At 43.9% G+C, this 144,179-nt stretch overlaps 7 protein-coding genes and 1 pseudogene across 13 annotated transcripts; 5 read left to right on the top strand and 3 right to left on the bottom strand.

The window, feature by feature from the left end:
* Positions 1-6,724: 6,724 nt before the first annotated feature.
* LOC110503167 (stromal interaction molecule 1) lies at positions 6,725-64,589 on the bottom strand. 6 transcript variants are annotated; one of them, XM_090218883.1, is made up of 14 exons: positions 63,688-64,589; positions 63,028-63,151; positions 49,463-49,593; positions 45,885-45,999; positions 44,649-44,757; positions 44,421-44,536; positions 37,615-37,792; positions 24,004-24,181; positions 22,008-22,175; positions 14,331-14,431; positions 13,977-14,209; positions 11,488-11,568; positions 9,945-10,329; positions 6,725-9,135 (listed from the first exon to the last, which is right to left on the bottom strand). In XM_090218883.1, exons 2-14 carry the CDS (start codon positions 63,137-63,139, stop codon positions 8,601-8,603), a joined length of 2,442 nt encoding a protein of 813 aa, XP_090075009.1. In that variant the 5' UTR covers positions 63,140-63,151; positions 63,688-64,589; the 3' UTR covers positions 6,725-8,600. The 6 variants fall into 6 exon arrangements, with proteins under 6 accessions (XP_090075009.1, XP_021437195.2, XP_090075005.1 ...); XM_021581520.3 differs by lacking the exon at positions 11,488-11,568 and having other exon boundaries at positions 10,266-10,329; XM_090218879.1 differs by lacking the exon at positions 11,488-11,568.
* Positions 64,590-72,304: 7,715 nt separating this feature from the next.
* LOC110503168 (rho-related GTP-binding protein RhoG) lies at positions 72,305-74,881 on the top strand. Its single transcript, XM_021581521.3, has 2 exons — positions 72,305-72,742; positions 73,834-74,881. Exon 2 carries the CDS (start codon positions 73,860-73,862, stop codon positions 74,433-74,435), a length of 576 nt encoding a protein of 191 aa, XP_021437196.1. The 5' UTR covers positions 72,305-72,742; positions 73,834-73,859; the 3' UTR covers positions 74,436-74,881.
* Positions 74,882-75,420: 539 nt separating this feature from the next.
* LOC110503169 (acyltransferase PGAP2) lies at positions 75,421-87,278 on the bottom strand. Of its 2 annotated transcripts, XM_021581522.3 has the most exons (6): positions 86,832-87,278; positions 86,426-86,596; positions 86,087-86,336; positions 84,114-84,220; positions 80,391-80,499; positions 75,421-77,057 (listed from the first exon to the last, which is right to left on the bottom strand). In XM_021581522.3, exons 2-6 carry the CDS (start codon positions 86,588-86,590, stop codon positions 76,927-76,929), a joined length of 762 nt encoding a protein of 253 aa, XP_021437197.1. In that variant the 5' UTR covers positions 86,591-86,596; positions 86,832-87,278; the 3' UTR covers positions 75,421-76,926. The 2 variants fall into 2 exon arrangements, with proteins under 2 accessions (XP_021437197.1, XP_090075010.1); XM_090218884.1 differs by lacking the exon at positions 86,832-87,278 and having other exon boundaries at positions 86,426-86,614.
* A 4,865-nt stretch (positions 87,279-92,143) lies between these two features.
* LOC110503170 (neuronal acetylcholine receptor subunit alpha-10) lies at positions 92,144-95,237 on the top strand. The gene is made up of 2 exons (XM_090218885.1): positions 92,144-92,663; positions 92,879-95,237. The coding sequence occupies exons 1-2, from the start codon at positions 92,442-92,444 to the stop codon at positions 93,200-93,202; spliced, it is 546 nt and encodes a 181-aa protein (XP_090075011.1). The 5' UTR covers positions 92,144-92,441; the 3' UTR covers positions 93,203-95,237.
* On the top strand, positions 93,534-94,254 carry LOC149972422 (neuronal acetylcholine receptor subunit alpha-9-I-like; annotated as a pseudogene).
* Positions 95,238-101,091: 5,854 nt separating the features above from the next.
* Positions 101,092-107,202, bottom strand: LOC110503171 (olfactory receptor 52E4). Its single transcript, XM_021581527.3, has 2 exons — positions 107,066-107,202; positions 101,092-104,024 (listed from the first exon to the last, which is right to left on the bottom strand). Exon 2 carries the CDS (start codon positions 103,999-104,001, stop codon positions 103,066-103,068), a length of 936 nt encoding a protein of 311 aa, XP_021437202.3. The 5' UTR covers positions 104,002-104,024; positions 107,066-107,202; the 3' UTR covers positions 101,092-103,065.
* Positions 107,203-115,384: 8,182 nt separating this feature from the next.
* Positions 115,385-116,320, top strand: LOC110503470 (olfactory receptor 4F17-like). Its single transcript, XM_021581805.3, has one exon. It carries the CDS (start codon positions 115,385-115,387, stop codon positions 116,318-116,320), a length of 936 nt encoding a protein of 311 aa, XP_021437480.2.
* Positions 116,321-119,085: 2,765 nt separating this feature from the next.
* Positions 119,086-120,036, top strand: LOC110503395 (olfactory receptor 2AT4-like). The gene has a single exon (XM_021581744.3). The coding sequence runs from the start codon at positions 119,086-119,088 to the stop codon at positions 120,034-120,036; it is 951 nt and encodes a 316-aa protein (XP_021437419.1).
* The last annotated feature ends 24,143 nt before the right edge of the window (positions 120,037-144,179 follow it).

Below are 144,179 nucleotides of genomic sequence, written 5' to 3' on the forward strand. Positions count from 1 at the left end.
TCAGGTTCATTCTTACCTGTATTCTGCAGTATGAACCGAATGCCAAGAGTGTGTAAAGCAGTAACCAAGGCAAAGGGTGGCTACTTTGAAGAATTAAAATCTAAAATATATTTTGATTGTTACTTTTTTGGATACTACATGATGTGTTTTTCATAGTTTTGATGTCTTCACTATTAGTCTACAGTATAGAAATAGTAAAAAATAAAGAAAACCCCTTGAATGAGTAGGTGTGTCCAAACTTTTGACTGGTATTGTGTATATAAATATATACATATTTACAAAAATAGATATATGGGGGATTGGAAATGATGCAGACAATAACATTCATGGAAACCACAATCTATCTGCAATGGTAAAGCTGATCTACACCTACAAAAATGTATATTAATAAAGAAATAGGCAATAAAATGTTTGAGAAGTGAGGATGGAAGAGCATTATGTTACCTGAACTTTTGAGTAATAAATTGGGAGTGTCAGTTTGTTTGGTCGTCTCCGTGGTGAAAGACGCCGTACTCGTTTTCCTGGCACGTTTTCCTGGTACGGTTGGGTCAGGACTACCCAGATGGAGGACACAAACCTGGCAACAGGGGAGAACAAAAGTCTAAAATATCATCCTATATTAATATCACCCAACACAAAGCCAACGTCATAAATAGATTGGAGCCGCCAGTACTCCAGGACCTCGTTACTACAGTCATTTAACATCTTGGTCAAGTTCTCTCCAGTTGAGGCAGACATCGACCACAACAAATGGTCCGTCTCTAAATGGGAGATTATTTTGTGATAAAATGAGAAATGCTAGGATATAAAGGTTTTCATTACGTTTGTTATGGTTCATAGCCTAAATATGTTGAAAATGAATTGCTGATAGTACAGTACCTTGCTTGACTTGGACTGATTTTAGTCTCAAAACTCTATTTGAGTGGTCCACAATGTGATTTTACTGTAAATATCTTCATTTTGTATTGTGAACTATTGTATCATTCTGGACTGACATTTTTCTAACTCACCAACTACACTACAGTAGTTCCCTTGTTCCACAGGGCATTGTGAGATGGTGGTCCAAGCCACAACATCTGTGTAGCCCAGCCAGGGCAGAGTTGATGCTGCTTCAGGGGGCGACTAAGAGGGGGTGTGGGCTGCAAGCTGACCACTGCAGTAGCCTGGGCTGACATGTAACTGTCTTCAGATCCCTCCTTACTGACACAGGCACACAATCATCCCACTGAGTACCCACTGAGTGTCAGGCACAACCCAGCCAGTCAGGCAGGCACACCAGTCAGTCAGGCAGGTACACCAGTCAGTCAGGCAGGTACACTAGTCAGTCAGGCAGGTACACTAGTCAGTCAGGCAGGTACACCAGTCAGGCAGGCAGGTACACCAAGTCAGGCAGGCAGGTACACCAAGTCAGGCAGGCAGGTACACCAAGTCAGGCAGGCAGGTACACCAGTCAGGCAGGCAGGTACACCAGTCAGGCAGGCAGGTACACCAGTCAGGCAGGCAGGTACACCAGCCAGTCAGGCAGGTACACCAGTCAGGCAGGCAGGTACACCAGTCAGTCAGGCAGGTACACCAGTCAGGCAGGCAGGTACACCAGTCAGGCAGGCAGGTACACCAGCCAGTCAGGCAGGTACACCAGTCAGGCAGGCAGGTACACCAGTCAGTCAGGCAGGTACACCAGTCAGTCAGGCAGGTACACCAGTCAGGCAGGCAGGTACACCAGTCAGGCAGGCAGGTACACCAGTCAGGCAGGCAGGTACACCAGTCAGGCAGGCAGGTACACCAGCCAGTCAGGCAGGTACACCAGTCAGGCAGGCAGGTACACCAGTCAGTCAGGCAGGTACACCAGTCAGTCAGGCAGGTACACCAGTCAGTCAGGCAGGTACACCAGTCAGGCAGGTACACCCGGCTCACCGTTCCAGTGTCTCTGGAATACAGTGGTGAGGAGAAACAGAAATAAACACCTATCCAAGTAATGCTGGTTCATGGTCCAAGTGGGGATGTTTCATTTGTTTAAGATGGCTGCTCAATAAAAGTAGGTTTAAATGATTTTAGCACACGAAAGACAAACACTAAAATCAGTCAAATTAAAAGGTTACCAGTAGATAAAGAAATAAAAAAGGGACATATAGTCAAATCTAGTTTATAAAAGCTATGTTTGCTGTCCTTTTGAATTGGTAGAAACCTGAGAAAAAGTTCCAATCACAAGAACCCAGACTAACACCCTCCCAGCGGTGAAAAGTACTTCAGTAAAAATACTTTAAAGTACTGCTTAAGTAGGTTTTTTTGGAGTATCTTTACTTTACTATTTAGATTTTTGGCAACTTTTAATTTTACTTCACTACATTCCTAAAGAAAGTAATGTACTTTTTACACCATACATGACACCCAAAAGTACTCGTTACATTTGGAATGCTTAGCAGGACAGGAAAATGGTCTAATTCACACACACTATAAAGAGAACATACCTGGTCATCCCTACTGCCCCTGATCTGACAGACTCACTAAACACATGCTTCGTTTGTAAATAATGTCTGGGTGTTGGAGCATGCCCCTGGCTATCCGTGAATACATTTTAAAAAAGAAAATTATGCCACTGCATCCTGCTTTGTCCAGCAGCGAAACAAGTCGGGTACTCTTCCCACCACTGCATCCTGCTTTGTCCAGCAGCGAAACAAGTCGGGTACTCTTCCCACCACTGCATCCTGCTTTGTCCAGCAGCGAAACAAGTCGGGTACTCTTCCCACCACTGCATCCTGCTTTGTCCAGCAGCGAAACAAGTCGGGTACTCTTCCCACCACTGCATCCTGCTTTGTCCAGCAGCGAAACAAGTCGGGTACTCTTCCCACCACTGCATACTGCTTTGTCCAGCAGCGAAACAAGTCGGGTACTCTTCCCACCACTGCATCCTGCTTTGTCCAGCAGCGAAACAAGTCGGGTACTCTTCCCACCACTGCATCCTGCTTTGTCCAGCAGCGAAACAAGTCGGGTACTCTTCCCACCACTGCATCCTGCTTTGTCCAGCAGCGAAACAAGTCGGGTACTCTTCCCACCACTGCATCCTGCTTTGTCCAGCAGCGAAACAAGTCGGGTACTCTTCCCACCACTGCATCCTGCTTTGTCCAGCAGAGAAACAAGTCGGGTACTCTTCCCACCACTGCATCCTGCTTTGTCCAGCAGCGAAACAAGTCGGGTACTCTTCCCACCACTGCATCCTGCTTTGTCCAGCAGCGAAACAAGTCGGGTACTCTTCCCACCACTGCATCCTGCTTTGTCCAGCAGAGAAACAAGTCGGGTACTCTTCCCACCACTGCATCCTGCTTTGTCCAGCAGCGAAACAAGTCGGGTACTCTTCCCACCACTGCATCCTGCTTTGTCCAGCAGCGAAACAAGTCGGGTACTCTTCCCACCACTGCATCCTGCTTTGTCCAGCAGCGAAACAAGTCGGGTACTCTTCCCACCACTGCATCCTGCTTTGTCCAGCAGCGAAACAAGTCGGGTACTCTTCCCACCACTGCATCCTGCTTTGTCCAGCAGCGAAACAAGTCGGGTACTCTTCCCACCACTGCATCCTGCTTTGTCCAGCAGAGAAACAAGTCGGGTACTCTTCCCACCACTGCATCCTGCTTTGTCCAGCAGCGAAACAAGTCGGGTACTCTTCCCTCCACTGCATCCTGCTTTGTCCAGCAGCGAAACAAGTCGGGTACTCTTCCCACCACTGCATCCTGCTTTGTCCAGCAGAGAAACAAGTCGGGTACTCTTCCCACCACTGCATCCTGCTTTGTCCAGCAGCGAAACAAGTCGGGTACTCTTCCCACCACTGCATCCTGCTTTGTCCAGCAGAGAAACAAGTCGGGTACTCTTCCCACCACTGCATCCTGCTTTGTCCAGCAGCGAAAGAAGTCGGGTACTCTTCCCACCACTGCATCCTGCTTTGTCCAGCAGCGAAACAAGTCGGGTACTCTTCCCACCACTGCATCCTGCTTTGTCCAGCAGAGAAACAAGTCGGGTACTCTTCCCACCACTGCATCCTGCTTTGTCCAGCAGCGAAACAAGTCGGGTACTCTTCCCACCACTGCATCCTGCTTTGTCCAGCAGAGAAACAAGTCGGGTACTCTTCCCACCACTGCATCCTGCTTTGTCCAGCAGCGAAACAAGTCGGGTACTCTTCCCACCACTGCATCCTGCTTTGTCCAGCAGCGAAACAAGTCGGGTACTCTTCCCACCACTGCATCCTGCTTTGTCCAGCAGAGAAACAAGTCGGGTACTCTTCCCACCACTGCATCCTGCTTTGTCCAGCAGCGAAACAAGTCGGGTACTCTTCCCACCACTGCATCCTGCTTTGTCCAGCAGCGAAACAAGTCGGGTACTCTTCCCACCACTGCATCCTGCTTTGTCCAGCAGCGAAACAAGTCGGGTACTCTTCCCACCACTGCATCCTGCTTTGTCCAGCAGCGAAACAAGTCGGGTACTCTTCCCACCACTGCATCCTGCTTTGTCCAGCAGCGAAACAAGTCGGGTACTCTTCCCACCACTGCATCCTGCTTTGTCCAGCAGAGAAACAAGTCGGGTACTCTTCCCACCACTGCATCCTGCTTTGTCCAGCAGCGAAACAAGTCGGGTACTCTTCCCTCCACTGCATCCTGCTTTGTCCAGCAGCGAAACAAGTCGGGTACTCTTCCCACCACTGCATCCTGCTTTGTCCAGCAGAGAAACAAGTCGGGTACTCTTCCCACCACTGCATCCTGCTTTGTCCAGCAGCGAAACAAGTCGGGTACTCTTCCCACCACTGCATCCTGCTTTGTCCAGCAGAGAAACAAGTCGGGTACTCTTCCCACCACTGCATCCTGCTTTGTCCAGCAGCGAAAGAAGTCGGGTACTCTTCCCACCACTGCATCCTGCTTTGTCCAGCAGCGAAACAAGTCGGGTACTCTTCCCACCACTGCATCCTGCTTTGTCCAGCAGAGAAACAAGTCGGGTACTCTTCCCACCACTGCATCCTGCTTTGTCCAGCAGCGAAACAAGTCGGGTACTCTTCCCACCACTGCATCCTGCTTTGTCCAGCAGCGAAACAAGTCGGGTACTCTTCCCACCACTGCATCCTGCTTTGTCCAGCAGCGAAACAAGTCGGGTACTCTTCCCACCACTGCATCCTGCTTTGTCCAGCAGAGAAACAAGTCGGGTACTCTTCCCACCACTGCATCCTGCTTTGTCCAGCAGCGAAACAAGTCGGGTACTCTTCCCACCACTGCATCCTGCTTTGTCCAGCAGCGAAACAAGTCGGGTACTCTTCCCACCACTGCATCCTGCTTTGTCCAGCAGAGAAACAAGTCGGGTACTCTTCCCACCACTGCATCCTGCTTTGTCCAGCAGCGAAACAAGTCGGGTACTCTTCCCACCACTGCATCCTGCTTTGTCCAGCAGAGAAACAAGTCGGGTACTCTTCCCACCACTGCATCCTGCTTTGTCCAGCAGCGAAACAAGTCGGGTACTCTTCCCACCACTGCATCCTGCTTTGTCCAGCAGCGAAACAAGTCTTGTACTCTTCCCACCACTGCATCCTGCTTTGTCCAGCAGAGAAACAAGTCGGGTACTCTTCCCACCACTGCATCCTGCTTTGTCCAGCAGCGAAACAAGTCGGGTACTCTTCCCACCACTGCATCCTGCTTTGTCCAGCAGCGAAACAAGTCGGGTACTCTTCCCACCACTGCATCCTGCTTTGTCCAGCAGCGAAACAAGTCGGGTACTCTTCCCACCACTGCATCCTGCTTTGTCCAGCAGCGAAACAAGTCGGGTACTCTTCCCACCACTGCATCCTGCTTTGTCCAGCAGCGAAACAAGTCGGGTACTCTTCCCACCACTGCATCCTGCTTTGTCCAGCAGCGAAACAAGTCGGGTACTCTTCCCACCACTGCATCCTGCTTTGTCCAGCAGCGAAACAAGTCGGGTACTCTTCCCACCACTGCATCCTGCTTTGTCCAGCAGCGAAACAAGTCGGGTACTCTTCCCACCACTGCATCCTGCTTTGTCCAGCAGCGAAACAAGTCGGGTACTCTTCCCACCACTGCATCCTGCTTTGTCCAGCAGCGAAACAAGTCGGGTACTCTTCCCACCACTGCATCCTGCTTTGTCCAGCAGCGAAACAAGTCGGGTACTCTTCCCACCACTGCATCCTGCTTTGTCCAGCAGCGAAACAAGTCGGGTACTCTTCCCACCACTGCATCCTGCTTTGTCCAGCAGCGAAACAAGTCGGGTACTCTTCCCACCACTGCATCCTGCTTTGTCCAGCAGCGAAACAAGTCGGGTACTTTTCCCACCACTGCATCCTGCTTTGTCCAGCAGCGAAACAAGTGCTTATGTAAATCATACAGATCTGTCCCCCTGTTAGCACTAAGCAATCAGACGCGTCACGTGACCAATAGATTTAGGGATTATTTGAGACGGGGTCCAGTCAACTCAAACAAAAATTAGCTCTGAATTTGTTACGGAATTCAAAAATATTCACACATTTAATACATATTGCGCTTGTGATTTCCTGTGAACTAGAGGGATAAGTAAACAAATAAAATGCATATATAATAAATGACAAAATCCCGGTATATCATGTCTGTTCATTATGCAGTGCTAATTTCTCTGTGATAACAGCACATACCTTGCTACTGTTTCATGTGTTGGCATCATTTCCCCCCAAACAAAGACGTATCTGATAAACACAGTCCATGTCTTTCATTCAAAATAGTTTATTGCTATCATGCAGGAGTGCCATAAAAGTCGAGAGAACGCCACAGAAGATGCAAAATATTTGTTTTTCTCTGTACAAATATATGTATTCATAAATAGAAGCTCAAAATGAGAAGTTGGGGATTAAGTAGGGGTGAACAGAGATGATGCTCGAGCTGAACTCTGCCTCAAGCCCATTATAGACGTTAATACAGTAGCTGACATGCATCAAAACAACTCAGTGCAGTATCCTGGCAACAGACAGACATCATAATCCATATTACAGCTTCATCGTGCAGAAGAGGTACAAACTACACTTTAAAAAGTACCAATAGGAAGTTCATGTTTTCAACTGATCAATGAAAGAATATGACATTTCTTTTTCATCCATACCATCAATCTCACTGTGTGAGGCCTCCATTGGGGGGTAATGGTTATCAGATTCAGGAGCAGTCCAGCAGGTCAATTGTTTAGGAAGTTATTAGGAGAGTCCCTACTACCAGAATGCATTGTGACATCCGTTTCGAAACCATTTGTGCTTTCACAAAACCAATAATGGCAAGTGAGTTTATAATGGTGACCTATAGATGCCATTACTGTGTGCTTGACTCTGGAGCTGTATAATGTGGATCTAGGTGATCTGGGTCGTCTACAGTCCAAGCTAAAGTAGCAAACACCTCAAAAATGCTCAACACACAACTTGGGAGTCTTCGAATTACAAATGCTGCCTGCAACTCCCTGCTTGAAATGTTGTGGGTGACCATGTCAAATTGATCACCTGATTTTAGTCCCCACATAAAAACAGAAGGCAGTGCTACTCATTCCAAAGCTGCCTCTAACTTACAACAGACAGTACATATATAGTTGTTGACAAGAATAAAAGGCCACTGGACCCGAGTCTTTGTTTTGGCACTTAAAAAGATTAGCGTCTCCTACAGCACTCCTAATGATTCACGTGATATCTCCTACAATTACAACATAGATTGATATGGTAGGCAATTTGAAAATGTAGAGGTTTACTTCAATAAACATACATTGATACGAAATTCATATAGTTCAAGTAGTCATTTTAATAACCTCTATTAGGGAACAGATCAGGGCTATGATTGGGACAAATAGACAAGGCAGTTACACCGGCTACCTAGCTTTGTCTTCAAAGGGATTAAATCAAGTTAGCACTTCCACTTCTAAAGGTGGTCTATCCCAGGGAAATGTTTGCCTAGTCTGTGTCTTGCTGTGTCTGCAGCTGTACTGGAAGAGTTGTGATAACATTGACTCCTAGATTTCTTGTTAGCACAATTGACTCGAGAAGTTTTTGCAAGTATTGTTCAGCCCTTTTCAGCCCCCCCCCCCCCCCCTCCCTCCCTCCCTTCCCCTCACCATTGACCAACACTGACTGGCCTTAAGTGCTCAATGTCCATCTGACACATAACAAGGAGGTGGTCGGGGATTAACGACAAGAAACAGCTGAGTTTTTTAAGTGTTGTCTAAGCAGAATAAGGACAAGAACCAAGCACACACCTAAGAGAATCCAGAAAATATCAGTCAAACAAAGGTGAAGACATGCAAACTGATACAGGTTGAAGTAAAACAGAAGACATCCATCCAGGAGACTTGTTTCCCTCTGAGCGACTGGCACACTTTCCTGCTAAATAAATAGTGCTTCCATTCCACTATACAACACCACCCATTACAAACATCATCGAATAGCTGCTTGCTCCCACAGTCCCTCAGAGAAAGTACCTAGAAAACCCTAAAGGCAAAGATTTGCGCCATCGCTTGTGACCAGTGAACAACCCAAAACAAGTTTTCCAAAACAGAAATAATAATAAGTGAAACACCTTTAATAGCTCTTTAAAAGTCTTCAGTTGCCCTTGTCATTATTTCTTCTGTTTTTTGAAGATCTTGAAGGTGTGTTTCTTACGGCTGGCGACGGAGTCTGTGTCTTCTCCCGTGGAGCCACTGTCTTCCTCCAGAGGGCTCTTCTTGGAGGAGAGTTGAGGGATACGGCTGCTTCCCTTGGCCCCTGCAGCCCAAGGCTGGCCCCCTGTGGGGGAGGGGGTGTCGGCATCAGTTGAGTTGAGGCTGAGGGAGCAGGAGGACTCTGACATGGACATACCGATGAGGCCAACGTCCATCTCTCCCAGGCTGGCTGATTTCTCGATGCTGTACACCTTCTTCATCAGGATGGGGCTCTCGGGGACTGGCTCGGTCTGGGCTCCTCCCTCGTGGACACGGTTCCCTCCATTAGGTGTGTGGGCATGCAGGGAGGGCTCGTCGGAGGCGGAGCGGACAGGGGGACCATACAGTAAGGGGGTGGGTTTCACCAGGTGGCCCTTGGAGCTGTAGGCGGACAGACGATCACCGATTTGGGAGAGGGACAGGGAGGAGTCTGAGTCTGAGCGGTTCAGATCCCTGTGGAAGAACAGAAGAGAGTCGGTGGAGGAAGAGGGACAGTGAGGTACAGTCCAGAGACATTCTATCGCCTCTACCACCTAGGCACTTCAGGTAGATCTGAAAGAACTGGACAGATATAAGCAATGGCAGTAGCTCCATTTTCCCCTCTGATAGGCTAGGTGGATGTTTTACCACCTGATGGAATGCTTATACCTTTATAATCCTTTCAGAACTATGGGGTACCTATGGGGTAGAGGCTAGGAATTGTTTCTGCACTGGGCCTGACTGAAAAGGGTATCCAAGCTAAATCACTGCATGCTGGAGGTAATCTATCCAATGCCTGTAAAGCCAAGGACACTGTGGGCACTATTCGCCAACAACAGGACACTGTGGGCACTACTCGCCAACAACAGGACACTGTGGGCACTACTCGCCAACAACAGGACACTGTGGGCACTACTCGCCAACAACAGGACACTGTGGGCACTACTCGCCAACAGGACACTGTGGGCACTACTCAGAAACTGGAACTCCACTCCTGTTAGTAGTGCAGGCAGGGGTCAGGGTAGTTTGGGCAACCAGGATAGACACAGGTTGGGAGTGGATGTAAAAAACTCAAATATGAAAGAATAAAACAACTAAATGGATTTTCAAAGAAAGGTATTAATGCACAGGGCATAATGGATGGGTTATAGTCAGAGGAAACTATCGTTAATGAAAATGACAAAACAGATATGGAAAACAGTGGAATATACTACAGGTGAAATGAATGGGTGAAAAGCCAACGCGCATGCGGTGCGTGTGGAGGGAAGAGAGCAGAGTGGTACCCGAAGCTGCTGCTGCGCTGGAAGTCTGGGATGGTGTCCATGGGCTGAAAATAAGACGAGTGATAGACATGGGAGGAATGAGGAGCAGAGGCGTGTAAGGAGGAGGAGGAGGAGTGGAAGGAGTGGGGCTGACGGTAAGGAGGAGGTGGAGAGGAGCAGATGATCGAGGGGTGCGAGACAGCCGAGGACAGGGGAGGCAGGGGGAGAGCCTCAAACTGTTGGAAGGACTGGCTGTGTGACTGTTGGAGGGTGGCCCTAGACCTGGATGGGTAAGAGGTGCAGTCTCCCTGCTGCCCCGCCAACAGGCAGGTCTCTACCAACCTCTGAGAGCCCATGGCCAGCTGGGAGTCCATGTGGCGCTGACGCAGGGACATCATACTGGGAGCTGCTGACACAACACAGAACAATACCATTATCAACAACCAAAGTCTGATTATACACAACACACAGGGTGAGGGAAAACAGTAGGTTGGAATTAGACTGGGAGGGCAGTAGCAGACATGGGTGTTGGGGACATTTCAGTTCTGAATTGGTGTTCTTGACCTCTGTTCTGAGCACTTCAGTAACGTTTGGTTGTGAGGAAGGCAAGTGATGGCTGTTCAATTACTTGGGCCTTAGCTATGCCATAGCATTAAACAAGAGAAAATGAGGGATGGCACTGTCTGGTGAGACGTTTGGCTGGTGTCTGGTGAGGATTTTTGCAGGGAGTACAAAAGTTAAATATTTCATCATAACTAATCCTTCATGTGTAAAATCAGACAGTGCTGTGTGTTGTGAGAGGGTCTAAGAGTTCTCTGGGTGATGAGGATCAGAGAAAGAAGATCAAGTCATTGGACAGCTTGAGACAGTAAGGCCAGGGGTACATGGACACAGCATAGACAGTTTTCCTTCTCTATCTACAGGCCCTGTCCCAGGCCAGAGTGTTACAGCTATATCCATCTACAGTCCCTGTCCCAGGCCAGAGTGTTACAGCTATATCCATCTACAGTCCCTGTCCCAGGCCAGAGTGTTACAGCTATATCTATCTACATTCCCTGTCCCAGGCCAGAGTATTAAAGCTATATCCATCTACAGTCCCTGTCCCAGGCCAGAGTATTAAAGCTATATCCATCTACAGTCCCTGTCCCAGGCCAGAGTATTAAAGCTATATCCATCTACAGTCCCTGTCCCAGGCCAGAGTGTTACAGCTATATCCATCTACAGTCCCTGTCCCAGGCCAGAGTATCAAAGCTATCTCCATCTACAGTCCCTGTCCCAGGCCAGAGTGTTACAGCTATATCTATCTACAGTCCCTGTCCCAGGCCAGCATGTTACAGCTATATCCATCTACAGGCCCTGTCCCAGGCCAGAGTGTTACAGCTATATCCATCTACAGTCCCTGTCCCAGGCCAGAGTGTTACAGCTATATCCATCTACAGTCCCTGTCCCAGGCCAGCGTGTTACAGCTATATCCATCTGCTGTGAGGCTTTGACAGGGTGTGTGACTTAAGGAGAGAGAGCGTTGAGGTCAGGACAAAGGGGTATAAGTAGCTAACAGGCCAACCAGAGTATTTCCTGAGGGACTGGCTGCCAGAACCCATGGACCACAGATCACTGGCTCGCCGGTCCTTGAGGTAGTTGGTGTCTGTGGGTGGACCAGAGACACGAACGGCAGTCGCAGCCAAAAACCAAAGAGACAGTGTTGGTGGGAGGAGAGAGAGGAAGTGAGGGAGGAGGGAACATGTAATTAATGTGGATTAGAAGACTGAGGACTGTAGTGACAGAGCTCTAGAAGGAGACTGCAGCACCAGAGCTCAGATTACCACTGCAGTAAGTAGCAACCCTTCTCTCTGGGTCAGCTATAATCATAGCCCAGATAGTTAGTATCAGCCCTTATCTCTGGGTCTGCTCTCTCTGGGTCAGCTATTATCATATCCAAGACAGTATCAGTCCTTCTCTCTGGGTCTGCTATAATCATAACCCAAATACTGCCCAGTAGAGCTCAGTGCTGGGTACCAGGAGACCAGTACACATTGATTGACTTTATATGTCAACATTATGTTGTGACAAATATAATATATTTAGGTTGCCAAAAGACGAGAAATAGACATAAGAACTAAAGTATGTTGTTCGCATCATAACTCCCTTTGAGAGCGTAGCTGGTAAATAAAAGCTGTAATTCTCAATTCAAAAGAAGAAACTCTGAGAATGTAATTCCTTAGTGGCTGAAGAAAAGGGATACAGTGCATTCAGAAAGTATTCAGACCCCTTGACTTTTTCCACATTTTGTTACGTTACAGCCTTATTCTAAAATGGATAATAAATAAAATCCTAAATCTACACACATTACCCCATAAAGACAAAGCAAAAACAGGTTTTTCACATTTTTTTTGCAAATTTATAACCAAGCCATCAGGTCAAAGGAATTGTCCATAGAGCTCTGAGACAGGATTGTGTCGAGGCACAGGACAACAAAAACATTATGCAGCATTGAAGGTACTCAAGAACACAGTGGCCTCCATCTCTCTTAAATGGAAGACGTTAGAAACCACCAAGACTCTTGGATTTGCCAAAATGCACTTAAAGGACTCTCAGACCATGAGAAACAAGATGCTCTGGTCTGATGAAACCAAGATTGAACTCCTTGGCCTGAATGCCAAGTGTCAAGTCTGGAGGAAAACTGGCACCATCCCTACGGTGAAGTATGGTGGAGGCAGCATCATGATGTGGGGATGTTTTTCTACAGCAGATACTGGGAGACTAGTCAGGATTGAGGGAAAGATGAACGGAGCAAATTACAGAGAGATCCTTGATGAAAACCAGCTCCAAAGCACCCAGGACCTCAGACTGGGGTGAAGGTTCACCTTCCAACAGGACAATGACCCTAAGCAAACAACCAAGATAATGCAGGAGTGGCTTTGGGACAAGTCTCTGAATGTCCCCGAGTGGCCCAACAAGACTCAAGACTTGAACGCGATCGAACATCTCTGGAGAGACCTGAAAATAGCTGTGCAGCGACGCTCCCCATCCAACCTGACAGAGCTTGAGAGGATCTGGAGAGAAGGATGGGAGAAACTCCCCAAATACAGGTGTGGCAAGCCTGTAGTGTCATACCTAAGAAGAGTCGAGGCTGTAAATCACTGCCAAAGGTGGTTACAGTACTGAGTAAAGGGTCTGAATACTTATGTAAATGTCAAATGTACATTTTTTTATACACTTGCCCAAAAATATAAATACCTATTTTTGCTTTGTCATTTGGGGTAGATTGTGTAGATTGATGAGGGGGCGGGGGACTGTTTAATCAATTTTAACTTAATAAAATGTGGGAAAGGGGTCTGAATACTTTCTGAATGGAGTTTAACATGTACCCCCAGGGGAATTACAATATAAAGCAAGGCTATGTGAGAAAGTAAAACAAACGGTCTTCCAGGCAGCACAACAAGGCCATTGTGCCTTCTTCTTTCCCAAATATAGGCCTAGACCAAAGCTAAAGCCTTATAAAGCTTACAGGAGTACAACAGCCTTTCATATTGCTTACTATTACTTCATGTTCAGCACATTCCATTGGTCAGACTAGGAGACAACTGCTAAAAATAGATCAGCACAAAGATTTGGTGTCATGAAGCATGTATTTTTTCAGAGGTTAAATTTTCACAGCATGGGGATATCAACATTGTGCACCATCTTTACACTCCATCTCAGAAGTGAAATTCCCACATATCAAGGCAACACTAAATTCCAAAATGGAACAAAATAACCAACTGAAAACATAAAAAAAACAGGTGAAATTACAATTCATATATTATAGACTTGCAAACACACAACACCCTCAAATCACAGACAAACACCCTGAATCCCTTCACCAACAAGGCTGCTCATTTTGTAAATTCACAGAATCGTTGATAAATCGTTAATGATAATACTTTGTGGCTGTATGCTAATTTTCATATGAGAGATGATTTTTGGATTTCCCCAGGAGGCCCTTGGTGTATTTAGGGGGTATTTTGCTACCGAGTCCTACAGTGAAGCCGAGGGAGTCGGACGAGCCCTTACATTGCAGAGTTCCGGGCGATATGATGTCCTCGTCCATGTCGTCCATGTCATCAGACATAATGAAGTGCTGGGGCGTGGCCCGGCCACCCATGATGCTGGGGTCAAGGTTCAGGGTGGAGGCCAGGGAGGAGAGCCCAGGGTTGTTGACGATGGTGAACCCCGTCAGAATTTCAATCTGCTGCCAACGGTGCAGCCTCTCCCTCAGAGCAGCAGTCACCTCACCCAGGGCTTGTCTGGACCGGAGGAGAGGAGAGGGAGACGGGGAGGGCAGAGGGATACAAGCAGAGATCACAATGTGAACATAGTTATAGGAGATATTGGCTTAGACAAATCCCAATCTTTAATTAAACTCACTTGGCTGTCAGAATTTGGTGATCCACATTATCCAGACAGGAGCTGTGTGCCACATGGAAGGTCCCAAATATGGTGTTCCTCTTCTTCTTGATCTTCTCTGCCTGCAGTCACACACACACACACACAAGATAAAACATTACTCTCCCGTTCTGTCACACTAAGGGTTCAGAGTTTCTCCTGCTCACATGGACAGGGACATCTCCTGGACCTACTCATACGGTTGCTGTGTCTCTGGCTGATTAAATTATATGACAGGCTATTTTATTAAATCGATTACCTAACATTTTATTGATTACGTGATTATATATCAATAGCAGTCAATTACTCATCGTCACCTTATTCAGTCTCATATGAAAGTCGTAAAAATCTTCAAACTCTGGCTAACAAGTTGAATTAGCAATACAAAAATTGGCTTAATTATGTATTTACTAAATAGCTAAATAATCACACAGAATGACATACAAAGGATGGATCATACATTGATTACTAATTATGTCATTAAAAAAAAAAGAGTCCCTAGCAGATAAAACTGTCATGACAGCTGGTTACACAAAGAAAGGGGGTTAGGTTTGAATGAAAGAGCGGGAAGACTGAAGGACAAAGGGATTGGGTCTCTATCGGACCTTGAGAAGCGATGCAACCGTAAACACAGAATCTTATGCATTCTAATAAACGCCCATTCGGAAAAGGAATGGGCTAGGAATGTGTAGACTTTCCAAGATACAATTTATATTGTCCATCATCAGATATAATGTCCCAGACAACAACTGATCTGACGTCATATTCTTTAAGTACCAACGGATGCTTTCAACTGGTTGGATAACAGAAATATTGCTCCATTCCCCATCTTTTGACGTTATTGTATTACAAAGTCTCTCTGTGGTAACAACGGATTTTCAAAAGTCAATTTTTGTAGAGTTGAGAGATAAGGGGTAAAGGTATTTATGGGGGGGGGGGGGGCACGGCCTCTCTCCCTAGTCCCCGTAAAGCCTCCCTCCCTAGTCCCCGTACGGCATATCTCCCTCCCTCCCTCCCTAGTCCCCGTACGGCATATCTCCCTCCCTCCCTAGTCCCCGTACGGCATATCTCCCTCCCTCCCTCCCTCCCTAGTCCCCGTACGGCATATCTCCCTCCCTCCCTCCCTCCCTCCCTCCCTAGTCCCCGTACGTACGGCATATCTCCCTCCCTAGTCCCCGTACGTACGGCATATCTCCCTCCCTAGTCCCCGTACGTACGGCATATCTCCCTCCCTAGTCCCCGTACGTACGGCATATCTCCCTCCCTAGTCCCCGTACGTACGGCATATCTCCCTCCCTAGTCCCCGTACGTACGGCATATCTCCCTCCCTAGTCCCCGTACGTACGGCATATCTCCCTCCCTAGTCCCCGTACGTACGGCATATCTCCCTCCCTAGTCCCCGTACGTACGGCATATCTCCCTCCCTAGTCCCCGTACGTACGGCATATCTCCCTCCCTAGTCCCCGTACGTACGGCATATCTCCCTCCCTAGTCCCCGTACGTACGGCATATCTCCCTCCCTAGTCCCCGTACGTACGGCATATCTCCCTCCCTAGTCCCCGTACGTACGGCATATCTCCCTCCCTAGTCCCCGTACGTACGGCATATCTCCCTCCCTAGTCCCCGTACGTACGGCATATCTCCCTCCCTAGTCCCCGTACGTACGGCATATCTCTCTCCCTAGTCCCCGTACGTACGGCATATCTCCCTCCCTAGTCCCCGTACGTACGGCATATCTCCCTCCCTAGTCCCCGTACGTACGGCATATCTCCCTCCCTAGTCCCCGTACGTACGGCATATCTCCCTCCCTAGTCCCCGTACGTACGGCATATCTCCCTCCCTAGTCCCCGTACGTACGGCATATCTCCCTCCCTAGTCCCCGTACGGCATATCTCCCTCCCTAGTCCCCGTACGGCATATCTCCCTCCCTAGTCCCCGTACGGCATATCTCCCTCCCTAGTCCCCGTACGGCATATCTCCCTCCCTAGTCCCCGTACGGCATATCTCCCTCCCTAGTCCCCGTACGGCATATCTCCCTCCCTAGTCCCCGTACGGCAAACGTCCCTTTTTCAGGACCCCGTCTTTCAAAGATAATTCGTAAAAATCCAAATAACTTGACAGATCTTCAATGTAAAGGGTTTAAACCCCGTTTCCCATGCTTGTTCAATAAACAATTAATGAACATACACCTGTGGAACGGTCGTTAAGACACTAACAGCTTACAGACGATAGGCAACTAAGGTCACAGTTATGAAATCTTTTGTGTCCTAAGTTGCCTTTCTACCGACTCTGAAAAACATCAAAAGAAAGATGCCCAGGTTCCCTGCTCATCTGCATGAATGTGCCTTAGGCATGCTGCAAGGAGGCATGAGGACTGCAGATGTGGCCAGGGCAAAAAATTGCATTGTCTGTCCTGTGAGACGCCTAAGACAGCACTACAGGGAGACAGGATGGACAGCTGATCGTCCTCGCAGTGGCAGACCACGTGTAACAGGATCGGTACATCCGAACATCACACCTGCGGGACAGGTACAGGATGGCAACAACAACTGCCCGAGTTACACCAGGAATGCACAATCCCTCCATCAGTGCTCAGAGTGTCCGCAATAGGCTGAGAGAGGCTGGACTGATGGCTTTTAGGCCTGTTGTAAGGCAGGTCCTCACCAGACATCAACAGCAACAACGTTGCCTATGGACACAAACCCACCATCGCAGGACCAGACAGGACTGGCAAAAAGTCCTCTTCACTGACGAGTCACGGTTTTGTCTCACCAGGGTGATGGTCGGATTCGCGTTTATCCTCGAAGGAATGAACGTTACACCGAGGCCTGTACTCTGGAGCGGGATCGAGCTGGGACAGTGTCAAAGCATCATCGGACTGCGCTTGTTGTCACTGCAGGAAAGCTCAACGCTGTGCGAAACAGGGAAGACATCCTCCTCATGTGGTACCCTTCCTGCAGGCTCATCCTGACATGACCCTCCAGCATGACAATGCCACCAGCCATACTGCTCATTCTGTGCGTGATTTCCTGCAAGACAGGAATGTCAGTTCTTTGCCATGGCCAGCGAAGAGCCCGGATCTCCATCCCTTTGAGCATGTCTGGGACCTGTTGGAGGGTGAAGGCTAGGGCCATTCCTCCCAGAAAATGTCCAGGAACTTGCAGGTGCCTTAGTGGAAGAGTGGGGTAACATCTCACAGCAAGAACAGGCAAATCTGGTGCAGTTCATGAGGAGGAGATACACTGCAGTACTTAATGCAGCTGGTGGCCACACCAGATACTGACTAACTTGATTTTGACCCCCTCGCTTTGTTCATGGAAAAATTATTCAATTTCTGTTAGTCACATGTTTGTGGAACTTGTTCAGTTTATGTCTCAGTTGTTGACTCTTGTTATGTTCATACAAATATTTACACGTTAAGTTTGCTGAAAATAAAACGCAGATGACAGTGAGAGGACATTTTTTTTTTTTAGTTTATATCTAGTCCTCATACAGCACATATAGTGGGGCAAAAAAGTATTTAGTCAATCCCCAATTGTGCAAGTTCTCTCACTTAAAAAGATGAGAGAAGCCTGTAATTTTCATCATAGGTACACTTCAACTATGACAGACAAAATGAGAAAAACAAATCAAGAAAATCACATTGTAGGATTTTTAATGAATAAGTATTTGGTCAATAACAAAAGTTTCACAATACTTTGTTATATACCATTTGTTGGCAATGACAGAGGTCAAATGTTTTCTGTAAGTCTTCACATACCGTTGCTGGTATTTTGGCCCATTCCTCCATGCAGATCTCCTCTAGAACAGTGATGTTTTGGGGCTGTTGCTGGGCAACACAGACTTTCAACAAAGATTTTCTATGGGGTTGAGATCTGGAGACTGGCTAGGCCACTCCAGGACCTTGAAATGCTTCTTACGAAGCCACTCCTTTGTTGCCCGGGCGGTGTGTTTGGGATCATTGTCATGCTGAAAGACCCAGCCACATTTCATCTTCAATGCCCTTGCTGATGGAAGGAGGTTTTCACTCAAAATATCACGATACATGGCCCCATTCATTCTTTCCTTTACATGGATCAGTCGTCCTGGTCCCTTTGCATAAAAAAAGCCCCAAAGCATACATGTTCCATCCCCATGCTTCACAGTAGGTATGGTGTTCTTTGGATGAAACTCAGCATTCTTTGTCCTCCAAACACAACGAGTTGAGTTTTTACCAAAAAGTTATATTTTGGTTTCATCTGACCATTCTCCAAATCTTCTTCTGGATCATCCAAATGCCCTCTAGCAAACTTCAGACGGGCCTGGACATGTACTGGCTTAAGCAGGGGGACACATCTGGCACTGCAGGATTTGAGTCCCTGGCGGCGTAGTGTGTTACTGATGGTAGGCTTTGTTACTTTGGTCCCAGCTCTCTGCAGGTCATTCACTAGGTCCCCCCGTGTGGTTCTAGGATTTTTGCTCACCGTTCTTGTGATCATTTTGACCCCACGGGGTGAGATCTTGCGTGGAGCCCCAGATCGAGGGAGATTATCAGTGGTCTTGTATGTCTTCCATTTCATAATAATTGCTCCCACAGTTGATTTCTTCAAACCAAGCTGCGCACCTATTGCAGATTCAGTCTTCCCAGCCTGGTGCAGGTCTACAATTTTGTTTCTGGTGTCCTTTGACAGCTCTTTGGTCTTGGCCATAGTGGAGTTTGGAGTGTGACTGTTTGAGGTTGTGGACAGGTGTCTTTTATACTGATAACAAGTTCAAACAGGTGCCATTAATACAGGTAACGAGTGGAGGACAGAGGAGCCTCTTAAAGAAGTTACAGGTCTGTGAGAGCCAGAAATCTTGCTTGTTTGTAGGTGACCAAATACTTATTTTCCACCATAATTTGCAAATAAATTCATAAAAAATCCTACAATGTGATTTTCTGGATTTTTCCCCCTCATTTTGTCTGTCATAGTTGAAGTGTACCTATGAAGAGAATTACAGGCCTCTCATCTTTTTAAGCGGGAGAACTTGCACAATTGGTGGCTGACTAAATACTTTTTTGCCCCACTGTATATCTCTCGTCCTCACGCGGTGTGCATCTCTCGTCCTCACGCGGTGTGCATCTCTCGTCCTCACGCGGTGTGCATCTCTCGTCCTCACGCGGTGTGCATCTCTCGTCCTCACGCGGTGTGCATCTCTCGTCCTCACGCGGTGTGCATCTCTCGTCCTCACGCGGTGTGCATCTCTCGTCCTCACGCGGTGTGCATCTCTCGTCCTCACGCGGTGTGCATCTCTCGTCCTCACGCGGTGTGCATCTCTCGTCCTCACGCGGTGTGCATATCTCGTCCTCACGCGGTGTGCATATCTCGTCCTCACGCGGTGTGCATATCTCGTCCTCACGCGGTGTGCATATCTCGTCCTCACGCGGTGTGCATATCTCGTCCTCACGCGGTGTGCATATCTCTAGTCCTCACGCGGTGTGCATATCTCTAGTCCTCACGCGGTGTGCATATCTCTAGTCCTCACGCGGTGTGCATATCTCTAGTCCTCACACGGTGTGCATATCTCTAGTCCTCACGCGGTGTGTATCTCTAGTCCTCACGCCGTGTGTATCTCTAGTCCTCAAACTTTTTTAACAAATCAAAAACTGAAAAATTGGGCGTGCAAAATTATTCAGCCCCTTTACTTTCACTTCTCTCCAGAAGTTCAGTGAGGATCTCTGAATGATCCAATGTTGACCTAAATGACTAATGATGATAAATACAATCCACCTGTGTGTAATCAAGTCTCTGTATAAATGCACCTGCACTGTGATAGTCTCAGAGGTCCGTTAAAAGCGCAGAGAGCATCATGAAGAACAAGGAACACACCAGGCAGGTCCGAGATACTGTTGTGAAGAAGTTTAAAGCCGGATTTGGATACAAAAAGATTTCCCAAGCTTTAAACATCCCAAGGAGCACTGTGCAAGCGATAACATTGAAATGGAAGGAGTATCAGACCACTGCAAATCTACCAAGACCTGGCCGTCCCTCTAAACTTTCAGCTCATACAAGGAGAAGACTGATCAGAGATGCAGCCAAGAGGCCCATGATCACTCTGGATGAACTGCAGAGATCTACAGCTGAGGTGGGAGACTCTGTCCATAGGACAACAATCAGTCGTATATTGCACAAATCTGGCCTTTATGGAAGAGTGGCAAGAAGAAAGCCATTTCTTAAAGATATCCATAATAAGTGTTGTTTAAAGTTTGCCACAAGCCACCTGGGAGACACACCAAACATGTGGAAGAAGGTGCTCTGGTCAGATGAAACCAAAATTGAACTTTTTGGCAACAATGCAAAACGTTGTGTTTGGCGTAAAAGCAACACAGCTGAACACACCATCCCCACTGTCAAACATGGTGGTGGCAGCATCATGGTTTGGGCCTGCTTTTCTTCAGCAGGGACAGGGAAGATGATTAAAATTGATGGGAAGATGGATGGAGCCAAATACAGGACCATTCTGGAAGAAAACCTGATGGAGTCTGCAAAAGACCTGAGACTGGGACGGAGATTTGTTTTCCAACAAGACAATGATCCAAAACATAAAGCAAAATCTACAATGGAATGGTTCAAAAATAAACATATCCAGGTGTTAGAATGGCCAAGTCAAAGTCCAGACCTGAATCCAATCAAGAATCTGTGGAAAGAACTGAAAACTGCTGTTCACAAATGCTCTCCATCCAACCTCACTGAGCTCGAGCTGTTTTGCAAGGAGGAATGGGTGTGCAAAACTGATAGAGACATATCCCAAGCGACTTACAGCTGTAATCGCAGCAAAAGGTGGCGCTACAAAGTATTAACTTAAGGGGGCTGAATAATTTTGCACGCCCAATTTTTCAGTTTTTGATTTGTTAAAAAAGTTTGAAATATCCAATAAATGTCATTCCACTTCATGATTGTGTCCCACTTGTTGATTCTTCACAAAAAAATACAGTTTTATATCTTTATGTTTGAAGCCTGAAATGTGGCAAAAGGTCGCAAAGTTCAAGGGGGCCGAATACTTTCGCAGGGCACTGTATCTAGTCCTCATGCGGTGTATATATCTAGTCCTCATGCGGTGTATATATCTAGTCCTCATGCGGTATATATATCTAGTCCTCATGCAGTGTTTATATCTAGTCCTCATGCAGTGTTTATATCTAGTCCTCATGCAGTGTTTATATCTAGTCCTCATGCGGTGTTTATATCTAGTCCTCATGCGGTGTTTATATCTAGTCCTCATGCGGTGTATATCTCTAGTCCTCATGCGGTGTTTATATCTAGTCCTCATGCGGTGTATATCTCTAGTCCTCATGCGGTGTTTATATCTAGTCCTCATGCAGTGTTTATATCTAGTCCTCATGCGGTGTTTATATCTAGTCCTCATGCGGTGTAAATCTCTAGTCCTCATGCGGTGTATATCTCTAGTCCTCATGCGGTGTTTATATCTAGTCCTCATGCGGTGTTTATATCTAGTCCTCATGCGGTGTTTATATCTAGTCCTCATGCGGTGTTTATATCTAGTCCTCATGCGGTGTTTATATCTAGTCCTCATGCGGTGTTTATATCTAGTCCTCATGCGGTGTATATATCTAGTCCTCATGCGGTGTATATCTCTAGTCCTCATGCGGTGTATATATCTAGTCCTGTGGCATCTCACCCCTTCTTTCGCCACCAGTAGCTGTTTCTCAGCATTCTGCTTCTTGATGTTGTAGTACTGCACCTCCACCTCATGGGTGAGCTGGAGCCACTTCTGGAGGGACTCTGGTGGGGACCAGCTGCAGCGAGACTCCAGCTCCTTCTCTGCTTTCTTCAGGGCCATGCGCACCTGCAAAAATACACACACGTCACACAGACCAGAAGTCAACCTACAGCATTTAACTTCTTCTGACTCAAAACAGCAGTGAAAAGAACACACTAAAGTCTCAACGCCAAAAGTCAAAGTGGTTAAACACAAATGAATCATTCCCACAGTGTCCCTCTGGACCATGGTGTAAATGTGGATGGGGAGGTGGGAGAGGGAAATGTGATCTCATTGGCGTGTGAAAGCTAGCACTCTCTTTGTCTCCAGACATCCTCATTAAGAGCTGCGCAAATGAGCCCAGAGCCATAGAGGCATCCACCCGCCCTTAAGACTCAATCACTGACAAGCCTTAATGGAGCACCACTGGGCCAGCCAGGGAGCCTGCAAGCCATGTGCACAGGGAGAGTTAGGGCTAGGTGATCAGGGAGCCTGCAAGCCATGTGCACAGGGAGAGTTAGAGCTAGGTGAGCAGGCTAGCCTGCAAGCCATGTGCACAGGGAGAGTTAGGGCTAGGTGATCAGGGAGCCTGCAAGCCATGTGCACAGGGAGAGTTAGAGCTAGGTGAGCAGGCTAGCCTGCAAGCCATGTGCACAGGGAGAGTTAGAGCTAGGTGAGCAGGCTAGCCTGCAAGCCATGTGCACAGGGAGAGTTAGGGCTAGGTGTGCAGGGAGACTGCAAGCCATGTGCACAGGGGAAAGTTAGGGCTAGGTGAGCAGGGAGCCTGCAAGCCATGTGCACAGGGGAAAGTTAGGGCTAGGTGAGCAGGGAGCCTGCAAGCCATGTGCACAGGGAGAGTTAGGGCTAGGTGAGCAGGGAGCCTGCAAGCCATGTGCACAGGGGAGAGTTAGGGCTAGGTGAGCAGGGAGCCTGCAAGCCATGTGCACAGGGAGAGTTAGGGCTAGGTGAGCAGGGGGCCTGCAAGCTATGTGTACAGGGAGCGTTAGGGCTAGGTGAGCAGGGAGCCTGCAAGCCATGTGCACATGGGAGAGATCTTTTCTGATCAGGCAGGCATGAGGACTGACCTGGTTTGACCTCCACAGATGAAATGATAATTCTAAATCCTGTGAAGAACTAGGCCATGGTTTAGGGTGCAATATGCCCTGTCTGCAGTCAGGAGCGGTGAATCGAATCCTTACTTCATATGAAAACATTCTGATCCATCATGCCTACGAAGAGCTTTTATTTATATATACACATATATATACACACACACACATGTGTATATGTATATATATATATATGTGTATATATATATATATATATATATATATATATATATATATATATATATATATATATATATATATACACACATGCATACACACACACACACACACATACACATACACACACACATACTAGCTCTTCGTAGGCATGTATGCTGAAAAGGAGGGAGCCATCTTTCTCTAGTCATATCTTGAGAACTGAAATCAGATAAAGGAGTGACTATTGCTTCCTCCATCAGACTACAGTGTTCTCAGGAGACCATAGTGATCGTAGTAGAATGAAGAGTACACAACATGAGCCCTCTGCTCAGCTGCCCTGTGTGGGCCGAACACTGCTTCTTTTCCTGACATTTCCCTGATGGGCAAAGAGCTGAGTGGGAGTTATGCCTACTGATAGCATTCTGCATCTGATCCATCTAAATGTTTAGCTGGCTCCCTAGAATATAGAGTGGTTAACAGGGTTCAGTCAAGTCTCCCCTCTCTGGAATTAATATACAGGATCATGTTACTGGCCTCAACCACACCTTGTTTCTCAACAAGTACCCCGCTAGAATAATTCCCCCTCTCTCATCCACATGCATTTGTTATCCACACCTGCCCCTCCCCAAAGTGGTACAGTCCAGTACCTGGTCCAGCTCCTCCTCGGCGTATTTCTGCCGACTCAGCTCGTTCTCGGTGCCCTCGCGGAGCTCCTTCAGCCGCTGGGCCTCCTGCTTGGCACAGTTGATCTCATCCCTCAGCTTCTGTTCCAGGTTCACCTTCTCCACCTCTACTGTACGGTGCTCCTCCTGGGCTATCTGCAGCCTGAGAGCGAGATAATCTTTTACTATCTCATCCTGGAATATACAAGGTCTGAGGTCATCTGCCTTTGGCCTAAAGAGCAGGAGCCCAGACTTAAAGATATTGGAAATACAGACATTGTTATCCTACAAGAAACATGTTATAGAGGAGACGGACCCACTGGTTGCCCTCTAGGTTACAGAGAGGTGGTAGTCCCATCCACCAAACTACCAGGTGTGAAACAGGGAAGAGACTCAGGAGGTATGCTAATTTGGTATAGAGCAGACTATACATACTTTTTGGAGAAATGTCCTCTGGTCTGAGGAAACAAAAATAGAACTGTTTGGCCATAATGACCATCGTTATGTTTGGAGGAAAAAGGGGGAGGCTTTCAAGCCAAAGAACACCATCCCAACCGTGAAGCACGGGGGTGGCAGCATCACATTGTGGGGGTGCTTTGCTGCAAGAGGAACTGGTGCACTTCACAAAATAGATGGCATCATGAGGTAGAAACATTATGTGGATATATTGAAGCAACATCAAGACATCAGTCAATCAAATCAAATTGTATTTGTCACATGCACATGGTTAGCAGATGTTAATGCGAGTGTAGCGAAATGCTTGTGCTTCTAGTTCCGACAATGCAGTAATAACCAACGAGTAATCTAACCTAACAATTCCACAACTACTACCTTATACACACAAGTGTAAAGGGATAAAGAATATGTCCATAAAGATATATGAAGTAATAAAGCTTGGTCGCAAATGGGTATTCCAAATGGACAATGACCCCAAGCATTCTTCCAAAGTTTAAGGACAACTTAGTCAAGACATTGGAGTGGCCATCACAAAGCCCTGACCTCAATCCCATAGAAAATTTGTTGGCAGAACTGAAAAAGCATGTGTGAGCAAGGAGGCCTACAAACCTGACTCAGTTACACAAGGTGTGAGGAGGAATGGGCCAAAATTCACCCAACTTATTGTGGGAAGCGTGTGGAAGGCAACCCGTAACATTTGACCCAAGTTAAATAATTTAAAGGCAATGCTACCAAACACTAATTGAGTGTACGTTAACTTCTGACTCACTGGGAATGTGATGAAAGAAATAAAATCTGAAATAAATAATTCTCTACTATTATTCTGACATCTCACATTCTTAAAATAAAGTAATGATCCTAACTGCCCTAAAATAGTTTTTTTAATTTTTTTTTACCAGGATTAAAGGTCAGTAATTGTGAAAAACTGAGTTTAAATGTATTTGGCTAAGGTGTATGCAAACTTCAGCCTTCAACTGTATGCACACACCACCTTTCTGTTTGAATTGGTTTAGCATTTTTTGAAACAAGTTATTTTTTCCATTTCAATTCACCAATTTGGACTATTTTGTGTTTGTCTGTTACATGAAATCCAAATAAAAAACAATTTAAATTACAGGTTGTAATGCAACAACATAGGAAAAACACCAAGGGGGATGAATACTGTTGCAAGGCAATGTATATATCAACTAATTGGCGAGAGCAGTAGAACAGTCTGCAGCACCTGGCCTCACCCTACTAGAATCTGAAGTCAAATGTCGACAATTTGCTGATGCTGGTGCTTCTGTCCCCACCCAAGGAGGGCATAATAGTAGCACCTAGATATTCTGCACAGATTCTGTCAGACCTGGGCCCTGACAGTAAATCTCAGACAAAAATACTGGTCCATTTGCCAGGACCACAAATTCAAATTCCATCTATACACTTGTTGACCTAGAGCACACAACAAACTATACCAACCTCAGCCTAAAAAGCAGCACCACAGGTGCTGTCTAAAAATACTTGAATAATTTATAGAACCCTATTGCCCTTTGTGGTTGTGAGTAGAGGTCGACCGATTATGATTTTTCAACGCCGATACCGATACCGATTATTGGAGGACCAAAAAAGCCGATACCGATTTAAAAATCGGCTGACTTTTTAAAATGTATTTGTAATAATGACAATTACAACAATACTGAATGAACACTTATTTTAACTTAATATAATACATCAATAAAATAAATTTAGCCTCAAATAAATAATGAAACATGTTCAATTTGGTTTAATAATGCAAAAACAAAGTGTTGGAGAAGAAAGTAAAAGTGCAATATGTGCCATGTAAGAAAGCTAACGTTTCAGTTCCTTGCTCAGAACATGAGAACATATGAAAGCTGGTGGTTCCTTTTAATATGAGACTTCAATATTCCAAGGTAAGAGGTTTTAGGTTGTAGTTAATATAGTATTTATAGGACTATTTCCCTCTATACCATTTGTATTTCATTAACCTTTGACTATTGGATGTTCTTATAGGCACTATAGTGTTGCCAGTGTAACAGTATAGCTTCCGTCCCTCTCCTCGCCCCTACCTGGGCTCAAACCAGGGACCCATCGACAGCAGCCACACTCGAAGCATTGTTACCCATCACTCCACAAAAGCCCCTCTGCAAGGGGAATAACTACTTCAAGTCTCAGAGCGAGTTACGTTTGAAACGCTATTAGCGCACACCCAGCTAACTTGCTAGCCATTTCACATCGGTTACACCAGCCAATAGGCTGATAAGGTTGAAGTCATAAACAGCGCTGTGCTTGTGAAGAGCTGCTGGCAAAACGGACGAAAGTGCTGTTTGAATGAATGATTACGAGCCTGCTGCTGCTCAGTCAGACTGCTCTATCAAATCAGACTTAATTATAACATAATAACACACAGAAATACGAGCCACAGGTCATTAAGATGGTCGAATCCGTAAACTATTATTTAGACAACAAAACGTTTATTATTTCAGTGAAATACGGAACCGTTCGGTATTTTATCTAACGGGTGGTATCCCTAAGTCTAAATATTCTTGTTACATTGCACAACCTTCAATGTTATGTCATAATTACGTAAAATTCTGGCCAATTAGTTTGCAGAGCAGAATTAGGCCGATACCCGCTAATTAGACCTGGCTCTCAAGAGAAGACAGGCTATGTGCACAATGTCCACAAAATGAGGTGGAAACTGAGCTGCACTTCCTAACCTCCTGCCAAATGTATGACCACAGACACAATTTCCCTCAGACCCACAAAGAATTTGAAAACAAATCCGATTTTAATAAACTCCCATATCTATTGGGTGAAATACCATGCAATCACCGCAGCAATTATTTGTGACCTGTTGCCACAAGAAATGGGCAACCAGTGAAGAACAAACACCGTTGTAAATATACCCATATTTGTTTTTCCTTTTGTATTTGCACATCGTTATAACACGTCTCTATTACTTTGAAACTTGTGAGGGTAATGTTCCCTGTACATTTTTCATTGTTTATTTCACTTTTGTATATTATCTATTTCACTTGCTTTGGCAATGTAAACATATGTTTTCCATGCCAATAATGCACCTTGAATTGAGCGAGAGCGCGAGAGAGAGAAAAAAGAGAAAGAGAATCAGACAAGGAAAAGCATGAGATGTGATCTGTTCTTTTCCTGATCACATGGCATGACCAGGAAGAATTGTGGGGCCTTATTACAGGTGCTCATAATCAGTGACTCATCAGGGGCAAACAATAGAAGTGCCTGTATAATTTCACTGCTAGATTCCAGGGAGCCTGGCATGTCCACATAGTATCCTCCAACCAGCTGTCCTTGGACCTTTTTGCTCCTTGCTATAAAGAATGACCACTATAGAGCCCAAGGAAGCCAGGGATCCATCATTTTCTGATATATATGCTACATGTAGTTGAGATTCCCTGGGCAGAGATAAAGACATGGTTTGTTTTACAGGCAGGGTCCGGTTTGAAGCGCTAACTACAGTAGGGGGAAGTACACTGACTGTAGCAGCCTGTTGCCTTGTAACTACATCAAACAGTTGAGCACTAGTCTGTAGTTCCGGACTGTAAGCCTATCACAGGAATTCAGAGAACTTCCACGCTTTACATTTTACACATAACTGACCAGATATTCTTGAAAAACAACATAAATACGTTATTCAGTGAAACTAAAGCAACAGAGAGCACAGATCATACAGTCAAGCGAGTGTCTTCTCCAAATCAAATCTCATTCGTCACATGCGCTGAATACAACAGGTGTTGTATTCTACACCTGTATATGGTATATGTAATAAAGACAATTACAACAATGCTGAATGAACACTTATTTTAACTTAATATAATGCATAAATACAATCTATTTAGTCTCAAATAAACAATGAAACATGTTCAATTTGGTTTAAATAATGCAAAAACACAGCGTTAGAGAAGTAAAAGTGCAATATGTGCCATGTAAAAAAATAAACAATTCCTCGCTCAGAACATGAGAACATATGAAAGCTGGTGGTTCAATATTCCAAGTTAGAGGTTTTAGGTTGTAGTTATTATAGGAATTCTGACACGTCGACTATTTCTCTCTATACTATTTGTATCTCATATACCTTTGACTATTGGATGTCCTTATAGGCACTTTAGTATTGCCAGTCTAATCTCGGGAGTTGATAGGCTTGAAGTCATAAACCGCGCTGTGCTTCAAGCATTGCTAAGAGCTGCTGGCAAAACGCAGTAAAGTGCTGTTTGAATGAATGCTGACGAGCCTGCTGCTGCCTACCATCGCTCAGTCAGACTGCTCTATCAAATCATATACTTAATTATAATACAATAACACAGAAATACGAGCCTTAGGTCATTAATATGATCAAATCCGGAAACTATAATTTAGAAAACAAAACATTTATTCTTTCAGTGAAATACGGAACCGTTCCGTATTTTATCTAACGGGTGGCAACCCAAAGTCTAAATATTGCTGTTACATTGCACAACCTTCAATGTTATGTCATAATTATGTCAAATTCGGTCTTCACACAGTTTGCAACGAGCCATTCGGCCCAAACTGTTGCATATACCCTGACTCTGTTTGCACTAAACGCAAGAGAAGTGACACAATTTTCCTAGTTAATATTGCCTGCAAACATGAATTTCTTTTAACTAAATATGCAGGTTTAAAAATATATATACTTCTGTGTATTGATTTTAAGGCATTGATGTTTATGGTTAAGTACATTTGTGAAAGGATTGTGCTTTTTTCGTGAATGCGCTTTTCTTAAATCATCACCCTTTTGGCAAAGTTGAAGTAGGCTGTGATTCGATGATACATTAACAGGCACCGCATTGATTATATGCAACGCAGGACAAGCTAGTTAACCTAGTAATATCATCAACCATGTGTAGTTAACTAGTGATTACGTGATTGTTTTTTTATGAGATAAGTTTAATGCTAGCTAGCAACTTACCTTGGCTCCTTGCAACCACAAGGTCCTTTTGACGCTACACTCGCGTAACAGGTGGTCAGCGTTAGAGGTCGACCGATTAATCGGAATGGACGATTAATTAGGGCCGATTTCAAGCTTTCATAACAATCGGAAATCAATAATTTTGGACGCCAATTCTTTTTTTTCCAACTTTATTTAATCTTTATTTAACTAGGCAAGTCAGTTAAGAACACATTCTTATTTTCAATGACGGCCTAGGAACGGTGGGTTAACTGCCTTGTTCAGGGGCAGAACGACAGATTTTTACCTCGTCAGCTCAGGGATTCAATCTTGCAACCTTACGGTTAACTAGTCCAACTCTCTAACCACCTGCCTCACGAGGAGCCCATCTGTTACGCAAATGCAGTAAGAAGCCAAGGTAAGTTGCTAGCTAGCATTAACCTCTCTAGGGTATGTGGAACGTTAGCGTCCCACCTGGCCAACATCCAGTGAGATTGCAGAGCGCCAAATTCACATACAGAAATTCTCATAAAAATTAAGAAAACACAACATATTTTACATAGGTTTAAAGATGAACTTCTTGTGAATCCAACCAAGGTGTCAGATTTATAAAATGCTTTACGGTGAAAGCATACCTTACGATTATTTGAGAATTGCCTATAATTTCCACCTGTTGTCTATTCCATTTGCACAACAGCATGTGAAATGTATTGTCAATCAGTGTTGCTTCCTAAGTGGACAGTTTGATTTCACAGAAGTGTGATTGACTTGGAGTTACATTGTGTTGTTTAAGTGTTCCCTTTATTTCTTTGAGCAGTGTATTTCAACCGGACAATAACGTTGTCAATATAAAAGGTAAACAAGAAAGGCACTCTCTCGGTCGCGTGCATGAAAAAGCTCTGACACGGCAGGGTCCACTCATTCAGACTGCTCTTACTCCCTCATTTTTTAGAATACAAGCCTGAAACAATTTATAAAGACTGTTGACATCTAGTGGAAGACTGTTGACATCTAGTGGAAGACATAGGAACTGCAATTTGAGTCCTAAGTCAATGGATACTGTAATGGCATTGAATAGAAAACTACAAAACCCCAAAAAAACTACTTCCTGAATGGATTTCTCTCAGGTTTTCGCCTGCCAAATCAGTTCTGTTATTCTCACAGACACTATTTTAACAGTTTTGGAAACTTTAGAGTGTTTTTTATCCAAATTAGATGCATATCATATCTTCTGGGCCCGAGTAGCAGGCCGTTTAATTTGGGCATGCTTTCCAAAATTCCTGAATGCTACCCCCTACCCTAGAGAAGTTCAACTTAATCAATCATAATCACTAGTTGTAACTACACATGGTTGATGATATTACTAGTTTATCTAGCGTGTCCTGCGTTGCATATAATCGATGCAGTGGGCATTCGCAAAAAAGGACTGTCATTGCTCCAATGTGTACCTAACAATAAACATCAATGCCTTTCTTAAAATCAATACACAGAATTCTCTTGCACTTCTCTTGCATTCATTGCACGTAGAGTCAGGGTATATGCAACAGTTTGGGTCGCCTGGCTCATTGCGAACTAATTTGCTCGTTCCTGGTTCGGAATGGTTCCGTATTTCACTAAAATAATAAATTTATTGTTTGTTTTCGAAACTATAGTTTCCAGATTTGACCATATTAATGACCTAAGGCTCATATTTCTGTGTTATTATATTATAATTAAGTATATGATTTGATAGAGCAGTCTGACTGAGCGATGGTAGGCACCTGCAGGCTCATAAGCATTCATTCAAACAGCACTATTGTGCGTTTTGCCAGCAGCGCTGCTGTTTATGATTTCAAGCCTATCAACTCCCGAGATTAGGCTGGTGTAACGATGTGATGTGAAATGGTGAGCTAGTTAGCGGGGTGCGCGCTAATAGCGTTTCAAACATCACTCTCTCTGAACATTGGAGTAGTTGTTCCCCTTGCTCCGCATGGGTAACGCTGCTTCGAGGGTGGCTGTTGTTGTGTTCCTGGTTCGAGCCCAGGTAGGAGTGAGGAGAGGGACGGAAGCTATACTGTTACACTGGCAATACTAAAGTGCCTATAAGAACATCCAAAGGTATATGAAATACAAATAGTATAGAGAGAAATAGTCATATAATTCCTATAATAACTACAACCTAAAACTTCTTACCTGGGAATATTGAAGACTCATGTTAAAAGGAGCCACCAGCTTTCATATGTTCTCATGTTCTGAGCAAGGAACTGAAACGTTAGCTTTCTTACATAGCACATATTACACTTTTACTTTCTTCTCCAACACTTTGTTTTTGCATTATTTAAACCAAATTGAACATATTTCATTATTTATTTGAGGCTAAATTGATTTTATGTATTATATTAAGTTAAAATAGGTGTTCATTCAGTATTGTTGTAATTGTCATTATTACAAATACATTTTAAAAATTGGCCGATTTTTAAATCGGTATAGTCTTTTTTGGTCCTCCAATAATTGGTATCGGTGTTGAAAAATCATAAATCGGTCGACCTCTAGTCAGCATGCCACGCAGTTTCCTCGTGGATTGCAATGTAATCGGCGTCCAAAAAGGCCAATTACCGATTGTTATGAAAACTTGAAATTGGCCCCAATTTATCGGCCTTGCCGATTCATCGGTTGACCTCTAGTATGTACATGTAAATAGAGTTAATGAAATTGACTACTTTATACTACTTGCTCTGTAGACAATGCCATTGACTAAACACCAGCCTTATAGTAGGCTAAGAATGTGATTGAGGGGGTGCAAAGATAGCATGAGGGGCTTGCATCTTACAGTATGTGGCTGAAAACAATGGCTAATGTGTAGAGGGCAGAGGACCTTGGGCAGCTGTCACAGTACTGAATGATGTCAAGGCTTGGCCAGGCCAGGCCAGGGCCCCAGTGGTGACAGAGGGCCCAGTACTCTATGGCCGTTCTGTATTGGGATCATGGTGCTCTTTTTCTGCCACAGTATAATGTCCCCAGTGCCTCAGACATGACTATATAAACAACCAACAAGGAGCCCATTTGTGGGATGGGTGGCTGTGTCATGCTGGGTTAGTACGTGTCAGATCACGCCATCCTGTGAGGTCGGTCACAAGACCACAGTTCAAACACACAGAGGGCCCACTGGGAGAAATAGGACTATAGATATTCATGTAAAATCTACAAGGAGACTGCTTTAGCTTGTACACAGCCTAGCTTGCAATGTTTTAAAGGGGTCATAGCATATGTATGAGATTATCAATATCTGATGAGAATTGGTACATTGAAATTATGAACAGCATTTCAATTAATATAAATGAACCTGAATCCATGAAATACCCGCATGAGTTAAAAAAAATACATGAGTCATTTTGAGAGCAGGTTTTACAGGGCGAATTGAGGCTGAGATGAGAAAGGAGGCAGGAAGTGTAATGCTGTTTTACATCACCAGAGAGCAGCCTCATCCCACCAGAGGAAGAGGAGAAGGCAGAGGGCTGCAGTCATGAGTAGCCTGAAGTATCACCCCGAATTCAATTCCGCTGCTCTATTGAATCCCCCATCCGACAAGTTGTTTGTGTGACTTCATTTCAAAATGACGGGGCGCATTGTACAAAACAAATTCATCAGCGAATGGATCGTCTAACAAATCCAACCAGTCACCATATCAAAGTTGACAATGTCATCATGCAGGTCGGCTCAGACCCAACCCATCGGTTTCTGGGACGAATCAGAACGGTCAGAATGTATTCGCATTCTAGATATCGTCAGGGAGGGAGGCAAATCCAGACTCCTGGTGGAGAAGAAATGTTAGAGTGATGTGGATGGGTAGCCAGGCAACAGTGAAAGGTGATCCGGGGGGCTGAGGATGGAAAATGTGGGCAGTGGGCCCTCCCTCTAATGCTCTTGACCCTGACCTCTACCATTCACTAGCCACAGCTTCAGCAGCAACAACAGCAGGGCAGGGCAGGCACACAGCATTGCAGACGCTCAGCCCCACTGCACTGCAGGGTACAAGCAACATCAAAGCCTATTTGCAGCACCGGCTCAGTAGCTCCAGGCTGACTGGGCTGTTAGAGATTTGTATGAATAGCATTCCTACGAGTGAGACTAGTTTTAAATCAATATCATTTATGAGTAACTGGAATATGAGCAGCAGCAGAACGTGGATCAAGTATAGAACATTCAGAAAATATTCAGACCCCTTGACTTTTTCCACGTTGTTACATTAGTCGTATTCTAAAATGTAATAAATAAAAACAATTCCTCAATCTACACACAATACCCCATAATGACAAAGGGAAAACAGGTTTTAGACATTTTTGCAAATATAAAAAAAAATACAAAACAGAAATACATTATTTACATAAGTATTCAGACACTTTGCTATGAGACTCGAAATTGAGCTTAGGTGCATCCTGTTTCCTAAAATGTTTCGACAACTTGATTGAAGTCCACCTGTGGTAAATTTAATTGATTGGACATGATTTGGAAAGGCACACACTGGTCTTTGTAAGGTTCCACAGCTGACAGTGCATGTCAGAGCAAAAACTAAGCCACGAAGTTGAAGGAATTGTCCGTAGAGCTCGTAGTCAGGATTGTGTCGAGGCACAGATCTGGGGAAAGGTTACCAAAACATTTCTGCAGCATTGAAGGTCCCCAAGAACAAAGTGGCCTCGTTCTTAAATGGAACAAGTTTGGAACCAACAAGATTCTTCTTAGAGCTGGCTGCCCGGCCAAACTGAGCAATCAGGGGAGAAGGGCCTTGGTCAGAGAGGTGACCATGAACCCGATGGTCAATTGGACAGAACTCAGGAACTCCTCTGTGGAGATGGGAGAAACTTCCAAAAGGACAACAATCTCTGCAGCGCTCCACCAATCAGGCCTATATGGTAGAGAGGCCAGATGGATTCCACTCCTCAGTAAAAGGCACATGACAGCTGGCTTGGAGTTAGCCAAAAGGCACCTAAAGGACTCTCAGACAATAAGAAACAAGATTTGCTGGTCTGATAAAACCAACACTGAACTATTTGGCCCGAATGCCAAGCATCACGTCTGGATGAAACCTGGCACCATCATCATGCTGTGGGGATTGTTTTTTAACGTTAGGGACTGGGAGACTAGTCAAGATAGAGGGAAAGATGAACAAAGCAAAGTACAGAGAGATCCTTGATGAAAATCTTCTCCAGAGCACTCAGGATTTCAGACTGGGATGAAGGTTCACCTTCCAACAGGACAACGACCTTAAGCCAAGACAACGCAGCAGTGGCTTTGGTACAAGTCTCTGAATTTCCTTGAGTTGCCCAGCCCGAGCCCAGACATGAACCCGATCGAACATCTCTGGAGAGACCTGAAAATAGCTGTGCAGCAACGCTCCCCATCCAACCTAACAGAGTCTTAGAGGATCTGCAGAGAAGAATGGGAGAAACTCCTCAAATACAGGTGTGCCAAGCTTGTAGCGTCATAGTCTCGAGTCTTCTAGGGTGTAATCGCTGCCAAAGGTGCTTCAACAAAGTACTGAGTAAAGGGTCTGAATACTTATGTAAATAAGGGACGTTTAAAGACACAGAGGACATGACCCCTCTCCCCTTCAGCTCCCAGAGAGAGCACAGGAGACAGGCCAGCCTGCCCACGTAGTCACACGGAGTCACCCTGTCTTGCATGTTCTCTTCCCCTGCCTCCATTACAGGGCTCACATAGGAGGCATGTTGGCCTGTCCCACCAGTCCCACACAGACAGTCTGTATGCTCCCATTCACTGTTACAGTAATAAGTGTTTAACAGGAGGGTAGCAAGCATCTCAATGTCAATGCTCTGGTTTGCTGTGGTATAACAACTGTAGTCGAAGGTCTATAACCCCATAGGTAACAAACCACAAAACAGCAACAATACAAAACTGCATGCACATTAGTTAGTATGCATGAGATGTTGCAATCCTCTCTAAAAAAAAAAATTTACAATTGGCATTTCACATTCTCATTTAGTGTCAGTGGATGTTCACTAGGTGTTTCAGAGAGTTGCAGCAGAGTAGATGGATATCCCCAGCCTCACCTGCATGTCCCACAGCAGCAGGGGATGAGATGGCGTGAGGAATGGCAGAGATGTTTTACTATCACAGTGAATGAACAAGGAGGGCATGACTAACCCCTGTAACCAACTGACAGGATGTGATAATCAAAGTTCCTGTCTGGGGAGAGAGGGACGTCAATAAAGGCATAACAGGACTCTGTTCCAAGGCCGCTCTCCTCTCAGCACAGGACACAGCCCTGGTAACGCTCTCAGCTAGCAAGGCTGTGAAACACACACAGGACGCTCATTCAGGATAACTGACCTCCTGGTAGCAAGGACAGCAGATGGTGCCTCTTTATGGCTAAGCTAAGGTGGTGGATGAATAGATCTACATCACAGGAGGCTGGTGGCACCTTAATTGAGGAGGACATGCTCGTGATAATGTCTGGAGCAGAATGGTATCAAATACATGAAGTGCACGGTTTCACATGGATGCCATTCTATCGCTCCATTCAGGACATCATTATGAGCTGTCCTCCCCTCAGCAGCCTCCTGTGGCCTACGTCAAGGACACTCACTTTAGGAGTCAGTTAGTTGTAGTGGGAACGTGTGTCAGGGATAGAGGCCTAGACACTGTGTGTGTATATGAGTCAGCATGACTGAACCATAGATGAGCGGGAGGATGTGAAAATAGCCCACCTCCAAGCTTCCGGCAGAAAGCATGGATATGGTCATTACTAATGGCAGAAATGACAAGGCAAGACTACAGTACGATGGTATCCAGGTGTCATACAGTCATACTGTTCTGGACCATACCGGGGTATATGGTATTACACAAGAGGCACTACTTCTAAAAACTATTTAGGAAAAAGGGATCTTAATCCAGGAGGGGATTGAATGTCTCTGCTGAAGCCAAGAAAATGCATAGCTGACATCTAGCCACTTATCAAACCAAATGAATAGCAGACATCTAGCCACGTATCAAACCAAAGACATAGCTGACATCTAGCCACTTATCAAACCAAAGACATAGCAGACATCTAGCCACGTATCAAACCAAATGCATAGCAGACATCTAGCCACGTATCAAACCAAATGCATAGCTGACATCTAGCCACGTATCAAACCAAAGACATAGCAGACATCTAGCCACGTATCAAACCAAATGAATAGCAGACATCTAGCCACATGCATAGCTGGCATCTAGCCACGTATCAAACCAAAGACATAGCAGACATCTAGCCACGTATCAAACCAAAGACATAGCAGACATCTAGCCACGTATCAAACCAAAGACATAGCAGACATCTAGCCACGTATCAAACCAAATGAATAGCTGACATCTAGCCACTTATCAAACCAAATGCATAGCAGACATCTAGCCACGTATCAAACCAAATAAATAGCTGACATCTAGCCACGTATCAAACCAAAGACATAGCAGACATCTAGCCACGTATCACACCAAATGAATAGCTGACATCTAGCCACTTAAGGGGAGTTGAGCTCTGTAGTGACAGAACCAAGACAGAGAGAGAGAGGGCCACAGAGGAGTAAGGGGAGTTGAGCTCTGTAGTGACAGAACCAGGACAGAGAGAGGGCCACAGAGAAGTAAGGGGAGTTGAGCTCTGTAGTGACAGAACCAGGACAGAAGCTAGCCATATGCTAGCTCAGATTTCAAAAGGTGTTTGCGGAATAATCATAAGAAAATAATTTCCATGGACAGTTGATACCAAGTCCCTCTTGCGATCAGCTGTGAGACTTACTTCAGAGAAACTTCAATGATATTCCATAGAGAACAGTTCCACAATGTGAGGAAAGGATATTTTGCCCACTTGCATAATTACTACAGCAATCTCTAGAATGAGCTCTGAATGAGGAACTCAACTGATGGCTTCAGACCAGTTAATCCTTCACTTCCTGTTTCTGTTGTATCATGGAGTGGCTTCAACATGACGCACCTGAAAAACGTATTTAATCTGCCAATTCCTGACCAAATGAACACTGACTGTCCCCAAATTCTCATCAAGCCATCCCTTCGTCAAGCCACCACGACGTCAAGCCACCACGACGTCAAGCCACCACGACGTCAAGCCACCACGACGTCAAGCCAGTGGATAATGACATCATTCAGAGTCACTACTTCTATGGGCCTGCTTCCTCAGGTACAGTGGTTGAAGGGAAAGACAAACTCACTTCTTCTGCAGATCATGCAGGCTCTGCTCAGCCCTCTGTAGACCATCCAGGTCCGTCATCATCTTCTTCATGTGGTCCTTGGAGTAACGGTTCTGGATGTAGGCGAACCAGCAGCCTCCAATGCCGATCACTATGGACACCACCAGCATGAAGTCCTTCAGGTGGTTATGAGTGTTCACTGGGGAGAGAGAGAAGTGTTAGGTTAAAAGGTATACTTCAGGATTTTGGCAATGAAGACCTTAATGTCCTTCCCCTAGCGTTAGCGCAAAGATTGTACGTTTATGGTAACAGCTAGTATGCTAGCAGATACCATAGGCTTCCAGTCATTGTGCTAACGCTATTTAGCATTGGCTCGCGAAACTCTCTTTAACCTCCATACTGGATGCAGAGACATAAAAACAGTACATATCGTTTTCGGATTGTCCCTTCATCCAACAAAACTCATTGGTGGTGAACTAGTGTTGTGAAAGTGTGTGAAACTAAATGAACTCAAGTCATGGTACAGTGGCGAGGTCTCTCCAGGAGAGATGTGCGGTAGTAGTTAGGATCCGTTGAGGAGGCACCAGGCTAAAAGACCAAGGTAAAGGCAGATTAACACACTATTTACATGAGGCGACGAATCAAAGCCCCGGCAGCCTCGGTCTTGCCCTTCCTGTCCTCTGGAGGCAAGGGGTTCGGCCCATGTAGAGAGGTGTGAATGTCCTCTGTCATAATGTTGCCATCCTAATGGATTCAGAACAGTCCCATTCCTCACAGTCACTGCCAGCACGCCAACCAGGCAGGCAGCAACTAACACTCATGTAAAATCAGCCAAGAGGCCTGAGACGTGATCCATCCATCATCCTTAAAGAACAGACAGGTGAAGACTACATTCTCTTAAAGCTGTGGAAGCTGAGACGTCGTAGGGCCTTATAAAGGGACAAGATCTGAGCTAACGCATGATCTCTTAGCAAGCACAGCACTTATGTCCTGGAGTGAAACAAAATAGGAAGTGGAGTGTCAGCTAAAGCCTGGGCCTGGCATCTCTTTATACAGGCGCATAGAGGGCGTGCCAACTTACAAACAAGCCTTACACACTAAGCTCTCTCGGCTGGCTGTTATTGAGGAACAAAAGACCTCCCTTCGCCTCACAGAAAAACAACCTCCACGCTGACACCGACATAGGTTATTGATGTAGAGTAATGATGCATGGCAATGTGCTCATTAGGCCAGCAATGTTTTCTTGCCCTCTGTCATCAGTCAAGAGCTGTGTGTGTGGGCTCTTGTAGCCTCGTCTACACAATCCAGTACAAACACAGTTGGCCATTAACAGCAGAACTTGGCCGGATAGAGAAGAACATTTATGACTAGACTGGTGTCAGAGCAGTATTACAGAAACAAGGTGAACCACATGACGGTGGCCTAGCCCTTTCCCTTATAAAGCTCTAGGGCAGGGGTACCCAATTGCACTCAGCCCTGGGACGATTTTTTCCTTGAGCAGATGTTCGGGGACCGGAACATAGTTCTAAATCATTTGTACGCTGCAAATTTACCACTATAATCTCAAACAGATATAGTATTTGATCAAAACTGAACTATTTCAAACCTTGATTACAATGGGATACAATCACATATCCCTCTATTTAATACCTGGGAAATTAAAAATCACTATGCTGATTTGATGTTGATTTTACAGTCTTATCTCCAACACACAGGAGAGATAACATGGTTTCTATTATTATTATTATCTAATATACATCAGGCCAATCATCCGTTCCCTCCCGCAGGAAAACAACTCCCTCTCGCATTGCTTTCAGCGTCTTCGCTATCAATTTGTCTTGGGTCTGCAGCATTAGAATCCTACTCTTCATCTGTGGAAGACCAGACAGAGAAATATCTGATCCCTATGGACATCCTCTACCAAATCATTTGCATCTCCTGTTGCTACAGTTCAATTACTGGTCGTTGAATAGAACCAGTTCAACACACACAAACAGGCAGAATAAAAACGGCTAACTAACTGCCAGAATAAAACGGTTAACTGTAACTGCCAGAATAAAACGGTTAACTGCCAGAATAAAACGGTTAACTGCCAGAATAAAACGGTTAACTGTAACTGCCAGAATTAAACGGTTAACTGTAACTGCCAGAATAAAACGGTTAACTGCCAGAATAAAACGGTTAACTGTAACTGCCAGAATAAAACGGTTAACTGTAACTGCCAGAATAAAACGGTTAACTGTAACTGCCAGAATAAAACGGTTAACTGCCAGAATAAAACGGTTAACTGCCAGAATAAAACGGTTAACTGCCAGAATAAAACGGTTAACTGTAACTGCCAGAATAAAACGGTTAACTGTCCGAACAAAACTGTTAACTGCCAGAATAAAACGGTTAACTGCCAGAATAAAACGGTTAACTGCCAGAATAAAATGGTTAACTGCCAGAATAAAATGGTTAACTGCCAGAATAAAATGGTTAACTGCCAGAATAAAACGGTTAACTGTAACTGCCAGAATAAAACGGTTAACTGCCAAAATAAAACGGTTAACTGTAACTGCCAGAATAAAACGGGTAACTAACTGCCAGAATAAAATGGTTAACAAATGGTTAACTGTAACTGCCAGAATAAAATGGGTAACTAACTGCCAGAATAAAACGGGTAACTAACTGCCAGAATAAAACGGGTAACTAACTGCCAGAATAAAATGGTTAACAAATGGTTAACTGTAACTGCCAGAATAAAACGGGTAACTGTAACTGCCAGAATAAAACGGGTAACTGTAACTGCCAGAATAAAACGAGTAACTGTAACTGCCAGAATAAAACGGGTAACTCACTGCCAGAATAAAACGGGTAACTAACTGCCAGAATAAAACGGGTAACTAACTGCCAGAATAAAACGGGTAACTAACTGCCAGAATAAAACGGGTAACTAACTGCCAGAATAAAACGGGTAACTAACTGCCAGAATAAAACGGGTAACTAACGGCCAAAATAAAACGGTTAACTGTAACTGCCAGAATAAAACGGTTAACTGTAACTGCCAGAATAAAATGGTTAACTGTAACTGCCAGAATAAAATGGTTAACTGGCAGAATAAAATGGTTAACTGTAACTGCCAAAATAAAACGGGTAACTGTAACTGCCAGAATAAAATGGTTAACTGGCAGAATAAAATGGTTAACTGTAACTGCCAAAATAAAACGGGTAACTGTAACTGCCAGAATAAAATGGGTAACTGCCAGAATAAAACGGGTAATTGCCAGAATAAAACGGGTAACTGCCAGAATAAAATGGTTAACTGTAACTGCCAAAATAAAATGGTTAAGTGTAACTGCCAAAATAAAATGGTTAACTGGCAGAATAAAATGGTTAACTGTAACTGCCAAAATAAAACGGGTAACTGTAACTGCCAGAATAAAACGGGTAACTGCCAGAATAAAACGGGTAACTGCCAGAATAAAATGGGTAACTGCCAGAATAAAACGGGTAACTGCCAGAATAAAATAGGTAACTGCCAGAATAAAATAGGTAACTGCCAGAATAAAATAGGTAACTGCCAGAATAAGGAAACCCTTCAGTAAATGAGGGATACAAAGTATATTGAAAGCAAGTGTGGTTCCTGAGTTAAATAAGCAGTTAACATTACATTACATTATGATCTACATGTATATAAATGCCCAGTTCCCATTATTTTGGCAACTATGGATAGAAGAGATCTCAGTGACTTTGACAGACTGGTCTCATTAAGGCGTGTGTGTGTCTCAGTCACCAGATCTCAACACAATTGAACACTTATGGGAGATTCTGGAGTGACGCCTGAGACGGTTTTCCACCAACAAAACACCAAATGATGGAATTTTTGGCAGATACCCGTAGGTCTTTTCCTCTAGCTAACACAATCCATTAGCCTTTTCTTTGTCTGAAAACACGTCGCTGATTAGCAGGAATGTTGGCTAGAAAGTCCAAAGTGACATGTCTAACTGACCATTAGACTGGGAACGACTTGGCTCAAACCGGTCTTTCTCGGTTGTCCTTCAGGTGAACAGTCCAGTTGCATCTAATAGGTTGTGAAAAAGGCAGGGGAATGGGTCCACCTTGATAAATGCGTCAGCCATTAAGAGAAGGACAAGTGTCCATTTTTGATGGGGCCCATTGTGAAAGGTGTCTTGAAGTGCTGCTGCTGTGCACAGCCAGTCTGTGGGACGATCAGCAGGACCTGTGGCTTTAGGCTCAGGCTGTCATCTCCAGACGACCTCCTCTCTTCCTCCAGCTGAGACTCTTCACTAAACACACGCACAATGATACATGCCAGACACAGATCCCTAACTCTCCCTTATCCTGCTGCAACCTTCCTATAAAACAACCCAAATTCTCCCCCTCCCCCTTTCCCCTAACACCCCCCCTTCCTCTCCACCCCCCCTCTCTGCATAGTGTCCTCTTCTTTCTCTATTATGGAGAGCAGAGCAGACAGAACTTCAAGGCCAGAGGAAGGACTAAGGCTCATTCATATTCTGGTTTCCTTACATAATCTGACCAGGGATTCTTGATCTACATCCAAAAATGTACATTTATTATATTTTTCACAGACCTGAAAGGTGGTCTCCTGATGTGTTTTAAGCCTTGTTGTATAGAGTTAGAAAAAGAACAACATTGGATGTTCTATTTTTTTTTTTAAGTATGATTTTGAGAGAGAAAAAACAGAAAAAAGAAAAAATAATAATTAAAAACTGGGGGAAAACTGAGAAAACGTAATCAGGCAAAAAACACTGTTTGTATAACTAACCTTGTGGGGACGCACAATTCAGTCCCAGTCAACATCTTATTTTCCCAAATTGGTGTTTGTTGACTATTCTTGTGAAGACATCTGGTCCCCACAAGTATAGTGAAACACACGTGCACACACACACTGCAGCCCCAAAATGTGAGCCATCAGGTTCTCCTTCCCTCCCCTGAGCTAACCCACTGGTACGATTCCCAGGAACCACCTCGTCTGGTGGTGACATGACATCAGCAGGTTCTCCAAAGCCCCAAGGCCAGTCTGACAGGGAATGACCAACAAAATGCCATACATTTCCAGTAGGTAAACAAAATCGGGGGAAACTGGTGTCCAACAACTGATACAGCAGCAGCCTCTGGGGACTAGAGGCTGTTACAACATGAAGTATGTCACTGTGAGATAGCTGTCAGGAACCAACTGCTGCGTGTTTCCTGCTTCACCAGGCCCAGGATTGCTGTGGAAACGACTAATCATGATCCACATAACTACATAACTACAACGGACATGTTCTGTTTCCTGTCCTGTCTAACAGCTTTCACACAGTGCAGGTGCTTTTAACTCCATAACTGGTAGGACTTAGTGCCAGGTTAGGACATGCACCTCGTTAATGAAAGTGCGCACAAGCAAGAGACTGTTGTTTGGTTAGCAATGTTCCGGTATCAATCATGTGATTGCAGAGTTGGCAAAACAAATGGCCACTGGATTGAGGAAAATAATCCTGATCTCATTCTGCCAGGTAGGCTACTTTGTAGTTAACATTTAATTGAGAAGGTTTATAGGAAAGCCTTTCCATCTCTACCAGAAGATAGCGATGATGCTAATGATAACTAACGGCTACACAAAGTAGACACACACAGACAGGGGAATTCCTGTGCCGTTTCAAAAAGTTACAGGAATACATCTAATCACTGATGCATTTTGTCTTATGATTATCTTGGGCAAATGTGTTTATAATAAGTTCAATACATTTATTATTGAGTTCCATTTTAATGTCTGGATTCAATGATTCTGTCCACAACAGTGATTTTATAGGGTCCTAGAGGTGGTTTTATAGGGTCCTAGAGGTGTGGTGTGTTTGTCTCAGTGCCCCAGAGGTGTGGTTTTATAGGGTCCTAGAGGTGTGGATTTATAGGGTCCTAGAGGTGTGGTTTTATAGGGTCCTAGAGGTGCGGTGTGTTTGTCTCAGTGCCCCAGAGGTGTGATTTTACAGGGTTCTAGAGGTGTGGTGGTGTTTGTCTCAGTGCCCCAGAGGTGTGATTTTACAGGGTCCTAGAGGTGTGATTTTACAGGGTCCTAGAGGTGTGGTGGTGTTTGTCTCAGTGCGCCAGAGGTGTGTGCCTAGAATACAGAGTAGCTCAGCCTGAGCATCAACTCACTTCCTCTTCCATAGTAGTGCTCTCTCTCTGCTGAGGCTGGAAAAGCTTTTGGTATGGCACAGAGCACCACAGAATAGCCATTCTAAGGAGGGCTTCACTTACTTTAGGCGAAAGCATGGTGGTTTCTGGCCTCAGAGTAACCCTGCTGATACTCATACAATGATGTTATTTATCAGAGGACATTGTAGCAGAATTTAAATGGATCATACTGATTCACTGTATTCTGTGCTGCAGCAACAAGGCTGACTGCAGGTAGTCCAACTGATGAACTAAAACATATAGGGGGATTCTTATTCTTATTTTATTTTTAGTATTACATTGTTCTTGGTTACTGCATTGTTGGGTTTATAGCTTGCAATAACGACATTTAACTTGTGCATGTGACATTAAAACTTGATAAGAACAGATTTTCCGGCACTGCCAAGCTGCTGCTTGAGACAAAAGAAAACAACTCCAAAATGTGTTCATTAATCAACTGTCTCCCTTTGGAGAGACAAACAGAGCAGACACTGTTCTTCCTCATAGAATTACATTCACAAACAGTCGCTTCAGTATCCAACAGAAATCCTCCTTTATCGGTCTGGGTGAAAGATAAACACACTACTAAACACTAATAGGTAATGTATTGTAATTGTAAAAAAAAAAAAGAGAGAAGGTAATCCACTTACTGAGTGGGGCTCCAAACAGCACAGTGTCCAAGGCCTTGAGCTGCAGCTTCTGAACATGGCTGCGATCCAGCATCTTCAGAATGGACACTGTCAGAGTGGCGTTCTTCACAGCCAGCCTGAAGGAAACAGACAGACAGATTGAGACTCTACAGTGCAGTTAAAGGAAGATTGGAGAAGAGAGAGAGAGAATAGGAGGGTTGGTAGGAAGGACCCTGTGGGTTAACTTACCTGGGCATGATAGTGCCGTTGAAGTGCATCTTGCGGAAGGCATCCACATACTGCGGCAGCTCCACGTGGGTGAGCCACAACACCACATCGTCCACTGTCCAATTGTACACTGCAATACACAAACATGATATTACCACACTATCCTTGCTTCTCAACTCTCTCTAAAGACCGTTTCAGCCTCAGTGATCTCCATCACTGGTTATATGCCAACGTTGAGGCCACGCAGATCCTCACACAGAGAGAGAACATTTGACTCTGCTTTATAATTTATGAGTGTCGCCGTGAGACGAGTGTAGCCAAAAACCCTTAGTGGTATCCGCTATCATAACACACTTAAATGTAGCTACACATGTTGGCCATCTCTCAATAAAAGCCAAAGGGAGACGGGACTGGCAGGGAGTCAGCAGCAGTGAGGTTTGGTGTGGGCTCAGGCTGACTAGCTAGCTGGGTTAATGTGCTTCTGCAGTTTCCTGGCTCCAAACCTCCGCTCTGAGCAAACCCCTGACAGGAAGCTGCAATGCAGAGACTCCGACACAACCAGAGAGGGAAACGGGGGGGTGGGGGGGGGTTTGGAGAGATGGAGGACAGAAGAGAGGTAGGGAGAGGGGAGGGTGGAATGAGAGAGACAGATAAAGAGAGAGGGAGGAAGGAGGGGTAAGGGACAAAGATTAGTAAGTGGAATGCCAGCAGGTCAAGGAGAGGGAGGCGTAGCTGGTACGTCAGTGTGGATGGTTGTTATCTGTGTGTGTACATTCTGATGACAGGTACACTGGTCACCCTCTGCCAGGATGCTTGAGCTGCTAAGTGGTCTGCACTTCATTTGACAATGACGACATACCAACTGATACATTTGACAACTCTGTCTGGGCAGCCTACTAAATAACTATTATTCTACAATGTTGAAAATAGTAATAAAAAATAAAAAAGAAGAACTCTGAAATGAGTAGGTATGTCTAAACTTTTGTCTGGTGCTGTAGCTAACATGGTGTCAGTCAGCAGTGAGACCTCAAACGAGGAGGGCTGGACGGACAGAGCAGCGCTCTCAGAGGAGAACACAGAACACAGTGTACTGAAAGAGATTCATCGTCTGAGACTCTCCTATATGCACACGGATGCACTAAGTGGGGCAGCATGCCTGGAGGGGAGACTGGTTTGTACTGCTAGCCTGTAGAGAGCAGTGACAGAGCGGGAGGCTCCTGTAACACCACAGTGTTAGTTACAGCGTAGTTACAGCACCTTTAGAACCCTTCCAGGTATTCCACAAGTCTTCCACACTGATGAACTGGTCGTCTCCGTGGAAACTGTTGTGCTTGGCTTTGGGATCGTGGTAGTTCAGGTCCTCCCTCAGGAACTGGAGGTCGCCAGGGTCACATGGAGGGAAACAGAAGGGAAGACAGAGAGCAGGTAAGAGAGAAGTGAAAAAAGAACAGGGGGGATGTATCAATCAAATCAGCCAAAAAGATTTTGTTGCCTGTCACTTATAGATGATGGAATCAAACCGTTACGTCAAGGCTGAGGTAGACCTAAGAGACTGCAAAGTGTCAGCTATACCAGGGAAGGATAAAAAGATCTCTGTATGGCGTGCTCAGAGAATAACCAACAGAGGCATGCCCTGAGCCTGCTGCAGACCGGGCTCACTTCACTGTGTGCACCCAGCCTTGTTACTGTAGTACAGTGTGCAGTAGAGAGGAGCCTAGAATTAATGGAACAGCCAGGAACATTATGCTTTATTCACACCACACAGTTGGAGAAGGGGCTAGAAAACAAATGGCCTTTTGCGACTGAATGACAATTAAGACCTAGACATTGTCTTACGAAGTGAATGTCAATAAAGATCTACACGTTTGGCCATGTACATGTATAATATTTTACACTGAAGCTTTACTGGCCTGAGATCCTGTGATGGAAAGTACAAACCTATAACTCCAGTTCTAACAGCAGTGGACAATAGATCATTATTTGATGAGGAACACAAACAGGAAATCAGGTGTTCCTCCTCTACTCTAAACACTCACCAATCTTTCAATCTAATGAGCCTAATCTAAGTAATATCAGACACATTAAGTGTCTCCAGTTCTCTTGAGCAACAACATAGAAGCACAGCAAAAGGGCTTAGATGACATTCAGTTTCCTCCATCGCTAGCCAGCCCCCATGCTGTTATCACTGGGAGGAAGAAGCTTGGCTGCTGTACGACACACACGCCCACACAAAGAACATCTCAAAGAACATGGGCGCAGGACAAGCCATGATGCTGATTTTCCTTCTTCAGAGCATAGTGTGGGTGGTTTTCACTACAGGGCGGACACTCACAATCAATCAGGCAATAAATCATACCGTTTCTTTGACAATGTAGCAGAAAATCCTGGTCCGGTGTGTTTTCTAGCTGCAACATGCTGTTTCAATCATCTTAGTTTTAGATTTTTATTTAACCGTTATTTAACTAGGCAAGTCAGTTAAGAACCAAAAAAAATTCTACAATGACGGCCTACACCAGCCAAACCCAGACGACGCTAGGCCAATTGTGCTCTGCCCTACGGGAAACCGGTTGTGATACAGCCTGGAATCGAAACAGGGTGTCTGTAGTGACGCTTCAAGCACTGCGATGCAGTGACGCTTCAAGCACTACGATGCAGTGCCGCTTCAAGCACTGCGATGCAGTGCCTTAGACCGCTGCACCACTTTAAACGTATGTGGTTCTGTCCTTGAGCTGTTCTTGTCTATTAATATTCTGTATTATGATGTTTCATGTTTTGTGTCGACTCCAGGAAGAGTAGTCTGCTTTTGCAACAGCTAATGGAGATCCTAATCAAATACCCCCAAAAATGATGAAACATGATCATAACATTTTTGTTTCTCTAAGAAGATCCCAGGCATCAGAGCTGTTTCGGTCCAAGCACTCTACATGTCTTGCTCAGCTTTTCTCAGTGCCGGCTCTGAGCCAGAACTGACACTGGAGATATGTGCTTAATTCACAGGCTGGCTGAGCCAGTGTCTCCTTCTCAAACTGCTTAGCCCCTGCAGAAGACGCTGCAGAGGAAGACAGCTCTAGCCCAGACCAGAGCCTCCTGAGGTGGGCCTCTCCTCTCCCAGCCTGGCCGTGGCTACCCTACAGGCCTCTCCTCTCCCAGCCTGGCCGTGGCTGCCCTACAGGCCTCTCCTCTCCCAGCCTGGCCGTGGCTGCTCTACTACTGGTTGCAGTGTGAAAGGAATACTGATATGGGGAGGGGAGGCGAGGTCAGGCCACACAGGTGTCATTTTTGCAGCCCTGACTTCTCTCTGACTGAAGGAATGCCTGGACTGGCCTGGCAATGCTGTGCTGCCTTGCTAAGCTCTTCCAGTCCAAGATGAGGCCCAGGACACCGGTTACACAGCAGAGAGGGGCCTTATCCCAACACTCCCAGGTAAAGACCTTACTGTGAAATGCTTACTTACAAGGCCTTAACTAACAATGCAGTTAAAAAAAAAAGAGTAACAATAAAATAACAATAACAAGGCTATATACAGGGGCCACCGGTACCAGGTCAATAGGCGGAGGTACAGGTTAGTCAAGGTAATTGAGTTAATATGTACATGTAGGTACAGGGGTAAAGTGACAATGCATAGAAAATAAACATTGAATAGCAGGGGGGGGGGTTCAATGCAAATAGTCTGGGTGGACATTTGATTTACTGTTCAGCAGTCTTATGGCTTGGAGGTAGAAACTGTTAAAAAGCCTTTTGGACCTAGACTTGGCGCTCAGGTACCGCATTCCGTGTGTTAGCAGAGAGAACAGCCTATAACTAGGGTGGCTGTAGTCTTTGGCAATTTTTAGGGCCTTGGGTGACAGAAAGCTTAGCCCCAGGTAGGAAAGACTTGAACGGAGCTCATCCAGTTCATTCTCCAATGATTACACGTTGGCCAATAGGACGGATGGTAGAGGAGGGTTATTCACTAGCCAACGAATTCTCACAAGGCACCCGGACCTGTATCAGCGTCTCTTCTTCATGCGAATTATGGGAATTTGGGCCTGGTCAGGTATCAGCAGTATATCCTTAGCGTCTGACTCATTAAAGAAAAAATCTGTCTGGCTTGAGGTGAGTAATCGCTGTTCTGATATCCAGAAGCTCTTTTCTGTCACAAGAGACTGTGGCAGAAACATTATGTACAAAATAAGTTATAAACAACACGCAAAAAACACACAAAATAGCAATTGGTAAGGAGCCTGTAAAACAGGAGCCAACTACTCCAGCGACATAGTAAAAACCAGCAGGGGTTTCTACTCAGTGAACTCAAGCACAGCACTACAACATGAGAAGCACAAATCCACCACTTACTTCAATAGCAAAGTAAAAGCCATTACCGAGCAGCCATTAACTAATCTCATTATCTGCGGCCATCTCCGGAAGGAATCCCTGCTGGTGTATGACAGGGGATTAAAGTACTGATACCGTCTGGCCACTTCACTGTGACTCACATAGACAGGTTTGACTGGTGCCATGCAGGACAGTAGCGACATCCTCTCCAACACATCACAATGTGAAAACTGACAACACCTGTAATCTATCAAATGCTATTGAAATGTATTGAAGTAGGGAACCTGGTGGTGCTACTCACCCAGTCCTTCTCTGACATGCCCACATTGTGTAGGGAACCTGGTGGTGCTACTCACCCAGTCCTTCTCTGACATGCCCACATTGTGTAGGGAACCTGGTGGTACTACTCACACAGTCCTTCTCTTACATGCCCACATTGTGTAGGGAACCTGGTGGTACTACTCACACAGTCCTTCTCTGACATGCCCACATTGTGTAGGGAACCTGGTGGTACTACTCACCCCGTCCGTCTCTGACACATCCACATTGCCATTAGCATCGTCATCCATCTGCTTGTGGATACTGCGGATGGCCTCGAAGCTGAGGATGGTATTTTCATCGTGGCACCGAGGCTCATCGATGCGACAGAGTTCTGAGAGAGAAAAGACAAGTTCAACTTGAGACAACAGTTGTACAGGGCCAGCAATTGTACAGGGCTCCCAACAATACCTGAACTTGGGCGGTAAGTCATATATATTGTATACTGGTAGAAATTTCCAACAGTTTGGGGCGCCCTAAAGCTACGCCACTGCTTGTAAGTTACAAGTTACACTATCAAAGATGTGCCAAATAAATTATTTCCAACTCAGGGCTCCACCTATGCATTTGGTTTGCTAACGCACTAGCTAAGTGGCTGGCTAAGTGGCTGGCTAAGTGGCTGGCTAAGTGGCTGGCTAAGCGGCTGGCTAAGCGGCTGGCTAAGTGGCTGGCTAAGCGGCTGGCTAAGTGGCTGGCTAAGCGGCTGGCTAAGCGGCTGGCTAAGTGGCTGGCTAAGCGGCTGGCTAAGCGGCTGGCTAAGCGGCTGGCTAAGTGGCTGGCTAAGCGGCTGGCTAAGCGGCTGGCTAAGTGGCTGGCTAAGCGGCTGGCTAAGCGGCTGGCTAAGCGGCTAGCTTGCAAGATCAAGCTTCTTAGAGCAGATACAATCTCCTACTGGATCAAGATCCCTGCTGCCAGAATTTGTTTTGTGTGTCAAAAGAATAATGTATATTTAATTTTTTTGTTTGGAAAGAAATAGCGCTCTTTGTGTGCACTGCCAGTAATACCGTATACCCCGGTATGGTACAGGAACGTTTTGAAGGTATCTGGATACAACACAGTAGGTCTGGTGTAGGGTTGTCCACAACAACAAAAAACTTGGTTGACCAAGAGTCTGTTCTTTCGACCAATCAATTGGTCTACATTTTTAAACTTGTATTTTCCCAAATATAGACACACCCTATGTTTGAATAAAATCAACTATATGTAGGCTACTGAGCTTGTCTGATGCACTGCGATTCAAAATGAAGACACAAAATGAAGACACATAAATGACTAAAGAGGGAGACAGATGAATATAGCCTACCCAGAATAAAACAAAAAAATGTATATGTTCTCCTCCTACCCAGATTCTGCCATTAGGCTGCTGAAGGCCACAACAGCAGTCGGCAACCTTTTCCATGTGGAGTGCCAAGCTTTCGTATGATTTCTACTAATCTATGTGCCAGTTTTATATGTACATTTCTGTGGAACAGTTTCATTTCATGTATAATAAAGTCTTCATATCTCAAAATCAATGTCGTGGTTCATCTAAATTCTATCTAAATGATAATGATACAAATATAAAAGTAACTTTTATTGCCATCTACGTAAAAATAGCCTACTTAAAGCCAACAAATAAAAACATTGCAGCCTGCAGGTAGAGAATATCCTGATAAAAATAAATATCCTATTAATCACATTGGCTATAGGGAACATTGTCTGCAAGAAACTTGAAACACTGTATCAACTATTAACTTGGTATGTCCCAAAGCTAGTGCTAGCAAACTTGCAACATTGCATAAAATATTCTGTGTGCTCAGTTTCCCCTGCCACAGACACAGTTGTAGACTATTTGCGCAAGGGATAAGAAGTAATTAGGTAGGCCTTTTTTAGGACTTTTACACCAGATCAGAGCATGACATTTTTTCCTCCTTTCATGCGGAGTGGTAATCGATAGAGAGAAGCAAAAAAATGTATAAAGTAGGCTACATTGAGGAACTACTGTCATTCTCTATGGATGTAAAAACACACTTTATTTACTTGCTTGCTTTTTTATGGGAATAAATGTTATTTGAAAAGCTCCTTTGTGATGGTTAAGACAATCAGAAATAGTATGAAATGGGCACATTTATAGGCCTATATTTGCAGGTAGGCCAGGTAGCCTAGGCCTACTTCTATGCATAATCAGGTGCATGTCCTTACTCAATATTGACAAGAGAGCTGCAAAACAAAAGACAACGAATAATTTGACAACTCGTAAATGGAATGAAATAAACCAACCTTTTTCTAACAAGTGTAGCCTAAGTTGTGCTCTCTGCAAACAACGTGTCCACTCCTACAATGACAACAGTAAGACTATAATAATAATAATAAATCAAATAAATTAACAGAAATTACTATAACTAAACAAATGGGAATTAACAGTAATTGTACTACTGGTGATACTGGTGTGCCATCCCCGCAGCCTCCGCAATGGGTTAGTCCACTCAAACAGGCCTCCGCAATGGATTAGTCCCCTCAGACAGGCCTCCGCAATGGGTTAGTCCACTCAAACAGGCCTCCGCAATGGGTTAGTCCACTCAAACAGGCCTCCGCAATGGGTTAGTCCACTCAAACAGGCCTCCGCAATGGTTTAGTCCACTCAGACAGGCCTCCGCAATGGATTAGTCCACTCAGACAGGCCTCCGCAATGGATTAGTCCACTCAGACAGGCCTCCACAATGGATTAGTCCACTCAGACAGGCCTCCACAATGGATTAGTCCACTCAGACAGGCCTCCACAATGGATTAGTCCACTCAGACAGGCCTCCACAATGGATTAGTCCACTCAGACAGGTATGAATCAGACAGGTATGAATCAGACAGGTATGAATCAGACAGGTGTCTCGTGTGCCATAAATCATTTTTGTATATTTGCCACTGCTCCCACCCAAAAATCTTGGTGAACCAACAGCCTATTGACCAAACAAACAATCGACCAGTCAACTAAATGGGGTCAGCCCTAGTCTAGTGACAATCAGCTTGTAACACACTTCAGCTTATGGGTAGGCTAACAACAGCCAAAATGATGTCCACCTTGAAACCAAAGCAAGCCATTTGTTCAAATGCACATTGTGGCCTAGGAACTTTGCTGCTCACCGCAGAAAACCACAGGGTTGTTAAATGTAGCAGAACATTAACTAAACCTAGCAAGAGGCTATTTATAACCAGGCTGTGTTGTGGGGGGGGGGGGGTAGCTGCTTTCTTTTCAACAGTGTAACCTGAGTGTTGTCAACACATTGTTGTCAACACTCAGAATGACAAGGGTGCTGATGTTATGTCATCAATCCCAGTGCAACACGTGTGTAGGGAAGTAGAGTTGTGGTGAGGGAGAAGTCAAAGACCAGAGGGAACTACGGGTTCAAAACATCAAAATCCTTACTAGCCTAATGTTATTTTCCTTTACTTAGTATGGAATAAAGCCTACTACTAGTAGTACATTTAACGAAGTGCCTTTTAATATATACCACATGGACATTTCTATAAATAAGTTTTTTTATATGAATCAAAACAATTATCTGCATTTTGACATGTCCCTCGTCATATTTTTGCAACTTTCCTGGGAAGATCTAACCACAACACTTCTTCAAGTTTTCACCATCATTGTAAAGCCCTAGTTATGTTGTTGCTTTGATTGTCCTTTCTGAAGATGATTATTTATTTAATATAATTAGTGATTCATTTAATCGTGTTTATCATTCTTAAGGTCAACCCTGTTACGTCAACTGAACTCTCATTTTATTTAATATAGTAAAACTATATTCCTTTATTTACATTTTTTTTTTTAAGAAACATTGAAATATAAGTCAAATTATAGTATTTATTCTTCTTTTCTGGTTGTTTAGTGATGGAAAACTAAGCATAACACCCTGTTACTAATAGACGAGCTAGAAATGTTTTAATGTAAAAAAAATTTGAAGCTTGCATTGAATTGCCCTTCCCTGTTGCACAAAGCTTCCCTTCTCCATATCACAAGGGCTAATTAATGGCTAATTAAGATGGAAACTTCAACCCTGTTACGGTCAACCGTTACTTTAATGGCACGTTATTGGCATGTACTATAGACTTGTTGTTACCCCCTTGAGATGATAAAAGATTAGAGGTCGACCGATTACGATTTTTCGATACCGATTATTGGAGGACAAAAAAAGCCAATACCGATTAAAAAAAATCGGCCAATTTTTTATTTATTTATTTATTTGTAATAATGACAATTACAACAATACTGAATGAACACTTTTATTTTAACTTAATACACAAATAAAATAAATGTAGCCTCAAATAATGAAACATGTTCAATTTGGTTTAAATAATGCAAAAACAGTGTTGGAGAAGAAAAAGCTAGTTTAAGTTCCTTGCTCAGAACATGAGAACATATGAAAGCTGGTGGTTCCTTTTAACATGAGTCTTCAATATTCCCAGGTAAGAAGTTTTAGGTTGTAGTTATTATAGGAATTATAGGACTATTTCTCTCTATACCATTTGTATTTCATTAACCTTTGACTATTGGATGTTCTTATAGGCACTTTAGCATTACCAGTGTAACAGTATAGCTCCCGTCCCTCTCCTCGCCCCTACCTGTGCTCGAACCAGGAACACAACAACAGCCACCCTCGAAGCATTGTTACCCATCGCTCCACAAAAGCCATGGCCCTTGCCGGGGAACAAGGGGAACAACTACTTCAAGGTCTCAGAGTGAGTGATGTCACCGATTGAAATGCTATAAGTGCGCACCCTGCTAACTAGCTAGCCATTTCACATCGGTTACACCAGCCTGATCTCAGAAGTTGATAGGCTTGAAGTCATAAACAGTTCAATGCTTGAAGCACAGCTAAGAGCTGCTGTCAAACACACGAAAGTGCTGTTTGAAATATTGCTTACGAGCCTGCTGCTGCCTACCACCGCTCAGTTAGACTGCTCTATAAAATATCAAATCAGACTTAATTATAACATAATAACACACAGAAATATGAGCCACAGGTCATTAATATGGTCAAATCCAGAAACTATCATTAAACATTTTTTTTTTGTTTAAATTATTCTTTCAGTGAAATATGGAACCGTTCCATATTTTATCTAACGGGTGGCATCCATAAATCTAAATATTCCTGTTACATTGCACAACCTTCAATGTTATGTCATAATTACATAAAATTCTGGCAAATTAGTTTGCAACGAGCCAGGCGGCCCAGAGAAGTGACAATTTCCCTAGTTAAAATAAATTCATGTTAGCAGGCCATATTAACTAAATATGAGGTTTAAAAATATATACTTGTGTATTGATTTTAAGAAAGGCGTTGATGTTTATGGTTAGGTACACAGAATGCTTTTTTCATGAATGCGCTTGTTAAATCACCCGTTTGGTGAAGTAGGCTGTGATTCAATGATAAATTAACAGGCACCGCATCGATTATATGCAACGCAGGACAAGCTAGATAAACTAGTAATATCATCAACCATGTGTAGTTAACTAGTGATTATGTTAAGATAGATTGTTTTTTATAAGATACGTTTAATGCTAGCTAGCACTTTACCTTGGCTCCTTGCTGCGCTCGCATAACAGGTAGTCGGTCGGCCACGATCGGTGTCCAAAAATGCAGATTACCGATTGTTATGAAAACTTGAAATCGGCCGTTCCGATTAATCGGTCGACCTCTATAAAACATCTTTATGAAGTGTGCTCTTAATGACAGACCGTTATATATTTTTATTTTACCAAGTTACGCTACCCAAAATGTACTCTATTCGTGGAACGACCCGCCTATCTTAGCATACATTATTACACGACAGCATAATAGCACGTACATAGAGGTCTATACTTAGTGAACACACTTCTTACTTTCACCTCAAGAATTCCTGCTATGCAGCCATTCCAATTCAGTTGTTTGAAAAAAAATAGTTGTATGAATGGTGTCACATGCCGGGAGTACCTCTGGCTGTAGTCATGGTCAGGAAACCATCTGGCCTGGCTGTATATTATGTTGTGTGTCTGCCTGGCCTGCAGTCTTCCCCTCTCTCCTGGGGGATTCGAAACCCTCTGCAGCAGCAGATCACAGACAAGGCCTCGCGTCAACTCAGAGGAAAACATAGTTTGGTCTGAGCTGCAGTCTGCAGACATTCTGGGCTGTGTGCAGGAGGGTAACCAAGGCTGCCTCTAAGCCACAGAGATCTGCAGTGTAGCCAAGTGTCATTTCAGAAAGCTTCAATGTCCAAAGTTAAGTATACAATCTCAGGTCAAAAGAATGGAGTCTTCATAATGAAACAGCAGGGTAAAAATACAGGCAAAATGGCTGAAAGAAGTCATAGCCAACAGTCCCTAAAAGGGAAAGAGCTGACCAGATGGATCAAAGCAAAGAGTCTGTGCAAAATATTTTTGCTAGTACGACTGTGTGGCTTATCCTGCCCAGAAACCTGACCAAAACACAAATGAAAGACTCAAATCATGGACACTCTTACTGACAGTTGTGGCTGCTTCACGCAATGTATTGTTGTCTCTACCTTCTTGTCTTTGTGGTTTGTCTGTGCACAATAATGTTTGTACCATGTTTTGTGCAGCTACAATATTGTGCAGCTACCATATTGTGCTGCTGCCATGTTGTTGTCATGTGGTGTTGCTACCATGCTGTGTTGTCGTCTTAGGACTATCTTTATGTAGTGTTGTGGTGTCTCGTCGTGATATGTGTTTTGTCCTATATTTTTTATATCAGTCCCCGTCCCCACAGGAGGCTATTTGCCAGGCCATCATTGTAATTAAAAATAATGTAAATAGGGCAATGCCTACATTAGTGCGATGTCGTCATATTTCACACTAAGAAATGTGATATCAGGCATCTTCCTGTGTGATGATATCTATCATGAGGTAGCACGCAACAGCAAGTGTCCATGTGTGTTTACCTCCTGCTTGCTCTCCCATTTGCTGCACAATGTAGCTCGTAGTATTACAACACTTGGCCCATGCAGAGTGCAACTTATAGCACAGCACAGCACAGGGCAGGCAGGAGCTTCTCTGGCATGGAATCCTACTGCAGCTTTATTTATGACAAAGACTTCAAAGAAATAGGGAAATTAAGGTAGCAAGTACTGCACAGAAAATGGCAATGAGGCCAGAAAAGTGAAGATAGGGAATTGCATTATATCAAGCAGTCTAGCTGTAGGCAACAGCATAGGGACAAATGATTCAACTTCTTTGGAGCCACAAAAGTCACCATACCCTGACCTGTCAAGAGCTAGAGCAAGCTAGCCACAGAGGCTGTGGCTAGGGCTGGACGGTATACCATATTTTATGATATACCGGTATTGATGCAGGGACCGGTTCAGGTTTTTACTTTACCTTCTAGAACGGTATTTGAATGTTGGTTTGTTAAATGTGATACACCATGTGTAATGTCAATTTTTATAGTTTACTTCGCTACTTGAGTCATCTCTCTCCGCTCTTTCTCTCCGTGCCGCTTTCCACACAGTCCTAGCCATGGCCCGTCACTCGAGGAGAGCATTTGATGTTCCTCGACCATGAGACACTTGCGTTCAGTCTGCATGGTCAATGCAGCACATGCAACAATGTTGATGACAACAACGCTGTTTTCACTTTGTGTCTTAATATAAATCCACTAGAGTTCTATGATGACACTATTAGTTTGTGTTTTTTACATCAGCAAACAGCTACTTTGTCTATTCTTATCAAGTTGCCCTAAATCTTGTGAGACGCTAATTGTTAGCTAGCTACTAAATGCACTGAGTAAGATCAAACATAACTAGCTAATACAGCCTGATACCAGTGATGGTCTAAATCAGCATGTTGTTTTTGCAACAGTATCTTCTAAATCAGAGGAATATGCAAAGCAAGAATATGTTAGCTACATGAAGTAGCTAAGAGAAAACATGCAATGTAGCCAAAGCTTATAGGGTCCCCTAGGAAACACTTACCAACACTTTAGTTCCTACCCTGTCACAATAACTCCTCCCTGGCATTTTAAACAATACTGTATTCAAAGTGCCCACTATTATATTCTAATTATAGAATTAGAATAGTCATTCTATTTCCATGATTCCAACAGTTTTGCTCTAATTCGCAATTGCAACATTTGGTTAAAAATAAGTCCTAGATTAACTGCCCATATTGTGCAGCCCTACGTGGCAGTGCGGAAATTATCTCAATTGAGCAGTGGTGTAAAGTACTTAAGTAAAAATCCTTTCAAGTACTACTTAAGTAATTTTTTGGTATCTGTACTTTACTATTTTTGACAACTTTTACTTCACTATATATTCCTAAAGAAAATACTGTACTTTTTAACTCCATACATTTTCCCTGACACCTAAAAGTACTCGTTACATGAATGCTTAGCTGGACAGGAAAATAGTCCAATTCACGCACTTGTCAAGATAACATCCCTGGTCATCTACTGCCTCTGATCTGGAGGACTCACTAAACACAAATGCTTTGTTTGTAAATGATGTCTGAGTGTTGGATCGTGCCCCTGGCTATCCGTAAATTGAAAAATAACAAGAAAATGGTGCCATCTGCTTTGCTTAATATAAGGAATTTGAAATTATTTATACTTTTAATACTTAAACATTTGATACTTATTTACTCAAGTAGTACTTTACTAGGTGACTTTCACTTGAGTAATGTTCTATTCTATCTATTCTGTTCTATCTATCTATATCTTTACTTTTACTCAAGTATGACAATTGGATACTTTTTCCACCATTGCAATTGAGTGCAGGAAATGTAGAAATGATAAAAAAAAGTGCTGAAATGTCATTGAGTCTATGTGTTGCCACCCTAGTATCACTCACTACTCAAAGCACTAGTATCACTCACTACACATAAAGCACTAGTATCACTCACTACTCAAAGCACTAGTATCACTCACTACACATAAAGCACTAGTATCACTCACTACTCAAAGCACTAGTATCACTCACTACACATAAAGCACTAGTATCACTCACTACTCAAAGCACTAGTATCACTCACTACACATAAAGCACTAGTATCACTCACTACACATAAAGCACTAGTATCACTCACTACACATAAAGCACTAGTATCACTCACTACACATAAAGCACTAGTATCACTCACTACACATAAAGCACTAGTATCACTCACTACACATAAAGCACTAGTATCACTCACTACACATAAAGCACTAGTATCACTCACTACACATAAAGCACTAGTATCACTCACTACTCAAAGCACTAGTATCACTCACTACTCAAAGCACTAGTATCACTCACTACACATAAAGCACTAGTATCACTCACTACTCAAAGCACTAGTATCACTCACTACTCAAAGCACTAGTATCACTCACTACACATAAAGCACTAGGATCACTCACTACTCAAAGCACTAGGATCACTCACTACTCAAAGCACTAGGATCACTCACTACTCAAAGCACTAGGATCACTCACTACTCAAAGCACTAGGATCACTCACTACTCAAAGCACTAGGATCACTCACTACACATAAAGCACTAGTATCACTCACTACACATAAAGCACTAGTATCACTCACTACTCAAAGCACTAGTATCACTCACTACTCAAAGCACTAGGATCACTCACTACACATAAAGCACTAGGATCACTCACTACTCAAAGCACTAGGATCACTCACTACTCAAAGCACTAGGATCACTCACTACTCAAAGCACTAGGATCACTCACTACTCAAAGCACTAGGATCACTCACTACTCAAAGCACTAGGATCACTCACTACTCAAAGCACTAGGATCACTCACTACTCAAAGCACTAGGATCACTCACTACACAAAGCACTAGGATCACTCACTACACATAAAGCACTAGGATCACTCACTACACATAAAGCACTAGGATCACTCACTACTCAAAGCACTAGGATCACTCACTACTCAAATCACTAGGATCACTCACTACTCAAATCACTAGGATCACTCACTACTCAAAGCACTAGGATCACTCACTACTCAAAGCACTAGTATCACTCACTACTCAAAGCACTAGTATCACTCACTACTCAAAGCACTAGGATCACTCACTACTCAAAGCACTAGGATCACTCACTACTACACATAAAGCACTAGGATCACTCACTACTACACATAAAGCACTAGGATCACTCACTACTCAAAGCACTAGGATCACTCACTACTCAAAGCACTAGGATCACTCACTACTCAAAGCACTAGGATCACTCACTACTCATTAAGCACTAGGATCACTCACTACTCATTAAGCACTAGGATCACTCACTACTCATTAAGCACTAGGATCACTCACTACTCATTAAGCACTAGGATCACTCACTACTCATTAAGCACTAGGATCACTCACTACTCATTAAGCACTAGGATCACTCACTACTCATTAAGCACTAGGATCACTCACTACTCATTAAGCACTAGGATCACTCACTACTCATTAAGCACTAGGATCACTCACTACTCAAAGCACTAGGATCACTCACTACTCAAAGCACTAGGATCACTCACTACTCAAAGCACTAGGATCACTCACTACTCATTAAGCACTAGGATCACTCACTACTAATTAAGCACTAGGATCACTCACTACTCATTAAGCACTAGGATCACTCACTACTCAAAGCACTAGGATCACTCACTACTCAAAGCACTAGGATCACTCACTACTCATTAAGCACTAGGATCACTCACTACTCAAAGCACTAGGATCACTCACTACTCAAAGAACTAGGATCACTCACTACTCATTAAGCACTAGGATCACTCATTAAGCAAATGTACAACTTTTATTATTCAAAACTAAAAATACAGTCAAATACTGTCCATTTTATTTTTTAAATACCGTGATTGAACATTTTGGCCACATTGCCCAGCCCAAGCTGTGACAGGTGGCCAATGTGGAATCAATTCTATCATATCCAGGCATATCAACAACCACCACCATCACAGCTGACACCCTGTGAGGATGATGGCACTTCCTCACCTAAAGACTCATACATTCCCCATTGTGTGTGAATGTTAATTTGTTAAAGGACCCTGTTTTTCAGTCATTTTTCATGTCCTTCCAGTCAAACATTTAGTCTGCTACAGTTAAGTGTGTAAGTATATATGTGAGGAATGTGTGTTGAGTCAGGAATGTTGCCCCTCCAACCAAACTGAGTTGGTTGAGCAGAAGGGTTTATGTGTTTGTGGGAGAGAGGCAGTGTGAGTTGCTGAAAACAAGGACAGAGGAGAGCATAAATCTTACCTTTTTGAACTTATATCCTGATTTTAACTGTTGTATTTATCCATTTATTCAAATAAATTCTCTATTTGAGTAAAACTGTTCCTGACTTCAAGAAGCCTTTATGTGCACAAGGAAACATACATCTTTGTCAAACCCCCCCCCCCACTCTATTCGGGAACTCTAACAAGAATAAAAATATATATTTTTTACAGTGTAAGTAGGCTACAACAAGCTGCTAATCCATCAACTGACTTCCTGTCAGGTTTTCTGGAGCTGCTTGTTAAGACATGCTAACATTCGATGATTGTAAAGCCTTCTCTTCAGCACAAGCATACAGGCAGTAGCATGTGCCACAAAAATGTGCCACTGCACTGCAGCAGAAAGTGGGGTGGAGCATTTCTGATCAAAAACAGTATTTCCTCTGCCTTAACTAGGCTGTACAGCTGCAATAGAAGGCACCAAATCTCAAACCCCATCTACAGTGGCAGTTTGACAATAACAATACAGCTCAAAATGAAAGCCTCCTGGCTAATATGGCTCCAGATAACTGACTAACAAATCCATTCCAGGTCAAACTGTTATTTAAAGTCAGCAACCTAAAAGCATAAATCTCGCTGGGGGCTCCAAATCAACCCACGCAAGTCAGTGTGCTGAACACTGCTAGCCTACTAGATAAAGGTTAAGTCTACAACCCAAGTCAGTGTGCTGAACACTGCTAGCCTACTAGATAAAGGTTAAGTCTACAACCCAAGTCAGTGTGCTGAACACTGCTAGCCTACTAGATAAGGGTTAAGTCTACAGCCCAAGTTAGTGTGCTGAACACTGCTAGCCTACTAGATAAGGGTTAAGTCTACAACCCAAGTGTGTGATGGTGGTGGTTAAAATGTTACTTTTAGGCCGTTGTTTTGGGTATTTGAAAATACTAGTGGGTCTACATTCCAGAACTCCAGCCCAGTGCTTCTTCAGAAAACACTGCCATTATGAAAACAATGACGATGTTTATCACCTGTTATTCTCACTCACACCCTCTTTTTCATTTGGTTTGCAAACGTTCTGGGTCTGGAGATCAGGTATTTACATACTAGACTACCTTTTCAAAAGCTTTAAGTTATGTAACACTCTCTCTGTACGTGTGCCTGTAGAAGATTGAACACGCACTTGCCCTCTGGAACATTCCACTTCACTGCCAGTGTGTAATTACTGTTTCCCATCCTGACTCCAGGATGCCCAACCAGGCTTACTGTAGTAGGCAGTAGTCTGTAGTAGTCTGTAGTAGTCAACCCTCTCCAGGCACCGAGCCTCTTCATCACACAAACGCCACGAGCTAGTTAAACTGTTGCTGAGCACAGACACTAACCTATACATTATGCATGTGGCTAGCTAGGCCACATTCAATGAATGTCTCACCACCAACAGGTCCAGAAAAAACACTAAACCGTATAATGTTTTACCCCAAATACAATCTCTTTTGGAGATGGGTCACTGTGATAGCCAAACATGTTGTATCACTGCATGACTGGGCCCCTGTCCAAGCCTTTACCCAGTCTGGCCTCAATGCATGATGTCAAATCAAAGACTTTTCAAGTAGAGGCACAATTACCGTAAGTGGTATAGAATAGACTTACTTACAGAAGTCAGGCCGAGAGTGGTCTTCAAAGATATTGTTATTCATTTCTAAACATCTCAATTGTTTCAGGAATAGGCCTACATTAGTTAAGGGCCCCTTAGACAGGAAGCATGGCACTACATGATAAATTATGAATTCCACAAGTTCAACATCAACACTGTTCAAGTGTATAAACAGTGATGATAAAATGATGGGCAGGCACATAAGTAGCCGTCAGCTGTATAAATATGACATGACAATGCGTGATCCATACCCACCAAAAAGGGAACGCCAGAAGAGACTCGTTAGGACATTCCCAATCAGTCAATTCGCAATCAACACAGCTAACATTTCCATAAATCTAGGGTCTCATCCTGTCAAAAACGAACAATGAATAGGCTAGGTCTAGTCTGCTATTGTAGCTGACATGAGGCTTAGGCACCTATATGATGTTCCTTATATTTTTGCAAAGTCCCAAAAATGCTCAGTGCCATGTAGTTTAGTTTAAACAAAATCTATGACAATCCTTTCACATATTCCGTTTTGTTCTGACACTGAATGCTGTGGCAAAACTAGTGAAGATGAGTGAAAAATGTTTTGACTGACTTGTCAATAGGGTAACAAAACAAACTCACTACGAAGATGCACGACTCCCTGACTTGCAAGTGTACCGTGACCACCCGAGGACAGAGCTTAATGGAGATTGCATACCCTAACTATTCTCAGCATGGCTACATTTAGAGCCAGCACAATTCCTAAATACAGGAATGGTAGAGGAGGTTCTAGAACACTGATAACGCAACAAATGTCTACAATGTGTCCAATTTTGATCACATTGTGTATGGAGTATTGTATGAAAATACACATGCTGGTTGGTATATGGGCTGAATGATGAAATCTGTGTCATAACGTTCAGAACTTTCTGAATTATATTTACATACCTGACACACCATTATCAATATGATGGTGGTCTGAGCTGGCTTGTACCCTCCAGCTTTCCCTCAGGAGGCATAAGCATGCAATCCACAAGGTCAACGATTTGCTGAAATCCATAATGGAGGTTTGCTAGGAAGAGGATGGAGAGGAAACGTTAAGAGAGACATCACGCATTAATACCTACAAATGTTAGCTACTAGCCTAGTGATTTTACTATGCAAACTTCAGATTTCAAACAATGACACTGCATGATTATTACAATCTAAAAGGACTTAAGCATCAAATGAGATCATATCAGAGCTTTACAAGCCAAATATCATCAGACATAGTATAGAAGTCACATAGGGCTAAGTCAGATAACACAGGCTCTCACAAAAATCAGTGGTTGGCTAATGCTAATCCATAACACTAATAGCAAACAATTTCACCTTCAATAAAATAATTATATTACATTACACGCCTATATTAGCTGCACATGGATAACAAGCAATCATAGCTAACGTTACCCGTCAGTAGCTAAATACATGTCTGGCTAACCAACGTTATAAAAACAAAAAAGTGACAGCTGGGAGCTTGACAGCCCGGCCTGAATAGCTATCATAATCAAGTAAGTCGTTCCATGATTTTCTAGGTAGCCATTAAATGTATAGTAACTAGTTAGTTACCTTTCAATACTTTTGCATTGGATGCTTTTCTTATTACAACTATTGTGGGTTACCGTAGACTCAAAGGCACGCCATCAATCGTAGGTCCATACTCCAAAAAGAAACCCATTTGTATTCCATGGATAAAGAGAGAAGTTAGCTGGCTAACTAGCTAGTTGGCTGTCATATCTGCATATGACAGATGACTTTCCGCTCTGTTTAGCCAGCTGACCTTAGGTAGCTAGCTAGCCAGCCAGCAATGCGCAGACAATCCAATGCAACGGCCGAGGTGGTCGACTAAAAGATACTTGGAGGTCGACAAACAGACACTTGGATAAAGCCAGCTAGCTAACGTTATGGTCAGGGCCGCTTCTTCGGGTAGCTCACCACCGCAACAAGAACAGCAGCCTTCAGACCACTGTCAGCAGCTAGGAAGATGGCTAAACCGATAAATCATCGCACACGAACTAGCTACAGTGATAGAACGCGAGCAACTTAGCAACCCCGTCCTTTTACGTCAATTTACTGGATAAAATACACTCAAGTAAGAAAAAAAGTATTTATGATTGATTCAAACACAGAGCGGTCGTAATGCACTAGCTACATGTCCGCTACAGCCGGTTTCCCCCACACACAAAAAAAATTTCTTCAGACTGGGTTGCTTCACCCATGTGAATCCAGAAATATTAACGAATCACTTCCTGTTCAGTTTTTTTTTTATCATCCTTCAAAATATTTTTTTAGCCCTGTAAACGGTGTAAATGAATTATTGAATAAAAAATATATCCGGATATCTAATTATGTCTAATTATGTTATTATATATTTAAGCAATAAGGCCCGTCGTTCGTAAGAACAGCCCTAAGCCGAAGTATATTGGCCAGATATCACAAACCCCCGAGGTGCCTAATTTGTATTATAAACTGGGTACCAACGTAATTTTTGCAGTAAAAATACATGATTTGTCATACCCGTAGTATATGGTCTGAAATACCACGGCTGTCAGCCAATCAGTATTCAGGGTATGACAAACATGTATTTGTACTGCTCTAATTACGTTAGTAACCAGTTTATTAAATCAATAAGTCACCTCGGGGGTTTGTGATATATGGCCAGTGTACCACCGCTAAGGGTTGTATCCAGGCACTACACGCTGCGTCGTAGGTAATAACAACAGCCCTTAGCCTCTGTACACTGCTCAAAAAAATAAAGGGAACACTAAAATAACACATCCTAGAACTGAATGAATGAAATATTCTTATTAAATACTTTTTTTCTTTACATAGTTGAATGTGCTGACAACAAAATCACACAACAATTATCAATGGAAATCAAATTTATCAATGCATGGATGTCTGGATTTGGAGTTACACTCAAAATTAAAGTGGAAAACCATACTACAGGCTGATTCAACTTTGATGTAATGTCCTTAAAACAAGTCAAAATGAGGCTCAGTAGTGTGTGTGGCCTCCACGTGCCTGTATGACCTCCCTACAACGCCTGGGCATGATCCTGATGAGGTGGCGGATGTTCTCCTGAGGGATCTCCTCCCAGACCTGGACTAAAGCATCCGCCAACTCCTGGACAGTCTGTGGTGCAACGTGGCGTTGGTGGATGGAGAGAGACATGATGTCCCAGATGTGCTCAATTGAATTCAGGTCTGGGGAACGGGCGGGCCAGTCCATAGCATCAATACCTTCCTCTTGCAGGAACTGCTGACACACTCCAGCCACATGAGGTCTAGCATTGTCTTGCATTAGGAGGAACCCAGGGCCAACCGCACCAGCATATGGTCTCACAAGGGGTCTGAGGATCTCATCTCGGTACCTAATGGCAGTCAGGCTACCTCTGGCGAGCACATGGAGGGCTGTGCGGCCTGGATGACACATCAATGCGAGCTGTGGCAAGAAGGTTTGCTGTGTCTGTCAGCATAGTGTCCAGAGCATGGAGACGCTACCAGGACTGACCCACCGCCAAACCGGTCATGCTGGAGGATGTTGCAGGCAGCAGAACGTTCTCCACGGCGTCTCCAGACTCTGCCACGTCTGTCACGCGTGCTCAGTGTGAACCTGCTTTCATCTGTGAAGAGCACAGGGCGCCAGTGGCGAATTTGCCAATCTTGGTGTTCTCTGGCAAACGCCAAACGTCCTGCACGGTGTTGGGCTGTAAGCACAACCCCCACCTGTGGACGTCGGGCCCTCATACCACCCTCATAGAGTCTGTTTCTGACCGTTTGAGCCGACACATGCACATTTGTGGCCTGCTGGAGGTCATTTTGCAGGGCTCTGGCAGTGCTCCTCCTGCTCCTCCTTGCACAAAGGCGGAGGTAGCGGTCCTGCTGCTGGGTTGTTGCCCTCCTACGGCCTCCTCCACGTCTCCTGATGTACTAGCCTGTCTCCTGGTAGCGTCTCCATGCTCTGGACACTATGCTGACAGACACAGCAAACCTTCTTGCCACAGCTCGCATTGATGTGTCATCCTGGATGAGCTGCACTACCTGAGCCACTTGTGTGGGTTGTAGACTCTGTCTCATGCTACAACTAGAGTGAAAGCACCGCCAGCATTCAAAAGTGACCAAAACATCAGCCAGGAAGCATAGGAACTGAGAAGTGGTCTGTGGTCACCACCTGCAGAACCACTCCTTTATTGGGGGTGTCTTACTAATTGCCTATAATTGCCACCTGTTGACTATTCCATTTGCACAACAGCATGTGAAATGTATTGTCAATCAGTGTTGCTTCCTAAGTGGACAGTTTGATTTCACAGAAGTGTGATTGACTTGGAGTTACATTGTGTTGTTTAAGTGTTCCCTTTATTTTTTTGAGCAGTGTTTATTGGCTATATGCCACACCTAGATAGCCTAGTGGTTGGAGCATTGGGCCAGTAACTGAAAGGTTGCTTGATCGAGTCCCCGATACATTTGTATGCTACGTTTGTAGCAATATCAACGCAGGACATGTTTTTATGGAAATCTCCTACTGTAGGTCACAGCCTTATTGTTGCTAGCTGGCTTCACACAAAAGTAAATTCGTTGAGATTTTTGAGACATAGAGATAGATAGAGAACTCTAGCGCCCAAATGACATTTTAGCACAGGCAGAGCCATTGAGGATTTTCACCATTTTGAAGTAGTCGACTGGGTGGGACTTCGTATGGGTTAAGGAATGATCACATAATTCCATCCAGGTCACCAGGAAGGATCAGCCAATGAATAATACCTGTAAGGAAACATTCCATAACTGCGGCAGTAATTCAAACAACACACTCTAGGTGGCAGTGTGCACTCATTCAATTTGTTTGCCAACTCATACAAGTACAAAGAACACAAATATAAGCGCAAAATGTAGTGTTGGTCCCATGTTTCATGAGCTGAAATAAAAGATCCCAGAAATGTTCTATACAAAGAAAAAAATCATTTTGTGCAGGAATGTATTTACACCCCTGTTCGTGGGCATTTTTCCTTTAACAAGATAATCCTTCCACCTGACAGGTGTGGCACATTAAGAAGCGGATTAAACAGCATGATCATTACACTGGTGCACCTTGTGCTGGGGGACAATAAAAGGCCTCTCTAAAATGTGCAGTTTTTTCACACAACACAATGCCACAGATGTCTCAAGTTTTGAGGGAGCGTGCAATTGGCATGCTGACTGCAGGAATGTTCACCAGAGTTGTTGCCAGAGAATTAAATGTTAATTTCACTACCATAAGCCACCTCTAACGTTGTTTTAGAGAATTTGGCAGTATGTTCAACTGGCCTCACAACCGCAGACCACGTGTAACCACGCCAGCTCTGGACCTTTACATCCGGCTTCTTCACCTGTGGGATCATCTGAGACCAGCCACCTGGACAACTGATGAAACTGTGGGATCGTCTGAGACCAGCCACCTGGACAACTGATGAAACTGTGGGATCATCTGAGACCAGCCACCTGGACAACTGATGAAACTGTGGGATCATCTGAGACCAGCCACCTGGACTACTGATGAAACTGTGGGATCATCTGAGACCAGCCACCTGGACAACTGATGAAACTGTGGGATCATCTGAGACCAGCCACCTGAACAACTGATGAAACTGTGGGATCATCTGAGACCAGCCACCTGGACAACTGATGAAACTGTGGGATCATCTGAGACCAGCCACCTGGACAACTGATGAAACTGTGGGATCATCTGAGACCAGCCACCTGGACAACTGATGAAACTGTGGGATCATCTGAGACCAGCCACCTGGACAACTGATGAAACTGTGGGATCATCTGAGACCAGCCACCTGGACAACTGATGAAACTGTGGGATCATCTGAGACCAGCCACCTGGACAACTGATGAAACTGTGGGATCATCTGAGACCAGCCACCTGGACAACTGATGAAACTGTGGGATCATCTGAGACCAGCCACCTGGACAACTGATGAAACTGTGGGATCATCTGAGACCAGCCACCTGGACAACTGATGAAACTGTGGGATCATCTGAGACCAGCCACCCGGACTACTGATGAAACTGTGGGATCATCTGAGACCAGCCAGCCGGACTACTGATGAAACTGTGGGTTCATCTAAGACCAGCCACCTGGACTACTGATGAAACTGTGGGATCATCTGAGACCAGCCACCCGGACTACTGATGAAACTGTGGGATCATCTGAGACCAGCCACCTGGACAACTGATGAAACTGTGGGATCATCTGAGACCAGCCACCTGGACAACTGATGAAACTGTGGGATCATCTGAGACCAGCCACCTGGACAACTGATGAAACTGTGGGATCATCTGAGACCAGCCACCTGGACAACTGATGAAACTGTGGGATCATCTGAGACCAGCCACCTGGACAACTGATGAAACTGTGGGATCATCTAAGACCAGCCACCTGGACAACTGATGAAACTGTGGGATCGTCTGAGACCAGCCACCTGGACAACTGATGAAACTGTGGGATCGTCTGAGACCAGCCACCTGGACAACTGATGAAACTGTGGGATCGTCTGAGACCAGCCACCTGGACAACTGATGAAACTGTGGGATCGTCTGAGACCAGCCACCTGGACAACTGATGAAACTGTGGGATCGTCTGAGACCAGCCACCTGGACAACTGATGAAACTGTGGGATCATCTGAGACCAGCCACCTGGACAACTGATGAAACTGTGGGATCATCTGAGACCAGCCACCTGGACAACTGATGAAACTGTGGGATCATCTAAGACCAGCCACCTGGACAACTGATGAAACTGTGGGATCGTCTGAGACCAGCCACCTGGACAACTGATGAAACTGTGGGATCGTCTGAGACCAGCCACCTGGACAACTGATGAAACTGTGGGATCGTCTGAGACCAGCCACCTGGACAACTGATGAAACTGTGGGATCGTCTGAGACCAGCCACCTGGACAACTGATGAAACTGTGGGATCGTCTGAGACCAGCCACCTGGACAACTGATGAAACTGTGGGATCATCTGAGACCAGCCACCTGGACAGCTGATGAAACTGTGGGATCATCTGAGACCAGCCACCTGGACAGCTGATGAAACTGTGGGATCATCTAAGACCAGCCACCTGGACAACTGATGAAACTGTGGGATCATCTGAGACCAGCCACCTGGACAACTGATGAAACTGTGGGATCGTCTGAGACCAGCCACCTGGACAACTGATGAAACTGTGGGATCATCTGAGACCAGCCACCTGGACAACTGATGAAACTGTGGGATCATCTAAGACCAGCCACCTGGACAACTGATGAAACTGTGGGATCATCTGAGACCAGCCACCCGGACTACTGATGAAACTGTGGGATCATCTGAGACCAGCCACCTGGACAACTGATGAAACTGTGGGATCATCTGAGACCAGCCACCTGGACAACTGATGAAACTGTGGGATCATCTGAGACCAGCCACCTGGACTACTGATGAAACTGTGGGATCATCTAAGACCAGCCACCTGGACAACTGATGAAACTGTGGGATCGTCTGAGACCAGCCACCTGGACTACTGATGAAACTGTGGGATCGTCTGAGACCAGCCACCTGGACAACTGATGAAACTGTGGGATCGTCTGAGACCAGCCACCTGGACAACTGATGAAACTGTGGGATCATCTGAGACCAGCCACCTGGACTACTGATGAAACTGTGGGATCGTCTGAGACCAGCCACCTGGACAACTGATGAAACTGTGGGATCATCTAAGACCAGCCACCTGGACTACTGATGAAACTGTGGGATCGTCTGAAACCAGCCACCTGGACAACTGATGAAACTGTGGGATCATCTGAGACCAGCCACCTGGACAACTGATGAAACTGTGGGATCATCTAAGACCAGCCACCTGGACTACTGATGAAACTGTGGGATCGTCTGAGACCAGCCACCTGGACAACTGATGAAACTGTGGGATCATCTGAGACCAGCCACCCGGACTACTGATGAAACTGTGGGATCATCTGAGACCAGCCACCTGGACTACTGATGAAACTGTGGGATCATCTGAGACCAGCCACCTGGACAACTGATGAAACTGTGGGATCATCTGAGACCAGCCACCTGGACAACTGATGAAACTGTGGGATCATCTGAGACCAGCCACCTGGACAACTGATGAAACTGTGGGATCATCTGAGACCAGCCACCTGGACAACTGATGAAACTGTGGGATCATCTGAGACCAGCCACCTGGACTACTGATGAAACTGTGGGATCATCTGAGACCAGCCACCTGGACAACTGATGAAACTGTGGGATCATCTGAGACCAGCCACCTGGACAACTGATGAAACTGTGGGATCATCTGAGACCAGCCACCTGGACAGCTGATGAAACTGTGGGATCATCTGAGACCAGCCACCTGGACAACTGATGAAACTGTGGGATCATCTGAGACCAGCCACCTGGACAACTGATGAAACTGTGGGTTTGCACAACCAAAGAAGTTCTGCACAAACTGTCAGGAACCGTTTCAGGGAAGCTCAAGTATGTGCTCGTCTTCCTCACCAGGATCTTGACCTGACTGCAGTTCAGGGTTGTAACCTAACTCAGCGGGCAAATGCTAATTTTCAATGGCCACTGGTAAGCTGAGAAGTATATTCTTCACGGATGAATCTCGGTTTCAACAGTACCTTGCAGAATGTAGACAGCTTGTATGGCGTTGTGTGGGCAAGCGGTTTGATGATGTTAACGCTGTGAACAGAGTGCCCCATGGTGGCGATGGGGTTATGGTATAGTCAGACATACGCTACAGACAACAAATACAATAACATTTTAGCGATGGCAATTTGAATGCACAGACATACCTTGATGAGATCCTGAGGCCCATCGTCGTGCCATTCATCTGCTGCCATCACCTCATGTTTCAGCATTATTATGCACGGCCCCATGTCGCAAGGATCTGTACACAATTTCTGGTAGCTGAAAATGTCCCTGTTCTTCTATTATCTCCATACTCACTAGACAAGTCACACATTGAGCATGTTTGGGATGATCTGGATTGACGTATACGACAGCGTGTTCAAGTTCCCTCCAATATCCAGCAACTTCACACAGCCCTTGAAGAGGAGTGGGACAACATTCCACAGGCCACAATCAACAGTCTGATCAAGAAGATGTGTTGAGCTGCATGAGGCAAATGGTGGTCACACCAGATACTGACTGGTTTTCTGATCCGCCCCCACCTGATTTTAAAGGAATCTGTGACCAACAGATGCATATCTGCATTCCCAGTCGTGTGAAATCCATAGGATTAGGGCCTTTTCCAATTATTTAAAAGGACTGATTTCCTTATATGAACTGTAACTCAGTAAAATATTTGAAATGGTTGATATTTATGTTTTATATTTTTGTTCAATGTAGTTAAAGAAGAAAATGGACTACTTCAAAATGGAGATGGTCTCAATGGCACTGCCTGTGCTCTCAAAAGGACAGATACAATAAGGTGGTGTCTATCTAAATCTATGTAGGCTATCAGAACAAAGGAACAGTGGAGCTCATCGACTCATCAGTCCCACACAACTAAGCTCAAGTATGCCACCTTGAGGCTGTAGGCTACACAACACTAGCAATAAAAGGGCAGGAGATGTGTTGATGGGGGAAAAGAGGGGGGGCATCTTCTGATGGAACTGATGCCCCCCTTCAGAACAGATTTGAGCCTCAATGGGATAGGCCTTATCATGTAGGCCTTATCATGTAGGCCTTATCATGTAGGCCTTATCATGATAAATCCCAACGTCTTGTAATAAAGGTGTATGATACAACTTGATCTGATAATATACTGTATCATAAACTAATGCTAAATGATCAATTCTTAGTTTAAAGGCCCATTGCAGCCATGTTTATATCAATATCAAATCATTTCTGGGTAACAATTAAGTACCATATTTTAATCGTTTTCCATTAAATTTGAACAAAATAGCGTTTTTAGCAATAAAAATATTTCTCAAGCAAGAATTTTGCTAGGACTGTCTGGGAGTGGTCTGAGTGTGGAGGAGAAAACTGAAAAGTAGCTGTTATTGTCAGAGAGGTTTGGAACTCTTTTTGTTATTGGTCTATTAACCAATTTACCGCCTGGTGATGTCACCAGGCAAGCCAAAACTCCCGCCCATTGCAAACCTGAGGATTAGATGTTCTTTTGTAGAATATATTTTCAACCAGCAACAATTAGGAATAACACTGATCCCTTTTCTTCCCACTTCTACAGTTTCATCATCTGTTGTACAATATGATATAAAACACAGGAAACACTGAATTGTGTCTGCACTGGGCCTAACAACGATATGGTTATTCCTATTCTGTACATTTGAATGTCAAATAAGATAATTCATTGGGTAACAATTTTATTTAAAAATGCTGTTTAATATTCTACCAGCAACGTATACTTAAAACAATAGCTCAGGCTGTCGTGGTGGGGAGACAGTACACTTCCTCACAGTGCCATTATTTCTCGAGTGGCTTCCTCTTCAGCGAACACACACACTTCCTCCACTACAGCAACACTTTGCTTGACTGCTTTGACGCTCTCGGACAGATTGTAGGCTATATGTTCATACAAAACCTGCCATTAAAGATAGTATGTTTGGTGAGTCTGACTTGTTTTTTAACCTTTGCATGTTTTTGTTGTCAAAATGTTGTAATTATGTACTACTACTGTATAATAGATATGTGGGCTGTAACACATAATCCTACGGAAGCACTTGGGTGACGCACCATAAGGCGAGGTGGCCAACTGCCGGTATAATGTTGGTAGGCGCTATTCTATATCAAAACTCTGTAGGCCTACGATATGGCATGCGATGTTAAAATCCACAATTGCAATATTTATATGTGACAGTTATTTTGTGCTTCACTTAGCCCATTTAAAGTTATAACTGTCTCTGCTGACTATAGTGTCTCTTTTTCTTTTAAATGATGATAATGGAGAAAAACCTTTACTGTAATTTATGTTGAACTCTTTTTCTAATTTCAGGGTTAGTATTGGGCCCTTTTCTTAATAATCTAGGTGAATGAAATTAGAAATGTACACGATCAGAATGCTTATGGCCTTGTTGATGGCCTAAAATGAGTGAAAATCACCTATCATAGATATTCTGTGGATAGGCCAAAGGTATGCATCAGTGGTGGTAGGCATACAAAGGTTTATTGGATTTGATGAACTATCCCCAGTCAGTGTACAGAGAAGTACATTTCAGTGCTCCCAGGCTCGGGTCCCTGTAGACTGGGTTTAGCTATATTCACATTTTCTCCAACATTCTAAGAGAGCTGTGGGAAGAGTCCAGCTCTCCTCTCTCACAATTAATTACAATTACTGCATGTATTTCAAACTCCAGTCTCCACCCATATTTTGAAGTTTCAGTGTTCACACTTGAATTCATGGGGAACACAGGCCTTATGTACTGTAACTATAAATGAAGTAGGCCCACAGATTAACATAATGTTCAAGTTGAAATGAAAGCCAGTAGATTAACAAAGACTGATATAAATAGATAGTGTCAAACTGTACTGTGTAAATGAGGGTGTGAGAGTGATGTTCGTACCTGATAAAGTGTGAGAGCAATTTAAACCACAAACATCACTTTCAACAGTTTACATTTGTTGGGCCCTAGCCAGTGTCTCTCTTTTGGTGAACATTGTAGCCTAAAGTGCATTTCTCCCTGTGTTTCTCATGTCCAGGTGTCTGAGACAGTGAAGGCATCAGAATGCAGAGCATCAAGTGTGTGGTGGTAGGAGACGGTGCAGTGGGGAAGACCTGCCTCCTCATCTCCTACACCACCAACGCCTTCCCCAAGGAGTACATCCCCACTGTGTTTGACAACTACAGCGCCCAAGTGACTGTGGACAGCAGGACTATTAGCCTCAACCTGTGGGACACAGCAGGCCAGGAGGAGTACGACCGCCTGCGCACACTCTCCTACCCTCAGACCAACGTGTTTGTCATCTGCTTCTCTGTTGCCAGCCCCCCCTCCTTTGAGAACGTCAAGCACAAGTGGCACCCAGAGGTCACCCACCACTGTCCCAATACGCCCATTCTGCTGGTGGGCACCAAGAAGGACCTGCGCAATGACCCGGAGGTGTTGAAGAAGCTAAAGGATCAGAACCAGACGACCATCACCCAACAGCAGGGCATCGCCCTAGCCAGGCAGATCCAAGCCATCAAGTACCTTGAATGCTCTGCCCTCAACCAAGACGGAATCAAAGAGGTGTTCGCTGAGGGTGTGCGAGCCTTTCTCAACCCACAACCTGTCGCCACCAAGAAACCCTGTGTGCTATTGTAAAGGCAGTAGAGATACTATCACGTATGCAAATCAAACAGAACAATATTAATTAATTGAATGTGTGTAAACCATTGGAGTTGATTTTATTGTGAAATATGTTTTTGTTGTACTGCTGATAACAAACACTGCCATATCAAGACTTCCTTGAGACAAGGGGACCATTGAGGCAGAGGCATTGGCTCAAGATGGATGCCTCAAAACTGAGCCAATGTTACGTAGGCAAGAAGGGCCTGGGTCAAATGCTGTCTGTAAGAATCCTTACCTTTGTATATCCATTATTTTTCCCTCTTCCTTTATAGCAATTAACCAAAAAGACCTGAGACTTTCTGATGAGGAGATACATTCTGTCATTTATCAGTGCTTGTATTGTTGTCACATTTTGACATGTATGTTCTTTAAAAAAATAATTAAAAATATCAGGAATTTAAATATCCATACTCCCATAATTAATAGTAGTTGTTTTTTTTAATAAATATTTTGTTGTACCATAGAAGTATGTATTTTTACACCATCTGGTTTTCTGTTAGTGCTCTTCAACTCTGTTTGAATGTGTTGAATGCTGGACACAAAAGAGGAAATGCAGAGAGGTTTTTGATAAGAAATGCATAGGCTGATTTTCCTATCGAAGGTCATTAGTCAGTGTGTTTGTGTGTGTGTGTGTGTGTGCGTGCGTGCGTGCGTGTGTGTGTGATAGATGAGAGGAGAGAGACGGGAGAGGAGAGGAGAGAGAAATGGAACCTGGTTGTAACTTCCCTCTGAAAGTCCTTAGCTTATTATCTATTTTAGTTAAGTTGGGGTTGTAGATGTTTTAATATTGTGTAACTATTTTGAGAAGGCTATGACCCCACTCTTCGAGGGTGTCTCGGGGATGGGAAAGGCAAAAAAACACATTTCCAATTCAAACATAAGCACCCACCAAAGTATTATTATTATTATTACATCTGTACTGTTGTAAACGAGAGATGGAAATTGTGTGCAAACTGTAGTGTAGATTACTTTGACATGTCTTTATTCTTATCATCAGGAACAGCATATAAATGTGTTGATCAATGCATACATTTAAATGAATACCTCAAGAATGCCAAACCCTTTCCAATGGAGTCATGGGAGGTGATAGAAACCAGCATGCTAAACAAACATGAGGTTCCTGATTTGCCTGAGCATGATTTGGAAGTGAAATTATCCAGCTTGCTGTTACAGAGTTGTGAAACATACATTTTCATTTGTTGTACAATCACTGTCCTCTCCCATACCTCAGGCCACTGGACTCATTTGACAGTGAAATAAGGCCTCAGTGCCTTTGCTCTGCCTGCTGGATAACAGACACTTCTTTGTGTGAGAGCAGTGGAGGGACATACAGATAGATGTCTTTACTGTTTTAGTACAGTACATACTGTATGTGACTGTATACAACAACCACTCTAGTACTATCTGGATCTACCTCTCCATCTCATTCTCTCTCTCTCTCTATCTGTCTCTCTCTCTGTCTCTCTCTGTCTCTCTCTCTCTCTCTCTCTCTGTCTCTCTCTCTCTCTCTCTCTGTCTCTCTCTGTCTCACTCTCTCTCTCTCTCTCTGTCTAACTCTCTCTCTCTCTGACTCTGTCTTCTCCCTGTCTCTCTCTCTCTCTCCCTCTGTCTCTCTCTGTTTCTCTCACTCTGTCTCTCTCTCTCACTCACTCTCTCTGTCTCTCTCACTCTCTCTGTCTCTGTCTCTCTCACTCTCTGTCTCTCTCACTCTCTCTGTCTCTCTCTCTCTTTCTGTCTCTGTCTCTCTCTCTCCCTCTCTCTCTCTCTCTGTCCCTCTCTCTGTCTTTACAAACGAGGAAGAACATTTATTTGTAACTTCCTTAATTTAGGTTGTGGACCTCACTGACTGACTGACTCACTAAGAATAAGCATGTTATGGTAAATAACTAAAAAGTTCTGAAATAATTGTTTAATGAGGCTTAATGTTTACACACAAAAAAATCACTATTAGATTATTAATACCTTTAAGATGTCTCTCTATACTTGAGAATATACAAAATCATGGTTGTGTTTATCCACAGTTCTTGATGCATTTAAAAATACGTTCTACAAAGAGCTGAAGACACTCTCTTCAGATCACATCATTGGCAACAGTCAGCATTTCCCAAATTTCACAAGTGATAAGTCATAGACACGTGAGCATGACTAAAGAAGGACATACTCTTAAGTCAAGGTGATCAAGTCGAAGTTGCCCCACTGTCCCAAATCATAGAGGACCAAGTCTGTCTTTTATCATACAGTATGTTAATATCAACTCTATGAAAATATTGGTACAGTAGGATTGACTTTCAGGTTGAACAGTCCAGATAAATAAAGTGATTATTTACAGTCATGACATCCACCATCATGTAAATATATGGAAGAAGGCGCTCTCTTCCTGCTCCTCCTCCTCTGCAACAGCATCATCTCCGCTAGGTGTGTTCTGAGTGGTTGAACACCTGTCACCTGACCCTCTGTTTCCCAGTCAGAAGTCTTTACCCTCCTCTGGTGAGATGACCACCATCTCTCTGCTCTTAAAGTCCCAGAAGGCTGTTAGGTGGAAGGCCATGTTGGAGAACACCACACAATACTCAAAGAGGGCGAAAAAGGTGTAGCCTGTGGAGGTTAGGAAAGACCGGAGACTTTTATGAACTCTTTAACAAACAATGTCAAATTAAAATATACTTTTTGTATCATATAATGCTTAAAGGTTATGAACAGTCAAAATAATGTTTTTCATGAAAATTGCTGATATCTGAAGGAAACTAGATGAAAGTATGAAAAATGACTGTTGCTTCTTCATTGATAACGTTTGATCACAAAGTTACTGGTCCGCTCCCCCATGTAAAACACTGGGATTCATTATTCAGGGGACAAGGTGACATCACCTAAACTTTCATTATTTAAATAAGTACCGCCTTGTAACCAACATCGGAGAAGCCATGTTTGTGTTTGCAGAGAGGCGTTGTTTATATAGCTAGATAGCTACTCTACTGATGCCAACATTGTACTGTAGGGTGTGAGCAAACATAATTAAAAGTTGACCCTATTCATCTATGGCAACGATACGTATATGTTTCCCCTTTCATCTGTGTCAGCAGTTACTGGCTAGCTAGGTGTTCAGCCAGCATGGAACAAAAGGTGGGAGTGGGTCGGTCAAAACACAGACACAGTTGTCAGGTCAACACATGGGTCAGTGCTGCTGTGTTACTGGCTAGCTAGGTGTTCAGCCAGCATGGAACAAAAGGTGGGAGTGGGTCGGTCAAAACACAGACACAGTTGTCAGGTCAACACATGGGTCAGTGCTGCTGTGTTACTGGCTAGCTAGGTGTTCAGCCAGCATGGAACAAAAGGTGGGAGTGGGTCGGTCAAAACACAGACACAGTTGTCAGGTCAACACATGGGTCAGTGCTGCTGTGTTACTGGCTAGCTAGGTGTTCAGCCAGCATGGAACAAAAGGTGGGAGTGGGTCGGTCAAAACACAGACACAGTTGTCAGGTCAACACATGGGTCAGTGCTGCTGTGTTACTGGCTAGCTAGGTGTTCAGCCAGCATGGAACAAAAGGTGGGAATGGGTCGTTCTAAACACAGACACAGTTGTCAGGTCAACACATGGGTCAGTGCTGCTGTGTTACTGGCTAGCTAGGTGTTCAGCCAGCATGGAACAAAAGGTGGGAGTGGGTCGGTCAAAACACAGACACAGTTGTCAGGTCAACACATGGGTCAGTGCTGCTGTGTTACTGGCTAGCTAGGTGTTCAGCCAGCATGGAACAAAAGGTGGGAGTGGGTCGGTCAAAACACAGACACAGTTGTCAGGTCAACACATGGGTCAGTGCTGCTGTGTTACTGGCTAGCTAGGTGTTCAGCCAGCATGGAACAAAAGGTGGGAGTGGGTCGTTCTAAACACAGACACAGTTGTCAGGTCAACACATGGGTCAGTGCTGCTGTGTTACTGGCTAGCTAGGTGTTCAGCCAGCATGGAACAAAAGGTGGGAGTGGGTCGGTCAAAACACAGACACAGTTGTCAGGTCAACACATGGGTCAGTGCTGCTGTGATCTGCATCCCAAGAGCCCCGCCAAATGGTGTATATATACATATACACACATATATATATATTTATATATATACATTTATACCACCGGTCAAAAGTTTTAGAACAGCTACTCATTCAAGGGTTTTTCTTTATTTTTACAATTTTCTACATTGTAGAATAATAGTGAAGACATCAACACTATGAAATAACAAATATGGAATCATGTAGTAAGCAAAAAAGTGTTAAACAAATCCAAACAAATTATATATTTGAGATTCTTCAAATAGCCACCCTTTGCCTTGATGACAGCTTTGCACACCCTTTAAATTATTTAACTTGGGTCAAACGTTTCGGGTAGCCTTCTACAAGCTTCCCAAAATAAATTGGGTGAATTTTGGCCCCTTCCTCCTGACAGAGCTGGTGTAACTGAGTCAGGTTTGTAGGCCTCCTTGCTCGCACATGCTTTTACAGTTCTGCCCACAAATGTCCTATGGGATTGAGGTCAGGGCTTTGTGATGGCCACTCCAATACCTTGACTTGTTGTCCTTAAGCCATTTTGCCACAACTTTGGAAGTATGCTTGGGGTCATTGTCCATTTAGAGGACCCATTTGTGACCAAGCTTTAACTTCCTAACTGATGTCTTGAGATGTTGCTTCAATATATCCACATCATTTTCATCCCTCATGACGCCATCTATTTTGCGAAGTGCACCAGTCCCTCCTGCAGTAAAGCACCCCCACAACATGATGCTGCCACCCCTGTGCTTCACGGTTGGGATGGTGTTCTTCGGCTTGCAAGCCTCCCCCTTTTTCCTCCATCAGACCAGAGGACATTTCTCCAAAAAAGTACTGTCCCCATGAGCAGTTAAAACCGTAGTCTGGCTTTTTTATGGAGGTTTGGAGCAGTGGCTTCTTCCTTGCTGAGCGGCCTTTCAGGTTATGTCAATATAGGACTCGTTTAACTGTGGATATAGATACTTTTGTACCTGTTTCCTCTAGCATCAAGGTCCTTTGCTGTTGTTCTGGGATTGATTTGCACTTTTCTCACCAAAGCATGTTCACCTCTAGGAGACTGAACACGTCTCCTTCCTGAGCGGTATGACGGCTGCATGGTCCCATGGTGTTTATACTTGCGTACTACTGATTGTACAGATGAATGTGGTACCTTCAGGCATTTGGAAAATGCTCCCAAGGATGAACCAGACTTGTGGAGGTCTACATTTTTTTCTGAGGTCTTGGCTGATTTCTTTTGATTTTCTCATGTTGTCAAGCAAAGAGGCCATGAGTTTGAAGTTTGGCCTTGAAACACATCCACAGGTACACCTCCAATTGACTCAACTGATGTCAATTAGCCTATCATAAGCTTCTAAAGCCATGACATCATTTTCTGGAATTTTCCAAGCTGTTTAAAGGCACAGTCAACTTAGTGTATGTAAACTTTTGACCGAGTGAAAGTGTGATACAGTGAATTATAAGTGAAATAATCTGTCTGTAAACAACTGTTGGAAAAATTACTTGTGTCATGCACAAAGTAGATGTCCTAACCAACTTGCAAAACTGTAGAATGTTAACAAGAAATTTGTTGAGTGGCTGAAAAATGAGTTTTAAGTGTATGTAAACTTCCGACTTCCAACTGTAACAAGGATATCATTGATGCAACTTCAATGATGTTTGAGTTACTTTGTGCATCACCAAATTTCCTTTAGATGATTTTACTGCAACACTGGTCACTGCATCAAAGTTGCTTAACATCGGCGTTTCAAAGAGCTGTCAGTCAATGCGAGCTCATGAATATAATCTCCCCGCCCACTCAGCCTGTCTTTTCAAACTTCATGGTAGTTAGCCATGAGAGAAAAAGTACTTTTCAGAATGACTGCTCATGCCCTTTAACATTCTGATGCTACAATATACTTACTCCCTTGTTCACAGTACATGTTGTGTTTCCAGTAAAAGTAAGCAGCCAAGCAGCAGAAAGCGATGTTGAGGATCAAGCAGCGGATTTTCCAGTGGAAAGATTTCACGTCCTGTTTATGAAAAAAGAAAGAGCGATTTGATAGAGAAAGATTGCAATACTAAAAAATGACATTGTGTACTTAACTACTGTGTATTTGTACTATGCGAATGCAATGGCCTACTTTATAAATTGAACAATTAAAAACATTTAATTTATCTAGGTTGAGGAACACAATGAGCAGGCTTAATCAAGCCCCATCTGAGAAACTCTTGAGATGAGACATCAGTAACACATTGCAGCTGGTGTAAAAACTGTTTCAGCCACATCCTTCCACATATACTATTTATACTGCAGATCACTGGCAGCATGTGTCTCAAGCAAAAGCATGTTCTCTATTTACTGGTCCCACCCTTAAATGCCCACAATAGATTATCATGACACACGATTACAAGCCCCATATCAAATCAATATCCAAACGGCAATTGCCCATAAAAATGGTATGACAGAGTGGCAGCCTAATACTACTGCATGTCAGTGGCGGTCGGTGCCGTTCATGATCAGGGAAGATGTATTTCTATTACAGCTTATTGGACGATTGTCATTCAAATTCCATTCACCCAGCTCAATGTAACATCGACAGGTTTCGGCTACTACATGTCGGTGCACAGGTCTAGAGAAATTAGAGTAATCAAGGTGACAGACAGTGACACATTCAATTCCTCATTGGTCATTTTATCCCGTTTCGTTACGTTTGTTTCCAACAGAATCGGTGGAATGAATACACCCCTGAGCACATGCAAATACAGTTCAATTTCATAGCAGCCACATACAAACAGCATGATCACTTTGCTCATTCTATACATATATATACATAGTTACTTCTTGCAACTATCTACGCGCTCTCCTCCTCTCACCTTTTCCTTTCGTTTGGGTACTTCAGTGCATAACACATCAGCTGTCTGTGACCAGGCGAAAAAGCCAAACCTTCATATCATGCCCGCTAATTATTTTTTTTATTTTACCTTTATTTAACTAGGCAAGTCAGTTAAGAACAAATTCTTATTTTCAATGACGGCCTAGGAACAGTGGGTTAACTGCCTGTTCATGGGGCAGAACGACAGGTTTGTCGACAACCTTGTCAGATTGGGGGTTTGAACTTGCAACCTTCCGTCCAACACTTTAACCACTAGGCTACCCTGCCGCCCCTAATGTTACACACAGCCTAGATAGTTGTCAAGTCTTAGTCATCATAGATACTAGAACTTAATCGTTAGTAAACCTGCTAGAATCATGCAGTACAATGTAAAGTCCGACAGCAGTTTAGCAGTTACACAGTCGGTGGCAATAAATTAATACAAATCAAAAGCTTGCCTTGACTTGGAAGAGTTCCAGTGTTGGATAGCCATAGCCAGCTAGCTAACATAGCATTCATTTCTGTTTTTGAGTAGGCTAAGCTAACTGCATTACTAGATAAGTGAAAGAAAAACAAAATACATCCAAATCTCTCTCTCTCTCTCTCTCTTCTCCTTAATTTTGGAAGAAATTAATTTGTTCAAAATTGTTCAACTATTGTCTTTCTCTCTCTTTGAGTCGACTACTCATCACATTTTATGCACTGCAGTGCTAGCTAGCTGTAGCTTTTAGTACTAGATTCATTCGCTGGTCTTTTGATTGGGTGGACAACATGTCAGTTCATCCTGCAAGAGCTCTGATAGGTAGGAGGACGTCCTCCGGAAGTAGTCATAATTACTGTGTAAGTCTATGGAAGGGGGAGAGAATCATGAGCCTCCTAGGTTTTGTATTGAAGTCTATGTACTCAGAGGAGGACAGAAGCTAGCTGTCCTCCGGCTACACCATGGTGCTACACTACAGAGTGCTGCTGAGTCCACTGTAGACCATTGCAAAGCAGTGTGTTTAAATCAATCATTTGGTGACGTGAATATATTTAGTATAGATATCTTAAATGGATAACATGTGGATCCTCAAAAAATATATAATTAGAATCAAAAACAAATATTTTGCCGTTATCTAAACAAGTTTTTGTATGTTGAAGCTTAATATCAAAGCAAAGAGGTTTTGTGTTTGGAATTGAATTATCTACAGTATGTATTTTGTTTGAGAATTTAGATGTGAACTAGCAAGTTTTGACAGACTTGTTTTGTCTGGACAAAAAAAGAACTACTAACATGTTCCGGTGGAGAAAAAAAGTGATACACGAGTTCCAATATTTGGAAAATCGTTGCGATTGGAGGATAACTGTGAGGGTTATCAACCAGGATAAGCTCCTCTGTTCTGTTTAAGATGGCAGAAAGTCAGTCTCTTTGGCATTGACAAGGAGTGGAATGTAAGATAAAGATACTGGTACTCAGGCTAGGCAAGTACTGTATATGCCATATGCAATGAATACATTATGTGCCAATGTAAGTGTCCAAGCCAAGTTAGAGCACGGTTAATGTGTTTGTGCTTGCTACAATCTCTGCGTGTGTGCATGTGTGGTGCACATGACAGCCTACACTCCCAATGAGTTGTGTGGAGGGGTGTGTTGGTCACAGCCCCAGACTGGGTCAGGAAACAGCTGTTCCTCCAAAACAGAGGCCCAGGCACTGACAGTGTAAACACAGCCAGAGGCTTCTTCCAAGTCTGACTGATCAAACCCTCAGTAACAGCCTATACCACCGATCTGGTTGGGATCAACATGCTGCTATTTCTCCTAGAGTCCTAACACAGAATAACAGCGCTTCAAGTCCTTCAACCATATAGTGACAACTTAAAATGAGAGACTAAATAAATAAGATATAGCTATAACGATTGACATGGGTAAATACAATAGACTGGAGCACTACAGGCTCAGTCACCAGGCATCAGTGTGAGTGAAAAGAAAGGACACAGGGAGATTCTGTCTTCTCTTATACTCCTCTGTCCTCCTCTCCTCCGTGACCCGGAAACCGATAAGTGGTCGAGTGTGTCAACTCAATAATAGGTGAACAGAGAACTTTGCTTCTCTCCTCAATTGCCTCCTACAGTCGAAGATACTCATGTGTAGTGCAAAGTGTTTTCAAATCTCCCGCACCCCTTTTGAATCAGCTGTTGTATTCTCAAAGGAGACAAATGTTTTATACACAAATGACCCTTTTATCTATAAAATGTCTCACGCAACTAGCTAAAATAAGTTGTTCTACTTTAGGCATTTATTTTAGGATTCCACCCTTGTAAACGTGCTAGTGGAGAAGAAGAGTTTAATTTCATACAAGTGCATTTGTTTCCATGTTTCCTTTCCTTCACTACTCTCCTCGATTACCTTTGACAGTTTTTGAAAGGTGGCAAGGAGAGGACGGAGAAGAGGATGCGAAGAGTCAAGCTAAACCATTTGAGAATCTCGACACAGCTTTGAACTGCACTTAACAATGCTGTTTCATCAGGCTGCAGTAGTTGGCTTCTACTCTAGAGGGCTCTAGTGTCAACATTGTCGACATTGCAGACAAAGTCACCAAAAGCCCCTCTACTAACAGGAACTATACTATACTGCCTGCTTCACCAGGAAACTGCATCATACCACCAAAATAGTTAGTTCACTTCTTCATTCAGTTGATTGAACAACTAACTTCCCTTTACATTTCTGTCTTTCAGGCAATTTCAACATTTGCTGATCAAGTATAGGGCTGAAGGGAAGAAACGATGCCTTACCTCAGGAATCAGTGAGTACTTCTTTATAACCAGCCACAGCCGACAGGTTAACACCATGTGGATAACAGAACTGGCAATGAACAGGACAAAACCTTCTTTATGGACAACTATGGGACAAAGAAGGATATGAAAGTACAACTGTATTAGTCATAACACTCACTGATATAGGTTATATGGTTTATAACTAGGGTCCATAGTTTTCCTGGTCGGGTCATGTATCTGGAAAAACTCAGGGCCTTATTTATAACTGCAAGAAATGGGCAAACGAAATTCTGTCATTTGTTCAAAAACATAATTTTATATCATGCAGCATATACAGTGGGGAGAACAAGTATTTGATACACTGCCGATTTTGTTACAAAGCATGTAGAGGTCTGTCATTTTTATCATAGGTACACTTCAACTGTGAGAGAAAATCCAGAAAATCACATTGTATGATTTTTAAGTAATTCATTTGCATTTTATTGCATGACATAAGTATTTGACACATCAGAAAAGCAGAACTTAATATTTGGTACAGAAACCTTTGTTTGCAATTACAGAGATCATACGTTTCCTGTAGTTCTTGACCAGGTTTGCACACACTGCAGCAGGGATTTTGGCCCACTCCTCCATACAGACCTTCTCCAGACCCTTCAGGTTTCGGGGCTGTTGCTGGGCAGTACGGACTTTCAGCTCCCTACAAAGATTTTCTATTGGGTTCAGGTCTGGAGACTGGCTAGGCCACTCCAGGACCTTGAGATGTTTCTTACGGAGCCACTCCTTAGTTGCCCTGGCTGTGTGTTTCGGGTCGTTGTCATGCTGGAAGACCCAGCCTCGACCCATCTTCAATACTCTTACTGAGGGAAGGAGGTTGTTGGCCAAGATCTCGCGATACATGGCCCCATCCATCCTCCCCTCAATACGGTGCAGTCGTCCTGTCCCCTTTGCAGAAAAGCATCCCCAAAGAATGATGTTTCCACCTCCATGCTTCACGGTTGGGATGGTGTTCTTAGGGTTGTACTCATCCTTCTTCTTCCTCCAAACACGGCGAGTGGAGTTTAGAACAAAAAGCTCTATTTTTGTCTCATCAGACCACATGACCTTCTCCCATTCCTTCTCTGGATCATCCAGATGGTCATTGGCAAACTTCAGACGGGCCTGGACATGCGCTGGCTTGAGCAGGGGGACCTTGCGTGCGCTGCAGGATTTTAATCCATGACGGCGTAGTGTTACTAATGGTTTGCTTTGAGATTGTGGTCCCAGCTCTCTTCAGGTCATTGACCAGGTCCTGCCGTGTAGTTCTGGGCTGATCCCTCACCTTCCCCATGATCATTGATGCCCCACGAGGTGAGATCTTGCATGGAGCCCCAGACCGAGGATGATTGACCGTCATCTTGAACTTCTTCCATTTTCTAATAATTGTGCCAACAGTTGTTGCCTTCTCACCAAGCTGCTTGCCTATTGTCATGTGGCCCATCCCAGCCTTGTGCAGGTCTACACTTTATCCCTGATGTCCTTACACAGCTCCCTGGTCTTGGCCTTTGTGGAGAGGTTGGAGTCTGTTTGATTGAGTGTGTGTACAGGTGTCTTTTATACAGGTAACGAGTTCAAACAGGTGCAGTTTAATACAGGTAATGAGTGGAGAACAGGAGGGCTTCTTAAACAGGTCTGTGAGAGCCAGAATTCTTACTGGTTGGTAGGTGATCAAATACTTATGTCATGCAATAAAATGCAAATTAATTACTTAAAAATCATACAATGTGATTTTCTGGATTTTTGTTTTAGATTCCGTCTCTCACAGTTGAAGTGTACCTATGATAAAAATGACAGACCTCTACATGCTTTGTAAGTAGGAACACCTGCAAAATCAGCAGTGTATCAAATACTTGTTCTTCCCACTGTATGTAAATGTAAATGAGCAGCCTATTATGCTGTAGGGCAGGCCTTATGCCGATTTATTTCCAGCTGACTAATTGTCAAAGGTCACTCACGGTATGTCTCATTGGATGACACGTAGGTGAGCAGCAAGAGGCCAAAGTTCTCAGTGATGGCACACATGAAGTTGAGGCAGCTGAGCAGCCACTCCAGGAACCTTGTGGAGAAGCGGCCCTTATAGAAGTTAAAATAGGCCACGGCCACCAGGAACCTGGGAGCAGAGTGCAGGCCAATGCAGAAGCGCCAGATATGGCACTCTGGGCTCAGGCTTATGGAGGCACTAATGGAGGGCAGATAATTGGTAACCTAAACACCCCCCCCACCCCAAAAAAAAGACAGTCAGCCCATTTATTTGCATGCATGCTACATTCTTAATAACGGACAGGATTGATTACCTTGCAATGTGTGTCAGTGGAGTCCTGGAAATGGAACACGGAGGAGATGGAGATGCAGGTAATTAAGCCAAGCAGTGGCAGGCTGACGGTGCCCACAACACAGGACGTGAATGATAGTCTGATCAGAGGCTTGTCATGACCCAGGACATGTGGACCCTGCAGCATCCTAGACTGGGACATCAGGGCCATATTTATCACAAAATAAGCATTTTAACTGAGAATGTCCAGATATGAACAAAATAATGTATAATAATGATATAGGCTAATTCTGGATTTCATACCTACGTTTGAGAGTTTGACATGCCTCCTGCAAAATCATGCTGCTGTTTTCAGTGACATTAAGGCAGGACTATATATAAGTTTGATCAGAAACATGCATAAAAATGATCTGAATATGATCCCATACCTCCTATTTGTAGGCTACAGCTAGGTCAATTGTTTACAGATATAGCTCTTGCATAGTCAGAGAAGGAAATGGCTTTTGTTGGCTTGAATTGAACTGTCACCACAAACGCTGGTGCATCGTCGCATATAGGCTACTGACTATGTTCAGATTTATCTTGATCAGGTATTTCACAAATTTGTAATGTGGTCTCTAATTCATTAGCATCTGTTCATGTTCCCTTCAGCCCAGCACAACATGAACACTGAGCATCATCAACGCGATGCAGAATAAGCTTTTAACCTGAATCCTCTCCCAGCTGCCATTTTATAAATATCTTCAATAATGTTTGAAAATAAATGTACCAATGCAATGCGAAAAAAGTATTGAAGAGATCGTTCTAAAATGTATTGCGATAACCGGAAGAGATAGCAAGGTACTGCCTCAGTAGTGACCGGATGGGAGTAGCCTATAAAAAAACGTCGTCACATCAAGAACCAGTCATGTTACACGATGTGTCTATACTGAAAAATCATTGGTGGCTGAAGTGTCACGAGGAAGTGTAAGAAATAGAATTCATTGATAAGCCAACTTTATATCACGGGAGCTGTCCGTGGTGCTGTTCTTGCGCATCACCAAATACTGTAGCCTTATCTTTGACAGTCTGGCATTGCAAGTTGCCTCAGGAAATAACCATATACATACTTTGAGAAAATGGGGGTATTTGGAAAAGACTCAAGTCAATGTTTTTGTTGTTGAGGATGATGATTTTTGGTCAATGGATAAGTCCCACGCGTCTTATTCAAATATATAATGTGTAAATTCCAATAGTGCTCAGTACGTCATGATGAGCCTCCACCTAGCCTCTAACCCCAGTCATCTCACGCTAACAATCATCTTTGTCAAGGCACAAGAGCAGTCTACGGCTATCCATCCGGGAACGTAAACGTAATTGAAATGATCATCTGGTATATTTTTGGATATAGATATAAGTGTAACCTGTAACAGCAAAATGAAAGTACGTGGATTTCGAGCTTCGCTGAGTTTTATTTTCTGCTTGAATATTATTCCAGGTAGGCTATAGATTCTCTCTTTTGCTGAACTATGTACAGTTGAAAATGGTAAATTCCCAATGTACATATTTAGAAATGTATACGCTATGTTTAGTGTCTATATCAACACACACTTACAGTCCAGTCGCAATGATTGTTTCTCATTTTGGTTTTTCAGTCAACATCAGGCAAGTAGTGATTTAAATGGTTTCATGACTGGTTTAGAGGAGCCTCTTGACAGATAGCTTGTTGGATTTGTATTACATTAAGAGTTACTGAAGTACCTGATGTAAACTGCATTATTAATGGTCTCTTAATGATGAATCATTGTGACATCTACAGTGGTTGATTATTTCCTCTGTCCCAGTCAGATTCTGATTCGATAACCCTCACAGCTGTTTCCCAGGCAGGAGGCAGGATCTCCCTGCCAGTTGTTTAGGTATCATCTTATTCACAGTACCAGTCAAAACTCTGGACACACTGACTCATTCAAGGTGTTTTTTTGTTTGTTTTTGTTTTTTACCATTTTCTACATTGTTGAATAATAGCGAAGACATCACAACTATGAAATAACACACATGGAATCATGTAGTAACCAAAAAAGTGTTCAACAAATCAAAATATATTTCATATTTGAGATTCTTCAAAGTAGCCTTGATGACAGCTTTGCACACTCTTGGCATTCTCTCAACCAGCTTCATGAGGTAGTCACCTGGAATGCATTTCAATTAACAGGTGTGCCTTGTTAAAAGTAAATTTGTGGAATTTCTTTCCTTCTTAATGCGTTTGAGCCATTCAGTTGTGTTGTGACAAGTGGTGTCATATTTTATAGTTTTGATGTCTTTAATATTATTCTACAATGTACAATGAAAATAGTAAAAATAAAGAAAAACTCTGGAATGAGTAGGTGTGTCCAAACTGTTTACTGGTACTTTACATTAATCCTGTGGCCCTTTTCTACAGCCTCCTGAAAAGGCTTTATTGAAACAGTGAAGCAGGGTAACATCTGGATCCCCCAAATCCACTGAGACCACTGTAATCAGTTGCTTCTGGCAGTGTTCTGAACTCAATTATGTTTGTCAAGAATTTGAAATTAATTCTCTCAACAACAAAAAACAACATCATTTAATACATGGGAAAACCATATATTCTGATAACAACATAATAATACAAAGAAACAGGATCAAAGATTGGAGAGAAAATGAAACGGTAAATTCCAAGTGTGCAGAAGATTGCACAACAGTATTTTGTTGAAAACTCATCCAAATATGATTTGATCTTTCTATACAAATGGAGGGGAAAAAAATCAGCATAAAGGACTTTAGTGTGGCTGGTAGCCTAGCGTTTAGAGCATTGGGCCGATAACCAAAAGGTTGCTGATTCGAATACCCGTGCAAACAAGGTGAAAAATCTGTCGATGTACCCTTGAGCAAGGAAATGATCCCTAGTTTGCTCCAGGGGTGCCATGCTACTACGGCTGACCCTGTAAAACAACACATTTCACTGCACCTATCCAGCTTATGTGACAAAAATGCATGCATTTAACCTACAAGAACAGGGTACAGTATGTCTATTAGAGTGTATTATAAGCTATCTGTGTTTATTTTCTATGGTGGTATTATATGGCAAATGTCCCATGGATTAGGGCGTGTATCAACATATCCCTGCTTGGGGTCAACAGATGCCTCAGTTGCATCTGCTGGCTCATAATGGAAGCTTTGCTTGATCTCTTACTATAGCATCAGAAGCGTAATCTACTCCCAAATCACCCTTATGTCCTAGTGTTCTGCACCCTCTGCCATGTGTTCACATGTTCTCTGACACATTAAGACTTTTACCCTCGAACAGGTAACTGCCAAAATAAAGGAAACACACGAGTAGATGAGGGATACGAAGTACTGTATATTGTATGCAGGTGCTTCCACACAGGTGCTGTTCCTGAGTTAATTAAGCAATTAACACCCCTTCATGCTTAGGGTCATGTAAGCATGATGGGATGTGTCTCTCTGTATATATGTGTGTGTGTGTGTGTGTGTGTGTTTGTGTGTGTGTGTGTGTGTGTGTGTGTCACCAGATTTAAACCCAATTGAACACTTATGGGAAGTTCTGAAGTGGCTCATGAGAGCATTTTCCACCACCGTCAACAAAACACCAAATAACTGAAAGGTCGCTAGTTTGAATACCTGATCCAAAAAGGTGAAACATCTGTCGATGTGCCCTTGAGCAAAGCACTTAACACAAATCTGCTCCACTAGTGCTGTACAATTGTTGCTGAGCCTGAAAAACAACACATTTCACTGCACCTACGTGACAATAAAACATCAAGGTTATAAAATGCAGAAACAAAGTGGAGTCAACCCTTAAAAGAGCTATCTCTTTTCATAACCGGTCCAGTCTTCTTCCATTGATTTTCTTGTGTCTTTGGCTAGTCCTGCTAGTTCTGCTAGTCCTGCTAGTCATGCCTGGTTGGTCCTGCTAGTTCTGCTAGTACTGCTAGTCATGCCTGGTTGGTCCTGCTAGTTCTGCTAGTCCTGCTAGTCATGTCTGGTTGGTCCTGCTAGTTCTGCTAGTCCTGCTAGTCATGCTAGTTCTGCCAGTCCTGCCTGGTTTGTCCTGCTAGTCATGCCTGGTTGGTCCTGCTAGTTCTGCTAGTCCTGCTAGTCATGCCTGGTTGGTCCTGCTAGTCATGCCTGGTTGGTCCTGCTAGTTCTGCTAGTCCTGCTAGTCATGCCTGGTTGGTCCTGCTAGTCATGCCTGGTTGGTCCTGCTAGTTCTGCTAGTCCTGCTAGTCATGCCTGGTTGGTCCTGCTAGTCATGCCTGGTTGGTCCTGCTGGTAATGCCTGGTTGTTACTGCTGGTAATGCCTGGTTGGTCCTGCTAGTCATGCCTGGTTGGTCCTGCTAGTAATGCCTGGTTGGTCCTGCTGGTAATGCCTGGTTGGTCCTGCAAGTCATGCTTGGTTGGTCCTGCTAGTTATGCCTGGTTGGTCCTGCTAGTCATGCCTGGTTTGTCCTGCTAGTCATGCCTCGTTGGTCCTGCTAGTCATGCCTGGTTGGCACTGCTAGTCATGCCTAGTTGGTCCTGCTAGTCATGCCTGGTTGGTCCTGCTAGTCATGCCTGGTTGGTTCTGCTAGTCATGCCTGGTTGGTCCTGCTGGTAATGCCTGGTTGGTCCTGCTAGTCATGCCTGGTTGGTCCTGCTGGTCATGCTGGTAATGCCTGGTTGGTCCTGCTGGTAATACCTGGTTGGTCCTGCTGGTAATGCCTGGTTGGTCCTGCTAGTCATGCCTGGTTGGTCCTGCTATTCATGCCTAGTTGGTCCTGCTAGTCATGCATGGTTGGTCCTGCTAGTCATGCCTGGTTGGTCCTGCTGGTCATGCTGGTAATGCCTGGTTGGTCCTGCTGGTAATACCTGGTTGGTCCTGCTGGTAATGCCTGGTTGGTCCTGCTAGTCATGCCTGGTTGGTCCTGCTATTCATGCCTAGTTGGTCCTGCTAGTCATGCATGGTTGGTCCTGCTAGTCATGCATGGTTGGTCCTGCTGGTAATTCCTAGTTGGTCCTGCTAGTCATGCATGGTTGGTCCTGCTAGTCATGCCTGGTTGGTCCTGCTGGTAATGCCTAGTTGGTCCTGCTAGTCATGCATGGTTGGTCCTGCTAGTCATGCCTGGTTGGTCCTGCTGGTAATGCCTGGTTGGTCCTGCTATTCATGCCTAGTTGGTCCTGCTAGTCATGCATGGTTGGTCCTGCTGGTAATTCCTAGTTGGTCCTGCTAGTCATGCATGGTTGGGCCTGCTAGTCATGCCTGGTTGGTCCTGCTGGTAATGCCTAGTTGGTCCTGCTAGTCATGCATGGTTGGTCCTGCTAGTCATGCCTGGTTGGTCCTGCTGGTAATGCCTGGTTGGTCCTGCTATTCATGCCTAGTTGGTCCTGCTAGTCATGCATGGTTGGTCCTGCTAGTCATGCATGGTTGGTCCTGCTGGTAATGCCTAGTTGGTCCTGCTAGTCATGCATGGTTGGTCCTGCTAGTCATGCCTGGTTGGTCCTGCTGGTAATGCCTAGTTGGTCCTGCTGGTAATGCCTAGTTGGTCCTGCTATTCGTGCCTGGTTGGTCCTGCTATTCGTGCCTGTCTGTTCTAAAAGGTTAATACATGTGTTTCTTCTTTCTTAGAGTGTTTGATATATACATAGTTCGTCACTGTCTTCATATGAATGGACTTCAGTGTCTGTTGATCTAACACTAAACCAATGCTAGTATAATTCTTAACTGTGTGCTTTAATCAACAGCTGTACAGTACTCTCTCTCTCTCTCTCTCTCTCTCTCTCTCTCTCTCTCTCTCTCTCTCTCTCTCTCTCTCTCTCTCTCTCTCTCTCTCTCTCTCTCTCTCTCTCTCTCTCTCTGTGTCTCTGTGTCTCTCTCTGTGTCTCTCTGTCTCTCTCTGTGTCTCTGTGTCTCTCTCTCTCTCTCTCTCTCTCTCTCTCTCTCTCTCTCTCTCTCTCTCTCTCTCTCTGTCTCTCTGTCTCTCTCTGTGTCTCTGTGTCTCTCTCTCTGTATTTCAGTGCTGATAGCCATTTCATAGGCTCCATGGACACTAATGTGGTTATCCGCCATGATGGCCAGATCATATGGGACTCCCCGGTTATCACCAAGAGCTCCTGTAAGGTAGACGTATCCTTCTTCCCGTTTGATGCCCAGCAGTGCAGATTCACCTACGGCTCCTGGACCTACAACGGTAACCAGATGGACCTCCAGAATGCCATGGACCACGCCGACCTGGCTGACCTGGTAGAGAATGTGGAATGGGAGGTGAATGAATTGATCCCTTTTATTTGACCAATTTAAAATACATAGAGTTGTAACAATACACTCAATAAAAAGTCATTGATGATAAAAACACAGTACAGTTAACATATTTATTCCATTGGGAAACACGGTCTAACTTCTTATCCTTTGTTTTGAACTCTGTCCATATTTTCCCGAATGACTGAATCACTTATTGCCATTGTGGTCCTGGTTCTCAGGTGCTGGGGATGCCTGCCAAGAGGAACATAATTCTGTATGGCTGCTGTGCTGAATCTTACCCTGATGTGACCTACACTCTACAGAGGAAGGCTTCCTTCTACGTGTTCAACCTGCTCATTCCGTGTGTGATGATCTCCTTCCTGGCTCCGCTTGGCTTCTACCTGCCGGCTGACTCTGGGGAGAAGGTGTCCCTGGGCGTCACCGTCATGCTGGCTCTCACCGTGTTTCAGCTGCTGGTCTCTGAAACCATGCCTCCATCAGAGAACGTAACACTTATTGGTGAGGGCAATCAGGGGTGGACTGGGACCAGAATTCGGCTCTGAAATTTCTAACACACTGGCCCATTATTTTACTTGAGTCCCCACATCAGACTATTATCTCCCTTGAGGCCCCCATTACTACCCAGATCATAATCATTTTGCCAGAAAAAAAACAAGTGAGACAGGCCCACTAGGCTAAAAATGGACCAGCCCATCTGATATTTGCCGAAATACCAAATGGCCAGTCTGCCCCTGAGGGCATTCTTTTAGCTAGTGATGAACATGTCCGTAACACTGTAGTTGATTGAACTCCATGCACTGTCTCTGTCAAGGGGAAAACAGGATCTTTAAAATGACATCAGTACCATTCAATGATAGATAGTGATAATTATACATGTTCCTCTTTCAATGTCCCACAGGAAAGTACTACATTGCCACCATGACCATGATAACAGTCTCCATGGCCCTGACCATCTTTATCACAAACATCCACCACTGTGGCCCAGACGCCAAGCCTGTGCCCAAGTGGGCCAAGATCTTCATCCTGCAGTACATGGCCAGGGTGTGCTTTGTATATGAAGTAGGGGAGAACTGCATGTTTTTTCAGCCTGAGAAACAGGACCCGCCACCTCAACCTACCCCTCAGAGGTGCAACAACTACACCATGAACGGACAAACGGTCCAAGAGGACTTGATTCTGAAGGTGGAAAGAGGTCAAGATGGCAATTGAGGAGACAGAAGATCAGTTGATGAGTCCCACCGGCTCCATGGGGAGGAACCCCACCAACCACTACAGTGCCTGGAGAAACGGCATGTTCATGAGCATGGACTGTAGGGACTCGCCAGGGCTGGCCGCAGCCAGGAGGAGCCAGAATGGGGGAGTAGGAGAGAGTACAGGGAGAGAGGAGGTGTGTAAGACCCAGTTCACCTGTCAGCACCAGCAGCTCCTCCCAAATATTGAGTACATTGCCAACTGTTACAGAAATACGAGGGCCACAGCAAAAAGGACTGGGGAGTGGAAGAAGGTGGCGAAGGTGTTGGACTGATTCTTCATGTGGATCTTTTTCATCATGGTGTTTTCCATGAGCCTGCTCATCATGGGGAAAGCCATCTAACTTCATAACTGGGCTGTGTTCATTGGGTACGAAACAGGAGAAAACATGTTGAAGTGAAGGAAGTATTACCTGAAATGGTGTATCAAAATGTTTTCGCTCTAACACACAGACAGACACACAGACAGACACACAGACAGACAGACAGACACACAGACACACAGACAGACACACAGACAGACACACAGACAGACAGACACACAGACAGACAGACACACAGACACAATACAAAACATTAAGAACACCTGCTTTTTCCATGACATAGACTGACCAGGTGAATCCAGAGGAAAGCTATGATCCCTTATTGATGTCACTTGTTAAATTAACTTCAATCAGTGTAGATGAAGTGGAGGAGACAGGTTAAAGAAGGATGTTTAAGTCTTGAGACAATGGAGACAAGGATTGTGTATGTGTGCTATTCAGAGGGTCAATGGGCAAGACCAAAAGATTTAAGTGACTTTGAATGGGGTATGGTAGTAGGTTCCAGGCACAACGGTTTGTGTCAAGAACTGCAACGCTGCTGGAATTTTCACAATCAACAGTTTCCCGTGTGAATCAAAAATGGTCCACCACCCAAATGACATACAGCCAACTTGACACAACTGTGGAAAGCATTGGAGTCAACATGGGCCAGCATCCCTGTGGAACACCCGACACCTTGTAGAGTCCATGCCCGACAAATTCAGGCCGTTCTGAGGGCAGCGGGGGGGGGGGGGGGGGGTATACTCAGTGTACAGTGTAACTTTTTTTAAATTGAAGAGTGACAGAAGTTACATGATAACATGATGAAATAATTGACTTTTCTTAAGGCTGATATAAGAGTTAGTTTGATAGTTGTTCAGATAAAGAAGTTTCACCATTAGACAACTCTGCAAATTCCAAAGCAAAGAATTGTTTGGAATCAGTTGATAATGAAATAGGACACTGCTTATGTTCAATTAAGTCAAGATTCACTATTAGAAAATAAACCTTAATGTCAAGCAACAGTGTCCTTGTACGAAAACTCATATTTCTTACTTGTTTTAGGAGAAACAAGCCTGAAACCTTGATCAAAGACTACTGACACCAGGTGGAAGCCATGGGAATTGCATCCTGGGAGGTAGATATCATTATTTCCTTATACTTTCCATTGTAAGAGCATGGGCTCTCTTTTTTTTCTGTTGGTTTATCTTTGGATTTTCTCCTACCATATACACTGCTAAAAAAATAAAGGGAACACTAAAATAACACATCCTAGATCTGAATGAATGAAATATTCTTATTAAATACTTTTTTCTTTACATAGTTGAATGTGCTGACAATAAAATCACACAAAAATGATCAATGGAAATCAAATTTATCAACCCATGGAGGTCTGGATTTGGAGTCACACTCAAAATTAAAGTGGAAAACCACACTACCAGCTGATCCAACTTTGATATAATGTCCTTAAAACAAGTCAAAATGAGGCTCAGTAGTGTGTGTGGCCTCCACGTGCCTGTATGACCTCCCTACAACGCCTGGGCATGCTTCTGATGAGGTGGCGGATGGTCTCCTGGGGGATCTCCTCCCAGACCTGGACTAAAGCATCCGCCAACTCCTGGACAGTCTGTGGTGCAACGTGGCGTTGGTGGATGGAGCGAGACATGATGTCCCAGGTATGCTCAATTGGATTCAGGTCTGGGGAACGGGCGGGCCAGTCCATAGCATCAATGCCTTCCTGACACACTCCAGCCATATGAGGTCTAGCATTGTCTTGCATTAGGAGGAACCCAGGGCCAACCGCATCAGCATGTGGTCTCACAAGGGGTCTGAGGATCTCATCTCGGTACCTAATGGCAGTCAGGCTACCTATGGCGAGCACATGGAGGGCTGTGCGGCCCCCAAAAGAAATGCCACCACACACCATGACTGACCCACCGCCAAACCAGTCATGCTGGAGGATGTTGCAGACAGCAGAATGTTCTCCACGGCGTCTCCAGACTCTGTCACGTCTGTCACATGTGCTCAGTGTGAACCTGCTTTCATCTGTGAAGAGCACAGGGCGCCAGTGGCGAATTTGCCAATCTTGGTGTTCTCTGGCAAATGCCAAACGTCCTGCATGGTGTTGGGCTGTAAGCACAACCCCCACCTGTGGACGTCGGGCCCTCATACCACCCTCATGGAGTCTGTTTCTGACCGTTTGAGCAGACACATGCACATTTGTGGCCCGCTGGAGGTCATTTTGCAGGGCTCTGGCAGTGCTCCTCCTGCTCCTCCTTGCACAAAGGCGGAGGTAGCGGTCCTGCTGCTGGGTTGTTGCCCTCCTACGGCCTCCTCCATGTTTCCTGATGTACTGCCCTGTCTCCTGGTAGCGCCTCCATGCTTTGGACACTACGCTGACAGACACAGCAAACCTTCTTGCCACAGCTCGCATTGATGTGCTATCCTGGATGAGCTGCACTACCTGAGCCACTTGTGTGGGTTGTAGACTCTCTCATGCTACCACTAGAGTGAAAGCACCGCCAGCATTCAAAAGTGAAGAAAACATCAGCCAGGAAGCATAGGAACTGAGAAGTGGTCTAAGGTCACCACCTGCAGAACCACTACTTTATTGGGGGTGTCTTGCTAATTGCCTATAATTTCCACCTGTTGTCTATTCCATTTGCACAACAGCATGTGACATTTATTGTCAATCAGTGTTGCTTCCTAAGTGGACAGTTTGATTTCACAGAAGTGTGATTGACTTGGAGTTACATTGTGTTGTTTAAGTGTTCCCTTAATTGTTTTGAGCAGTGTATAATGTGTAATAGTCTCCTACATTATTTTTTACATTTTTACAATCTTACGTGTTTCCTTTCCAATGATAACAATCATATGCATATCCTGGCTTCAGGGCCTGAGTTAAAGGCAGTTTACTTACGTCAGTCAGACAGGAAGTGGAGAAAAAAGGAGCCTTATGAAGTTATATATTTTGTGACTAGGGGGCAGTATTTTCATTTTTGGAAAAATAACGTTCCCGTAGTAAACAGGATATTTTCTCAGGACAAGATGCTAGAATATGCATATAATTGACAGCTTAGGATAGAAAACACTCTAAAGTTTCCAAAACTGTAAAAATATTGTCTGTGAGTATAACAGAACTGATGTTGCAGGCGAAAGCCTGAGAAAAATCCAGTCCGGAAGTGCTTCATGTTTTGAAAGCTCTGCGTTCCAATGCGTCCCTATTGAGCAGTGAATGGGCTATCAACCAGATTACTCTTTCTCCGTATTCCCGAAGGTGTCTACAGCATTGTGTCGTAGTTTTACACCTTTATGTTGAAGAATACCCGTAAGCGGCTACCAAGTGGTCACCTGATGGCTGATGACTCTCGCGTAAAATATGGAGGTAGCCATTATTCCAATCGGTCCTACTGAAAAACGAATTGTCCCGGTGGATATATTATCGAATAGATATTTGAAAAACACCTTGTGGATTGATTATAAACAACGTTTGCCATGTTTCTGTTGATATTATGGAGCTAATTTGGAATATTTTGCGGCGTTTTCGTGACTGCAATTTCCTGGAGATTTCTCAGCCAAACGTGAAGAACAAACAGAGCTATTTCGCCGACAAATATAATATTTTTGGAAAAAAGGAACATTTGCTATCTAACTGGGAGTCTCGGGAGTGAAAACATCCGAAACATCCGAAGCTCATCAAAGGTAAACGATTTAATTTGATTGCTTTTCTGATTTCCGTGACCAAGTTACCTGCTGCTAGCTGGACAAAATTCTATGCTAGGCTATCGATAAACTTACACAAATGCTTGCCTAGCTTTGGCTGTTAACCATATTCTGAAAATCTGAGATTAACAAAAGGCTAAACTGTGTCTCAATACATTTCATTTGTGATTTTCATGAACAGGTTTATTTTCTAGGAATATTTATGTCCATTGCGTTATCCTAATTCGTGTCAGTCGATGATTACGCTCCCACATGCGGGATGAGGAGTCACTAGAGGTTTTAAAAGGCAATGCTACCAAACACTAATTGAGTGTATGTAAACTTCTGAACCACTGGGAATTTGATGAACGAAATAACATTTCACATGATCCTAACTGACCTAAAACAGGGAATATTTACTAGGATTAAATGTCAGGAATTGTGAAAAACTGAGTTTAAATGTATTTGGCTAAGGTGTATGTAAACTTCCGACTTCATCTGTAACTGCCTGTAGCTCAGGACCTGAAGCAAGGATATGCATATTCTTAATACCATTTGAATGGAAACACTTTGATGATTGTGGAAATGTGAAATGAATGTAGGAGAATACAACACATTAGATCTGGTGAAAGATAATTCAAATAATATTTTTTTTTTGTACCATCTTTGAAACGCAAGAGAAAGGCCATAATTTATTATTCCAGCCATAGTGCAATTTAGATTTTGGCCACTAGATGGCGGCAGCGTATGTGCAACATTTTTGACTGATCCAATGAAGCAATGTATTTCTGTTCAAAATGTTGCATCAAGACTGCCCAAATGTCCCCAAAAATCTCTATTACTAGCCTGTTCAACCTCTCTTTCATATCGTCTGAGATTCCCATAGATTGGAAGGCTACGGTGTTCATCCCCCTCTTCAAAGGGGGAGACACTGTAGACCCAAACTGCTGCAGACCTATATCTATTCTACCTTGTTTTTCTAAGATCTTCGAAAGCCAAGTTAACAGATCACCGACCATTTCGAATCCCACGTACCTTCTCCACTATGCAATCTGGTTTCAGAGCTGGTCATGGGTGCACCTCAGCCACGCTCAAGGTCCTAAACAGTATCATAACTGCCATCGATAAGAGACATGCAGCCTGTGCAGCCGTATTCATCGACCTGGCTAAGGCTTTCGACTCCGTCAATCACAACATTCTTATTGGCAGGCTCAACAGCCTTGGTTTCTCAAATGATTGCCTCGCCTGGTTCACCAACTACTTCTCTGATAGAGTTCAGTGTGTCAAATCGGAGGGCCTGTTGTCCGGACCTCTGGCAGTCTCTATGGAGGTGCCATAGAGTTCAATTCTCGGGCAGACTCTTTTCTCTGTATACATCAATGATGTCGCTCTTGCTGCTGGGGATTCTTTGATCCACCTCTACGCAGACGACACCATTCTGTATACCTCTGGCCCTTCTTTGGATACTGTGTTAACTAACCTCCAGACAAGCTTCAATGCCATACAACTAAAACAAAAAGCATTCCTCATGAAGCTGGTTGAGAGAATGCCAAGAGTGCGCAAAGCTGTCATCAAGGCAAAGGGTGGCTACGTCGAAGAATCTCAAAATATAAAATATATTTCGATTTGTTTAACACGTTTTTGGTTACTACATGATTCCATACATGTTATTTCATAGTTTTGATGTCTTCACTATTATTCTACAATGTAGAATATAGTCAAATTAATGATGCTGGCCTTTTAGGCAGATTTGCAAAGAGAAAGCCTTATCTCAGACTGGCCAATAACAAGAAAAGATTATGATGGGAAAAAGAACACAGACACTGGACAGAGGAACTCTGCCTCGAAGGCCAGTATTGCGGAGTCGCCTCTTCACTGTTGACAATGGGACTGGTGTTTTGCGGGTACTATTTAATGAAGCTGCCAGTTGAGGATTTGTGAGGCTTTTGTTTCTCAAACTAGACACTCTAATGTACTTGTCCTCATGTTCAGTTTTGCACCGGGGCCTCCCACTACTCTTTCTATTCTGGTTAGAGCAAGTTTGCGCTGTTCTGTGAAGGGAGTAGTACACAGCATTGTACGATATCTTCAGTTTCTTGGCAATCTCTCGCATGGAATAGCTTTCATTTCTCAGAACAAGAATAGACTGACGAGTTTCAGAAGAAAATTATTTTATTCTGGCCATTTTGAGCCTGCAATCGAACCCACAAATGCTGATGCTCCAGATACTCAACTAGTCTAAAGAAGGACAGTTTTGTTGCTTCTTTAATCAGCAAAACAGTTTTCAGCTGTGCTAACATAAACGCAAAAGGGTTTTCTAATGATCAATTAGCCTTTTAAAATGATAAACTTGGATTAGCTAGCACAACGTGCCATTGAAACACAGGAGTGATAGTTGCTGATGTAGATATTCCATTTAAAATATCAGCCATTTCCAGCTACAGTAGTCATTTACAACATTAACAATGTCTATACTCTATTTCTGATCAATTTGATGTTATTTTAATTTTATTTAAAAAATTAACAAGAACATTTCTTAGTGACCCCAAACTTTTGAACGGTTGTGTATATTATTTGATTTTTTTGTACATTTCAGAATAAATTGTAATATATAAAAATATTTTTACTTGGGCTATCAAATAATGGTCATATAGATACAAAAGCCACCAGTGATCCAGGGCCTTTTTCCTCTGACACAGTTCCTACAGTCCTTCTGGTAATCCCTCTCACAGAAGCAGAGCCAGGCAAATGACGTTCATGTCTGTCTGTTTACCAAACACATCACAAGAGGGACAGAGAGTGAGCTCCAAAAGTTTGGGAAAATTGTTAAAAAATTATGTTTTGACGCTGTACTTTGGATTTGAAACGATGACTCTGATGTTAAAGTGCAGACCGTCGGCTTTATTTTGAGGGTATTTTCATCCACACCAGGTGAACCGTTTAGAAATTACATCACTTTTTCTACATTTTAAGGGACCAAAAGTATTGGGATAAATTCACTTATATCTGTATTAAAGTAGTCAAAAGTTAAGTATTTGGTCCAATATTCATAGCACGTAAAATGACATCCATCTTGTGACTCTACTAATTTGTTGGATGCATTTACTGTTTGCTTTGGTTGTGTTTCAGATGTTTTTGTGCCCAATAGAAATTAATGGAAAATAATGTATTGTGCAATTTTGGAGTAACTTTTATTGCAAATAGAAATATAATATGTTTCTAGACACATTAATGTGGATGTTACCATGATTATGGATAATCCTGAATGATTCGTGAATGATGATGAGTGAGAAAGTTACAGATGCACAAACATCATACCCCCCCCCCCCCCCCCCCCCAAATAGCATGTCTGTACTTAACTATTTATATTTTTGACAACATTTAGTGCACTCTACTCCTAAAGGAAATTATATACTTTTTACACCATACATTTTCACTGACACCAAAAAGTACTCATTACATAATGAATGCTTAGCAGGACAGGAAAATGGTCCAATTCACACACTTATCAAGAGAACATCCCTGTCATCCCTGCTGCCTCTGATCTGGCGGACTCTCTAAACACAAATATTTTTTTTGTAAATTATGTCCGAGAGTTGGAGTGTGCCCCAATCAGCAAATGAAAACAAACTAGAAAATGGTGGCGTCTGGTTTGCTTAATATAAGGAATTTAACTTTTGATACTTAAATATATTTTTGCAATTACATTTACTTCTGATACTTAAGTACATTTAACCAAGTACTTTTAGACTTTTACTCAAGTAGTATTTTACTGGTTGACTTTCACCTTTAACTTGAGAAATGTGGATGCAACTTATTATGTGACCTGTTAAGCTAATGTTTACTCCTGAACTTATTTAGGCTTGCCAAAACAAAGGGGTTGAATACTTATTGACTGAAAACATTTCAGCTTATTAACATGTAAAGATTTCTAAAAACATATTTCCAGTTTGACATTATGGGGTATTGTGTGTAGGCTAGTGACACCAAATCTCAATTGAATCTATTTTAAATTCAGGCTTTAACACAACAAAAGGTGGGAAAAAGTCAAGTGGTGTGAGTACTTCCTGAAGGCACTGTATATTAAAAGTAGAAAGTATGTAAACATTATTACATTATTTAATGACTACTGTATGTACATAGCGCAGCAGTCTCTAAGGTGCAGGGTAGAGTACCTTTTGGTAGCCAATAAGTGACACTGTCTAAGGTTCAGGACAGGGCGGAGGCCGGCTAAAGATGGAAGCTCTTTATCAGTATCTCTGTTCCAGGTTGGCTCTATAGAGTGAATCCGTTACAGGTGAGTGGAATTTCTGGCCATCAGTGACAATCTCTCAATTCACCAGACTTTCAGGCTTGGATTTGCAGACCTTCAGGCTTGGATTTGCAGACCTTCAGGCTTGGATTTGCAGGCCTTCAGGCTTGGATTTGCAGACCTTCAGGCTTTGGATTTGCAGACCTTCAGGCTTGGATTTGCAGACCTTCAGGCTTGGATTTGCAGACCTTCAAGCTTGGATTTTGCAGACCTTCAGGCTTGGATTTGAGCATCCCTGCAACGTCCCTCTGCGTTTTCAGCTAACAGACACTAGAGGTCTCAATTGAGATGCCATTTTGACTGGCAACAAGGTAACCACTAAGCACAGACAGGAAAGCCTGATGACCAACGCATGCTCATCATCACCTTTACGGTTCCCTCATTCATACCTCCTAATATCTTACAGAACAGAACCATTAAAGGGTAATAAAAACAATTATTTAAACTTCATATTCATCATCTCCATCACCACCCCAACATCAAAATATGTGAAAATGGCAAAACATAACCTTTAGAGGGAAATATTGCAATTGCTGCCACAACTATTTCTGCTCATTGCCTGCACATAATTGGTTCAAATCACAAGAAACACAGGAGATGATGTCATCAGAAACACTTTTGTTCCTCTATCTTTTTGACTACAACACATAGAAATGTGCCATTTTCACATACTGTATGTTGATGTTGGGCTGGCGCTAGAGATGTTGAATATGTTAGAAAAGTACCTTGAACACAGCTTTTAAGACTGGTATGTGTTGAAATACAAACCATTTTATTTTGGCTGTTTTAGGACCAGAATAATCAAGCCTGTCGATTTGATTTACAAAGTAATATCTGTATTATGAGTGTGTAACTTTCCGACAGAGTATTTGTTTAATTTTCTGCCTCAATGACTTTGTTTGCAAGCCGTAGATAATTGGATTAAAATGAGCAGGGACGACATGAAATAGAACAGAAGCCAGTTTTCTCAAATATGGATAGTCTGGAAAGCGATGCAGTATGATGGTTAGAAACCCACTCCACAGCATAATGAGATACACCACCAGGTGGCTTGCACAGGTCTGCAACGCTCTGTTGTTCAGTTCCTTGCTTTTCTTGGTCCAGCAAATCACAGCAATCCTGATATAAGTAACAGCTATGCTTCCCATTGAAGAAGTAAAGAGCAGCACAGTGAAAAAGAGTCCATAGATGTTGTTGATTGAAACGTTCTCACAGGACAGCTTGAACAATGATGCATTGTCACAATAAACATTTCGAATGACTGAAGTGCAGCGGGAAAGCCTTATGGTGAGACCCAGTAGGACAGACACTAACACAAGGGAAGCCCCCCAAGCAGACACAGACAGCGTAACTACAGTTTTGGTTGTCATTATGGACGTGTACCTTAATGGGTGACATATGGCCACATACCTGTCAAAGGCCATAATGATCAGTATCATATGTGAGGCTGATCCAAACGTGTGACTGAAAAAGGCCTGAGTAACACATTGGCTGTACGTGATAAACCTATCAGTTGAAACAATATCAGCCATGAGGCGAGGCAACAAGACAGTGTTGCCAATCAGATCATTTACAGACAGGTTACAGAAGAGGATGTACATTGGTTGGTGCAAATTTCTTTCTTTGATGATGACTACCAGGACACCAATGTTAGACACAAGGAGGGAGAGATAAACAAACAGCATGGAGAAAAAAATTGGATACATGAATGTCTGTGAGAATTCAAAACCCTGGATTTGAAGGATATGGCTTGGAAATGACATGTTGTTGTCCATCCTTTTAGCAACGCAGGGCGAACCTGAAAAAAGAAGACATACAAATATATATAACAATTATTATTATAGGCAGCAATTGTAAATACAGCTTTTAGCACATGCTGTTTGTATCCTTTTTTTAAATGCTGCTAGTGATTTTGAATACCTCAATAACAAATTTGACAGAGTGAGTAAGAATACCACAGCTGAAATCAGAAACCTATAGAAAGGTTGTCCTCTAAAACCATACCTTAGAATCCTGCCACAGGCATCGGCCACATCCTTTTTATCTAAAACACATCCTTAATTTGATGTCAATCAAGTCACGTGATTATTAACCAATGGCGGTCATTTATTTCTATTACAGCATATTGGATGACTGTGATTCATATTCCATTCACCCAGCTCAATGTAACATCGATAGGTTTAGGCTACAACATGATACTCTAATTTTACCTATACCCATCATGAGGTTGCTACAACCTAGCCTGTGCATGAAAGTTTACAATTTAGGTGCACAGGTCAAGAGAAGAATGAGTGTAATCAAGGTGATTGACAGTGACACATTCAATACCGCCTTGCACACTCTTGCATATAGCTGATATAGGGTGTAATTATTAGTCCAACTGTTGCAAATAAAAGTTTCTATTAGACAAATTCAGGTAGGTTTATCCCCATTTTGTTCCGTTTGCTTCCATTTTTAAGAAACTTTTTTCAACAGAATCGGCTGAATAAATACACACCTGATCACACGAAAACACAGTTCACTTTCATAGCAGTCACATACAAACATGCTTGTTAATTCCTTCTCGCATCTACGCGCCCTCCTCCTTTCATCTTTTCCATTGCTTGTGGACTTCAGTGCACAATACATCAGCTGTCTGTCACATCAGCTAACCACTACACACAGCCTACATCGTTGTCACCATATTAGCTAAAGTGACGTCATGGTGAATATAACTACGAGAACTAACGTGTTAGTAAATCATGCAGTCAGCAAACAGTTTAGCAGGCACACCAGCGGGCCACAGTGGCAATACATTCATAAAACCAAAAGCTTACCTTGACTTGGAACAGTTCCAGTGTTGGATAGACATAGCCAGCTAGCTAACATAGCATCCCTCTCTGTTTGGTGTTTGAGTAGGCTAAACTAGCTAGCTGCATTCGCTAGCTAAGTAGGTGAAAGTGAACTAAATACAATAAAATATAGCTAGCTCTCTCGCTCTCTCTCTCTTGCTTCTCCTTTCTTTTTAAATAATTGTAAACTGTTCAACTACTGTCTTTCTCCCTCTGAGTCAGCTACCCACCACATTTTATGCAGGGCAGTGCAAGCTAGCTGTAGCTTATAATTTCACTACTGGATTCATTCTCTGATATTTTGATTGGGTGGACAACATGTCAGTTCATGCAGCAAGAGCTCTGACAGGTTGGAGGACGTCCTGCGGAGGTTGTCATAATTACTGTGTAAGTCTATGGAACGGGATGAGAACCATGAGCCTCTTAGGTTTTGTATTGAAGTCAATGTACCCAGAGGAGGATGGAAACTTGCTGTCCTCCGGCTACACCATGGTGCTACCCTACAGAGTGCTGTTGAGGCTACTATAGACCTTCACTGCAAAACAGTTTGTTTTAATGAATTATTTGGTGACGTGAATATATTTAGTATAGTTTTATTGAAAAAGGATAACTTTTTAAACATTTCACTATTTTTATTTTTGCGAAACTCACTGAGGAGGATGGTGCTCCCCTTCCTCCTCTGAGGATCCTCCATTGTTATCACCATGTGAATTTTCACATCAGAGTCTCGAGCTATACTTAAGCTGATTGAAATGACAACTCATCTTGAGGCTGTTGAGAAGGAAATTGTCATGCATTAAAGATTTTGAAAATATTGTATGAGGGATTACTAATGGAAGCCATCTGGCAACTAGATTTTGAATGATATTGTGTAGCTGTTTGTTAGCCTGGTCGTGGATCTGTTTTCACCATGCAGGCCAACATGGCTGGTTGTTGTGACAATTACTCCATATAGGAGTTCGATAGACAACACAAAAAGTTTTGGGACCAGACTAGCTGTAAGATCAAATACTGATATTTTATACTGATACTGTAAGTGATTTAATTATTCTGGCCTTCACCCTGCTGTAGCCCAGTATGTGTCTGAGATAATGTACATTGGTTGCTGCATTCAGTCCTTATGGTACATAGATATGCAACAATAAACCAAGTTATGCGGTTTAATTATCGGTAAACTAGACCGTGCATTATATGCTCAATGTGTATAAATATGTAACAATTTTATGGATGGTGCCATAGGGGCGTACTGTTATACTCTCAACAATGCATTAGATCTATCATGTCGATCAGTGAAATGACAAATGTTTCCGCCTGCCTGCAAGCCCTCTTTGAATTATGTAATTTCACTGTAAATTACCCAAGTGGAGCAAGTGCATACTTCTGATATGGACAGCGGATCAAGTGATAGTGACCTGACATTGTTTTCCGTTGTTGGTCAAGCTGTACAAGGACAAGTGGAACTAATGAGCGCCCTGATCACTATGTACTGTAACGTTGAACAATTTAGGCTAATAACAAAGGGTTAATTACTGTATCTAAGATCCATAAACTCTAATTCCCACCAGGGAAAGGAACGATGCAATGAAGAGGAAAACACTAGTGGATGTCAAAACAAATTAGTATGGCTACATTTCCTGTATAAAAAAGTATGTGTGCATTATCCAAACTGTTTTATATAAAAAAAACGAAGTGCTCAAACTGTTGGGGCTTGTGGGCCACGGGCCGAACAAATAGACATTATGTAATTAGAAATTTAAAAGATAAACAATACCTTTTTAGGGTTTTTAAACAATAGCTTTTTAATAAGTATTCATAAAATCACACTGTAAATTGTAGCTGTATAAATGACACCTAACAACACATTCTTCTTACCAGTATTAATGCCATGCTCTGGAACTTTGGCAACTACAAAGTATTTTTCTGACACCTCCCAGTTTGGTATGGATGTGTAAACGTGTATAGTAGTTAAAATATGAATAATAATATTTTAGCAGAATCACTGTCTTACCTCAATACCCACAAAATCCCTAGTTTGAAGGAAACCGTTTTTCAGGAAGCTGTGTTGTGCCACTTTCCCTTCCTTATTCCCCCATGTGGGCCAACCCCCTGGCAATTTGAGTTTGACCAACGAGCTTGCCATATGAGTGACAGCTAGTAAGAGGCACATCAAGCACAGACAGGAGAGGGAAAGAGAGAGCATAAACGTGGTGCACATATCTGCACATAATGTGACGTAGTATGCAATTTTAGTAGACCACTTTTGGCTTGCTACTTTCAGAACTACTGGCTAAAAAGTATACAAAAGTGCCGGAGAATCTCTTTGAAAGATGTATAAAAAGAACTACCAAATTTCAAAATTGCACCTTGTGTATTCAAATTCTCTAACTCTCAAAAGAAAGTTAAGTTCCTAAAAAAATGTCAAATGTATACATATTTTACATACTTAAGACGTCAAAATATATTTTATTTTGTATTTTTTGGGGTGGAACTTAGTCGGGGACTCAAATTACTACAATAAAACAAAAGAGGATTGTAAAATTAGATATTTAATCTTCACTCATTAAATCAGATAGTCCTTTAGAATTAATTAACAAGAACTTACATCTAGTTGTATTCATGTTTTCAATCATAAAATTATGAAGAATCTCCTGATGTTGTCTTTTGAGCACGACTGAAGGCTTTGTGTCCTCTTCTCAGTTGGTCGGTGAATTTGTATTTTAACTAATATGGTTCTGTAAAAGACCAGAACACCGAGAACATAACATCTTGTTGAGAAAACCCGATAAAGCAATGTTTAGTACAGTGCCTTGAGAAAGTATTCATACCCCTTCCACATTTTTTTTGCGTTACTGCCTGAATTCTTTAACCTCTGTCAACCTCTGTCAAATTGATTGTTGATCATTGCTTGACAACCATTTTCAGGTCTTGCCATAGATCTTCAAGTAGATTTAAGTCACAACTGTAAATGGGCCACTCAGGAATATTCACTGTCTTCTTGGTGAGCAACTCCAGTGTAGATTTGGCCTTGTGTTTTAGGTTATTGTCCTGCTGAAATGTGAATTAATCTCCCCGTGTCTGGTGGAAAGCAGACTGTACCAGATTTTCCTCTATGATTGTGCTTAGCTCCATTCTGTTTATTTTTTATCCTGATTAACTCCCCCGTCCTTAACAATTACAAGCATACTCATAACATGATGCAGCCACCACTATGCTTGAAAATATGGAGAAATTAATTTTCCCCTAACACAACACGTTGTATTCAGGACAAAAAGTGAATTGCTTTGCAACATTTATTTTAACATTGCATTAGTGCCTTGTTTAGGTTAGTATTTTGGAGTGACTATAATGTTGTTGATCCATCCTCAGTTTTCTCCTACAGTAGCTTGTGAAAGTATTCACCCCCCTTGGCATTTCTCCTATTTTGTTGCCTTATAAAATGGAAATGAAAGCGTGTTTTTTTTGGTGGTTTGTATCATTTGATTTACACAACATGCCTACCACTTTGAAGATGCAAAATATGTGTTATTGTGAAACAAACTAGAAATAAGACAAAAAAAAATGAAAACTTGAGCATGCATAACTATTCAACCTCCCAAAGTCAATACTTGTAGATCCACCTTTTGCAGCAATTACAGCTGCAAGTCTCTTGGGGTAAGTTTATATAAGCTTGGCACATCTAGCCAAGGCAAAACTGCTCCAGCTCCTTCAAGTTGGATGGGTTCCGTTGGTGTACAGCAAACTTTAAGTCATAGCACAGATTATCAACTGGATTGAGGTGTGGGCTTTGACTAGGCCATTTCAAGACATTTAAATGTTTCCCCTTAAACCACTCAAGTGTTGCTTTAGCAGTATGCTTGGGGTTATTGTCCTGCTGTCCTAACCTCCATCCCAGTCTCAAATCTCTGGAAGGCTGAAACAGGTTTCCCTTAGGAATTTCCCTGCATTTAGCGCCATCCATCATTCCTTCAATTCTGACCAGTTTCCCAGTCCCTGCCGATGTAAACATCCCCCCAGCATGATGTTGCCACCACCATGCTTCACTGTGGGGATGGAATTCTCGTGGTGATGAGAGGTGTTGGGTTTGCGCCAGGCATAGCGTTTTCCTTGATGGCCAAAAAGCTACATTTTAGTCTCATCTGACCCGAGTACCTTCTTTCATATGTTTGGGGAGTCTCCCACATTCCTTTTGGAGAACACCAAATGTGTTTGCTTATTTTTTCTTTAAGCAATGGCTTTTTTTCTGGCTACTTTTCTGTGAAGCTCAGCTCTGTGGAGTGTACGGCCTAAAGTGGTCCTATGGACAGATACTCCAATCTCTGCTGTGGAGCTTTGTAGCTTTGGTCTATTTGTTGTCTCTCTGATTAATGCCCTCCTTGCCCGGTCTGTGAGTTTTGGTGGGCGGGCCCTCTCTTGGGATGTTTGTTGTGGTGCCATATTCTTTCTTTTTTTTACAATAGATTTATTGGTGCTGTGTGGGATGTTCAGAGTTTATGATGTTTTTTTATAACACAACCCTGATCTGTCCTTCTCCACAACTTTGTTCATGACCTGTTTGGAGAGCTCCTTGGTCTTCATGGTGCCGCTTGCTTGGTGGTGCCCATTGCTTAGTGGTGATGCAGACTCTGGGGCCTTTCAGAACAGGCAGAACATAATGATATCATGTGACAGATCATGTGACACTTATATAAAGTCCACCTGTGTGCAATCTAACTAATTATGTGACTTCTAAATGTAATTGGTTGCACCATATCTTATTTAGGGGCTTCATAGCAAAGAGGGTGAATACATATACACACACCACTTTTCCATTTATTATTATTTTATTTTTTTTCGAAACAAGTAATTTTTTGCATTTCACTTCACCAATTTGGACTATTTTGTGTATGTCCATTACATGAAATCCCAATAAAATCCCATTTAAATTACAGGTTGTAATGCAACAAAATAGGAAAAATGCCATGGGGGATGAATACTTTTGCAATGCACTGTATCACAGCTATTAAACTCTGTAACTGTTTTAAAGCCACCGTTGGCCCCATGGTGAAATCCCGAGCGGTTTCCTTCCTCTCCGGCAACTGAGTTAGGAAGGACGCCTGCTTCTTTGTAACGACTGGTACACCATCCAAAGTGTCATTAATTACTTCATCATGATCAAAGGGATATTCAGTGTCTGCTTTTTAAATGTTTACCCATCTACCAATAGGTGCCCTTCTTTGTGAGACATTGGAAAACCTACCTGGTCTTTGTGGTTGAATCTGTGTTTGAAATTCACTGCTCGACTGAGAGACCTTAGAGTTAATTGTATGTGTGGGGTGCAGAGATGAGGTAGTCATTCAAAACTAATTTTAAACACCATTATTGCACACAGCATAAGTCCATACAACTTATTATGTGACTTGTTAAGCACATTTTTACTCCTGAACTTATTTAGGCTGGACATAACAAAGGGGTTGAATACTTATTGACTCAAGACATTTCAGTTTTTCATTAACAAAACAATTATAATTGAAAATTATGGGGTATTGTGTGTAGGTCAGTGACAAAAATAAATCTAAATTTAATTTATTTTAAATGCAGGCAGTAACACAGCAAAATGTGGAAAAAGTCAAGGGGTTTGAATACATGTTTTTGAAGAATTAATTCCTCACCAATTCAGTGTGTTTGTGAAGGATTGTCTAGCAGTGGGTAAAGTGAGGATAGTTAGTCAGCGACATGGAGTCTTCCATCCCTCAGGATCCTACAGTACTCCCCCAGTCATGAGAGAGGTTCTGGTGGCCTCGCCGTAACCCATTCATCCACTAACAATGACCAGAGCTTGATTCAACTAATTAACCACCTCCCTGTCTAATAGAGCTCTCTCTCCTGGGTGGGATGATTAACCCATCCCTTCTGACCATTCCCCAGTTCTATACAGCACTTTGGTAAAGAGGCCCGTTTGTCTCCACTGCAATCCCATCGGTCAGTGTCCACATATTCCCTTAACCCCTTTAGTTTTAATAGAAACTTAATAAATGTTTCTCTCTGCGGACATCCTGACACGTCAGGAAGGAAGGGGGAATAGAGAAGAGCAGATATTCAATATTCACTTTTAACATATGATTAGATATCTGTTCTGAAGGATGGATACAACATGGATACTATGGTTAGAGCAGGCATGGATAATTCAATAAGACACTGTTATGATTAGCAGATTAGCAGATACATTTCTGCAGATACATTTATCTCTATTGAAATGCATTGGACATTTGAGATATCATCATTGTGATTTATCTCATTGACATATGTGTAATGCTACCAAACTATAAGGCAGAGGTGTAACTTGAACTTGTGCCTCAGTGGTATTTTTTTATCAACATGCTTCATTAGCGAGAGACTCCAATAACTGGCAAGAGGTTTCTGAAGTCCCAATGGATTAATTACAACAAGAGGCAGTTAATGAGACATCATTTAATCAGCTCTCTACGGTGTTCATTAATACATGTTTTTTACACCAAGATGACACAGTCTCGTCTAGCTGATGTAATCATGGAATGAAGTAGCAACAGTGAACTGTATTAGATGGTCAATGGTCAAAACATGGAATAGGAGACGGGGCCTTTATAAGACAGTAAAAGTTCAAAAGAGACATCCTGACTTGTAACAGAGTATTATAATTATAAAACATATATCAATAACTTGTTTTTAGATGTCAGTGATGTTTAAAAATAAACTACGTCTTACTGTATTGGATATTGTATAAGGCATCTGAATGAGACATGAGCTCCCCCACAGGTAACAAAACACTGGGGTGGTCTCTCTTCATATTGATCATTTGACAGAGATGCCCGCCGACAGCAAGACACATCAATCTCCCCAGAGAACGCATCCGAGTGGGAGAAAGAGCGCCCCCTGTATGTGTAGCCAATGTAGTGCTGTCTGGTCACTAACCCAACGCTCTAACCACTGGTCCAACGCTCTAACCACTAGGCTACCTAGTGGTTACTGGCCCAACGCTCTAACCACTGGGCTACCTAGTGGTTACTGGCCCAACGCTCTAACCACTAGGCTACCTAGTGGTTACTGGCCAAACGCTCTAACCACTGGGCTACCTAGTGGTTACTGGCCCAACGCTCTAACCACTAGGCTACCTAGTGGTTACTGGCCCAACGCTCTAACCACTAGGCTACCTAGTGGTTACTGGCCCAACGCTCTAACCACTAGGCTACCTAGTGGTTACTGGCCAAACGCTCTAACCACTAGGCTACCTAGTGGTTACTGGCCCAACGCTCTAACCACTAGGCTACCAGCCCAGAGCTCTAACCACTAGGCTACTGGCCCAGAGCTCTAACCACTAGGCTACCTAGTGGTTACTGGCCCAACGCTCTAACCACTGGGCTACCTAGTGGTTACTGGCCCAACGCTCTAACCACTGGCCCAACGCTCTAACCACTAGGCTACCTACTGGCCCAACACTCTAACCACTAGGCTACCTAGTGGTTACTGGCCCAACGCTCTAACCACTAGGCTACCTAGTGGTTACTGGCCCAACACTCTAACCACTAGGCTACCTAGTGGTTACTGGCCCAACACTCTAACCACTAGGCTACCTAGTGGTTACTGGCCCAACACTCTAACCACTAGGCTACCTAGTGGTTACTGGCCCAACGCTCTAACCACTAGGCTACCTAGTGGTTACTGGCCCAACACTCTAACCACCAGGCTACCTAGTGGTTACTGGCCCAACACTCTAACCACTAGGCTACCTAGTGGTTACTGGCCCAACACTCTAACCACTAGGCTACCTAGTGGTTACTGGCCCAACACTCTAACCACTAGGCTACCTAGTGGTTACTGGCCCAACGCTCTAACCACTAGGCTACCTAGTGGTTACTGGCCCAACACTCTAACCACTAGGCTACCTAGTGGTTACTGGCCCAACACTCTAACCACTAGGCTACCTGACGTTTTTTTTATTGACATATCTTTACTATTAGGCCCATACATTTTTATTTATTACATTTTTATTTTACCCTTATTATACCAGGTAAGTTGACTGAGAACACACTCATGTACAGCAACAACCTGGGGAAGAGTTACAGGGGAGAGGATGGGGATGAATGAGCCAATTGTAAACTGGGGATGATTAGGTGGCCGTGATAGTATGAAGGCCAGATTGGGAATTTAGCCAGGACACCAGGGTTAACACCCCTACTCTTACGATAAGTGTCATGGGGTATTGGGATATTTTTTTAGACCAGAGGAAAGTGGGTCGCCTACTGGCCCTCCAACACCACTTCCAGCAGCATCTGGTCTCCCATCCAGGGACTGACCAGGACCAGCCCTGCTCAGCGTTAGAAGCAAGCCAGCAGTGGTATACAGGGTGGTATTCTGCTGACATGTCTTTACTTTTAGGCCCATATATAGTGTTTAATTGATATGTCTTTACTATTAGGCCCATATATAGTGTTTAATTGATATGTCTTTACTATTAGGCCCATATATAGTGTTTAATTGATATGTCTTTACTATTAGGCCCATATATAGTGTTTAATTGATATGTCTTTACTATTAGGCCCATATATAGTGTTTAATTGATATGTCTTTACTATTAGGCCCATATATAGTGTTTAATTGATATGTCTTTACTATTAGGCCCATATATAGTGTTTAATTGATATGTCTTTACTATTAGGCGCATATATAGTGTTTAATTGATATGTCTTTACTATTAGGCCAATATATATTTTTGTTTAATAGATATGTCTTTACTATTAGGCCAATATATATTTTTGTTTAATTGATATGTCTTTACTATTAGGCCCATATATAGTGTTTAATTGATATGTCTTTACTATTAGGCCAATATATATTTTTGTTTAATTGACATGTCTTTACTATTAGGCCAATATATTTTTTTTTATTGACGTGTTTTGCTGTTAGGCCCATAAAAAAATGTGTGTGTGTGCACCCAGTAGAGGCGCTCCTGAATGTCATGGTATAATTTTCACTTTGAGTGAATTCTACTGTAAAAAAGTAAATGTTACTGTAATCGCAATGAATGAATGAATCAATTAACGAGTGAATGAATAAATGAATTAATGAATGGATGGATGGATGAATTAATGAATGGATGAATGGATGAATTAATGAATGGATGAATTAATGAAATTCATTGAGGGGAGATGTGTTTTGTATTTCACAGTTTATAGTTGATAATACCAGTGGTGTAAAATACTTAAGTAAAAATACTTTAAAGTACTACTTAGGTTTTTTTTAAGGGTATCTGGACTTTAATGTTAATATTTTTTACAACTTTTTCACTACATTTCTAAAGAAAATATGTACTTTTTACTACCCTGACACCCAAAAGGACTCGTTACATTTCGAATGCTTAGGTAGGACAGCAACATCCCCCAATTCACACACCTATCAATATAAAGCAATGCCACCCCTACTGCTTCTGATCTGGTGGACACACTAAAAACCAATACTGTGTTTGTAAATGATGTCTGAGTGTTGGAGTGTGTCTGTCTGTCCGTCTGTCTGTAAATGATGTCTGAGTGTTGGAGTGTGTCTGTCTGTCCGTCTGTCTGTAAAATGTTTTTGTTGTGCCGTCTGGTTTGCTTAATTAAAGGATTTTGATGTACGGTATAGAATTTACTCTTACTTTTGACTTAAGTATGACAATTGAGTACTTTCCCCCCACTCTACTTAAATACATTTTAAACCAGATAGTTTTAGATTTTTACTCAAGTACTAATTTACTGGGTGACTTTCCCTTTTAATTTCATCATTTTCCATTAAGGTATCTTTACTTTTACTCAAGTATGAAAGTTGAGCACCTTTTTCACTACTGGATAATACAAAAAAATATTGTATAAATCACGTGCATGAGCACTGCCGATCACTCCGCCTGGATAGAATTGCGCCCCCCGCCTATCTACAATGAAAATGAATGGGCAACCATGGGCGTCCTGTCTGTAAAGCCCTTAACCCTAACCCTGATTAATTTCAATTAATTCATTCATTTATTATAATTTATGTTGAACCCATGCTAAGTTGATCCTTTTAATTTTGCAATCAAAGCTCCACTATCTCATGGGATTCTAAGACTGACTCATAGCAGTCAGAAGGCAGCAATAAAAGAACTCTTCAAAGTCCAATAGGTACAAAGCAGTGCTCCACCCTGGAGGCACCTACATCTTCTCAAGATTCATGCTGTGCTGTTCGTGGAAGGTGATGCGTTGTGTTGTCTATTAAACATTTATCCAATTTCATGTACATAGTTCTTAGACTCATTGTCAACATTGTTCTCTCTAGGTTTCCAGCACCACTCTGGTGAGCTCTGATGGAGAACGAATCCTTCAGCGTCAGCTATAAGTTAACTCTGGACCCATTTTTTATTCCACCTGGTGGAAAGTATCCCATCTTTTTCCTGGGCGTTGCTATCTATTCATTTTGTGCGTTCTGCAACCTGACCTTACTGTCCGTCATCGTCATGCAAAGGAACCTACACAAACCCATGTATTTTATTCTCTTCAGTCTTCCTCTCAACGATCTGATAGGAATCACTGCGATGCTCCCAAAGGTGCTGTCAGACATTGTGACTGAGACAAACACGGTCTTTTACCCCCTCTGCGTTATTCAGGGGTTTCTGCTCCACATGTACGGAGGCGCGGTTCTCTTTATTCTTGCGGCTATGGCCTTTGATCGTTATGTTGCCATCTGCCAGCCGTTGAGGTACAGTACTATTATGACACCCAGGAATGTGGCGGTCATTATTTTACTGGTTTGGGGTCTTGACCTCCTCTTGATTCTACTGCTGTTCTCTCTGCAGATAAAGCTTCCCCGGTGTAGATCCTCCATAATGAATGTGTTTTGTGATAACCCCTCCCTTCTTAAACTCACCTGTGGTAATACTACACTGAATAATGTCATAGGACTGTTTAACACTGCAGTCATGCAGGTTATAAGTGTGTCCATTCAGATTTTTTCCTATGTGAAGATTCTGATCACCTGCTTGGTTACAAGAAAGTCTGATGCTAAGAGTAAGGCTTTGAACACCTGTGTGGCACAGTTGGTCATATTCTTCATATTTGAGGTTGTAGGAACCTTCACAATTTTATCACACAGATTCAAGATTGTCTCAGCTGACTTGCAAAAGATTATGGGCATGCTCATCTTTCTAGTATCTCCACTTATGAATCCAATTGTATACGGGCTGAATGCAAAGGAAATACGAATCACCCTACTGAAAGTATTTCTCAACAAAGTATCAGTCTGAACCAATTATAAACATGGTGTGATGATGGTGGTTTACGGTAACAATTTAGCCAGATGTGGGGCAGTGTATTGTTTCTGCACAGAACACATGAAACGAATAGTTACGTAATACTTCCTATTGGTAGTTCATTACTATTTCTGTGCTTTGTAGTGGTAAGCAATGCACATTATAAACGTTGTGGTTGGAGCCCTGAATGCTGATATACCATGGCTGAATGTTGTGTTATATCAAACTGTAAACCACGGGTATGACAAAATATTTATTCTTACTGCTCTGATTACATTGGTAACCAGTTTATAATAGCAACAAGGCACCTCGGGAGTTTGTGGTTTATTTCCAATCAAATCAAATGTTATTGGTCACATAACATGTTTAGCAGATGTTATTGCACGTGTAGCGAAATGCAATATACCACGGCTAAGGGCTGTATCCAGGCACTCCGCGTTGCGTCGTGTGTTAGAACCGTGATATATTGGCCATACACCACACCCCTTCTGGCATTGCTGAAGTATACCGTAGCTTCAAATCATTCATCAAACTATCATTTCAACCTCATGGACCGGCAGACCCTGAATCCCTGGAAGTGACTGGTAGTTGAAATTAGAGATTGTGCTTTTAAGTTGTATCCCTTTACCTTATCTTTATTAACATCTCAAGGTTTCTTGGTATTTTTTGTTTGTATTTATTTTATTTTTTTCATCATCAGAAAGCATTTACACATGTTTCCAGAGGGAAAGTTAAACATTAAGGTAAAATATGGGAGGGAACACTTAAAAATATATGTTAAGGTCTAATCTGTGATTGGTACATCCATTTTTGGACTTTAAAATGAATTAACAATACCCATTGGTTCTTGAAGAATACAGTATAATTATAAATGCCTCATTATCTTAGTTCAAGTGTAGTACCCACATCAGGACCCAACATATACGCTTGTTTCACTCCATTGTAAACAAACACTCATGGTTAAAACTATCATTTTGATATCATGGATGGCCACTTCTTGCATCTATTGCCATGTCTATACATTTGAGAAAGGTTACTGTTATCCAGCCCATTTTCTAGCTCAGGTGGTAAAGCATGGTGTTTGTAACTCCAGCATAGTGGGTTTGATTCCCGGGACAGCTCATACATAAAATGTATGCAAGTATGACCATAAGTGGCTTTGGATAACAGCATCTGCAAGTTGGCTGTTTACCAAAACAGTGGTGAGTTGTCACTTTGTTTGTCACTGTTTACTTCTGTTGAAGGAAAGGCAGACCAAAACGCGGCGTGGTTTGTGTTCATCTTGATATTTAATTAAAGAAAGTACTGAACACTGAATACAAAAACAATAAACAAATAACGACCGTGAAGCTAAATGAGAACTGTGATGACACAAGCAACCAACATAGACAATCACCCACAAACAAACAGTGCAACCCAGGCTACCTAAGTATGATTCTCAATCAGAGACAACTAATGACACCTGCCTCTGATTGAGAACCATACTAGGCCGAAACATACAAATCCCCAAAACATAGAAAAACAAACATAGACTGCCCACCCAACTCACGCCCTGACCATACTAAATAATGACAAAAACAACAGAAATTAAGGTCAGAACGTGACATTGTTATTGTTTGAGCTGCAGATTGCCCTTGAAAGTAAGTAGTATAAATACTATTTTTTGCCATTGATTTGTATAGCACAAGGATTAATTTTGCTTGTATTGTTCCCCATAACATTTTTATTTAATATTTTATTGTTTTCTAAATGTACAATTTATTTTCTACTTTGGACTCAATTCAATCTGTAAAGCTGAAACATAACAGATTCTGCGATATAAATGTAAAAGTACATTTTCAATAGATCCGTCACACTGTATGCAGGCAGCGTTTACTGTGAATGCTGTCTCCGCTAAAAGAGAAAACATTGCCTTTCATTTTCAATCACGCAGTAAAGCTGAACTTCATTGGTATTGATTGAATAGAGCCCATTGTAGTTTTGGGCCATTTTAATAGTGTTGTAGTTAATATGTGCTGATGTTGTGATTTTACAATAAAGCCTTTTCATAGGTCATTACTGAATTCAGAAAGAAATTGACATTTTATTTGTGTTAACTTTTAAAATATAGCCAATGTTATACCTACACTGTAATTTACCACAACATGACATCATCATGTATTAAATACAGTAATTAATACATCAACATGCAATCATCCCAACAACCAATGACTTAGTCTTGAGTTACGTCAGAATGTGTGAGTGGTTCTCTGGGATTACAATCACATGAATCTGTTTCCTTTAAATAACTCACTAATGTACAACGAGTTAGGACAATATTTATGCTAGTGCCGCAGCTCTGTCCAAACTAGTTCAGGAAGATTGGCAACGTAGTAGCAGGGAATTGTTTGCTCTGAGACAAAACGTGACAGACAGGTAAACCCTCAGGTAAGCTATACCACTCATCTGAATAACATTCCGTATACTTACATACACATTGCTTTAATGCAGAGTACATGTTAAGATAAAGACAATATATGTTTACAATTATAAACTACAATATCATTACATTTCAATTCACCATCTACAGTGACTGAATGTAACCAATCTGATAATTCAGTAAATATGTTAATAAGAACCTTACCTTAAGCTAGACTGGAGCTAATTGGCTTAAGATAAATTTTTGCTAGTATTGAGTCAGATTTGCATACCAATTAGTATAATAGTACTTTAAAATGTGTACATTAGATTTGCTTTTCTTCCTTTACAGGTATTTGATTATGTCGGTCCAGACTCTTAATCAGACATTCAGTTACCACTTGCAGATTGCCAGTTTTGACATCCCTACCCCAATGACCTACCCTGTGTTCATCATGGGTCTCCTGCTCTATCTGTTCTCTGTTTTCTGTAACCTGACCATCATGCTGTTGATCATCACACAGCGGACTCTCCACAAGCCCATGTTTTACATCCTCTTCAGTCTCCCCCTGAATGACCTGGTAGGAATCAGCTCTATGCTACCCAGAGTGCTGTCAGACATCGTGACACAGACTCACTCTGTCTACTACCCCACATGTGTTTTTCAAGCTTTTCTTTGCCACCTGTACGGGGGTGGTGTGCTTTTTGTACTTGCAGCGATGTCAATTGATAGATATTTTGCCATTTGCAAACCACTGCAATACCCCTCGATCATGACACCTTTTACACTATGTGTCATTATATCAGCTGCTTGGGGCCTGGACATGGCCATGATATTGACCCTGTTTGCTCTTCAGTCCCGAGTTAAGAGGTGCAAGGCTTACATACTAAATATCTACTGTGACAACCCCTCTCTACTTCGCCTCTCATGTGGAGAAGATGTCACAGCTAACAACATTTATGGTTTGGCTATGACAGCGGTTATGCAGATTATCAGTGTTGGTATTCAGCTATTTTCCTATATTAACATTCTTGTAATATGCATAATTAATCGACAATCTGACACCAAGAGCAAGGCTGTAAACACCTGTGTTGCTCAGCTAGTGACATTTCTTCTTTTTGAAATCACTTCCACCTTTGTAATACTGTCATATCGCTTTCAGAACATACCTCCTAATACTCAGAAACTGTGCGGTATGATGATCTACCTGCTCTTACCAATTATTAATCCAATTATATACGGGATGAAAACAAAGGACATCAGAAAAACATTTTTCATGGTGGTGAGGAAGAAAAAGATAGCGTTCAAGTGAATATTTCATAAATGTCAGCTCCATACTGGTTTCCTGTGTGTCTTAGGGCTCATGCGTATATCTCCGCTAATCACATGGAAAATGAATCAGTTTCGGGGCAACATCCACTTACTCTGCTGATGTAGTGTAGGCCGATCAATCCCCTGTCATAGTAAAATACCTAACATCTGTTTAATACCTTTCTTCATTGACTTGTTTTGAGAATACAATTCAATCGCATTTTGTAAACTGGACATGTTAGGCCTTTTTAAAGGTATGTTTTACTCATGTATTTTATGGGATATCTTAATATATGCATAAAGTTGTTTCATATAAACTGATATATTGCAAGGTGACCTCAGTGTGGAAAATTCTGTCATGTGAATGAGTAGTCCTGCAATTTCCCAAGCCACCCAGACTGAACCACTTGGTCCTGTATTATATTGTTCAATCAGCCAAGAAACCCTATGACATATTATCAATAAGTGTCATTAGGAATGTGAATGTGATTACGAATGATTAAATTGAAAATGAACTGCATCAGTCTATACAAGCCTCTTATGTCATTGTACTCGAGCAGACTATGAGACAGCTGTATGGGTAATTGGTCATCTTACCCAGTCCCAATGATTTAAGATAAGGCCTTTAGACATCTTTATGGTTTACACAGTCCCAATGACGTAAAGGCCCAGTGCAGTCAAAAATGTGATTTTTCTGTGTTTTATATATATTTCCACACTTAATACTGTGGAATTGTGAAAATGATGATAATGCCCTTTTAGTGTAAGAGCTGTTTGAAAACATTTCAGCCTGTTTTGGTGGGATGGAGTTTTGGCAGGCAGTAAATTCGTTAATAGACCAATAAGAAATAGTTCCAAACATCTCTGCCAATAACAGCTCATTTTCTGTTTTCCCCTCCCCACTAAGAAAACGCAGCAAAATTCTTGATTGAGAAATTGCTCTTTGCTATTATTTGTTTCTTTTTGACCATTTTAATTGAAAACCAACACAACATGGTACTTAATTGTTACCCATGTATGATTTGATATTGAGATAAAAACAGCTGCATTGGACCTTTAAGTAAGGCATTTGGAAGGCCTTGTGGTTGTGTACTGTTCAGTTAGGAGGTGTGACTGTTAGGGGGCATGTGTGACGACAGCTGTACTCCACAACCGGGACAGCAGCACCGTGGAAACCCAAGGGGGCTTCCTTTTGTCGTTCTGTCACAGTTTACCTGTCTTCCGGGGCTGTATCTATAATCACCACAGTACTTTGAGCTTAGACAGTCAGAGCTTGGTCTACCTATTTGCATACTGGTTTCACTCACATTGGGCTGTTTTAAAAGGATAGTTCAGACAAATTTCAAATGTACAGATAACTGGCAAGTATATAGATTATGAAAGTCAGCACCTGAAAACGTGGCTTAGTTTACCTACTCACAACATATCATTATCATCATTGAATGCCAAACAATGGGAGGGGTAGAACCAGTGCTTGACTTTGACTGAAATAGGTGCTGGTGCTCATTTTGGGTGCCGGTACTGTTTATATTTAGGTGCAAGAACTCCACAATACTTTTGAGCTAATATTATATAAAGGGAACAGGAGATCAAGCAGTAGAACATGTGTGGCACTAACATAAAACTGCAAAAAATGTTGGAAAGAAAGGAACTTTATGTCCTGAGTACAAAGTGTTATGTATGGGGGAAATTCAACATGTCACTGAGTACCACTCTTCGTATTTTCAAGCATGATGGTGGCTGCATCATGTTTAGGGTATGCTTGTCATCAGCAAAGACTAAGGAGTTTTCTCATGATAAAAATAAACTGATTAGAGCTAAGCACAGGCAAAATCCTAGAGGAAAACCTGGTTCAATCTGCTTTCCAACATACACTGGGAAATTCACCTTTCAGCAGGACAATAACCTAAACCACAAGGCCAAATATAAACTGGAGCTGCTTACCAAGAGGACGTTGAATGTTCATGAGTGGCCTAGTTACAGTGTTGACTTAAATCGTCTTGAAAATCTATGGCAAGACATGAAAATGGCTGTGTAGCAATGATCAACAACCAACTTAAAAAAGTTCCCGGTGTGTATAGACTTACCCAGAAAGGTGCCAAAGCAATAAGACCCAAGGGGGTGTGGTATATGGCCAATATACCATTGGCACGTGCCTGGACACAACCCTTAGCTGCGGTATTGGCTATATATCACAAACCCCTGAGCTGCCTTATCGCTATTATAAACTGATTACCGACGTAATTAGAGCAGTAAAAATAATGTTTTGTCATACCAGTGGTAAATGGTCTGATATACCACATCTGTCAGCCAATCAGCATTCACGATTCAAACAACCCAGTTTACAAGATGTCTTTTTTCAGGGGGTTGAATACTTATGCAATCATGATATATCAGTGTTTTATTTTTCTTTAATTATAAAAAAAACCAAAACATTTTTCTTCCACTTTGACATTACAGAGTATTTTGGGTAAATCGTTGACAAAAATGTGTAAATCGTTGACAAAAATACATTTAAATCCATTTGAATCCCATCTTGTAAAACAACAACATTTGGAAAAAGTCAATGGGTGTAAATACTTTCTGGAGGCACTGTTAATATTGCAATACAGTTGTTTTAAAATGTTATCATGAATTAGATCAGGGTTCCCCAAACTCGGTCCAGAGTGCTACAGCTTTCTTCTCTCAGCTGGTGGTGAGCATCCTGGCTCAGAATAGGTCTATCTCCTACCCTGTATGCTACCCCCAGGCTCTGCTCATCCACCTGTACGGAGCTGGCTCCTTCACTATCCTGACTGCCATGGCTTATGACAGGTATATCGCTATCTGCTATCCAAGAAAGCGAAGGTAACCTGCCTAAATGACTACCGCCCCGTAGCACTCATGTCTTTAGCCATGATGTGCTTTGAAAGGCTGGTCATTACTAGCCTCGAGCTAGGGCCATCTCCCGGCTAGCCAAAGAGGTGGACCAGCCAATACTTGGGCTACAATACCTCTTTTGCCAATTGTCCTAGACCCTTTACTGCCGACACGGAGCCCCGCCGATCCATCATGACTGGTCTGTCGACGTAACCGTCCGGGGTGGTTTTAACAGGCTCTTTCATTACGACGTCACCGGATGTCCATCTGCTAGCCCTTGCCCGCTAGCTGTCTGAATCACCGTATCTCCTGCTCGCCTAGCGTAGCAGTGACTACTGAATTGGCTCCCTGACTCATCTAGTGCTTCTCATTGGACCCTATGATCACTTGGCTACACATGCCTCTCCCTAATGTCATAATGCCTTGTCTATTGCTGTTTTGGTTAGTAATTATTGTCTTATTTCACTGTAGAGCCCCCAGCCCTGCCCAATATGCCTCACTCCCCACACATGTAGTGACCTCACCTCACCTGGTGCCCCTAGAGACAAATCCTCTCTCGTCGTCACTCAATGCCTAAGTTTACCTCCACTGTACTCACATCCTATCATACCCTTGTCTGTACATTATGCCTTGAATCTATTCTTCCGTGCCCAGAAATCTGCTCATTTTGCTCATTTTGTTCCGAAAGCACTAGACAATCAGTTCTTATAGCCTTTAGCCGTACCCTTATCCTACTGCTCCTCTGTTCCTCTGGTGATGTAGAGGTTAACCCAGGCCCGGAAGCACCCAGCACCACTCCCATTCCCCAGGATAACCATAAAAGCCTTGGTTTCATGCATGTTAACATGCATGTTAACTCTACGTTTGTTCTATTCACTGCTTTAGCACACTCTGCCAACCCTGATGTCCTAGCCATGTCTGAATTATGGCTTAGGAAGGCCACCAAAAATCCTTACATTTCCATCCCTAACCATAACATCTTCCGACAAGACAAAACTGCCAAAGGTGGTGGAGTTGCAATCTACTGCGGAGATAGCCTGCAGAGTTCTATCACACTATCCAGGTCTGTGCCCAAACAATTTGAGCTTCTACTTTTAAAAATCCACCTTTCCAGAAACAAATCTCTCACCGTTGCCGCTGGTTATAGACCCCTTCAGCCCACAGCTGTGCCCTGGACACCATATGTGAATTGACTGCCCCCATCTATCTTCAGAGTTCATACTGCTAGGTGACCTAACCTGAGATATGCGTAACACCCCGGCCGTCCTACAATCTAAGCTACATGCTCTCAATCTCACACAAATTATTAAGGAATCCACCAGGTACAACTATAAATCCATAACCATGGGCAGCCTCTTAGATATCATCCTGACCAACTTGCCCTCTAAATACACCTCTGCTGTCTTCAACCAGGATCTCAGTGATCACTGCCTTATTGCCCGCGTGCATAATGGGTCCGCGGTCAAACGATCACCCTGATCACTGTCAAATGCTCCCTAAAACACTTCAGCAAGCAGGCCTTTCTAATCGACCTGGCCAGGGTATCCTAGACGGATATTGACCTCATCTCGTCAGTAAAGGATGCCTGGTTGCGCTTTAAAAGTGCTTTCCTCGCAATCGTAAATAAGCATGCCCCATTGAAAAAATGTAGAACGAAGAACAGATATATCCCTGGGTTCACCCCAGATTTGACTGCCCTTGACCAGCAACAAAATATACTCTGGCTTTCTGCATTAGCATTGAGTAGCCCCCGCAATATACAACTTTTCAGGGAAGTCAGGAACCAATATACTCAGTCAGTTAGTAAAGTTAAGGCTAGCTTTTTCAAACAGAAAATTGCATCCTGTAGCACTAATTCCAAAAAAGTGTTCGGACACTGTAAAGTCCATGGAGAATAAGAGCACCTTCTCCCAGCTGCCCACTGCACTGAGGCTAGGAAACACTATCACCACCAATAAATCTACGATAATTTCAATAAGCATTTTTCTACGGTTGGCCATGCTTTTACGTTCCCCCCGCTTCTCCTTCACCCAAATCCAGACAGATGAAGTTCTGAATGAACTGACAATCTGGTCCTTCTCTTCCTAAAATTATTCACGGAAATTGTTGCAACCCCTATTACTAGACTGTTCAAACTCTCTTTCGTATCGTCTGAGTTCCCAAAAGTTTGGAAAGCTACCGCGGTCATCCCCCTCTTCAAAGGGGGAGACAGTCTAGACCCAAACTGTTAAAGACCTTAATCCATCCTACCCTGCCTTTCTAAGGTCTTCGAAAGCCAAGTTAACAAACAGATCACCGACCATTTCGAATCTCACCGTACCTTCTCCACTATGCAATCTGGTTTCCGAGCGGGTGATAGGTGCACCTCAGCCACATTTAAGGTCCAAAATGATATCGTAACCGCCATCGATAAAAGACAGTACTGTGCAGCCGTCTTCATCGACCAGGCCAAGGCTTTCGACTCTGTCAATCACCACATTCTTATTGGCAGACTAATCCTTGGATTCTCAAATGCCTGCCTCGCCTGGTTCATCAACTACTTCTCAGATAGAGTTCAGGGTGTCAAATCGGAGGGCCTGTTGTCCGGACCTTTGGCAGTCTCTATGGAGGTGCCACAGGGTTCAATTCTCGGGCTGACTCTTTTCTCTGTATATATCAGTGATGTCGCTCTTTCGGCTGGTGATTCTCTGATCCACCTCTACGCAGACGACACCATTCTGTATACCTCTGGCCCTTCTTTGGACACTGTGTTAACTAACCTCCAAACGAGCTTCAATGCCATACAACACTCCTTCCGTGGCCTCCAACTGCTTTTAAATGCTAGTAAAACTAAATGCATGCTCTTCAACCGATTGTTGCCCGCACCCGCCTACCTGACTAGCATCACTACTCTGGACAGTTCTGACTTAGAATATGTGGACAACTACAAATACCTAGGTTAGACTGTAAACTCTCCTTCCAGACTCACATTAATTAAGCATCTCCAATCCAAAATGAAATCTAGAATCGGCTTCCTATTTCGTAACAAAGCCTCCTTCCCTCATGCTGCCAAACATACCCTTGTAAAACGGACTATCCTTGACTTCGGCGATGTCATTTACAAAATAGCCTCCAGCACTCTACTCAGCAAACTGGATGTAGTCGATCACAGTGCCATCTGTTTTGTCTCCAAAGCCCCATATACTACCCACCACTGCGACCTGTATGCTCTCGTTGGCTGGCCCTCACTACATATTCGTCACCAAACCCACTGGCTCCAAGTCATCTATAAGTCTTTGCTAGGTAAAGCCCCGCCTTATCTCAGCTCACTGGTCAGCATAGCACCACCCACCTGTAGGACGCGCTGCAGCAGGTATATTTCACTGGTCGTCCCCAAAGCCAACACTTCCTTTGGCCGCCTTTCCTTCCAGTTCTCTGCTGCCACTTACCGGAACGAATTGCAAAACTCACTGAAGCTGGAGTCTTATATCTCCCTCTCTAACTTTAAGCATCAGTTGTCAGAACATTTTACCAATCCCTGTACCTGTACACAGCCAATCTATAAATAGCACACCCAACTACCTCATCCCCATATTGTTATTTATCCCGTTGCTCTTTTGCACTCCAGTATCTCTACTTGCACATCATTATTTGCTCATCTATCACTCCAGTGTTAATGCTAAATTGAAATTATTTCACCTCTATGGCCAATTTATTGCCTTACCACCCTACTCTTCTACATTTGCTCAGACTGTACATAGATTGTTCTATTGCATTATTGACTGTACATTCGTTTATGTGTAACTCTGTGTTGTTGTTTTTGTCGCACTGCTTTGCTTTATCTTGGCCAGGTCGCAGTTGTAAATGAGAACTTGTTCTCAACTGGCCTACCTATCAACACCATCATCCCTGAAACCCTAGACCCACTCAAATTTGCATACCGCCCCAACAGCTCCACAGATAATGCAATCTCAATCGCACTCCACACTGCCCTTTCCCACCTGGACAAAAGGAACACCTACGTGAGAATGCTGTTCATTGACTACAGCTCAGCGTTCAACACCATAGTGCCCACAAAACTCACAACACATCTGTAAGCTGATCCTCAACACTGGGGCCCCTTGGGGGTGCATGCTTAGTCCCTCCTGTACTCCCTGTTCACCCATGACTGCGTGGCCAAACACGACTCCAACACCATCATTAAGTTTGCTGACAACACAACAGTGGTAGGCCTGATCATCGACAACGATGAAACAGACTATAGGGAGGAGGTCAGAGACCTGGTAGTGTGGTGCCAGGACAACAACCTCTCCCTCAACGTGGGCAAGACAAAGGAGCTTACTGTGGACTACAGGAAAAGGAGGGCCGATGAGGCCCCCATTAACATTGACGGGGCTGTAGTGGAGGAGCGGGTCGAGAGTTTCAAATCACCAATGAACTATCATGGTCCAAACACACCAAGACAGTTGTGAAGAGGGCACGACAACTCCCCCCCCCCAGGAGACACAGATCCTCATAAACTTCTAAAGCTGCACCATCGAGAGCATCCTGACCGGTTGCATCACCGCCTGGTACAACAACTGCTCTTTATCTGACCGTAAGGTGCTACAGAAGGTAGTGCGTATGGCCCAGTATATCACTGAGGCCAAGCTTCCTGACATCCAGGACCTATATAGTAGGCGTTGTCAGAGGAAGGAACAAAATATTGTCAAAGACTCCAGTCACCCAAGTCATAGACTGTTCTCTTTGCTACCACACAGCAAGCGGTAACGGAGTGTTAAGTCTAGGTCCAAAAGGCTCCTTAACAGCTTCTACCCCCAAGCTATAAGACTGCTGAACAATTTATCAAATGGTCTCCCGGACTGTTTACATTGACACCACCCCCTTTTTTTTACACTGCTGCTACTCGCTTTTTATTATCTATGCATAACCCATAACCCTTACCCCTACCTACATGTACAAATTATCTCGACTGTACCCCCACATTGACTCGGTACTGCCGGATTTTGATTTGATTGGTAGTTGTTTATACGTGTGTCGTAACAAATGAGCCTCACCAACGACGGATTGTTACAAAACATATCCACTATTGTCGTCCTGCAGATTTTGAAGTGAACTACCAGACCCAGCAGAACCACAGTCAGTGTTTTGACCGGTGGCTCTTGATCATTACACCGTGATGACACACATATAAACAACTGCTATGGTTTGTTTATAACAGCTGTCTTTCAGGACGTAACGTTGATAGTGGTTATATTTACATATATCCTGATCCTGCTCACCTGTGTTATGAATAAGTCGACTGATGCCCGGAGCAAGGCCATTCAGACATCTGGTACACATCTGGTAATGTTGTTATTCTTAGAGTTCAACGCCTGCTTTAGCCTTGATAGCTCATTGATTTTATCAATCAGCTCCATCTCTGAGGAGGGCTTTTGGAGTGTCGTTATGGTGTTCCCACCCATTCTGAATCCCCTCATTTATGGTCTAAAAACTAAAGAAATTCAACAAATTGTTCTGGGAATCTGCAAACGAATTGTATCTTCAGTTAAATGAGAAGAAATACTGCACATGAATGTGATAATACATGTCATGGGCTTTAGGGACAATTTTAAGGCCTTCCAAAATAAAAGAAAGAGACGCTCCTTTGTAAATCAAATTGATTATGTTGAAGAGGCTTCCATTAGGCAGGTAGGCAGGTAACTCTCGATCCACAATATAGCAGGGGATGTAAAGCCATAACGCATTTGTTTTTCAAGCATTATGACTGATGTCAAAAGCCGCACTGGAGTCGTAACAAAACAGGTCCCAAAATCTTCTTATTATCAATTTCTCTCAGCCTGTTAACAATTTGTGTGAGTGCCGTACTGTACATGTTGAATGCCCTTCCCCTGTTAGCTGAAAGTCTGTTGTTAGCCATTTCATTTGGAATTTTAGGACCCCTTAAGGTATCAAAAATGATGACAAAATGATTTGATGAAACATTGAATTTGTACTTGCTGCTATTAGCCCATATAAATGCATTCAATAACAGCTTCATACACTGAACCAAATATAAACACAACATGTAAAGTGTTGGTTCCATGTTTCATGAGCTGAAATAAAAGATTCAAGAAATGTTCCATACTTTAATTTAATAGCCCTGTTAGTGATTATTTTTCCTTTGCCAAGATAATCCATCCATTGCGTGGGGACAATAAAGGGACACTCTAAAATGTGGAATTTTATTACACAACACAATGTTTTAAGGAAGCAGGCAATTACCCTGCTGACTGCAGGAATGTCCACCAGAGCTCTTACCAGTTAAATTAATGTTAATTTCTCTACCATAAGCCACCTCTAACATCATTTTAGAGAATTTGGTAGTACGTCCAGCCGGCCTCACAACCGCAGACCTTGTGTAACCACGCCAGCCCAGGACCTCCACATCCACCTACTTCACCTGCGGGATCATCTGATATCAGCCACCCGGACAGTTTATGAAACTGTGGGTTTGCATAACTGAATAATTTCTGCGCAAACTGTCAGAAACCATCTCAGGGAAGCTCATCTGCGTGCTCGTCGTCCTCACCAGGGTCTTGACCTGACTGTAGTTTGGCGTCGTAAGCGACTTCAGTGGGCAAATGCTCACCTTCGATGGCCACTGGCACGCTGGAGAAGTGTGCTCTTCATGGATGAATCCCGGTTTTAGCTGTACCGGGCAGATGGCAGACAGTGTGTATGGCATTGTGTGTGCGAAGAGTTCCCCATGGTGACGGTGGGGTCATGGTATGGGCAGGCATAAGCTACTGACAACTAACACAATTGCATTTTAATCGATGGCAATTTGAATGCACAGAGATACCGTGACGAGATCCTGAGGCCCATTGTCATGCCATTCATCCACCACCAACTCATGTTTCAACATGATAATGCACGGCCCCATGTCACAAGGATCTGTACACCATTTCTGGAAGCTGAAAATGTCCCAGTTCTTCCATGGCCTGCATACTCACTACACATGTCACCCATCGAGCACGTTTGGGATGCTCTGGGTCGACGTGTATGACAGCTGACACATTTTCCTGGGGATTTTTTATTTGACTAATTTGATTACCGTGGGACCATGGACATTGACTGTAGGGGGTTTACTAAGGGTTGGCGGATTGGTCGGCTGTTTGAGCCAGTGTGCTTTGCTATTCTAATCGACTTTTTGGAATTCAAAATTACAGTGATTGTCTTTCAAAATTTTGTCAGTTATGCGTGGATGTGTACGTTCAGAATTTGTTGTTGGAATGTTATTCCTAAATTTGCTAATCTTGCCGACGAAAAAATGATTAAAGTAGTTGGGAATATCAGTTGGTTGTGTGATGAATGAGTCATCTGATTCAATGAAGGATGGAGCTTAGTTTGCCTTTTTGCCCAACATGTCATTTAAGGTGCTCCAAAGCTTTTTGGTATTAATCCTTTAAATCATTTTTTTTTTCATAGTACAGTTTCTTCTACTTTTTGTTCAGTATCATAACGATTTCTCAGTTAACATTGTTTGCCAATCGGCTATGCAGCCAGACATATTTGCCATTCCTTTTGCCTCATCCCTCTCATCTGTACCATCCACAGAGATTTAACAGTTTTTACTATCTAAGTGAGTTTATAAACTGGGTAGTTCGAGCCCTGAATGCTGATTGGCTGACAGCCATGGTATATCAGACCGTATACCACGGGTATGACCCAAAAATATTTTTTACTGCTCTAATTACGTTGGTAACCAGTTTATAATAGCAATAAGGCACCTCAGGGGTTTGTGATATGTGTTGTGCATAAGAACAGCCCTTAGCCGTGGCACATTGGCCATATACCACACCTCCTCGGGCCTTATTGCTTAATTAAGATAGTCAGGATATGAATGTTATCTTTTAGTAGCAAGTTATCGATTTCATGAACTTTGTTTCTTAGGCTACATATGTTAATGTAAGCCATTTTTTTTGCAATTTTCTGAGATTCATTTTTTATATTTTTTTGCTTTACTGGGAGGATTTTCAGAGGTAGGCATTACAGTGATATTTGTGATTGAGCTGATGTGAACTGCACACATAGTGAACTGCATAGAGTGGGCTTCCTAATAGGGCAAACAGCCTCTGCGCTAACTCATATGCACACACAATGCCCCAATGCCCCATATGATGTATTGAAAATGAAATACATATATCTCATTTACATAAGATTTCACACCCCTTCTAAAAACCTTTGTAGAAATACCTTAGGCAGTGATTACAGCTGTTTTCTGGGTAAGTCTCTAAGAGCTTTCCACGCCTGGATTGCGCAACATCATTCCCAGAATTATTCTCAGAATTATTCAAGCTCTGTCAAATTGGTTGTTGATCATTGCTAGACAACCATTTTCAGGTCTTGCCATAGAATTTCAAGTAGATTTAAGTTAAACCTGTACCTCGGCCACTCAGGAACAATAATTGTCTTCTTGGTAAGCAACTCCAGTGTAGATTTGGCCTTGTTTTAGGTTATTTTCCTGCTGAAAGGTAAATTCATCTCCCAATGTCTGGTGGAAAGCAGACTGAACCAGGTTTTTCTCTAGGAATTTGCCTGTGCTTAGCTCCATGCCATTTCTTTTTTTATCCTAAAAATCTCTCCAGTCGTTAATGATTACAAGCATACCCATAACATGATGCAGCTACCACTATGCTTGAAAATATGGAGAGTGGTACTCAGTAATTTTTTAAAAATCTATATATTTCACCTTTCTTTAACCAGGTAAGCTAGTTGAGAACAAGTTCTCATTTACAACTGCGACCTGGCCAAGATAAAGCAAAGCAGTGCGACACAAACAACAACACAGAGTTACACATGGAATAAACAAGCGTACAGTCAATAACACAATTGGAAAAAAAAGAAAGTCTATATACAGCGTGTGCAAATGGCGTGAGGAGGTAAGGCAATAAATAGGCCATAGTAGCGAAGTAATTACAATTTTGCAGATTAACACTGGAGGGATAGATGAGCAAATTATGTTGTGCAAGTAGTGATACTGGTGTGCAAAAGAGCAGAAAAGTAAATAAAAAAACAATATGGAGATGAGGTAGGTAGATTGGGTGGGCTATTTACAGATGGACTATGTACAGCTGCAGCGATCGGTTAGCTGCTCAGATAGCTGATGTTTAAAGTTGTGAGGGAAATGTAAGTCTCCAGCTTCAGCAATTTTTGCAATTCGTTCCAGTCATTGGCAGCAGAGAACTGGAAGGAAAGGTGGCCAAAGGAGGTGTTGGCTTTGGGGATGACCAGTGAGATCTACCTGCTGGAGCGCGTGCTACGGGTGGGTGTTGTAATCATGACCAGTGAGGTAAGGTGGAGCTTTACCTAGCATAGACTTATAGATGACCTGGAGCCAGTGGGTCTGGCGACGAATATGTAGCTAGGGCCAGCTGACTAGAGCTGTCATGTATTGTCATGTTGTGTCTTTCTGTCCTTTCCTTTCACCCTGTCTCCCTCTGCTGGTCGTATTAGGTTACCTTTTCTCCCCCGCTTTCCCCCAGCTGTTCCTTGTCTCCTCTGACTACCTCATCCACCCCTTTTCCCACCTGTCCCCTTTTTCCCTCTGATTAGGTCCCTATATCTCTCTCTGTTTCTGCTCCTGTCTTTGTCGGATTCTTGTTTGTTGTGTTTCATGCCTGAACCAGACTATCGTCATGTTTGCTGTAACCTTGTCCTGTCCTGTCGGAATCTGCCGGTCTGTCTGAACCTACCTATGTTTGGTTATTAAAGAAGCTCTGTTAAGTTAATTCGCTTTTGGGTCCTCATTCACTCACCGTGACAGAAGAATCTGACCAAGAATGGACCCAGCGACTTCGGATCCTCTCCACTCAGCCGTCGAGATCCAGGGAGCGATGCTAGGCAGACACGAGCAGGAATTGTCTGCTGCTCGACATGCCGTTGAGACCCTGGCCACCCAAGTCTCCAACCTCACAGAACAGGTTCACCATCTCCGCCTCGATCCACCGGCCACTTCCAGGGCTTTCGAATCTCCGGAGCCCAGAATCAATAACCCGCCGTGTTACTCTGGGGAGCCCACTGAATGCCGCTCGTTCCTCACCCAGTGTGATATTGTGTTTTCTCTCCAGCCCAACACTTACGCCAGGAGCACTGCTCGTGTCGCCTACGTCATATCTCTCCTTACTGGACGGGCTCGTGAGTGGGGCACGGCAATCTGGGAGGCAAGGGCTGAGTGTACTAACCAGTATCAGGACTTTAAGGAGGAGATGATACGGGTTTTTGATCGATCTGTTTTAGGGGAGGAGGCTTCCAGGGCCCTGTCTTCCCTATGTCAAGGCAATCGATCCATAACTGACTACTCTATTGAGTTTCGCACTCTTGCTGCCTCCAGTGGCTGGAACGAGCCGGCCTTGCTCGCTCGTCTTCTGGAGGGTCTCCGCGCAGAGGTAAAGGATGAGATTCTCTCCCGGGAGGTTCCTTCCAGCGTGGATTCCTTGATTGAACTCGCTATTCGCATTGAGCGACGGGTTGATCTTCGTCACCGAGCTCGTGGAAAGGAGCTCGCGCTCTCCGTTGCCCCCCTCTCCGCATCACTACCATCTTCCTCTGCCGGCTCGGGAGCTGAGCCTATGCAGCTGGGAGGTATCCGCATCTCGACTAAGGAGAGGGAACGGAGAATCACCAACCGCCTCTGTCTCTATTGCGGTTCTGCTGGTCATTTTGTCACTTCATGTCCAGTAAAAGCCAGAGCTCATCAGTAAGCGGAGGGCTACTGGTGAGCGCTACTACTCCTGTCTCTCCTTCAAGATCCTGCACTACCTTGTCGGTCCATCTACGCTGGACCGGTTCGTCAGCTTCCTGCAGTGCCTTAATAGACTCTGGGGCGGAGGGCTGTTTTATGGACGAGACCTGGGCTCGGGAACATGACATTCCTCTCAGACAGTTAAGGGAGTCCACGGCCTTGTTCGCCCTGGATGGTAGTCCTCTCCCCAGGATTCAGCGTGAGACGCTACCTTTAACCCTCACTGTTTCTGGTAATCATAGCGAAACCATTTCTTTTTTAATTTTTCGTTCACCTTTTACACCTGTTGTTTTGGGCCATCCCTGGCTAGTTTGTCATAATCCTTCCATTAATTGGTCTAGTAATTCTATCCTCTCCTGGAACGTCTCTTGTCATGTGAAATGTTTAATGTCTGCTATCCCTCCTGTTTCCTCTGTCTCTTCTTCACAGGAGGAGCCTGGTGATTTGACAGGGGTGCCGGAGGAATATCACGATCTGCGCACGGTGTTCAGTCGGTCCAGGGCCACCTCTCTTCCTCCACACCGGTCGTATGATTGTAGTATTGATCTCCTTCCGGGAACCACTCCCCCCCGTGGTAGACTATACTCTCTGTCGGCTCCCGAACGTAAGGCTCTCGAGGATTATTTGTCTGTAGCTCTTGACGCCGGTACCATAGTCCCCTCCTCCTCTCCCGCCGGAGCGGGGTTTTTTTTTGTCAAGAAGAAGGACGGGTCTCTGCGCCCCTGCATAGATTATCGAGGGCTGAATGACATAACAGTGAAGAATCGTTATCCGCTTCCTCTTATGTCTTCAGCCTTCGAGATCCTGCAGGGAGCCAGGTTTTTCACTAAGTTGGACCTTCGTAACGCTTACCATCTCGTGCGCATCAGGGAGGGGGACGAGTGGAAGACGGCGTTTAACACTCCGTTAGGGCACTTTGAATACCGGGTTCTTCCTTTCGGCCTCGCTAACGCTCCAGCTGTCTTTCAGGCATTAGTCAATGATGTCCTGAGAGACATGCTGAACATCTTTGTTTTCGTTTACCTTGACGATATCCTGATTTTTTCACCGTCACTCCAGATTCATGTTCAGCACGTTCGACGTGTCCTCCAGCGCCTTTTAGAGAATTGTCTTTTTGTGAAGGCTGAGAAGTGCACTTTTCATGCCTCCTCCGTCACATTTCTCGGTTCTGTTATTTCCGCTGAAGGCATTAAGATGGATCCCGCTAAGGTCCAAGCTGTCATTGATTGGCCCGCCCCTAAGTCACGCATCGAGCTGCAGCGCTTTCTCGGCTTCGCGAACTTCTATCGTCGTTTCATCCGTAATTTCGGTCAGGTGGCAGCTCCTCTCACAGCCCTTACTTCTGTCAAGACGTGCTTTAAGTGGTCCGTTTCCGCCCAGGGAGCTTTTGATCTCCTCAAGAATCGTTTTACATCCGCTCCTATCCTTGTTACACCTGACGTCTCTAGACAGTTCGTTGTCGAGGTTGACGCGTCAGAGGTGGGCGTGGGAGCCATTCTTTCTCAGCGCTCCCTCTCTGACGACAAGGTCCACCCATGCGCGTATTTTTCTCATCGCCTGTCGCCGTCGGAACGTAACTATGATGTGGGAAACCGCGAACTGCTCGCCATCCGGTTAGCCCTAGGTGAATGGCGACAGTGGTTGGAGGGGGCGACCGTTCCTTTTGTCGTTTGGACTGACCATAGGAACCTTGAGTACATCCGTTCTGCCAAACGACTTAATGCGCGTCAGACGCGTTGGGCGCTGTTTTTCGCTCGTTTCGAGTTCGTGATTTCTTATCGTCCGGGCTCTAAGAACACCAAGCCTGATGCTTTATCTCGTCTCTTCAGTTCTTCAGTAGCCTCCACTGACCCCGAGGGGATTCTCCCTGAGGGGCGTGTTGTCGGGTTGACTGTCTGGGGAATTGAGAGGCAGGTAAAGCAAGCGCTCACTCACACTCCGTCGCCGCGCGCTTGTCCTAGGAACCTTCTTTTCGTTCCCGTTCCTACTCGTCTGGCCGTTCTTCAGTGGGCTCACTCTGCCAAGTTAGCCGGCCACCCTGGCGTTCGGGGTACGCTTGCTTCCATTCGCCAGCGTTTTTGGTGGCCCACCCGGGAGCATGACACGCGTCGTTTCGTGGCTGCTTGTTCGGTCTGCGCGCAGACTAAGTCCGGTAACTCTCCTCCTGCCGGCCGTCTCAGGCCGCTTCCCATTCCCTCTCGACCGTGGTCTCACATCGCCTTAGATTTTGTCACCGGACTGCCTTCGTCAGCGGGGAAGACTGTTATTCTTACGGTTGTCGATAGGTTCTCTAAGGCGGCTCATTTCATTCCCCTTGCTAAGCTTCCTTCTGCTAAAGAGACGGCACAAATCATCATCGAGAATGTTTTCAGAATTCATGGCCTTCCGTCAGACGTCGTTTCGGACAGAGGTCCGCAATTCACGTCTCAATTTTGGAGGGAGTTTTGCCGTTTGATTGGGGCTTCCGTCAGTCTCTCTTCCGGCTTTCACCCCCAGTCTAACGGTCAAGCAGAACGGGCCAATCAGACTATTGGTCGCATCTTACGCAGTCTTTCTTTTCGCAACCCTGCGTCTTGGTCAGAACAGCTCCCCTGGGCAGAATACGCCCACAACTCGCTTCCTTCGTCTGCGACCGGGCTATCTCCTTTTCAGAGTAGCCTCGGGTACCAGCCTCCGCTGTTCTCATCTCAGTTCGCCGAGTCCAGCGTCCCCTCCGCTCAGGCTTTTGTCCAACGTTGCGAGCGCACCTGGAAGAGGGTCAGGTCTGCACTTTGCCGTTATAGGACGCAGACTGTGAGGGCTGCTAATAAGCGTAGAACTAAGAGTCCTAGATATTGTCGCGGTCAGAGAGTTTGGCTCTCCACTCAGAACCTTCCCCTTAAGACGGCTTCTCGCAAGTTGACCCCGCGGTTCATTGGTCCGTTCCGTATTTCTCGGGTCATTAATCCTGTCGCAGTTCGACTTCTTCTTCCGCGATACCTTCGTCGCGTCCACCCGGTCTTCCATGTCTCCTGTATCAAGCCCGTTCTTCGCGCCCCCGCTCGTCTTCCCCCCCCCCCCCCATCCTTGTCGAGGGCGCACCCATCTACAGGGTCCGCAGGATTTTGGACATGCGTCCTCGGGGCCGTGGTCACCAGTACCTCGTAGATTGGGAGGGGTACGGTCCTGAGGAGAGGAGTTGGGTTCCCTCTCGGGACGTGCTGGACCGTGCGCTGATCGAGGATTTCCTCCGTTGCCGCCAGGTTTCCTCCTCGAGTGCGCCAGGAGGCGCTCGGTGAGTGGGGGGGTACTGTCATGTATTGTCATGTTGTGTCTTTCTGTCCTTTCCTTTCACCCTGTCTCCCTCTGCTGGTCGTATTAGGTTACCTTTTCTCCCCCGCTTTCCCCCAGCTGTTCCTTGTCTCCTCTGACTACCTCATCCACCCCTTTTCCCACCTGTCCCCTTTTTCCCTCTGATTAGGTCCCTATATCTCTCTCTGTTTCTGCTCCTGTCTTTGTCGGATTCTTGTTTGTTGTGTTTCATGCCTGAACCAGACTATCGTCATGTTTGCTGTAACCTTGTCCTGTCCTGTCGGAATCTGCCGGTCTGTCTGAACCTACCTATGTTTGGTTATTAAAGAAGCTCTGTTAAGTTAATTCGCTTTTGGGTCCTCATTCACTCACCGTGACAGAAGAATCCGACCAAGAATGGACCCAGCGACTTCGGATCCTCTCCACTCAGCCGTCGAGATCCAGGGAGCGATGCTAGGCAGACACGAGCAGGAATTGTCTGCTGCTCGACATGCCGTTGAGACCCTGGCCACCCAAGTCTCCAACCTCACAGAACAGGTTCACCATCTCCGCCTCGATCCACCGGCCACTTCCAGGGCTTTCGAATCTCCGGAGCCCAGAATCAATAACCCGCCGTGTTACTCTGGGGAGCCCACTGAATGCCGCTCGTTCCTCACCCAGTGTGATATTGTGTTTTCTCTCCAGCCCAACACTTACGCCAGGAGCACTGCTCGTGTCGCCTACGTCATATCTCTCCTTACTGGACGGGCTCGTGAGTGGGGCACGGCAATCTGGGAGGCAAGGGCTGAGTGTACTAACCAGTATCAGGACTTTAAGGAGGAGATGATACGGGTTTTTGATCGATCTGTTTTAGGGGAGGAGGCTTCCAGGGCCCTGTCTTCCCTATGTCAAGGCAATCGATCCATAACTGACTACTCTATTGAGTTTCGCACTCTTGCTGCCTCCAGTGGCTGGAACGAGCCGGCCTTGCTCGCTCGTCTTCTGGAGGGTCTCCGCGCAGAGGTAAAGGATGAGATTCTCTCCCGGGAGGTTCCTTCCAGCGTGGATTCCTTGATTGAACTCGCTATTCGCATTGAGCGACGGGTTGATCTTCGTCACCGAGCTCGTGGAAAGGAGCTCGCGCTCTCCGTTGCCCCCCTCTCCGCATCACTACCATCTTCCTCTGCCGGCTCGGGAGCTGAGCCTATGCAGCTGGGAGGTATCCGCATCTCGACTAAGGAGAGGGAACGGAGAATCACCAACCGCCTCTGTCTCTATTGCGGTTCTGCTGGTCATTTTGTCACTTCATGTCCAGTAAAAGCCAGAGCTCATCAGTAAGCGGAGGGCTACTGGTGAGCGCTACTACTCCTGTCTCTCCTTCAAGATCCTGCACTACCTTGTCGGTCCATCTACGCTGGACCGGTTCGTCAGCTTCCTGCAGTGCCTTAATAGACTCTGGGGCGGAGGGCTGTTTTATGGACGAGACCTGGGCTCGGGAACATGACATTCCTCTCAGACAGTTAAGGGAGTCCACGGCCTTGTTCGCCCTGGATGGTAGTCCTCTCCCCAGGATTCAGCGTGAGACGCTACCTTTAACCCTCACTGTTTCTGGTAATCATAGCGAAACCATTTCTTTTTTAATTTTTCGTTCACCTTTTACACCTGTTGTTTTGGGCCATCCCTGGCTAGTTTGTCATAATCCTTCCATTAATTGGTCTAGTAATTCTATCCTCTCCTGGAACGTCTCTTGTCATGTGAAATGTTTAATGTCTGCTATCCCTCCTGTTTCCTCTGTCTCTTCTTCACAGGAGGAGCCTGGTGATTTGACAGGGGTGCCGGAGGAATATCACGATCTGCGCACGGTGTTCAGTCGGTCCAGGGCCACCTCTCTTCCTCCACACCGGTCGTATGATTGTAGTATTGATCTCCTTCCGGGAACCACTCCCCCCCGTGGTAGACTATACTCTCTGTCGGCTCTCGAGGATTATTTGTCTGTAGCTCTTGACGCCGGTACCATAGTCCCCTCCTCCTCTCCCGCCGGAGCGGGGTTTTTTTTTGTCAAGAAGAAGGACGGGTCTCTGCGCCCCTGCATAGATTATCGAGGGCTGAATGACATAACAGTGAAGAATCGTTATCCGCTTCCTCTTATGTCTTCAGCCTTCGAGATCCTGCAGGGAGCCAGGTTTTTCACTAAGTTGGACCTTCGTAACGCTTACCATCTCGTGCGCATCAGGGAGGGGGACGAGTGGAAGACGGCGTTTAACACTCCGTTAGGGCACTTTGAATACCGGGTTCTTCCTTTCGGCCTCGCTAACGCTCCAGCTGTCTTTCAGGCATTAGTCAATGATGTCCTGAGAGACATGCTGAACATCTTTGTTTTCGTTTACCTTGACGATATCCTGATTTTTTCACCGTCACTCCAGATTCATGTTCAGCACGTTCGACGTGTCCTCCAGCGCCTTTTAGAGAATTGTCTTTTTGTGAAGGCTGAGAAGTGCACTTTTCATGCCTCCTCCGTCACATTTCTCGGTTCTGTTATTTCCGCTGAAGGCATTAAGATGGATCCCGCTAAGGTCCAAGCTGTCATTGATTGGCCCGCCCCTAAGTCACGCATCGAGCTGCAGCGCTTTCTCGGCTTCGCGAACTTCTATCGTCGTTTCATCCGTAATTTCGGTCAGGTGGCAGCTCCTCTCACAGCCCTTACTTCTGTCAAGACGTGCTTTAAGTGGTCCGTTTCCGCCCAGGGAGCTTTTGATCTCCTCAAGAATCGTTTTACATCCGCTCCTATCCTTGTTACACCTGACGTCTCTAGACAGTTCGTTGTCGAGGTTGACGCGTCAGAGGTGGGCGTGGGAGCCATTCTTTCTCAGCGCTCCCTCTCTGACGACAAGGTCCACCCATGCGCGTATTTTTCTCATCGCCTGTCGCCGTCGGAACGTAACTATGATGTGGGAAACCGCGAACTGCTCGCCATCCGGTTAGCCCTAGGTGAATGGCGACAGTGGTTGGAGGGGGCGACCGTTCCTTTTGTCGTTTGGACTGACCATAGGAACCTTGAGTACATCCGTTCTGCCAAACGACTTAATGCGCGTCAGGCGCGTTGGGCGCTGTTTTTCGCTCGTTTCGAGTTCGTGATTTCTTATCGTCCGGGCTCTAAGAACACCAAGCCTGATGCTTTATCTCGTCTCTTCAGTTCTTCAGTAGCCTCCACTGACCCCGAGGGGATTCTCCCTGAGGGGCGTGTTGTCGAGTTGACTGTCTGGGGAATTGAGAGGCAGGTAAAGCAAGCGCTCACTCACACTCCGTCGCCGCGCGCTTGTCCTAGGAACCTTCTTTTCGTTCCCGTTCCTACTCGTCTGGCCGTTCTTCAGTGGGCTCACTCTGCCAAGTTAGCCGGCCACCCTGGCGTTCGGGGTACGCTTGCTTCCATTCGCCAGCGTTTTTGGTGGCCCACCCGGGAGCATGACACGCGTCGTTTCGTGGCTGCTTGTTCGGTCTGCGCGCAGACTAAGTCCGGTAACTCTCCTCCTGCCGGCCGTCTCAGGCCGCTTCCCATTCCCTCTCGACCGTGGTCTCACATCGCCTTAGATTTTGTCACCGGACTGCCTTCGTCAGCGGGGAAGACTGTTATTCTTACGGTTGTCGATAGGTTCTCTAAGGCGGCTCATTTCATTCCCCTTGCTAAGCTTCCTTCTGCTAAAGAGACGGCACAAATCATCATCGAGAATGTTTTCAGAATTCATGGCCTTCCGTCAGACGTCGTTTCGGACAGAGGTCCGCAATTCACGTCTCAATTTTGGAGGGAGTTTTGCCGTTTGATTGGGGCTTCCGTCAGTCTCTCTTCCGGCTTTCACCCCCAGTCTAACGGTCAAGCAGAACGGGCCAATCAGACTATTGGTCGCATCTTACGCAGTCTTTCTTTTCGCAACCCTGCGTCTTGGTCAGAACAGCTCCCCTGGGCAGAATACGCCCACAACTCGCTTCCTTCGTCTGCGACCGGGCTATCTCCTTTTCAGAGTAGCCTCGGGTACCAGCCTCCGCTGTTCTCATCTCAGTTCGCCGAGTCCAGCGTCCCCTCCGCTCAGGCTTTTGTCCAACGTTGCGAGCGCACCTGGAAGAGGGTCAGGTCTGCACTTTGCCGTTATAGGACGCAGACTGTGAGGGCTGCTAATAAGCGTAGAACTAAGAGTCCTAGATATTGTCGCGGTCAGAGAGTTTGGCTCTCCACTCAGAACCTTCCCCTTAAGACGGCTTCTCGCAAGTTGACCCCGCGGTTCATTGGTCCGTTCCGTATTTCTCGGGTCATTAATCCTGTCGCAGTTCGACTTCTTCTTCCGCGATACCTTCGTCGCGTCCACCCGGTCTTCCATGTCTCCTGTATCAAGCCCGTTCTTCGCGCCCCCGCTCGTCTCCCCCCCCCCCCCCCATCCTTGTCGAGGGCGCACCCATCTACAGGGTCCGCAGGATTTTGGACATGCGTCCTCGGGGCCGTGGTCACCAGTACCTCGTAGATTGGGAGGGGTACGGTCCTGAGGAGAGGAGTTGGGTTCCCTCTCGGGACGTGCTGGACCGTGCGCTGATCGAGGATTTCCTCCGTTGCCGCCAGGTTTCCTCCTCGAGTGCGCCAGGAGGCGCTCGGTGAGTGGGGGGGTACTGTCATGTATTGTCATGTTGTGTCTTTCTGTCCTTTCCTTTCACCCTGTCTCCCTCTGCTGGTCGTATTAGGTTACCTTTTCTCCCCCGCTTTCCCCCAGCTGTTCCTTGTCTCCTCTGACTACCTCATCCACCCCTTTTCCCACCTGTTCCCTTTTTCCCTCTGATTAGGTCCCTATATCTCTCTCTGTTTCTGCTCCTGTCTTTGTCGGATTCTTGTTTGTTGTGTTTCATGCCTGAACCAGACTATCGTCATGTTTGCTGTAACCTTGTCCTGTCCTGTCGGAATCTGCCGGTCTGTCTGAACCTACCTATGTTTGGTTATTAAAGAAGCTCTGTTAAGTTAATTCGCTTTTGGGTCCTCATTCACTCACCGTGACAGTAGCAGTGCTGGGTGGTATAAGGGGCTTTGGTAACAAAACGGATGGCACTGTGAAAGACTGCATCCAGTTTGCTGAGTAGAGTGTTGGAAGCTACTTTGTAGATGACATCGCCGAGGTCAAGGATCGGTAGGATAGTCAGTTTTAATAGGGCAAGTATGGCGGCGTGAGTGAAGGAGGCTTTGTTGCGAAATAGATAGCCCATTCTAGATTTGATTTTGGATTGGAGATGTTTGATATGAGTCTGGAAGGAGAGTTTACAGTCTAGCCAGACACCTAGGTATTTGTAGTTGTCCACATATTCATAGTCCACATAATGTGTTGTATTGGAATTGTCCCAAACATAACACTTTTTATTCAGAACAAAAAGTTAATTACTTTGCCACATTGTTTGCAGTATTTCATTATTTTACCAGATAAGTTGACTGAGAACACATTCTCAGCAATGATCTGGGGAATAGTTACAAGGAAGAGGAGGTGGGATGAATGAGCCAACTGTAACCTAGATGATTAGGTGACAGTGATGGTGACCATGATGGTATGAGGGCCAGATTGGGAATTTAGCCTGGACACCAGGGTGAACACCCATACTTTTATCATAAGTGCCATGGGAACTTTCATGACCACAGAGAGTCAGGACACCCGTTTAACGTCCCATCTGAAAGACGGCACCCTACACAGGGCAATGTCCCCAAACACTGCCCTGGGGCATTGTCTTGTCTCCCATCCAGGGACCAACCAGGACCAACCCTGCTTAGCTTCAGAAGCAAGCCAGCAGTGGGATGCAGGGTGGTATGCTGCTGGCTTGTTGCAAAAAGGATGCATGTTTTGGAATATTTTTCTTCTGTACAGGCTTCCTTTTCTGGCAATTAGGCTAGTATTGTGGAGTAACTACAATGTTGTTATTCAGTGAAGGCTGCTGGGGGGAGGACGGCTCATAATAATGGCTGGAAAGGAGCTAATGAAATGGCATCAAACCATGTGTTTTATGATTTAATACCACTCCACTTTTCCCCTACAGACTTACCACGAGCCCGTCCTCCCCAATTAAGATGCCACCAACCTCCTGTGTTGTTGATCCATCCTCAGTTCTCTCTTATCACAGCCATTAAACTCTGTAACTGTTTTAAAGTCACCATTGGCCTCATGTTGAAATCCCTGAAAGGTTTCCTTCCTCTCCGGCAACTGCGTTAGGAAGGACGCCTGTATCTTTGTAGTGACTGGGTGTATTGATACCCTATTCAAGTGTAATTAGTATGTTCACCATGCTCAAAGGGATATTCAATACCTGCTTTTTTCATTTTTACCCATCTTCCAATAGGTACCCTTCCCTTCTTTGCAAGAAGTGTTTGAAATGTCCTTCTCGACTGAGGGATCTTAAAGCTACAATGCATTCGGAAAGTATTCAGACCACTTCCCTTTTTCCACATTTTGTTACGTTACAGCCTTATTCTAAAATTGATTAAATAATTTGTTTCCCTCAGCGTCTACACACAATACCCCATAATGACAACGCAAAAACAGGCTTTAGAAGGGCCTTAGTCAGGGAGGTGACCAAGAACCCGATGGTTACTCTGACAGAGCTCCAGATTTCCTCAGTGGAGATGGGAGAGACTTCCAGAAGGACAACCATCTCTGTAGCACTCCACCAATCAGGCCTTTATGGTAGAGTGGCCAGATGAAAGCCACTCCTCTAGCAGCGCTGGGCAGGCGAGGCGCACTTTAGGCCTGGTGCGTGGTGCCGGCGCTGGTGGTACTGGGCCGAGGACACGCACCTCAGGGCAGGTGCGGGGAGGAGGAACAGGGAGTACTGGGCTCTGGACACGCACAGGAAGCCTGGTGCAGGGGGCTGCCACCGGAGGGCTTGTGCGTGTAGGTGGCACTGGATAGACCGGACCGTACTGGAGCTCTTGAGCACCGAGCCTGCCCAACCTTACCTGGTTGAATGCTCCCGGTCGCCCTGCCAGTGCGGTGAGGTGGAATAGCCCGCACTGGGCTGTGCTGGCGAACCGGGGACACCATGCGTAAGGCTGGTGCCATGTATGCCGGCCCAAGGAGAAGCACTGGAGACCAGATACGTAGAGCCGGCTTCATGGCACCTGGCTCGGTGCTCACTCTAGCCCGGCCGATACGAGGAGCTGGAATGTACCGCACCGGGCTATGCACCCGCACTGGAGACACCGTGCGCTCCACAGCATAACACGGTGCCTGCCCGGT

Source organism: Oncorhynchus mykiss, chromosome 24 (genome assembly GCF_057628025.1).
Source record: "Oncorhynchus mykiss isolate SJ-2025 chromosome 24, ASM5762802v1, whole genome shotgun sequence".
Classification (NCBI taxonomy): Eukaryota; Metazoa; Chordata; class Actinopteri; order Salmoniformes; family Salmonidae; genus Oncorhynchus; species Oncorhynchus mykiss.

Coding starts and splice junctions, on each gene's coding strand:
- LOC110503169 (XM_090218884.1), bottom strand. CDS start 86,614: ATGGCCCTGATGTCCCAGTCTAGGATGCTGCAGGGTCCACATGTCCTG. Junction 86,337..86,425: donor CCACTGACACACATTGCAAG/GTAATCAATCCT, acceptor GGGGGTGTTTAG/GTTACCAATTATCTGCCCTC. Junction 84,221..86,086: donor GTCATCCAATGAGACATACC/GTGAGTGACCTT, acceptor TTTGTCCCATAG/TTGTCCATAAAGAAGGTTTT.
- LOC110503395 (XM_021581744.3), top strand. CDS start 119,086: ATGTCGGTCCAGACTCTTAATCAGACATTCAGTTACCACTTGCAGATT.
- LOC110503171 (XM_021581527.3), bottom strand. CDS start 104,001: ATGGACAACAACATGTCATTTCCAAGCCATATCCTTCAAATCCAGGGT.
- LOC110503168 (XM_021581521.3), top strand. CDS start 73,860: ATGCAGAGCATCAAGTGTGTGGTGGTAGGAGACGGTGCAGTGGGGAAG.
- LOC110503470 (XM_021581805.3), top strand. CDS start 115,385: ATGGAGAACGAATCCTTCAGCGTCAGCTATAAGTTAACTCTGGACCCA.
- LOC110503167 (XM_090218883.1), bottom strand. CDS start 63,139: ATGGATTTCAGCAAATCGTTGACCTTGTGGATTGCATGCTTATGCCTC. Junction 44,537..44,648: donor AACGGCACTATCATGCCCAG/GTAAGTTAACCC, acceptor TGTTTCCTTCAG/GCTGGCTGTGAAGAACGCCA. Junction 14,210..14,330: donor CACCAAATTCTGACAGCCAA/GTGAGTTTAATT, acceptor CCTCCGGTCCAG/ACAAGCCCTGGGTGAGGTGA.
- LOC110503170 (XM_090218885.1), top strand. CDS start 92,442: ATGGACACTAATGTGGTTATCCGCCATGATGGCCAGATCATATGGGAC. Junction 92,664..92,878: donor TAGAGAATGTGGAATGGGAG/GTGAATGAATTG, acceptor CCTGGTTCTCAG/GTGCTGGGGATGCCTGCCAA.